The sequence below is a fragment of the Staurois parvus genome, unplaced genomic scaffold, assembly GCF_062004578.1.
Source record: "Staurois parvus isolate SC_StPar_1 unplaced genomic scaffold, SC_StPar_1.0 ptg000291l, whole genome shotgun sequence".
In the NCBI taxonomy this organism is placed as follows: Eukaryota; Metazoa; Chordata; class Amphibia; order Anura; family Ranidae; genus Staurois; species Staurois parvus.
The window spans coordinates 643242-787420 of NW_028318087.1; the positions used below are offsets into that span (position 1 = coordinate 643242).

A 144179-nucleotide genomic window follows, 5' to 3' on the forward strand; every position below is an offset into this window, starting at 1 on the left:
TTGTGAATAAAGTATCTGGCAACTGGGGATCCCATGCTATGTGAATTAATGTCATAAATATGATTAGACATACTGTATGTTTTTTTTAAACATCCTTTTTAGTCTTCATACGTATGTAGTGATGTGATAATTTCTTTGCCCATTTTCCAGTGTATACTTCTATTATGTTTGTTTTGCCCTTTTCCAATATGGCTGCTGTGCTCTCTGGGCACTTAGGATGAGGTCATCAGAGAGAGCACTTGTGGAAAAGAGAAGGGTGTGGATTTCTGCAGAGAGAGAGCTCAGACTGTAAATGTTGCAGCCTCCCCTCTCTGAGACATGCAGAAATGACTGTTAATGCTTTAATGTTCCTGTTTGGAAGATACTTTATGTTGGATGGTTCACTGAATGTTATTTCTTCAATACATGGACTTTCATATACAATGCTGTGTGGATTACTGTCTATGTGGACGATACATTTCTCAGTTGGGATTTAACTTGTTATCCACAAGCCCCAATTGAGTGGAGGCACTAGCGCTTGTTAGAGATCTTGTCCTGATCACACAGATTATAAGGACTCTGCTCCTAAATACTATACAGGTGGCGCCATCATACCCCAGTAATCGCAAAGAGTGTAAAAATAGCGCTACATGTAATACATACCTCAGGAGCAATTAAGTTAATACGCCTTTCCCTGTGTTTCACAATTAGCAAAATGCTTAGCTGTGAATTTCTTTCCCATAGATAAAGTGACATTTCTTGTTCCTTATGTTGGTTTGAAAATGCTGTAATGAATCTCACTAGAGATGAGCGAATTATTCAAAAATTCGATTCGGCTGATTCGCCGAATTTGAGGAAGAAATTCGATTTGATGCGAATTTATTCGCTGCGAATTTAACTTTTAAAAAGGGTTTCTAGGCTTCAGAGAGCCTTTATATTAGTGCAGAACACTGTACCTTTAATTTAAATGCCCTTGGAGATGAGGAAGGAGAAGGAGAAGGATGAGAAGAAGGAGAAGGATGAGAAGAAGGAGAAGGATGAGAAGAAGGAGAAGGAGAAGGAGAAGGATGAGAAGAAGGAGAAGGATGAGAAGAAGGAGAAGGATGAGAATAAGGAGAAGGATGAGAAGAAGGAGAAGAAGGATGAGAAGAAGGAGAAGGATGAGAAGAAGGAGAAGGATGAGAAGAAGGAGAAGGATGAGAAGAAGGATGAGAAGAAGGATGAGAAGAAGGATGAGAAGAAGGAGAAGGATGAGAAGAAGAAGGATGAGAAGAAGAAGAAGGATGAGAAGAAGAAGAAGGATGAGAAGAAGAAGAAGGATGAGAAGAAGGAGAAGGATGAGAAGAAGAAGAAGGATGAGAAGAAGAAGAAGGATGAGAAGAAGGAGAAGGATGAGAAGAAGAAGAAGGATGAGAAGAAGAAGAAGGATGAGAAGAAGGAGAATTCCAAGCCGGCAAAAAGTGTATCTGCAGAGCTCCGCTATTTCTTAGCGGAGCTCTGCAGATACACTTAGCGGAGCTCTGCAGATACACTTTTTGCCGGCTTGGAATTCTTCTTATTTTCATCCTACTTCTTCTTCTTCTTCTTCTTCTTCCTCATCCTCATCCTCTTCTTCTTCTTCTGAGGATGAGGATGAGGATGAAGAAGTAGAAGAAGAAGTAGGATGAAAATAAGAAGAATTCCAAGCCGGCAAAAAGTGTATCTGCAGAGCTCCGCTATTTCTGACAGTTCTCTGACATTCACTCCATACAGCGGTTGAAACATTGTATCTATTTGTTTCCATAAATGGAAACAAATAGATACAATGTTTCAACCGCTGTAAATGTGAATGTCAGAGAACTGTCAGAAATAGAGGAGCTCTGCAGATACACTTTTTGCCGGCTTGGAATTCTTCTTATTTTCATCCTACTTCTTCTTCTTCTTCTTCTTCTTCACCCTCATCCTCATCCTCAGAAGAAGAAGAAGAATGAAAAGAAGAAGAAGAAGAATGAAAAGAAGAATGAAAAGAAGAAGAAGAATGAAAAGAAGAAGAAGAAGAAGAAGAATGAAAAGAAGAATGAAAAGAAGAATGAGAAGAATGAAAAGATTCTTCTTCTTTTCATTCTTCTTTTCATTCTTCTTCTTCTTTTCATTCTTCTTCTTCTTCTTTTCATTCTTCTTTTCATTCTTCTCATTCTTCTTTTCATTCTTCTCATTCCTCTTCTCATTCTTCTTTTCATTCTTCTTCTCATTCTTCTTTTCATTCTTCTTCTTCTTTTCATTCTTCTTCTTCTTTTCATTCTTCTCATTCTTCTTTTCATTCTTCTTCTCATTCTTCTTCTCATTCTTTTTTTCATTCTTCTTCTTCTTCTCATTCTTCTTTTCATTCTTCTTCTTTTTATTCTTCTTTTCATTCTTCTTCTCATTCTTCTTTTCATGAAGAAGAAAAGAAGAATGAGAAGAATGAAAAGAAGAATGAAAAGAAGAAGAAGAAGAATGAGAAGAAGAATGAAAAGAAGAATGAAAAGAAGAATGAGAAGAATGAAAAGAAGAATGAGAAGAATGAAAAGAATAATGAAAAGAAGAAGAAGAAGAATGAAAAGAAGAATGAGAAGAATGAAAAGAAGAATGAAAAGAAGAAGAAGAAGAATGAAAAGAAGAAGAAGAAGAATGACAAGAAGAATGAAAAGAAGAAGAAGAATGAAAAGAAGAAGAAGAAGAATGAAAAGAAGAACGAAAAGAAGAAGAAGAATGAAAAGAAGAAGAATGAAAAGAAGAATGAAAAGAAGAATGAGAAGAATGAAAAGATTCTTCTTCTTCTTCTTTTCATTCTTCTTTTCATTCTTCTTCTTCTTTTCATTCTTCTTCTTCTTCTTTTCATTCTTCTTTTCATTCTTCTCATTCTTCTTTTCATTCTTCTCATTCTTCTTCTCATTCTTCTTTTCATTCTTCTTCTCATTCTTCTTTTCATTCTTCTTCTTCTTTTCATTCTTCTCATTCTTCTTTTCATTCTTCTTTTCATTCTTCTTCTCATTCTTCTTTTCATTCTTCTTCTTCTTTTCATTCTTCTTTTCATTCTTCTTCTCATTCTTCTTTTCATGAAGAAGAAAAGAAGAATGAGAAGAATGAAAAGAAGAATGAAAAGAAGAATGAGAAGAAGAATGAAAAGAAGAATGAAAAGAAGAATGAAAAGAAGAATGAGAAGAATGAAAAGAAGAATGAAAAGAAGAAGAAGAAGAATGAAAAGAAGAAGAATGAAAAGAAGAATGAAAAGAAGAAGAAGAAGAATGAAAAGAAGAAGAAGAATGAAAAGAAGAAGAAGAAGAATGAAAAGAAGAAGAAGAAGAATGAAAAGAAGAATGAGAAGAATGAAAAGAAGAATGAGAAGAATGAAAAGAAGAATGAAAAGAAGAAGAAGAATGAAAAGAAGAAGAAGAAGAATGAAAAGAAGAATGAAAAGAAGAAGAAGAAGATTGAAAAGAAGAATGAGAAGAATGAAAAGATTCTTCTTCTTCTTCTTTTCATTCTTCTTTTCATTCTTCTTCTTCTTCTTTTCATTCTTCTTTTCATTCTTCTCATTCTTCTTCTCATTCTTCTTTTCATTCTTCTTCTCATTCTTCTTTTCATTCTTCCTCTTCTTTTCATTCTTCTCATTCTTCTTTTCATTCTTCTTCTCATTCTTCTTTTCATTCTTCTCCTTCTTTTCATTCTTCTTTTCATTCTTCTTCTCATTCTTCTTTTCATTCTTCTTCTCATTCTTCTTTTCATTCTTCTTCTTCTTTTCATTCTTCTTCTTTTCATTCTTCTTCTTCTTCTTTTCATTCTTCTTTTCATTCTTCTCATTCTTCTTCTCATTCTTCTTTTCATTCTTCTTCTCATTCTTCTTTTCATTCTTCTTCTTCTTTTCATTCTTCTTTTCATTCTTCTCATTCTTCTTTTCATTCTTCTTTTCATTCTTCTTCTCATTCTTCTTTTCATTCTTCTTCTTCTTTTCATTCTTCTTTTCATTCTTCTCATTCTTCTTTTCATTCTTCTTTTCATTCTTCTTCTCATTCTTCTTTTCATTCTTCTTCTTCTTTTCATTCTTCTTCTTTTCATTCTTCTTCTTCTTCTTTTCATTCTTCTTTTCATTCTTCTCATTCTTCTTTTCATTCTTCTCATTCTTCTTCTCATTCTTCTTTTCATTCTTCTTCTCATTCTTCTTTTCATTCTTCTTCTTCTTTTCATTCTTCTCATTCTTCTTTTCATTCTTCTTTTCATTCTTCTTTTCATTCTTCTTCTCATTCTTCTTTTCATGAAGAAGAAAAGAAGAATGAGAAGAATGAAAAGAAGAATGGAAAGAAGAAGAAGAATGAAAAGAAGATTGAGAAGAAGAATGAAAAGAAGAATGAAAAGAAGAATGAGAAGAATGAAAAGAAGAATGAAAAGAAGAAGTATTCCAGTACAGCAAAAAGTGTATCTGCAGAGAGCTCTGCTATTTCTGACAGTTCTCTGACAGTTCCTTCACATTTACAGCGGTTGAAACATTGTATCTATTTCTGAATAAAAACATCTGTATCCTAAATGGAAACAAATAGATACAATGTTTCAACCGCTGTACATGTGAAGGAACTGTCAGAGAACTGTCAGAAATAGCGGAGCTCTCTGCAGGGACACTTTTGCCGGCTGATCGGGAAAAATCCGATTCGCGCACCCGAAGTATGCTAATATTCGGATTCGCCGCGAATCAAATTTTTCCTGAAATTCGAAACGAATTCCACTTCGCCTGGTTCGATTCGCTCATCTCTAAATCTCACAAATTCCTAATTCTTTGGAGGTCTATCACTCCTCCTTTCTGATTTTATGACACCCTATTTAGAGAAAAAATGTTTTTCAAAATAAACTCTAATAATTATAACACAAGTGTGTGGTGTTCATACTCAGCAATATCCAACTCATCTACAAACTTCCTAACAGTCTTAAAATGCAGGATTGATGAGTAAGGCCCTAGCATTACCAGGCAAAGTTACTAACCACTAGGCCACTGTGCTGCCCAATTACCACATGGTTTCCTAGTTAAACAGTACAGTGAGGTTGGCTTGTAAGTTGGAGACATCCTGTAAAGACATTATTCCACTGCCTAACTTGGTGTCATCTGTAAAGACTGAATTGGTACTTTTTTCCCAGACTCATATAATTTATAAATATATTAAATGTAGGGGCCTCAACACTGAAACTTGAGGCACACCACTAATAACCCTAGACCATGCGGAGTATGACTCATCAAGCACTACTCTCTGAATACTATCTTTTTATTGTCAGGAAAGCACTGGTCAAAGTAAGGATGAAGGCTCAAGATGCATACAGATCTGCAGGTGCTCGTTTTGTGATGCATGGCCATCCACATATGCGCTAACACTGGTGCCAAATGGTCTATTTAAGTGCAGCAGTTGCACTAGTCAGTGTTATCTGACCTACAGCTTTCATTGTGTTCCTGTGTCTGTTCTGCATCCGACACCAGTGATTGACCTGACTTGCCCTGACCTCACTTGAATGCTACCTGCCCTGACCTTGGCCTGTCTCTGGATTCTGCCCTGCTTCTTCTTTCTTTCTCATCTACCTGCTCAAATGTTGCTAATCTCTGCCTGTATCCTGACCATTCTCTTCCCAGGCCTGAATCTGACTTCTGTTGCTTACCTGGTTCGCTTGACCACGCATACTGTTATCCGTCCGCTGAGTACTGCATGAACCTTACCTGGTCCTTTATGGTCATTCACCTACCATATGCCACCAGTCTACTCTGCACCTGTGACCAGTCACCTGCCAGCTAAAGTAACTACTAACCTGCTGTCTGCCAAGTTTTGGGTCTGCTGTTTCTGCCACCATCTGCTATACTTGTCATCTGATCAATTCCTGGAGAACCACCTGCTACTTACCTGTGCAGTCAGCTGGACACTCTATACCCCTCCCTCTACACATCAGGCTCTACTATTAGGTGCATGACCATGACATTTAGCCAGTTTTCTGTTCATTTACAAACTGATTTTTCCGAGCTTGTAGACTTTACCTTACACATTAGCTGTGTGTGGGGAACTGTGTCAAACACTTTTTCAAAATCCAAGTATACCAAGTCCACCGCCACCCCTCTGTCCAAGGTTTTGCTCACCTCCTCATAAAAAGAAATCAGATTTGACAACTTCTGTCTTTCATGAATTCATGCTGTCTGTTGCTTAAAACATTGTTTTCCAGCAAGAACTCATCTATGTGGTCTTTAATTAAACTCTCCAGTATTTTTCCAACTATAGAAGTTAAAATAAAGATTTTGACCTCTTTTAAATATAGGAACCACATTGGCCTTACACCAATCCCATGGTACTATGCCAGTCATTAAAGAGTTTATAAATATTAGAAACAATGGCTTTGAAGTGACAGAGCTCAATTGTTTTAGGACCTGTGGGTGTATGCCATCCGGTCCAGGTGTTTTATTCACCTTTCTATGCTGTATAAATATTTCTTGGATCATATCAATTTTGAGCCAATGTGGTTCATTTGTCAATATCCACTCAATGCTATGCAACGTACGTCACCCAGCTTTGAATGTTTTGAGTATTTAGCCACTTCCGGTTTCACCAGATGTTTTCAAATTATTACTAGTTGGAAAAAAGTATTGGATCATACCAATCTTAGTATGATTCAAAGCTTTTAAGGGCAGAGGAGAGATCTGGGTTCTAATAGATCCCAGCTCTCTCAGTAAAGACTACCTGTCACTGCCTATTGTTATCACAAGGGATGTTTACAATACCAGGAAACAAATTAAGCTATACATTTTAGTTTGTAAGAATCTTTTCTGCTCCCATTGAATTAGGTGAGGATGATTGTATGCAATATATATTTCTGTTTTAAATAAATCTTTTTTTAGTTTCAATAATTTTTATTGAAGATTTTAGAGACATAACAGGATATTGATATACGGTTCATAAGAAAAATATTGTAATACAGTATAGCATTGAGTATTTTACCCCACTTGGCTGGGGGGGGGGGGTGGTAATGGTCTGTAAGACAATATCATCAGAGGTATTCTAGAGAGTGTATTGAACCACCTTGATGAGGTGTATGGGATGTTGGGGGAATGTTAAACAGGCAAGGGCAGGGGGGAGAGGGAAGGGGGTGGGGGTATGTATAACTTGGTAGGGGAAGAAATACAAGTCCAGGATTGGTGAATAGTTTCAGTTGTGGTTAATTTATCAAAGTTGTACGGAGCAATTTCAATTGTGTAGCCATGGAGCCCATTGAGGTTTGAATTTGTGTTGAGAAGAGTTGTTGAATGCAGATCTTTTTTCCATGTCACATTGGAAGTTAAGATCTTGCACCAGGGAGGGAGCGTTGGTCGTGTTCCATAATCTGGTGATGTTTATTTTGGCTGCAAAAAGTGTATGGGTAATGATAGTGGGAGAGTTAAGTGGAAATGTTTCATTATCAATGTGTAGGAGTGCTAGAGAAGGATTTGGGGTAATCAGGGTTCCAGATAGTTCAGAGATGAATGATTTGCAGGACCAAAGGATGTGTAATGTTGAGCCTATTTCACCGCATTGTCGCCAGCAGGAAGAGGGGTGTTTTAGGTAATAGAGAGTTTAACGGGGGTTAGGTACCATTGGTGAAGGATTTTTAAGTACGACTCCCAATGGGAGCTACACCGAGTGGATTTATGGGTGATGCTGAATGCTTTTTCCCACGATTGTGTTTTGATTTTTCCCAATTCATCAAGGAAGTTGATTGTACAGTGAATTGCAGGTTTGTGAGGAACGTGTAAAAAGGTTGAAATGCCTTTACTGGGGTATTGTGTTTTGGTAAAGAAGTGATAGGCGGTAATTGGGATCTTTGTAGAGTAGGGTTTCTTTGTTGTTTGTAGGCAGTGTGCGATTCGTAGGTAGGTAAAGTATTCAGTGGGAGGTAGATTGTATTTGATTTGGAGATTTTGGAAAGAGTATAGCATTTGGTTTGTATAGAGGTCAGCGATGTGAGTTATACCTTGTTTTGTCCATTGGGTTAAGTTTAAAGAGGGTGTAATGATGTGTAGTATGTTAAGTGGGTAAGGATGTGTTTAGTGTCAGTAAATTTGGTGTTTAGGAGATCTTGCCATGCTTGTAGAGTGGCTTTGATGCAGGGGTGTTTCAGCTGATATTCGAATTGGGATGTTAATGGTATTATGAGTAGATTTTGGGGTTTGAGCGGGTAAAATGGAAGAGTTTCCATCGTGGACCATATTTTTTCTCTCGATGGATTCCACCAAAAGTATATTTGGTCAAGGAGCGTGGCATTGTAGTAAGATTTCAGGTGGGGGAGGCCTGCTCCTCCTCTGGTTGTGGGACGTATGAGAAGGTTGGTGGTGCACCTAGGTTTTTTGGAGTTCCATAGGAATTTTGTAAGGATTGATTGTAATCTGGAGAAGGAGTTAGGAACCGGTATTGGGAGCGTGTGAAATATGTACAAGATTTTAGGTAGAATGTACATTTTCAGGGTCGCTACTCGTCCTAGTTTAGAGAGTTCTGAGGTTTGGAGAGCGGCAATTTCGTAGCCTCTTATGATTTGAAAGGTATACTTGGTCTGTTGTTGCGGTTAGTCTGATTCCTAGATAGGGAATACTGTTGGTTTCACAAGAGAATGGGAATTGTTTAGTTAGTAGGTTTTGGTCTTGGGGTGATGTATGAAGATTTAGTATCGATGATTTTGGCTCACTGAGTTTATAGTAGGAGACCGTCGAGTAATTATGGAGGTGGTTATGAATTGTTGTAAGGGATTTGTTTGGGTTGGTCACCATCAAGATGATGTCGTCTGCAAATAGACTGATTTTGTGTTCCGTGTTCAGATGTTTAATGCCGGTAAATGTCGGGTCATCTCTGAGTTTGGAAGCTAAGGGTTCGATGAGAAGTGTGAATATTATCAGGGAAAGTGGGCAGCCCTGTCTGGTACCGTTTGTGATGTCGAAAGGATCAGATAATGTTCCATCCGTTTAGTACTCTAGCCGAGGGGTGTGAGTATAGAGATAAGATGGCTGTCAACAGCCATCCTGTGATTCCAAATTTATGTAGTGTGAGTTGCATAAATTGCCAGTGTATGCGGTCAAATGCTTTTTCTGCATCTAGGGATAATAGTAAGGAAAGGCACTTAGAAAGTTCTAGATTGTGAAGAAGGGATATAATTCTTCTTGTAGCATCTGGTGCTTGGCGGCCTGGAATGAAACCCACTTGGTCTGGGTGTATTAAGGTAGGTAGATAGGAGAGGAGTCTACGGGATATGATTTTTACGTAGAATTTTATATCAGTATTAGGTAAAGATACTGGCCTATAGTTTTCAACAAGTTGCGGATCTTTGCCAGGTTTTGGTATAGTTGTGATAATAGATTGTAGCATGTCTTTAGGGAATGTACCAGTGTTGGTGGCATGGTTGAAAAGTCTGGTCAGGTAAGGTGATAGGTCTGAGGCGAATTGTTTAGAATATTCGTATATGTATCTGTCATTTCCCCGGGATTTATTGAGTGGGAGCGTTTTGATGGTTGTTTCTATTTCTTTGGGAGAGATTGGGAGAGAGATGGTGGTGACTTAAGATGGGGAAAGTTGGGGGAGTTTAGTTGTTTGTAGGAATTTTTGTATGGATGCAAGTGTTGGTTGCGTGGTATCAGGGTTGTTTTTGAGGTGTGTAAATTTTGGTAATATTTTGCAAAAAGCATTGGCTATATCTTGTGGGTTTGTATTTAGCATATGAGTGGTTGGGTGTTTGATTGAGGCAATTTTGGATTTTAGGCGCTTTTGTTTGATGACTTTAGATAGTAATGAGTTGGCTTTGTTTCCTAATGAGTATTATTTTAGTTTAATTTTTTGGAGATTAAGGTCATACTTGTATAATAGGAGGGCTCGTAGTTTGTTTCTATCTGTATTAAGAGAGGTGGAGATTAAGGGATCTGGGGATTTTTTGTTGATCTCTTCTTTAGATTTAATTGAGGAGAGGAGTTTGTCTATTTGTTGGTTTCTTTGTTTGGTAATGCGGGAGTTGAGCTGTATAACGATACCTCCCATGTATGCCTTGTAAGTAGACCAAAGCATGGGTATAGATATATCAGATATATCATTGAGTTAAAAAAATATATGGTGTGCATCCAGTATATATCTCTTGTGGTCTGGGTTCTTCAGTAGGGTTGGGTTCAGTCGCCATAGCTGAGGAATCTGTGAGTGTTGATTGTGGTCGAGAGAGATGGTGATTTGAGCGTGGTCTGACCGTGTGATGGTGCCGATCTTTGAGGAGGTAACATGTTGTAAAGTCCATTTGTCGGTGATGAAGAAGTCGATTCTGGAGTAGGATAGATGAGATGGAGAATAGTATGTGTAGTCCTTTTCTGTGCTGTGTTGGCATCATCAGGCATCGTAGAGATCGTTGGTGTGTAAAAAGTGGTTGAGGGTCTGTTTAGAGGCGCGTTTGTTGGAGGAGGAGTCTAGCAGTGGGTTGCCGATGATGTTGAAATCTCCACCAATGAGTAGTCTACCTTTTCTGTGATGAGAGATAGTTGAGTTGAGTTTGTTGAAGAATTGGAGTTGATTAATATTTGGGCCGTAGACGTTGACCAGTGTGTACAGGATGTCGGTGATTTTACAGATCTATATGTGGTAGCGGCCTTGTGGGTCTGCTGTTTCTGAGATGAATTGGAGGGAGTCTATTATGGCTGTAATGACCCTGTTTTTTTTCTTGGGGTTTGTTGCCATAAATGTTGAAGTATACTGGTGCATATTGAACTTGGGGATCTTGGTAGAGGCGGAGTGGGTCTTCTGCAGGAATAGGACATCCGCTTGTAGGAAGCGAGCTTCTTTCAGAAGTAAGGATCTTTTATAAGGCGAGTTGAGGCTCTTACATTTAGCGATGATATATTAATCATTTTGTTGGCTGTTGGCGGTTTGCATGATGTTTCAGAGAGTGTGGAGAAAAGTGGAATTCTTCATGACATGGGTAGTGGTCACCCAATGATGTGCTGTTGTGAGCATGGATCGATCGCTGCCGTGGAAGAGGTTTTTCATCTTGTAATGGAGGTCTGTGAGGAAGATAGATTTGTATTGATTGACTGGTAGTGCAGGGAAGGGAGAGGAGTAAAAAATACTTGTAGATAATACAAGTAACATGTGTATCATCGTGTGCTACTGCATAACATGGAGGCATGAGCAAGCATGATTCACCATAGAGATCATGCTGGAAAAAAACTTGAAGTTTTAGAATGTTCAGACAGGGGCCGTCTGCCAGCTTTAATTGTTTGTGAAGTGGTGCCCAGTTTGTTGGGAGTTGAAGAGAACAGGCCGGTTTGGAGTCATGACTATTCTGCGTTCATGTGCTGCTCATGTGACAATTAGAGGCGGGTTGGTGGGAGTCCACCGGAATGATGTTCCATGTTTTCAGGAGTTCCATACCTGCTTCTAGGGTTTTGTTTGTGTAGTCTTCCTTGATATTTGACGGTTAGTTTAGTGGGGAAGCCCCATTGGTATCCTATTCCATGGTTCCGCAATGCTTTCGTTATGGTGACAAGCTTCTTGCGGTTAAGGACTGTAGATTTGGATAAATCAGCAAATAATTTGATATTTGCTTGGGCTGCTGGGACTGAGGTAGAATTTCTGGCGGCTATCATTATTGTCTCTTTCATGTGATAGAAATGTATGCTCGCCAATGTATCTCTGGGTATTGCTGCCGGTAGGAATGGCGGCTTGGAAATTCGATGTGCGGTGTCTATGGCTAGCTTTACATCTGTGAGTGTAGGGATGAGGTGCTTCATGAATTGCTGGATGAATAGAACTATGGCGTCCGCAGTGATAGATTCAGGTATACAGCGGAATTTGATGTTGTTTCGAATGGTACGATCTTCTAGGTCTGCTAGTTTGAGATTGATTTGGTCAATATCAGCTTCGTGGTCTGCGTGTGCATCTATGAGATCATTGTGTGCGGTACATATTTCTCCCAGTTTGTTCTCAATATGGTGGATACGTTGTTCTTGTTTTTGTACCGTATTGGAGATTTGGGATAGTGTCACCGTCAAATCATTATGCAGGGTTTGTCGCAGAGAAAGGAGCATGTTTTCCATGGAAATGTCTGTGATAGGCTGGTTAGAGGCAGGATAGGATTCAATTAAAGATGAAGAGTTTTTTTTTAGGATTGGTAGTTGAGAAGGAAGGCTGTCTGTCAGAGGAGATGTCTGTGTCCAGTCTAGGTCTGGATTTGGCTGGGCTGCTTGTAGTAGGAGACAGGGGAGGAGAGGACTCACCTGGGTCTCCTGGGTACAGTGGTGCCTTCATCCTGGGGTCTGGGTGGTATGGTGTGCTGTCTCCTTCATGTGAGGGGAGGCTGCTCGTCATGCAGCTGGCGCTATCTTGGCTGGAGGGGCCGACGGCAGGAAAGAAATTGGTAAGTTTACTCGGTTGCCCCGGAGCTTTGCGGCGGCGGGTCATGTTGCCAGAGGGTGACCCTTATCTATGTGTTGGCGGTGTCTGTGTCTCCTGGGATAGGGTTGTGCCGAGTTAATGCTAGCGGCTGGACGGAGCTCTGCTCAGTGAGTGTCCATCCCGGAGTCGGCCGTGAATGCGCCCCCCCCAAATACAGTAAATCTTTTCATATATCCTTTTCTTTTGCAAAAATTATAGGTGTTGGCAAAATACTGTTACTGCATCTAAGACTACTTGATTATAGGTGACCAATGTTTATATCAATTTCAACGGTGACCAGAAGGTGGCGGGTTTTGGGGTCCTACGGCACTGTTGTGCGTTCTAAACACCAAAAGTTCTGAATGTTGTAACATTACTACTGGTTCTCTGTACCTGCAATTGGTGACCAGGATTAGTTGCTTTTCCCCACATGCACCACGTATCATGCACGGACACCGACTGCCCCTTTTTTAGAAAGGTAGTATTACCCTGCAATTTAATTCATGCCTCTCTGAGGAATTCTTAGCTATGCATTAACTTAGACTTGTGGCACCTGGTTTGCAGGGCACATGTCTCTCATCAATTCTCAGTTTAAAGGAGGGAGGAATTGGATGGTGAGATAGTTGTATGGAACCTTACGCTAAAATAATTTTTTGTGGCCTGAAGGAATATTTTTGCATCTCATTAAGCTGTGCTTTTCTTGATCAAACATACTGAACTATTCCAATCCTGGGCAGTACACAGAAGTGAGTGCATGGGTGCAATAGGTACCTTATTAATAGACATGTGAGCAGTGTGGTGTAGAAGCAGTAGAGAATACACAGAAGTGGAATGTGGTGAACTGATTATATTGAAAACGTTCCAACAAAGTACAACCAGGCTTAGTGGGTAAGCACAACTGTCTGGTACCACTAGCAAGACTCACAATGGTGATCCTGTGGCTTTTAAGGATGCTGACAGCATCTGCAATAAGGAGTGGAAGCGCGGCCTGGCTGGTCCAACCCAATAGGGTACATACTCCAAAGAAGGAGATATAGTCCCTGCACTTTCTCTCCGGAAACTTTTCCTGCTGCTAAGTGCTGTCTCTAACAGGCTGGAAACGTGTCCCTACTCTAGCCACTTGCAAAATGCACGTCAAATCAGAGGGCCAGGGGGTGTCCAATCAACCAGCTGCTCTCAAATAGCCATAGGAAATCATAGGGGAGTTAAGTTCCTCAGGATGGCCTTCCACTTCTGTATTGCCACTCTGGTCAAGTGCCGCCTACAGTGGGGAATACAGATTGCATCTACCTAGAGATGCCTTATTTGTATGTGGTTCGATATACAAGTCAATGGGACTGATATATCTGAGTGTGCTAATGCTGAACATACGCTGATTTACTATTACTGAGTGATTATTTTTTGGGGTTACAAGTCTCCTTAAATTTGTGTATCACTTAACCGTTTCAATACCGGGCAATTTTACACCTTCCTGCCCAGGCCATTTTTCAGGTTTCAGCGCTCTCACACTTTGAATGACAATTGCGCGGTCATACAACATTGTACCCAAAGTAAAATTTTATCATTTTCTTCACACAACTAGAGCTTTCTTTTGGTGGTATTTAATCACCGCTGGGGTTTTTATTTTTTGCTAAATTAACAAAAAAAGACCAACAATTTTGAAAACAAACCACATTTTTCTTTGTTTCTGTTATAAAAGTTTACAAATAAATAATTGTTCTTCATAAATTTAGGCCGAGATGTATTCTGCTACATGTCTTTGGTGAAAATAACCCAAATTAGGATGTATTTTTTAGTTTGTAGGAAAGTTATAGAGTTCACAAACTATGGTATAGATCTGAATATTGATCAATCCTGAAGTACTGACGGCCAATCTAATTTCTTGAGGTCCAAGAATGTCAGAATAGTACAGATATCCCCAAATGACCCCTTTTTGCAGAGTAGACAGTCCGACGTACTTCATAAGAGGCATGGCGAGTTTTTTGAAGTTGTATTTTTTTGTCATAATTTTTCGGAAAATGAAAAAATTAAAAAAAGTATTTTCACTATTTTGTTTTTTACATACTGTCACCAGTGCAGTACAGCGTCATCATATAACTGGCATGGCGGTGAACAGGGACACTGACTGGTGACAGTATAAAAAAAATATATATATATATATTTTTTTAATTTTTTTTAATTTTTTTATTATATTTAATTTTTTATTACATTTTTTTTATTTTTTTAAGATTTTTTTTTTCATATTTTACTATGACCAAAGTAGTACAATGTTACCATAGTAACATTGTACTACTTTGGGGAAGTGATCAGTATTTTTTTTTTACACAATTTGCTTATAGCAAAGAATTACTTTGCTATAAGCAAGCATTTACCTGAATGAAATCGATTCATTCAGCTTTTTTTTTTTTTTTTTTGTGCTTAGCTGTGATTTGGTCACAGCTAATCACATGACATGTTCATGTGATTAGCTGTGACCATTCACAGCTAGGCACTAGTATACAATGGATGGCATCATGAATGAAGCCATCCATGTATACAACTGTCATGTGACCTGCTGTGATTGGTCACAGCAGGTCACATGGTACCAGCAACCGGAGCCGGTACTCGGATCTGTCATCGGCCATGTCCGAGGTGCATGGCCGGTGACAGATCGCACTGCTGCGCCGCTCTGCATTCGCGCAAACGGCGCATGTGCGGGAGCACGCCAAATGGCGTGCACCCGGAATGGAGAGACACATCTGAAGCTGCCAAACGGCCATTGGCCGGACGGCTAATGGTTAAGGACTTTACATTGGGACAAGGGTGTTTACTCCAACTGCACATAAGGAGGACATGTGAGATACAATATGTTGCTGTTTAGTTTATGTAGTTTCTTTGGAAGATACAAAGCGTGTTTGTTATACATCTGCTTGTGGATTTGAGTGGTATCGAGCACATGTATGTAGCAATACCCCCGAAGGGGCTGCTTAAGTTTGTTCACTCCACCACTCTGCCTCTCAACCCCAAGAACTGTCTCAGCCCCAACTGACACACCTGGCAATAGTGTAAGTGCAAGGAACAATGAAAAGCACACATGTTATAATAAAGCACAGAGATCAGCTTTACTGTAAGACCTCTATGGGAAGTAATAAACAATAACAACAGGTATACGTTCGGTGAATCAAGAGAACAGCAAATACTGTGACCGAAAGCAATATAACTCACTTTTACACTCAGTATGCTTTCAGGGGATTCCGACTGTGAATAACCCCAAGAGCAGAGGAAACACTTAAATGGCAACCTGAAAGTGGGTTTACCTCCTCTACATAGATTCGGCTCTATGATGTCCAAGCAGGAGGAGAGCAGAAGAATGACTCTCTGTTGTGTCAAACTTCTCCCTTCTAACCCCCGACACCACAAGCCCAATAGGCAATCACTGTACCCAAATGATGCTTAATAGCTGCTTTCCAAGGTAAAGCTATTCCCTCACACACCATGCAATAGAGGCCTCAATACGCATGCGCGTGCCCGTATGGCAACAGTAACTTCAGTCTCTTGATAACAGGATGAATCTTGGGATCTTCAGCTAGACACTTTTGTTGGTGCACTTAAACTCCTTAAACACTTAAAGTATAATTGTAATCCCGTGGCAGTATTTGTATAGCAAAGTGAATACTGTGTCTGTTCAGCAGAGCCATCTACACAGCCCAGTGCCTGGTGAATATGAGCAAGGTATGAAGCAGTATGTGTGCAGTGTTCCTGTCATCTAACAGTGGGAAAAATCCCTCTCACCAGATCCTGTGACTAAGGCGCAAACGATCGTCCTGGAAATGACAGGCTCCTCTGGTCACCTCACGATGAGCACTTCACACTGTCAGGGTGGGCACTGTACTGTAGGCCACTTCCCTCAGTTTGGATGTTCCCTTGGCTGATGCAGATCACCAAGCATGCAGTGCACTGACCATAAGCACTTCTTTGCCAGGTCCCATCTTTCTCCTGCCACATGCAGTCCCCCCTCCTCAAGAGAAAAAAGATGGAGTCCTTCACTCTGCTCTCACTCAGCATTCTGGCCTTTGTAGTTTCATTGCAATATAATCCTGTCAGGCCATTTCTGTTCAGGACTACATATTCCACAATGCTTTTCAGCTGCACCTCCCTGCTTGAGAGAGTCCTTGTCATTGGCTCCTTTAATGGCTCTTAAGATTGGCTCTCTCTCTCTCTATTACAGTCTGAGGGGAGAAAGGGGGCTGAAATCCCTCACTGCTTTGGCTGTGTCAGTGCAAGAGTCAGATTACACAGGAGAGGCCAGTCAGCAGATCACAGCCATCACAGATAGGATTGATATTTCCTGCTACATGTAGATAACATCATATGGCCACCAGATCACTCACACTGCAAGCATTTCATCTAGGAAAGTCTTAGAAAGCTGTCTTATGGACATAAAAGTGGCTTAGTAGGTCATTTTTGACTCAGGATTTATACTTTGGGACATCTGGATATCCCACATCTGTGTAAAAGCAGAACATACCTATGTGGGGTCCAGTCTGTGAAATCTTTTTTAAAAATACATGGATAGACTTGTAGCTGAGCATTTGCAACTTGATTTCAGCTGTACTTTATACATATCAATTTAGCATATCTCTCTATTTGTCTGTCTATTTTGCATTTATTTTGTATCGGTTGAGTACTGTACAAATGTTTTTCACGCACAGCAATTGCTGAGTTCAATATTTGAGGAATACAGAGCATACTGTCTTACAGCAAATTTTAACAATCTGCAATGGCTTGTACTACTGGAACTGAATGTCTTGCGCTCTCGCCCCAAGGAATTTAAACTACTTTTCTTCCATTATGAACAGGACCACTTTGGGGCCTTTGCTGATAATTTATCTTTTGAGTTCTCCATGTTGCCCTAATTCTTACTATAAATAGGTCTATATAAAATGATTGTTATTCTTGGACTAGTGACCATATATTCTACAGTATAGATTTCTATCCACACCAATGTATGTTTTCAATGGTTTTTGGATTGTGGCATGTACTGTATATGATATAATGTGTCATTAACTTGAGGGGAATATTCAGGGTAATGTATCTGGTATTGAAATTGTTTGAAAACATTATTGTGGTAAAACAATAAAATTTTGTATTTGCAGATATAGGATTTGATACTTACACCTTTTTGTTATTTTACAGGAATCTTAAAATCTCTCATATGTGAAGTGTTTTTGAGTTGACCCATATATTTTTTTAGTAGTGCAATATTATAGTTACACCTCTATGAGAGTATAATTAGGTATAAATCCAGTCAGGAATTAATTTTGTAGTGTATCTGGTAGTCAGAGACCATGTAGCCATAAGTGATAGTCCTTCAAACGATCCCACCAACATGAATCTGTTAAATCCACCAATAAAGGCACCAAAGAATTCCACCACTTATGAAGGAACATGACCATTACCTGTCCAGTAAATGGTCAATAAGCACTTGTAGGGTTAATCAAGGCCACCCTCCGGCCATAGGTTCATCTCTCCTCCACTCACTTGAGCTGTGATATCACTCACAAAAGAAGAGAAGGAAGCACTTCCATAGTGTGAAACCCAATAAAAAATTAATTTGTAAAAGCAGATAAAACACTTACAATCCATCCGAGCAAGTTTGCTTGGTATTACATAAAAGGTGCATAGTCCAGCGCTCCTATGGGCTGTACAGATCCAGTCTAATTTACGTTCACCTACTCAGTCTTGGTGTGTGAAGGCATCGCTCCATCAGGCCCCTACCAACACATTTCATCACAGATGACGTTGTCAGGGGGATGGGCCCTCAGGCCCCTACCAACACATTTCATCACAGATGACATCATCAGGGGGATTGGCCACGGGAGGATTCCACGCACCGGTCCCTATATATATATATCCAAAAAAGGTAGCAAGTATCGCCATATTGGATAATGGAAACTTGCCCCTAAATAACCACCCAGAGTACCATCTACTGTCCAGAAATGAAAATTGCCACAGTACCAAATCTAATGATAACCGAAATTAAAAAATTAAAAAAAGTAACATGCCAGACCTTGTTAGTAAGTAATTTACAAAGTAAGTAATTACAAAATAAAAGCTGCCCTACTAAAGGCTATACTTAAAAAGAAAAAAAATCAATAATAATTATATAATTTATTAATTTTTTATTTTTTTTTTTTTTTTTACCCCTGGAATGAAGATACTAAAAATTTGTTATGAAATGAAAGTCTTCAATGACACATTTTGAATTTAAAATAGTTTTTCCCAAAAGTCAACAAAAATAAAAGAATGCGAGTGTTCTGAAAGAGTGCCAGGGTTTTTTTTCTTCCCTTTTGGTTGGAAAGGGGTGGCCATACTGTACTAGTACAACAAACATTCTTATCTTTTCTTATCTTATCAGCCTTATCATATCTTACAGCAAGTGATGCAATGTCCAAATACTTGGTTTCCTAGGATTTTTGAAACTATCTAAATATTTTTTTTACTCTGATATATTCATATCCTTTCCAGAACAGAGTCTGTTTGCTTTAGATTAGTGGAGCACTTGCAACATTAATTTCAGAAAACCTCTTACAAACACTTGTTCAGCCAAGAAAACGTCATTTGTGGAAGTTAAATACATTTATTAAATGTGTTCTGGACTTAGTGGAGAAATTGCAACATTCATTTCAGAAAACTTCTTAGGAACACCTGTTCAGTCAAGTAAACAATTGAAGAAGTTAAATAAATGTCAAAATTCTGCCTGCTTAACCATGACATAAACCTGATGCATAGCGAAAAAATGTAAAGAACAATTTGTGTTTATAATAAAGCTTACATATTGCAGTTAATGCTAATGAGGCAACATCACTGTCAGAACTGACAAAGTTGCACAAGGTAAATGGGTATGTGACATTTTCCTTAGCGTTTAAGTATTTTTTTTTTCATTTTATTAGCATTTCCATGAGGGGGGAAATGAGGAACCAGGGTAGGCAAAATATAAAAAGATGAAACATCAGATTTAAATTCTTCAATTACTTTTAGGTCATAACTCAATATGTCTTTGCAAAAGCCTTCTGTATTACCCTGCTTTTCAGCTTTCTGATTGGGTGGAAAGGGACAACACTGTATGCCAACCCACATGGAAGAAAAATATATTTGAATTATATTTAAAAAATATTCTTCCAAAATATACAAATATATTGCCATATATTTAAAATGCTACAATTTGGGCCATATTCTATCTATCTATATATATATATATATATATATATATATATATATATATACTGCATGTTGAAATGCATTTTTATTACAAAATATATGAAAAATATTTTTAAAAATACATTTCAAAATCTGAAGAATACAGGTGAAACTCAAAAAATTAGAATATCGTGCAAAAGTTCATTTATTTCAGTAATGCAACTTAAAAGGTGAAACTAATATATGAGATAGATTCATTACATGCAAAGCAAGATAGTTCGAGTCGTGATTTGTCATTATTGTGATGATTATGGCTTACAGCTCATGAAATCCCCAAATCCACAATCTCAGAAAATTAGAATATTGTGAAAAGGTGCAATATTCTAGGCTCAAAGTGTCTTACTCTAATCAGCTAATTAAGCCATAACACCTGCAAAGGGTTCCTGAGCCTTTAAATGGTCTCTCAGTCTGGTTCAGTAGGAACCACAATCATGGGAAAGACTGTTGACCTGACAGTTGTGCAGAAAGCCATCATTGACACCCTCCATAAGGAGGGAAAGCCTCAAAAGGTAATTGCAAAAGACGTTAGATGTTCCCAAAGTGCTGTATCAAATCTCATTAATAGAAAGTTATGTGGAAGGGAAAAGTGTGGAGGAAAAAAGTGCACAAGCAGCAGGGATGACAGCAGCCTGGAAAGGATTGTCAGGAAAAGGCCATTCAAAAGTGTTGGGGACTTTCACAAGGAGTGGACTGAGGCTGGAGTCAGTGCATCAAGAGCCACCACACACAGACGGATCCTGGACACGGGCTTCAAATGTCATATTCCTCTTGTCAAGCCGCTCCTGAACAACAAACTTCAGAAGGGTCTTACCTGGGCTAAAGAAAAAGAGACCTGGTCTGTTGCTCAGAGGTCCAAAGTCCTCTTTTCTGATGAGAGCAACTTTTGCATCTCATTTGGAAACCAAGGACCCAGAGTATGGAGGAAGAATGGAGAGGCACACACTGCAAGATGCTTGAAGTCCAGTGTGAAGTTTCCACACTCTGTGTTGATTTGGAGAACCATGTCATCTGTTGGTGTTGGTCCACTGTTCTTCTTTAAGTCCAGGATCAACGCAGCTGTCTACCAGGAGATTTTGGAGCACTTCATGCTTCCTTCCACAGATGAGCTTTATGGGGATGCTGACTTCATTTTCCAGCAGGACTTGGCACCTGCCCACACTGCCAAAAGCACCAAAACCTGGTTCAATGACCATGGGATTACTGTGCTTGATTGGCCAGCAAACTCGCCAGACCTGAACCCCATAGAGAATCTATGGGGCATTGCCAAAAAAAGGTGAGAGACATGAGACCGAACAATGCAGAAGAGCTGAAGGCCGCTATTGAAGCATCCTTGTCTTCCATAACACCTCAGCAGTGCCACAGGCTGATAGCTTCCATGCCAGGCCTCATTGAGGCAGTAATTGCGGCAAAGGGGCCCAAACCAACTACTGAGTACATATGCATGCTTATACTTTTCAGAGGTCCGATATTGTTCTATGTACAATCCTTGTTTTATTGATTGCATGTAATCTGATTTTCTGAGATTGTGGATTTGGGGTTTTCATGAGCTGTAAGCCATAATCATCACACTTATGACAAATCACGGCTTGAACTATCTTTGCTATCTTGCGTTACTCATGTAATAAGTTTGTCTCATATATTAGTTTCACCTTTTAAAGTTGCATTACTGAAATAAATGAACTTTTGCACGATATTCTAATTCTTCGAGTTTCACCTGTATATTTAAAAAATATATATTCTAAAAATATATATTTTTAAAAATATATTCTTCAGTTTTTTTTTAACATATAAAAAAGTCATTTTAGCATATATTTTTAACATATATTTGTAAATGCATTCCAAAAATGTAGATTTGTATTTTTAAAGACATACAGTATATTTGAAATGTATTTTTAAAACTATTTTTCATATATTTTGTAATAAAAACGCATTTCAACATGCAGTGTGTATGTATGTATATGTGTGTGTATATGTGTATATATATATATATGTATAAGTAGATAATAGAGCGCTGGGAACGTGGAAGTAAAGCAGCTAGCATAAAAGGTAACCTTGGGACCCAGATGAGAACATGTAAAATAAGATATGCAGCGCTATTAAAGTTAGTAAGAACAGGCGGAAAATCAGAACATGAATAGCATAATAACTTATATGAAAAAACTCAGTCCATATTGCATGGTGAGATAAAGTGATAGGTGCAATTGTCTCAATAATCCTTGTTCAAAGATATTCGTGACTCTTGTGATCTCGTGATTGTACAAATAATGCACTAACCAGATAGCGCAAAAGATGCGCATGGAGCAATTAAGACCCGCTCCTGGTGCTCTGGACTTGTGATATTAGGAGGATGTCATCTGCAGGTTGGCCACCAGATGTCATCAATCCAGGTATAATGGTATGTCATCCACCAGACAGATCATCAGCGGGGGAGGGGGTGATCACACACCTCAGGATAGCCTTGTGGTATGGATACACAGGTCAGGGGCACCTCCCTCTGAGGAAGTGTTATTCACACGAAACGCGTTAGGGACCTGTGTATCCATACCACAAGGCTATCCTGACTGACACCCTGGTGGCCAGACTCTGTTTTGGATGTAAGTTTATCCTCTAATTGTACGTACCGCAAGTTTTGCTTATTAAAAACATATTACACTATCAGAGGCTTCTCTGGGTCTCATCTATTGCATGGGAGCCCGCTTTTGAAGGTTACGTTTATTTGGGAATGATGTGTGATCACCCCCTCCCCCGCTGATGATCTGTCTGGTGGATGACTTACCATTATACCTGGATTGATGACATCTGGTGGCCAACCTGCAGATGACATCCTCCTAATATCACAAGTCCAGAGCACCAGGAGCGGGTCTTAATTGCTCCATGCGCATCTTTTGCGCTATCTGGTTAGTGCATTATTTGTACAATCACGAGATCACAAGAGTCACGAATCTTTGAACAAGGATTATTGGGACAATTGCACCTATCACTTTATCTCACCATGCAATATGGACTGAGTTTTTTCATATAAGTTATTATGCTATTCATGTTCTGATTTTCCGCCTGTTCTTACTAACTTTAATAGCGCTGCATATCTTATTTTACATATATATATATATATTGAATATGGCCATAATTGTAGCATTTCAAATATATTTTTCTTCCATATGGGAAGCCGCTGTTTTTTCACTATCCAATTCTAGTGTTGACCAACTGCATTGCTTTGACTGCAATGAAGAAAAGCAAAAAACTCAACTCAAATTTCTATGACAACACCTCTCTGTAACAAACCGTAATACTCAGATAACTGTAATACTCTGTGTAACTGCACTGTAACCTCTCTCTTATGGCCAGATCCCATGTGATTCCTGTGCATTAATGTGCGTTTTGACAGCCCATTCATTTGGACGGACTGCAAAACACACTAGGCCATGAAAAAAAAGTCCTGCAAGCACTACTTTTTCAAAGTGCACTGCACGGTACTGCAGTACCATGCTATTTGATGCCCATAAAATGCACTGTGTTTGCAATCAGCATTTGAAGTGCCATAAGGGTTGCCACCTCATCCCTTTAAAACCGAACACATATTAATTACACAGGTTCTGAGTCTAATTTAATGCAGATAAGGCACTAAGTTTAATTAACACCTTAATCAGCCACAGAACCCCTGTAATTAATATGTATTCAGTTTTAAAGGGATGAGATGGCAACCCTAAGTGCCATTAACAATGCATTGGCAACCACATGCAGATAGCAGGGGCAGGTACCTGTGGTGCAGGAAACGCGCACGAAACACACATCTCCTGCACCGTGTTTTGGTGGAAACTGACCATTAAAAATGTAATAAAGAAAAGTAATTAGTCAGGAACTGGCTTTTCTGTCTATGGGACTCCACAGATAGAAAAAAAAATGTTTAAAGGATTTTTTGTAAGAGAGGCAGTTCATGTATTAGTGTTGCTACCCTATGGCCCATTTAAAACAAAGGAGGGGTATGGGGGGCATTTTGGCACACCTCTGTAAAAAGTGGGTGTAGCCTGCAAGGATTCAAACTATGTCTGTAGCCCCCTTGTCCTCGTTATTTTCACCCTCAGGCCTGGGAGAAATAAAGCTTCAGATGCCAAAGTGTGCAAGCTAAATCTCTGAAGGTTTAATGCATGACAAGAATGGTTATACAGAACTCAGTAGGCGTTGCTTAATCTCAGGATGACCAATTAAATATTCCATTCTTATCAATATAGTTACATGAAGAACAGAAACTGCAATTAGTTGAGGGATACCATATAAGGCAGTTCCGTTTACAGAAATTAAACTAGTCTAAGGAAACGAGAGAGAAGTTATAAAATCGAAACTAACTGTTCACACATCTAGAAATGGAGGCATTATACAAAATGGATACCTGTTAATAAGACATATTTCCTTACATAGCCTATTATATTATTATTATTATTATTATACAGGATTTATATAGCGCCAATATTTTGCTCAGCGCTTTACAATATAAGGGGAGACAATACAGCAACAATACAGTTCAATACAAGAGGGTTAGGAGGGCCTGATCCTTGGAGCTTACAATCTAAAAGCCTATAAAAAGTTGTCATGTTCAACAGATATGGTTAATTTAAATTGGTGTGGTTTAGTTATAATGAGCATGGGAAAACAGACATGAGTCTGGGAGCATGGGGGGTCAAATCTTCATACTAAATTCTGACCATTTTAATAGGCAAGCTATTGTCCAAAAGGATATGGGAAGCTGGACACAGCCATAAGGGACATTTAACAAAGCAGAAAAAAAATTATTAAAAATAATGTACTGTGGGGTGAAAGGTCAGACATTTTTAATGTGAGGATAACATGGAAAAAAAAAAACACATTTATCAGGCGACATGCTTGGGAGATTCCTTTAAGCTAAATGTGGAGTTACAGAACATTAGTATTTTAACACAAGACCATATTCTGGTATCACTTTTACATTTGGCTAGGCATAATTATATGTGAACCCTCACCTTGTAAAACAATGTATTCAATTTAAAATAAAAGTGTTCAGATCCACACTGACACCCTAGTTAGCCATATCAAGGAGATGAATTGACGACGGCAGGTTCACTTGAACGAATCCATCACATCAGACCACATCATGCAAGGAAAGGTTTAAAACAGAAGAAGAAAACTTCACAGTGCGACCATAGTGCGATAAACCAGCAAAAAATGTATTAAAGTGTTGCATTTACACAGATAAGGTGCATAAAGGCAGTGTAAACATTTAAAATTCCCGTGGTGTTAGACCACCAGACAGAACAAGGTGACGTCACAGAAAGCTCCACCCAACATGCATTTCTCAAAAAATGGCGTCCTCTGGGATTGGAGAACAGTCGTGCGATGTCAGCCGTCACCATATTTATAGGAAAGAGGAGCTCTGGAACAATTTAGCATGCTAGGGAAAACACCTGTGAATCAGAATTGCTGATATCGCCATCTTGTGGATATACCAGGACGCTACAAATCTGTAAAATAAACGAATTCACTGAACATAAAAATAATCATAAATTGAAAGAGGTGAACTGCGTTACCACAACAACATAAATACATGTATACAGTGTACATCAGAAATGTACTAAAACATTACAAATAATTAAATGATACAAAGTATTAATATTGAAAATATACCAAAAAATAATAAGAAATGATACAAATAAAACTAAAACTAAAATTAACTCATGAAACATATTGGGTAGTATAACTATACACAATATGGGAAATAGCTCAGCATTTAAATCAATATACACAATACATTTTCACAACTTAATTATTATTAATAAAATAATTAATATCCCATTCAATGTCAAGGCCTAGGGAAAAGAACAGACAAGGACGCACTCTCATCGTGCATTACCGTGGTAAAACACGTATTTATTGAAAAAAAGAAGATATATACTCACAAAGCAGCGTGATTAAAAGCAGTATATGTGGTCCACAAACACAGTCACAGTACATCTGTGTCTAATGATGCGAATGATGTGACGCGTTTCGGGAGCTAAACGCGTCAGCTCATTCGCATCATTAGACACAGATGTACTGTGACTGTGTTTGTGGACCACATATACTGCTTTTAATCACGCTGGTTTGTGAGTATATATCTTCTTTTTTTCAATAAACACATGTTTTACCACGGTAATGCACGATGAGAGTGCGCCCTTGTCTGTTCTTTTTCACTAGTGCTCAGATTTCCCGATCTTAGAAGATCTGCACCTCTTCGGTTGGCATTTTGGCATCTTCTTGGTTGTATGAAGACTGGAGTGCTGGTCACGTTTGTTTATCTCAAGGCCTAGGGGTTGATAGGACTTGAGGTAAAAAATCCAGCTTGTTTCTCTATGAGAAATATGTCTTTTCATGTTACTCCCACTCCAATGGGAAATGTATTTATCTATACCTATGATCTTAAGGGTAGATGGATCCCTACCATGTTATAGATCAAAATGTTTGGACAAGCTGTGAGAAGGAAACCCCTTCCTAATGTTGGCTAAATGTTCCCCAATACGAACACTAAGAGGACGAATGGTCCTCCCAACATACTGGAGACCACAGTTACAACTCAGGGGATATATAACCCCCTTAGTACTACATGTGATGAAATCCTGAATATTATAATTAACATTCATGATGTTAGATGTAAAAGTGGATGTACAGATGGTATGTGCACTCCTACAATTGAACCGTCGAAACTGTCCTTTCGGGATACCCTGAAGCCACATGGGGTGATGAAGGTGTAAGGGACCGCCCGGCGGTACCACTAGCACTCCACTGATCGGATGTTCCCAGCGCACGGAGTCTAAGCCCCAGAGTACTTGTTCACCAGGGCCCCTGATGGTGGGGATGGACTTGGAGTACCCGGGGACCAGGTCGTGACTACTGAGGACACCCGTCAGTGGTAGGGGTATTCGCCAGGGGCTCCCACGGGAGAGAGCCAGGTATGAGGAGGTCTGGATACCCCGTTGAGAGGGACGGATGGATGGATGGATGGCTGAGCAAGTGCAAGGTCATACAAGCCGGGTCGGTAACTATGGGGACGGTGCGGTACAGAGCAGCAGGCAAAGAATAGTCGGGTCACACGCCAGGTCAGCAACAGCAGGTCAGATCCAATAGGGGGCATTCAGGAGAGAGGTCAGCCAAGCAAGGGTCAAGAACAGGAGAAACAGCAAGGTCAGGGCACAATCCGGGTCAGCAACTTACTTTGACAGGTTAACAGGTTCACAGGATTCAGAAAGACCAAAAGGCACTGAATGACAGCTCAGGGCCGTTTAAATATCCCGCCCTGCGCTGTCATTGGTGCCAGACGCGCGCCCATGGTCTCTACTGCGCATGCGCGAACCTGGTTGCCGCGGTTGGCCAAGTCCCGGCGCCCGCGTACAGGGCGGTGTACTGCGCCTGCGCCGAGCCCAGCGGCGCGGCGATCTCCGACATTGCCCCCCCCCTACGGGCAACCTCCGGATGCCCACCCGATCTCTCCACCACGGGTGATCACGAAGAAACTCCTGAACTAGTCTAGGTGCGTGGACATTATGAGCCGGTTCCCAGGAATTGTCCTCTGGACCATAGCCCTTCCACTTAATTAGGAATTGGGTCTGGCCCCCCCTTCTTCGGCACTTAAGGATTGTTTCCACCTCAAATTCCTCTTGTCCTTCGACCGTTATGGCCTCCGGGGGTCTGGATTCTCGTTCTGGGAAGGCATCTGGGATCACTGGCTTCAGCAAGGATACATGGAAGACTGGATGAATTCTGAACGTGTCCGGAAGGATGAGCTCATATGCTACTTCGTTGACCATCCGCTTTACCTGAAAAGGCCCCACAAATTTAGGTCCCAATTTTTTCGAGGGACAAAGCATCTTTAAGTTGGTTGTGGCCAACCACACCTTCTGCCCAGGCCGCAACGCCAAATACCCTCTTTGTTTCTTGTTAAACGCCTTCTTATTGTCCTCTTGGGCCAGAGCGATGGCTTCCTGGAGTATTTTGTTATTAGCGGAGAAGAAGGTCAACGCATCCTGCATTGCTGGAACTGGGCATTCAGAGACCAAATCAGGGAGAAAGACAGGGTGAAACCCATAATTCGAAAATAATGGGGACTGCCCCGTTGCAGAATGGCTTGCGTTGTTATAAGCGAACTCCGCCAGGGGTAAGAGTGACAACCAATCATCCTGCAGAAAGGACGTGTAGCAATGCAAGTATTGCTCCAGGGTCTGGTTCGTCCTCTCGGTCTGACCGTTGGTCTGAGGGTGGAACGCAGAGGAGAGGGACAACTTGATGTCCAGGGCCTTGCACAGAGCCCTCCAAAACTTAGATGTAAATTGAACCCCTCGATCAGAGACAATGTCCTCAGGTACTCCATGAAGTCTAACGATCTCCCGGATAAATATTTGCGCCGTCTCGGCTGCTGACGGAGTCTTCCTTAGTGGCACGAAGTGAGCCATTTTGGATAGGCGATCAATGACCACCAGAATTGCTGTGTGGTCTTGCGACGGTGGGAGCTCGACTATGAAGTCCATCGCGATCCTCTGCCAAGGCCGTTCGGGAATCGGCAAAGGTCGCAACAGCGCCCAGGCTTTGCTCCTCGATGGTTTGCTCTTCTGGCAGATGGTACAGGATCTCACGTAGCGCTTGCAATCCTTAGCCATGTTTGGCCACGAAAAAGAGCGCCGGAGAAGCTCCAGAGTCTTGACTGGGCCAAAGTGTCCTGCCAGCGGGTGATCGTGGCAATGCCCCAAAACCAGGGTCCGGACTTCCTCGGGTACCACGATTGAATCTTCCTTCCACAGGAGTCCCCCCTTGTTCTGGAGGGATACCCCAACTGGGGTTGATGTGGCCGTAGATGCTTCTATTAACTTGGAGGTCCGTCTGGAGCTCCAAGAAGTTCCCTGAAGACAAGATAGTGTCGGGTACCAGTTCTTCTTCGGAGTCCTCATACATACGAGCTCGTCGGGCTTCGTATTTTTAGATCCGGGCCTGTAAGTTATATGAAAATTAAATCTGGAAAAGAACAGGGCCCATCTTGCCTGCCGTGGGCGTAGACGCTTGGCAGTCCTCAGATACTCCAGATTCTTGTGGTCTGTGAAAATCAATATGGGGTGTGAGGCACCTTCCAGCAGGTACCTCCATTCCTCTAACGCTGCTTTGATAGCCAACAGCTCTCGATCACCGATATCGCAATTCTTCTCCGCTGAGGTGTGTTTCCTCGAGAAGAATGCTACGGGATGGAGTAATTCTTTGGTGCCTTTCCGCTGAGACAGGATGGATCCTACCGCATTCTCCAATGCATCTACCTCCAAGATGTAGGGCAGGGCCACGTCCGGGTGGCCCAGGATAGGTGCCGAGGTAAATAGCTTTTTCAGAGCTTCGAAAGCTTCTTGAGCCTCCGGTGTCCATTTGAACCGGGTTCCAAGTTTGGTTAGTTGAGTAATGGGGGAGACCAGACCCGAGAAGTTCTTGATGAACTTCCGATAAAAGTTTGCGAACCCTATAAACCGTTGGACGCCTTTCTTGTCCGTGGGTTCAGGCCAATCTAAAATTGCAGAGACCTTCTGGGGGTCCATCGCGACCCCCGCAGTGGAGATAATCAGGCCTAGAAACGTGATGCTAGATTGCTCGAAGCAACATTTCTCCTCCTTAGCATATAACCCATGCTGCCGCAACCGCCCCAATACCTTTGCCACATGCATCCTATGATCCTCCAGAGAGGATGAAAAAATTAGTATGTCGTCTAAGTAGACGATAACGAAGACATCCAAAAAATCCCTGAAGATGTCGTTTACGAAATGTTGGAAGGTGACTGGTGCATTGCACAGCCCAAATAGCATGACCAGGTATTCAAAGTGGCCAAACCAGGTACGGAAGGCCGTTTTCCACTCGTTCCCCTCTCTTATGCATACCAGGTTATAGGCCCCCCTTAAATCAAGTTTTGTGAATATAACCGCAGCCTTTAGGCTCTGAAACAGTTCTGGTACCAATGGCAACGGGTAACGATTTTTGATCGTGACCCTGTTCAGCTCCCGGTAGTCAATACAAGGTCTCAGGGTTTTGTCTTTTTTCTCCACGAAGAAGATTCCCGCTCCTGCTGGAGAAGTGGAGGGGCGGGTGAATCCCTTCTGGAGGCTGTCCTCAATACATTCCTTTAGGGCCCCCAATTCAAGCTCAGATAGGGGGAAAATTTGCCCAAAAGGGATTTCAGAGCCTGGTAACAGGTCGATTGGACAGTCATACGGGCAGTGAGGGGGCAGGGTATCGGCTCCCCGCTTACTGAACACGTCCAGGAACCCATGATAGGCTGCGGGAATAACCTGTTTCAAATCGGAGTCTCCTTCGGAGCATAGGAGAACTCGGGGCCTGCGGGGCCCGAAGTGCGACAATGTTCCCGACAGTATGGGGAAGGGAACGAGATTGACCCGGTTTCCCAGTCAATCTGGGGGTTATGGGCCGTAACCATGGGAGCCCCAGAATGACTGGGAAAAGAGGTGATGCAATAGCGTCCAGGCGGAGGAATTCCTGGTGCTGGTTGGCAATGGTAGTGGCAATGGGGGGAGTTTCCTGATTAACTACCCCCGATTTTATCTGGGAACCATCGGCCAAAAAGATGTTGAAGCCCTTCTGTCTGTGTTGGAGAGGGATACCCTGCTGGTGAGCAAACTCTAAATCCAGGAAACAGCTGCATGCCCCCGAATCAACTATGGCTGTCACCTCCACGGTCCTTTCTGGAAGCTGAAAGGAGAGGGGCACTACTAAGTATTGCGAAGGACAGGTATTGCTAATAGACAAGGAGGAAAAACGGGTGCACTTACTCATTTTCTGAGGGCAGGATCGCACCATATGACCAGCTTCAGTAAAGGCAGAGGTTCTGGGCTCGTCTGCGCTGGCGTTCGGTGGTAATCTGGGCCGCGCCAGGCCTAGCTGCATAGGTTCCGGAACATCTCCTGGTGGTGGGTTCTGAACGCTTTGTCGGGTTGATTGGCTGGGGCCTAGGAATGGACCCCAGGTATTTCCGCGACCCTGGCCGGACCTCTCGAGCCTGCGTTCCCGCAGTCTTCGGTCAATTTTAATTGTCAGGGCAATAAGGTCTTCTAGAGACTCGGGAACCTCCACCCGGGCCAGCTCATCTTTCAAGGGATCGGAGAGCCCAAAGGAACTGGTGCAATAGAGCAAACTCGTTCCAGCGTGTGTCCCCCATCCACCGCCTGAAATCAGAGGCGTATTCCTCTGCCGCCCGCCGGCCCTGCCGGAGCGCATATAAGGTTGCTTCGGCAGAGGCTGCCCGGTGTGGGTCATCATACAAGATGGCCATTGCTTCAAAGAAACTATTGACCGATCCCAGATGAGGATCATTGTTTCCCCTTAACTGGTGGGCCCAATCCTGGGGTTCACCCTGTAATAGTGAAATAATGAATCCTACCTTCACATTTTCGGTCAGAAAGGTACGGGGTTGTAGCTCAAAGAACAAGAGACAGGAATCACGGAATGACCGGAAGCGTGTGCGGTCCCCGTGAAAACGCTCCGGTAAGGGTACTCGGGGTTCCGCCATAGGGAGCGGGGCGGAAGCCCCTGAGACTGGCTCCTGAGCTACCAGGGCCGGGGGTGCAGATACCGGGGCCTGAGGGGCAGCGTCAGAAATAGAGCAAGTCTGGAAGCGATTCTCCAGCTGCATGCATCTGTCCTGCAGGGCTGTTACGGCTTGCGTCAAATTAGCTAGGTGCCTGCAAATTTCCTCTAGCAGGGAGGGCCCTCCTCTAGGCACAGTCATGGCCTTTTGGTACTGTAAGGGACCGCCCGGCGGTACCACTAGCACTCCACTGATCGGATGTTCCCAGTGCACGGAGCTAAGCCCCAGAGTACTTGTTCACCAGGGCCCCTGATGGTGGGGATGGACTTGGAGTACCCTGGGACCAGGTTGTGACTACTGAGGACACCCGTCAGTGGTAGGGGTATTCGCCAGGGGCTCCCACGGGAGAGAGCCAAGTATGAGGAGGGCTGGAGACCCCGTTGAGAGGGACGGATGGATGGATGGATGGCTGAGCAAGTGCAAGGTCATACAAGCCGGGTCGGTAACTATGGGGACGGTGCGGTACAGAGCAGCGGGCAAAGAATAGTCGGGTCACACGCCAGGTCAGCAACAGCAGGTCAGATCCAATAGGGGGCATTCAGGAGAGAGGTCAGCCAAGCAAGGGTCAAGAACAGGAGAAACAGCAAGGTCAGGGCACAATCCGGGTCAGCAACTTACTTTGACAGGTTAACAGGTTCACAGGATTCAGAAAGACCAAAAGACACTGAATGACAGCTCAGGGCCGTTTAAATATCCCGCCCTGCGCTGTCATTGGTGCCAGGCGCGCGCCCGTGGTCTCTACTGCGCATGCGCGAACCTGGTTGCCGCGGTCGGCCAAGTCCCGGCGCCCGCGTACAGGGAGGTGTACTGCGCCTGCGCCGAGCCCAGCGGCGCGGCGATCTCCGACAGACGGCTTTCAATCAGGATAAAACCATTACGATCGGTGAATTTAAAATACGTTTTGGTGAGAAAAGAATGATTCTCATGATAGATGGTCAAATCTAGAAAATGAATACTTGTGTCACTTCATACATAGGTGAAACAAATACCCCATGTATTAGAGTTGAGTGTAGATGTAAAGAAATGCAAAGATGTGACATCCCCCCAACACTGGAAAAATGCATCATTGATGTAGCGACGCCAAAATATTAGATGGTAATGTCTCACCGTATGAATTGCCTCAACCTCCCAAAAAGCCATAAAGAGGTTTGCGAGGCTGGGAGCAAATTTGACTCCCATTGCCACACTCGTTCGTTTTAAAAAGAACTGTTCTCCATTATAAAAATAATTATGCTCCCAAAATTTGGGATGGAGCATAATTTTTATTATAGAGAACATTTCTTTTTACAACGAACGAGTGTGGCAATAGGAGCCAAATTCGCTCCCAGCCTCGCAAACCTCTTTATGGCTTTTTGGGAGGTTGAGGCCATTCATATGGTGAGACATGACCATCTAATATTTTGGCGTTGCTACATCGTACTCCGTACTTTTACTGCTTGACCTCTCTGCGGCTTTTGATACTGTTGACTATATCTTCCTCCTCAAAAAACTCCACTCTTGGCCTCCAAGACTCTGCTGTCTCCTGGTTCTCCTCTTACCTATCACAGCGCTCCTTCAGCGTTACCTATAACTCTGGCTCCTCCTCTCCGCTCCCTCTTTCTGTAGGGGTCCCTCAAGGTTCTGTCCTTGGACTCCTACTCTTCTCCATTCTCCTCCCTTGATAAACTCCCATGGCTTTAAGTACCATCTCTATGCTGATGACACACAAATCTATCTTTCTACTCCTCACCTCTTCAGTTTCCTCTCGCATTACTAACCTACTAAGTGACATATTGGCAAAGATGTCCCTCCACTTCCTCAATCTTTCCAAAACTGAGCTCTTAGGATTCCCTCCAGCCCATGTCCCATCTCCATCAAGATCAATAACACAACAATCAGTCCCTCCCCTCATGCCAGGTTGCTAGGTGTAATCCTAGACTCCCATCTGTCCTTTCAGCCCCAAATCCAATCGCTGTCCAAATCTTGTAGACTTCACCTCCGCAACATCTCCAAGATACGTCCGTTCTTAACCTCAGAAACTACTAAGCAACTTATTCACAGATCTTCATATATTCTCACCAGATTATTCCCAATAAGCATACATTGTATATCAAATAATCTTCTCTGTCTTTTTTTTTCTTTATCATCTACTCCACTGCTCTCATTCTCCAAAAAACAACATATTACCCTAGTCCCAGATACAGGGGGGCAAATAGCAATTTTTTTTGGAGAGATTTGCATGGGAGACCCCCAAGCTACCCCCCAAGGACCCCAATGTACAATCAGGGATATTAACCAAGAACTCCAACATACAACTGGGGTTATCCACCAAGGACCCCAATATACAACTATGGCTATCAATCAAAAACCCTGAAGAACCATTCCAACTGGGTAGGGAGACCCCAAAAAGATTCATATTATTACAAGGGAGGAGGAAAGGATTTCAGGAGAGGCCCTGTACACGAACACATAGAGGATGTAGGGGAGGAAGGAGAAAAAAACAACAAAAAGAGAAGGAGAGAGTGATAGGTGAAGGTATATATAATCTTCGTTCGGTCTCTATGTCCAAGGAGGGAACCAAAGTTTTGGATTTAGGATTGAAATTTGCTCCGAAAGCTGGTCTTAATAAATGTAATACCTACACTGATCTAAATAAATACACTAGGAAGTTGAATATTAAGAGATATTTTGCCTCCCTACCTGGCCCTACTACAAAAGCTAATAATGTGGTCCCTGATCTTGGCTTCGCACACAATGGTTTGAAATATAATTCAACCTTTAATCCCTCAGCAACAATCACAATGTTGAGGTATTTAAACAGATGGTAAATATAGAATTAAGGGCGTTAAAGGTCAAAAGATTTAAGGATGCTGTCACCATTACCAAAGGGTGGGAGAGTTTGAAATATATGAAACAGGTGATTATACGTCCAGTAGATAAAGAGGGAGGAGTAGTGTTATTGTACAGACAGGCTTATGAGACAGAAATTAATAGAATTTTGGGATATGCAGCTACATATGAGAAATGTATATGGTAATCCAACAAAAAGTTTAAAAAGGAATTGAATACCTTAGTTAAGGAAGCCAAAAAGAGTGGAATACTGGATAATAGAGAAGCAAACGATTTAATACCTTCTAGCTGTAAGGTCCCGACGTTTTATTAATTACCGAAGATTCATAAAAGCATGACGAATCCTGCGGTTAGGCCTATAGTCAATGGGATAGACTCTGTGCACGCGAGGGTAGGGGAATATGTGGGTAATTATCTCCAAACTATGGTAACTCAAATGCCAGCTTATTTGAAGGACAGTTAACATGTTATCGATTTGGTAGAAAATTTAGAAGCGGGAGAGAATTTAATTCTTGCCACTATGGATGCGAGTTCCCTCTATACGAGTATAAAACATGTTGATGGGGTCAGTGCTGTAAAATGGGCCTTGAAGACATTTACTGATGTACAAGGGAAATAGAGAAAATTCAATTTAAAAATGTTGGAGTTTGGCATGCAGAGGAATTATTTTTGGTATGGAGGATTTCTTTATCCAGAAGAAAAGAGTAGCAATGGGATCGAAGTTCGTTCCCAGCTTAGCAAACATTTTTATGTCCAAGTGTGAACAGGAAGTCTTCTTCAGCTATAAATGGGAGGGGTTAAAGGTCTGGAGGAGATTTATTGATGGTATCTTGGTCATATGGGAAGGGAATATGGATTCTTTATTAGAACTCTTCACCCTCCTAGATACTAATGAGATGGGCTAGAATTTTCTAAAAAGATGGACACTCGTTCTGTTGATTTTTCTTATTTACACATCTTTTGCTATGAAGGATTGTTATATACTAAAACCCGTTTTAAGGCCACTGATTGGAATGGAAACATTCCAATGTCGAGTTGCCATCACCCTATGTGGCTTGAGGGAATCCCTAGAGGACAGTTTAGAAGGATTATGAGAAATTGCTCTAAATTGGAAGAGATTTGTGGATAAGGGCTATGATCCTGGAAAATTAGAGAAAACTAGATATGATCTGAGTCAAAATTATGTAGGTGGGATTAGAAAGAAAAAAAGTCTATCAAAAGAGAGGATAAAGGGTTTGAATTTGCATTCATTTCTAATTTTAACTGTCAATACAAGGAAGTCTAACAGATTATCAGTAAATATTGGCCCATTATAAGGAATGGCAAGACTTTACGATCCATGGTACCAAGGAAGCCCAAATTTTGTTTATAGAAAATCTTCCAATTTAAGGCAGAACTAGTTAAGAATGTTATTTCTCCTCCAAGGTTGTTAAGAGAAACTATATTTGACCTGAAAGGCTTTTACCCTTGTGGAAATTGCACAATATGCAGGATTACTAATGTTAATATTAGAAAAACTGATACTTTCATGTCCAAAGTCACACATAGGATGTCACACATAGGGCTTATACCATCAAAACATTTTTTTCCATGCCACTCCACCTTTGTCACCTACCTGCTGGAATGCCCCTGTGGGTTCCAGTATGTAGGGCAATCTACGAAAAAGTTACAAGTGAGACTTAGGGAACATGTTACCAACATAAAGAGAGGTTGGAAGGAGCATAGTCTGTCCAAACACTTTTAAAGAGGTACATAAATGCAACTCCTCATTATTAAAGTTCTGTGCTATTGATAAAGTAGGGAACATTGGATGGGGAATAAGCGCACCAGGGAGGTTTCTAAAAATGAACCCTTCTGGATTTATGAGCTAGATAGTATGTACCTTAAGGGGTTAAACATAGAATTATATTTAAATTACTTAATTTCCAGTTCTTAATGGTGGAAATTGTAGGCTGTAATTGGGTCATTAATTTAGACTGTACATGGAGTACATATATTTTATATATGTTTTAATTTATTTAATTTATTTTATTTTTCATCTATATTTTATGTGCTGCAATATTATGTATATTCAATACTAGAAAATGTATTCTATGTAGTATTTTATGTATAATTTCATATAGAGAATATTTAGAACAATACTTTACCCGTATATGGAGAATGGAGTAGAGGTAGACAAGGTTTAATATGGAGTCTATTAGATTCAGTGATGCGTTATTTGTAAACTTGGTTATTGGACTTTTGGTCTATGGACAATAGGAGGCTTGTGATTATACATAAATGTTTAAAATCCACTATGTATGCAGTTTTATTATACACCCCTAGAGGGTGTGTACTAACCCCTTTATATTAGATTTATTTATATTAGAAGACACTGAGCACTAGTATATATTCCATTATAATACGTGGTTGATGTTCTATAAGACAAGGGGTTGAATATTATTTATGTGGACACTAGCACTTAGTGTTGCAATAGTACAAGGGGTCCAGTAAACAAGATGGTGAACGGGACTTCAAGATTAGGCAGGAGCTAGCACATATGTATAAAACCTCTTAGAAATGTAGTTGCTGTAGATGAAGAGAGATGTAGCCTGGACTATGGTTTTTACATATACAAACCAATTTTTATAATCTGAGCATTTAACCACTTGCCCTCCTGAGGATTTACCCCCCTTAATGACCAGGCCTCTTTTTGATACTCGGCGCTGCACTAATTCAACTGATAATTGCACAGTCATGCAATGCTGCACCCAAACAAAATGTACGTCCTTTTTTTCACACAAATAGAGCTTTCTTTTGGTGGTATTTGATCACTTGTGCGCTTTTTATTTTTCACGCTATAAACAAAAAAACTAAAATTTTGAAGAAAAACGATATTTTTAACTTTCATCTATAAAAAATATATAGTAAACTCAAAGTTAGTTATAAATTTAGGCCAAAATGTATTCTGCTACATGTTTTTGGTAAAAAAAATCCCAATAAGTGTATATTGATTGCTTTGTGTAAAAATGTTATAGCTTCTGCAAACTATGGTATAGATACTGCAATTTACACCATTTTTTTGCTATACAGCGCTGCGCTAGTTTAACGGACAATTGCGCGGTCATGCAATACGGTACATAAATTAAATTTACCTCCTTTTTTTCTCACAAATTGAGCTTTCTTTCGGTGGTATTTGATCGCCTGTACGTTTTTTATTTTTTGCACTATAAAAAAAAAGACTGACAATTTTGAGGAAAAAAAACTATATTTTGGACTTTTTGCTATAAAACATGTCCAGTAAAAAAAAATTTAAAAATCAAATTTAGTCATAAATTTCTGCCAAAATGTATTCTGCGACATGTCTTTGCTAAAAAAAAAAACCCAATACGTGTAAATGAATTGGTTTACATGAAAGTTATAGCGTTTAGAAATGGCAGGAAAGATACTGGGATTTTAAATTTTTTTTTATACTAATAATGGCGGCGATCAGCGACTTATGGCGACGATCAATTACTTATGGTGGCGATCAGTGACTTATGGTGGGACTGTGGGACTACGGCAGACATTCTGACACTGGGGGGAACTGACTTGGGGTCACTGACTTCCCCAGTGACACCAATACAGTGATCAGTGCAAAAAAAAAAACACTGACACTGTACTAATGGCACTGGGGAGGAAGGGGTTAACTTTATTATTCAGTGAAAGGGTTAACTGTGTGAGGGGAGTGTTTCACTAAGGGGTGGGCGTGTGTACTGCACGGAGACACACTGATCCGGACAGATAAACTCTTCTGTCCCGATCAGCGTGTCAGGAGCTGTCAGGGAACTGACAGAAAGCACAGCTACTGCAGCTGTGCTCTCTGTGAGTGAGTGCCGCTAATAGCCGGGACATAGCCGGTAATGACCGGCTGTGACCCGGCAACTGACATCCGTGGCCGTGATCGGCGGGACAGGTAGGGCGGCGGCGTGCCTTGCGCGCGCCCCTACCTGTTTTGAAGACACACGTAAAACAAGGTTTTGCCCAGCCGTGCCGCCCTGCCACCGTATTTCTACAGCATGTGGTTAAAGAGACAATCTCTAAAGTCAGTCTCTAAAAAAAATTCTACCTATAGTTCAATGCAAGAAAAGAGTCAGTATACTGACATCTCTGGTGGCCCGTGCCTTCTACCTTCCTTCAGTTCTAGCGCTGTAGCCTCCATAAAATTCCTCAGCAGCTGACACAGTGGTGACATAGTGGTCGGAGGAAGGAGCCACAATGCATGGCAGGGAACAAAAGAATATGACCCTTCTGGAAGTGTTGAATGCCAAAAAGTCTCAAGGAGACTGCAGCGCTGGAATTTTAAAAGGGTTGGGGACACGAGCTGTATAACAAAACTTCTTTTGCTGGGAATTTTAGGTAGGATTTTTTTAGAGACTGGAAGGGTCTCTTTAACCACTTGCCTACAGAGCACTTACAGTATACCCCCTTCCTGCCCAGGCCAGTTTTCAGCTTTCAGTGCTGTCGCACTTTGAATGACAATTTCACGGTCATGCTACACCCATACCCATGAATTTTTAATTATTTTTTTGAGGCAGATAGAGCTTTCTTTTGGTGGTATTTAATCACCTCTGGCTTATTTTATTTTTTGCTAAACAAACCAAAAACAACTTAAAACTTTGAAAAAAAAGTTTTTTCTTAGTTTAAAATTTTGTAAATAAGTGATTTTTCTCCTTCACTGATTAGTGCGCTAATGAGGCTGCACTGGTGGGCACTGATAGGCTGCACTGATGGGCACTGATAGGTGGCACTGATGGGCACTGATGAGGAGGCACTAGTAGGTGGCACTGATGGGCATTGACAGGTATAACTGATGGGCACTGAAAGGCAGCACTCATATATGGCACTGATAGGCGGCACTGACTGGCACTGTTAGGCGGTACTGATAGGCAGCACTGAGGGGCACTGATAGGTGGCACTGATGCACACTGATAGGTGGCACTGACTGGCATTGATAGGTGGCACTGACTGGCACTGAAAGATGACACTGAAAGGCAGCTCTGATGGGCACTGATATGTGGCATTGATGTGCACTGGTAGGCACTGATATGTGGCATTAATGAGGCACTGATGGGCACTGGCAGGTGGCATTGATGAGCACTGACAGCTGGCATTAATAGGCACTGACAGGTGGCACCGCTGGGGCTACACTGATCATCAGGGCACATTGATCATCAGTGCTATGATTATCTGTGTCCATGTCCCCTCTGAGGAATGCTGATTGCCGGCTCTCCTCTCCTCATGAGCTGTCAGCGTGACAGCTCGTGAGGAGTTAAATGCCGATAACCGGCATTTCCCTATTTACGTGTGATCAGCTGTGATTGAACACAGCTGATCACATGACCGAGCCGACATCTTCGGCTCTTTCTGTTGATCGGTGATCTGCTGTGTCCGAGGGACACAGCACTCCACAGATCGCCGCACTGCACGCTCCCAGAGCCGCGCATGTGCAGTTAGAGTGGAGAAGTAGTAGAGTCATATGACGTCCTCCCAGAACGAGAGAACCGCCTTGCGCCCGTCATTACCTTATATGGCGGGTGGGAGGCAGTTAACAAAGACATTTTAATATTTTTAGGGGCTGTGAAGACATTATGTTTGTTCTCTTTAAGAGTGGTGACTTTATTGCAAATTATGTGTCATTGTGCCATTTTGGGTTCAATTAAAGGAATAAATAAAATCAAAATACTTTAGGTATGGATGAGTGTTATGAATATCCCAATAGGGTGATTACCGCTACCCTTGTGCTAGTTTCACTGCCACTTGGTAAAACACTTCCAGCTTGTTTAACATTTCCATTTTAGTCCAGTCCTTGTCAATACATGATTACTTCAAAATACAATTATACAGCAATAATTGCGATATCTTCTTGTTTTCACAGAAGCACACAAACCTACAAGTGCAGTGTCACTTAACTACTTTAACTGTAGTGGATATTTAAGATATCTTAAAACTATGAAAAAGGACAAATAATGATTTGCTACCACTTTATTCCTTATATATAAAATTAATTTTGAGTAATAAGAACAGTGAGAGTTTTGCCAGAAATATGAAGTCACATTCCACTTTACTTGTCAGAAAATCTTTCTTAGCTACTTTTGAGTGGAAAAACATCTCTAACATTAAAGTCCTGTTGGATGTGATCTAGTGATCGATTCCTCCCGAATGGAACTGTCGGTATATTTTCACTCAATCACTGCTTGCAGCTAATCGGCTATAGCAGTGATCAGTATATTCTGGCTTTGACCTAGAGTTTGCATGTGATTTTCTTCCATTTCCTTCTTCCTGCAGCAACATTCTACATCAGAAGTGTCAAACTGGCGGCCCTCCAGCTGTTGCCAAACTACAAGTCCCATGAGGCATTGCAAGATTGACAGTTACAAGCATGACTCCCAAAGGCAGAGTCATGATGGGACTTGTAGTTTGGCAACAGTTGGAGGGCTGCCAGTTTGACACCCCTGTTACATTCCTAATGCTGCTGATGGGGACGTCTGCATGCTCACATGATCTGTTCCAGTATGTAATAGAACTGCTGGAAACTACAATGAGCTAATCACTTGAACTGTAAATTACATTACATGTACATTTACATACAGCAACAGTGCACAGAATGCCCCCCCCCAAAAAAAAAATAAAAATAAAAAATAGAAGGCAGTTTTTGACTTAATTTACTATTTCAGAGCTTCGTAGCTGGGTGAAGATTGAATTAGGTATTTTTTATTAAAGCAAAACTCCAAACAAGAAGTAAAAAATGAATTGCCCATTAAAAGATACATTAACAAACAGTCTGATTATCAGCATTATTATTAAACTCACTTCCTCTAAGCCCATATCATTCTGGACCCACCCCTGAGCCTTTTCCATTGGAGAAGCAGCACAGTGATGTCATTTCTCTGACACTCTGCCCTCTCCTCTGATCAGCATGCTTCCTGTTCACACATGAACTGACTGACTTCTTTTACTGCTTCTTCCTCTCACACTCCTGCACTGTTTTTATATGAACTGCAAGAGACTGATGCCAGGTCTAATTCAGATACATAAACTGCTTGCATTTACTGATGCATTATTAATCACAAAGCTGCATTGGTCTGGCTAGAGTTCATCTTTAACATTACATTTGTAGCAGTTATACTGTATATACTGTAAATTGTATAATTTTTTATGAAAAAGAACATTATGATCATGAAGATTTAAAACTCGCAAACGGTGAGCCTGTTCTGGTTGCATGTCTTGTCATTCCACGTTCCATCCGTATACATTTCAACACAATTTTCCTTTCCTTTCCCACTCGGTTCATTTTTTCTCCAGTGGGTGTAGTTTAAATGATTTCCACCCAAATAATGGAAATCATCCAAATAATGGAATTCTCCAGCAATTGGCCCCTCTAGTATTCCCAGGTAAGCATATCTATTTAATTCCTTGAGGATTTTTAATAATGCATTATTTTCAGCTTCATCCATTGGAGTAGCAATGAATCCACCAACATCCTTACAGGTGGTTTTGGAAGTTTCAAAATCTACCTCTTTTCCATTGGTAGCTAGAATTTTATGATTCACTTGTTGTATTGTTCCTTGCAGAAGAAGAACTGAAATATTAAAAAAATGTGATTTTCATAAAAAATATACAGAGTAACTGATTGTGAAGTATATATTTTACAGCATTGTTATAACATGTTGATAAGGTATTTTATTTAATTTAAAAATTCTACCTTTATGAAAAAAGTTGCATGTAGATCATTATGACCGCACGATCCACATGTCAGGTATACTGTTCAATACGAAAACTTGTCTGTAATAAATTCTTCTACACGTTTAAACTCTTCATATTTCAGAGTTTAAATATGTGTATTACCAGACTTCTTATCAAAAGTGTATCTGTTCCCTTTTTTTTTTTTTTTTATAGGGGACAGGGTTGGATTTGAATAGATTTGTTAGAACAGGTGTCCGTGTCTCTGGGAGATGCACCTTTTCGTTGTCCCTAGGGCAGAAATGTGATGTAGAATGCAAAGTTTTAGAGCTGTCATAAAAACAATAGGTAAGGAGAAACCTTCAAATGGGAACTTCTGATTTACTTAATTTGGAGAGACTTCAGCCAGCCATAAATGGATTAAATCTCAGATGCTTCAGCAGGGACCGGCCAAGATTTGATCCATTTATGGGCAGACTGGTTGTACTGAAGGTGATCCATCAAGTGACTTCAGTACAATCAGCTTGTCAGATTTTTTTCATGCGATAGCTGCCAGTGGCTATAGCTACCAGCAGTGATCATTGTGTTCTGTTAACAGAGAAGGCTCCCCACCAGCAAAACACAATGGCACTGCAGGAGGGACACTGACTGTGTTGATGGGGGAATCAAGCAATTTTCTTTCCTTCCATCCTTGGTGGAAGGAAAGAAAATTGCATAATCTATAGGCTGCTTTCCTTTCCTTTTCAGATGTGTTTCTGGGACAGACAAAAAAGATATTTCACCCCAATGGTACACTGACAGCAACAAAAAAGTAAAATATAAGGAAACCTTAGTGTAAGGGTTTCCGGCCAGACGAATCGCGATCGGAAATGCGCATAGGAATTCCCGCAGGAGAATTGCCGGTTGTGCGCATGCGTGCAGAAATGCGCACACGCAAGGCGAAGATTGTTGCCAGATGGCCTATTTAAGGAGTGTCTCTGCTCATGTTCAGTGCTGACTGGTCTTCAGCTCCCCCGTGTCCTGCTTGTTCCTGTGTGATTCCTTTGTTGCTGACCCCGCTTGTTCCTCACCTGACTCTGATTGCTCTCCTGATTGATACTGGTTCCTGACTTCGGCTCTGCTCCTGAACTTGGCTTTCCTTTTGATTCTGTACCATGCTGCCCGATTGTTGATGACCCTGGCTATTCCATGACACTGCTCCTGTCTCTTGTCCTCACTACCTGCCTTGCTCTGGTGCATGCTTGGCAATCTACAAAACCTGCTCTGCCTACTACTACTGTGCCAAAATCAGAGCATCATCAGCCTTCCAAGGTCATCATCTGCAAGAGCTGCAAACAACAACTACTGGCACTCTTGTTACCCTGGGTCCTAGACTCCCTCTGTACCAACTCCAGCAGGGTCAGGGCTAATGACACAAGTAAGGCCGACCTCGTCATTTCAGTCTCCCATCAGGTATGTGACAATTACGGATTTTATACCTTCCCTAATCTGTGCAAAGCTACAAAAATTTTAATTTAGACACATATTGACTTGCATTGCTCTACATTCACATATAGGGAGGCTGGTTTACTAAGGGAGTTGAGATGTGTGTGTATGAATGTATGTATGTGTGTGTATATATATACTGTACCACCTGGCCAGACATTTATAGTTCATTTCTACTATACGCATATTTGTCACCTTCGTATAGTACTATACCCATATTTGTCAGCGTCTTACTTCCACGTGCACGTATTCTCATATTAATTTGGCTCACTGGTAGATCACGGTAAATGGTCTGTAAATGACCTAGTCCAGGACATTTGTCGCCCAACGTGGGGCCCGGGTTCTGAACACGAGATCAGCCAACCCAGAGTGGATGAGGGGGACCGTGGAGCATTCCAGACGCGGAGACTGATCACCTCTGAAAGCGGTAAGTAAATTTTTATGTCTAATAATTCCTTACCTGCATAGTCTGGAATTGCCCAGCGGGACTACTCACCCGTCTGGCTGTCCGTTGATCAGCAAAGTGACAGGTATACTTGCCCGGGGCTCCTTTGAACCCACCTGTCAGTGTAACGTCATCTACCAGTGTGATATGTCTTGTCTTTTGTGTTGTCTGTGTGTACCAGTGTGATTGGTTGGGGTGTTGTTGATGCGCCTGTGAGGGAGGGGAGAATTACGGCAAAATATTCCTCGTCAGGAGTGGACAGGATACACCCTGATTTGAGAGAGGGTGCCGGGAACTCGCAGTCGCAGTGATGGTGACTGACGAGGGGATCTCGTAGTCCCAGTAATGGCGACACGGGGGAAAAAAACCACAGCCAGGGATTGGCTTGTGGGGGAAAAAGAAAACTAAAAAAAAAAAAAAAACATTTTACTCCCGACAGGCGTGTCTGAAATACTATGTCATGATCACACTGTGTATGTGGATTAATGTTTGGTGTACACCACGAAAGAGTGAGGATTGGTGAAAGTAGTAGTAGTACAGTGACAATCGTAGCTCCTGATATATTGGTTTACAGGATTAATGTACATTATTCTCAGTGTAGCTGACAAATAGGGAAGTTACTGGAGGAGAAGAAGGGGGTGAAGTGCTGCGCGGGTTCTGCTTACACTGTCTCACGACACAGCACTTTCAGAACAGAGTGACGGCTTTGGGGACCACCTTAGGGTCCCCGGGAGGGAAGTAAAACAAAATGGGACAGAAACTTATAAAGCCAGAGAACAGTTTGTTTGCTTGTAAACTGGTGGAGGAGAGAGAGGGACTAGAGTATGTAAAAAAGTTGAGAAAGCTGTGTAAAGAGAAGAGAAAGAGGGCTTCTAATGAAGCATGACATGTTAAAGACAGCAGAAACTTGGTTTAATTTGGCCCGCGCCCTACATCAGGAGGGGTGGGTGGAGCAAAAACTGAATCAGGACGGTGGAGTTGTATATGTATATTACAGGAAAAGAGATGTGCCCGGCAAGGTGCCGCCCCCTATGATGATGGCCCGTCCTGGAGGTGCGAGGCATGTGGAAATACAGGAAGGCCCCACCCCGAGAGTCCAGATTTTTGCATACCGTGTAGTCAGAACCTCCGGATATGTAAGGGGTGTTCAGTTAAGAATCCGGGGTGGGAGGAGATTTGCAAGGGATGTGACCGGAAGCTGACTATGCAACATCCGATGCTTCCAACTCAGTCACCTCCATTTCCTCCCCGGCCCCGCCCCTTCCGCTTCCGCCCTCTTCAAAGATGGCGGCACCCAGTGAGGCCACCGGAAGCCATGTTGACTCTGGGCTTAGTACACCGATACACCATACACACCTCATGCCAGCTGCCCCCCCTTTGCCCAGCCTTTGCCCAGTGCTTACTGTCTCTGGCTCCCAACCACCTTCGGCCCTCCACACACCCCTAATGCCTGTAGTACCACCACCACCAAAACGAACAGAGGCTTCAGACCAAGTTGAACTGAAGACACCCACAGAATGGCCGGGCTGGAATTTTACAGATGTGTTGACCCCTACCTCTCTGCCAGACAGAAGAGGATGGGCTCAAGAAGTGACAGCGGCCACGGCGGATCGCCAGGTCACACAGGCAGATGATGCCGGCTCCATCTGCCCCCCAACGGGACCGCCCACCCCTGGAGGGCCGCAGTCCAGATCCGGAGAAACACCCGATGCCTTTTTACCGGCGCATAGCCCAGATCCACAAGACCTATTCCACAGCCTGGAGGGATTTGGTCAGTCTGTGTGAGATCAAGGCTGGGGATGCATATTGGCCGATAATGGAAAAGGATCTCACCAGAGTAAAGCCAAATGAGGACACCACTTATGCCTCAGGAATTTCTTTCTGTGACCAGTTGCAGCAGTGGGCCAGAGAGAGACTGGCGGACCAGGCCACCACATTGCAGGACATTACCCAAGACAAGACTGAGTCGGTGGAAAAGTTCCATACCAGACTAACACAGGTGTTTACAGACCTGGGATTCAGTGTCCATTACAAGGTACATACTCAAATGCTGGCCTCTGCATTTGTATCAGGACTAAAGGAGTCTGTTCGCAAGGGTTTGATCACTGCCCGTCCAGAGTACCGTACCCTCCACCTGGATATACTGCTGGTGGCAAAATGTCTGGAAGCGGCCCAGGTGGCCCGGAAGCCGACACCACTCATGTTGTCGGCTGGAGAGCAGGTCTCCAGAAGAAACCCACTTGTTTGTTTCAACTGTGAAAAACCAGGATATTTCAGAAGGGTGTGAAGAGTCTGCAATGCCACCACCTGGCTGAACAGGGCTGCAAGGTTTCAAAGGACAAGTTACAGTGGTGCCAAACTTCTGTCATTTTTTTTGGGACATTGCATTTCCCAAGCCACTCGTCACCTCACGCCAGATAGAGTACGGGCTATCCAGAATGTCCCAATATCTCAGGGACCAAAAGCCCTGCATGTTTTCCTAGGGTTGGTTTCCTATTGTCGTTCCTGGATCCCAGAATCCTCCATCTTGATGCAATCCCTTTATGATGCCCTGAAATCTGAACCCTTCTTCCTGACAGAAAAAGCTGTACTTGACTTCCATCGCCTGAGAAAGGACATTTCCACTGCACCTGCATTAGGCCTTCCGGATTACGATGAGCCCTTCAAATTTTTTGTGGCTGAGAGGCAGGGTCATGCAACAGGAGTCCTGGTACAACGCTACGGAGGTCACCTCCGGTCTCTAGGCTATTATTCCGGCAGGCTGGACCCAGTTGCACGGGGTGGTCCCTCCTGTCTGAGGGCTGTTTTTGCTGTCCATCTTCTCCTGGATAAGACGGCAGATTTGGTCTTAGGACATCCACTCACACTTCTGGCCCTCCATGACATCACTGCAATATTGAATCAAACCCAACCCAAACATCTATCTGCTGCCAGACATCTGCGACTACAAGGCTCCCTCCTCCTACCTGATCATGTTATCCTGGTCAGATGTACCCAGATAAACCCTGCAACTCTTCTCCCTCTTCTGGGGGGGGAGGTAGAAGAAACAGAAGAAGACACCAAAGACATGGCACCAGAGGATATGGCACATGACTGTTTGGAACTTATGCAGGCAGAAACTACATACCTACCAACAGTCCATGATACGCCCCTATCAAATCCTGACCTAATACTTTTTGTGGATGGATCCCGCTTTGCAGATAATGCTGGCAACTACCACACTGGATATGCTGTTACTACCGACACAATGGTACTGCAAGCTAGACCTCTTCCACCTTTTATGTCTGCACAAGAGGCTGAACTAAGGGCCCTCACCAAAGCCTGTGAATTAACAAAAGGAAAGACAGCTAACATTTACACGGACTCCAGATATGCACTGGGGGTTGTACTTGATTTTGGCCTAATCTGGAAAATGAGGGGCTCCTGTAAAGCATGGAAAGGCGATCAACTGCCTTATGGAAGCACTCTTACTACCAGCCCAAGTGGCCATACTGAAGGTGAAGGCCCACTGTAAATTGACCACTATGGAAGCAAAATGAAATCATCTGGCAGACATGGCTGCTAAGCAAGCTGCGGTCAGGGAGCAGGAAGAGGATGAAGAGATGTGCAGTGAGGTGATGCCTGTGCTAATTCATCAGACCAAGGACAACCAACTCCAGGAAGCCCAGGATAATGCTTCAGAAGAAGAAAGGAAGGAATGGATGCAGAAAGGAGCAGTTGAGGACAAAGGATTGTGGGTGGTGGGGAAGAAGGTTTTGCTTCCCAGATCCTTATATCCGGCAACAGTGCAGTGGGCACATGGAGCGTCACATCTGTCCAAGATGCTAATGAACTCTTTGATCAGTGGCACCCGGAATTACGGCTTACACAGACAGATTCTGTAAGTCTTGTGTTGTATGTGCCAAGTGCAATCCTGGAAGACCTGAGAAACCTCCAAGCAAACATCTGGCCAGGGCACTATATCCATTTCAGAGGATCCAGATAGATCATATCCAGATGCCAAAAAGTGGACGATTTGAATATGCCCTAGTGGTGGTGGATATGTTCTCAGGATGGCCAGAGGCGTTCGCAGTAACCAACCAGACGGCAAGAACCACTGCCAAGAAGCTGCTCACGGAGATAGTCTGCAGATATGGAGTGCCCGAGGTGGTTGAAAGCGATCAGGGACCGATTTTTACTGCCAATGTCACAAAAGAGATCTGGGAGGCTCTGGGGGTCACACATGCGTTTCACACACCCTATCATCCCCAGAGTAGTGGGAAGGTAGAGCGCCTAAATGGGGTCCTGAAGTCAAGAATGTTAAAAATAGCCCAAGAGGTAGGCATGGGATGGCCGGACAGCTTGCCTATTGCTCTTTTCAGTGTTAGATACACACCAAGGGAAAGTCATGGGTTGTCTCCCTATGAGATTTTGTTTGGGTCCGCCCCTAGACTGGGTACCTACTATCCTCAACAATTACAATTGCAGTCTGACTCATTGACAAAGTATGTGATGTCTTTGACACGTGTGTTGACTAATATCCATGTGCAAGTATTCTCCTCCATTCCAGATCCTGAGGCGGACATAGGAACACACACTTTACAACCTGGAGACTGGGTCTTGGTCAAAAAGTTTCTGCGAAAACATACATTGGAACCCAGATATGACGGTCCTTTCCAGGTGCTCCTGGTGACTTCCACTTCAGTGAAGTTGGAGGGAAAGTCCACCTGGATACACGCCTCACATTGCAAGAAGGTTCCAGCTCCAGAGGACGAGGCCCTGTCTGTGTCACCCACACCACAATGATTGTGTTGCATATCCTTTTTTGGTGGAAATGGGAGGGGGCCAACAGGTGGCCATCACTCACAAGGGTGACTCCACCCAGGTTTGCTATAATTCATCCAACACACAAGTAGCAACATTTTTCTTCAATCATAGCCTGTGCAAGAACACACCTGTCCCCATTGCCTCCACAATATATATATGTGTTACAGATAATTCTTGGGGAGCAGATTGTGGCTACTGGGGATCAGTGGGATGGAACACGAGACCGGTTTGGGGGTATAAGCCACAAAGTGCAGTAGAGCGGAAAGACCGGTATGGAAAATCTCTAATTTCCCGAATGACACTCACTTACCACCCCTAAGGTAGATAGGTGATCCACAAAAATGAACAAGCAATTCACTGTAGCCATCCCCCTTACTCTGACCATAGAGAGTCCGGGAGATCAGGGAACTTACCTTCTAGGGGTGTTATACCCCAGAGGTGGCACAATCCACCATTGTGAGTTCCAACTGAAAGATATATACCTTTCAAAAGAGTGGTTGGCCCCCCTTAATCATTCTCTCCCTTCTCCCAATCCCCACGCCTCCATGCCATAATGCCATTGCACATCCTCTCAGATCCATTACTTAAGGTGCCTCCCAACCCCCCCCATGCAACCAAGCACAAACGAAGTGCCCCGCAAGGGAGTTTTGACCCCCATGTCTATATAGATGCGATAGGAGTCCCAAGGGGGGTACCCGATGAATTCAAGGCCAGAGACCAGGTGCCTTAAAGGGGATAGCAGAGCAGTTGGATGCTACTTCTAACATGGTCTTTCAAAATCGTATGACACTCGATATGTTATTAGCTGAAAAAGGGGGGGTCTGTAAAATGATACCAAAGACCATGACCTGCTGTACGTATATCCCAGATAACACAGGCCCAAATGGGAAGGTGACACTGGCCATCAAGAGGTTGGAGGACCTGTCAAATGAACTTAAGGAAAACTCTGGTATTACACATCCCTGGGATCAGTGGTTTGGATGGCTGAGTTGCTGGCAGAAAGCCCTCGCCCAAGCAGGGGTGGTTATCCTGGGTATTATCATTCTAATGGCAATAGTCGCCTGCTGTGTGATCCCTTGCATTAAGAGGCTAATAGGGAAAGCTGTGAACGAGATCTCCCCTACATTCCTGAACTATAACAATTTTGAACTCCCCCGTGAAGAAAGGGAATCCTATACTCCCTTACAGACCATGGCCCCTGATCATCATATTTCAGACTTATAAAAAAAAAAGGGAATGCTACAAATTTCCCCCCCCAACAGACAACTATAAGCAGGGAAAGACAGTGCCTGACTGTGGCCTCTCAGGACGTATCGAGACTCTAGGGATGGATTAGCCACTCAGGGGCTCTATATGCATCTTAAAAGAGTTCCAGAGGGAGGGCCACCAGGCAGTTAGGACATCAGAAGACATAGGGACAGTCAGGAATAAAATAGCCATTTTAAGGGGGGATTGTAGTGGATTGTGATTGACAGTCCACGTTTTATTAGATGATCAGTAAAATGACAATTTTATAGTCTTGCTACATTCTGTTTCTTGCTCTTTAAATTCCTTACTCTCTTAAGTAAACAATCAGATATAGGTTGACAGAACAATGATGATAATTAAGATGGCGCCTTCATCCGGAGTCTCACCCTTGGTGACTCATTAGGAGAAAAGTATCTTTTAATGTAAACAACCCCCATAAAAGGGAATGAGTCTTTTTGGGGACAATGATTGGAAGATATCAACACGGATGGAAGAACACGCAGAAACCCAGTGGACTTTTCACCCAATCAATGTATATGCTTCGCCTGCATCATATGCCCTATAAATGATACTGTTAGTTCCTCAATAAAACAGAATTTTAGGAAGTTGGCAAACTGCGAAGTGTCAGTGTCTTACTTCCACATGCACGTATTCTCAAAAATAATTTGGCTCACTGGTAGATCACGGTAAATGGTCTGTAAGTGACCTAGTCCAAGACAATATATGTGTATGTGTGTGTATATATATATATATATATATATAAAACACCCCCAAAAAGTGGTTGACTTATTAAAGGCAAGTAGGCTTTTCACGTTGCAAGGAAATTTTCTTTCACCTTCAAGGCACGTATTAAAAAAATCTGAAATTTTTTTTGTCTCTTGATTGGATAATGAAAGTCAGCAGAGCTTCACCACATTCACTAAGCTAAGGGAAATTTCCCTTGCAAAGTGAATATCCTGTTTTCTATTGGTAAACTGACCCCAAAGGTTTTGGTGTGAGCAGGCCCTACTAAAAACTTTGGATTTCATCATGGTTAAGAATTTTCTTGTTCTGTGAGCAAAATGTTTGGCAGTTTATTTGTTGGGGAGAATTCATAAATCCATTATTCACACTACATGCAAAGCTTTTATTGCTTTTACATTTTACAATGCTTTTTTCTTCAATCTTTAAAATATTTAATTATGATACTTACCTCCTTCCAGTCTGGCGATGCGATTGTTTATATTTTCTAACTGGAAAAGTACTTCTGGATCCAGTGATGCAGGAGTTCCTGCCAATGATAAAAAAATGAACATTATCATAGGTTAAACTGTTTACACAATGCATATCATTTTCTGATTCTAGATCAGCAATGGGCAAACTACGGCCCGGCGGACCTTTTAATCCGGCCCGCGGAGCTAGGCTCCCGCTAGGCTCCTCTCACAGTCCGCCCTGAAGACCGGTGTAGCATGAAAATCTGTCTCCTATGAGGATCTGTCCCCCTCGACGTATCTGCGCATGTGCCGGAGATCGCCGATTGGCTGCTAATGCCTGAAACTGGCACATGCGCAGATACGTCGAGGGGGACAGATCCTCATAGGAGACAGATTTTCATGCTGCACCGGAACGGCACGGGAACACGGCGAGAGGAACGCGCGGAGCAAAGGTAAGTGAATTGACACAGGGGGAACTTGGGGACTTAATATGGGGGATTAATTACTATGGGGGATGAATTACTATGGGGGATGAATTACTATGGGGGGATGAATTACTATGGGGGATGAATTACTATGGGGGATGAATTACTATATGGGGGATGAATTACTATATGGGGGATGAATTACTATGGGGGATGAATTACTATATGGGGGATGAATTACTATGGGGGTGAATTACTATATGGGGGATGAATTACTATAGGGGGGATGAATTACTATATGGGGGATGAATTACTATGGGGGATGAATTACTATATGGGGGATGAATTACTATATGGGGATGGATTACTATATGGGGGATTAATTACTATATGGGGGATGAATTACTATGGGGGATGAATTACTATATGGGGGATTAATTACTATAGGGGGGATGAATTACTATGTGGGGGATTAATTACTATATGGGGGATGAATTACTATGGGGGATGAATTACTATATGGGGGATGAATTACTATATGGGGGATGAATTACTATGGGGGATGAATTACTATGTGGGGGATGAATTACTATATGGGGGATTAATTACTATGGGGGATGAATTACTATATGGGGGATGAATTACTATATGGGGGGTGAATTACTATGGGGGATGAATTTCTATGGGGGATGAATTACTATATGGGATGAATTACTATATGGGGGATTAATTACTATGGGGGAATATTACTATACTTACTATGGATGACACATACACATCATTCATCTACTCTTGGTCCGGCCCCCGGGTCCAATATATGAACCCATTGCGGCCCTCAAGTCAAAAAGTTTGCCCACCCCTGTTCTAGATGCTGTTATATTGTTTCAAAACTTTTAACCATCACTTGTACTTGCACTTCGCATTTATTGCTATACATCAACTCAAGTGCAACTTACAACTACAAACACTTACAAAAAAGACCTATAGTATTTGGCAGGGCAGAAGACCTTTTTTTCTGTTGCAGTTATGCTGGTTATACACTAATAGATTGCTGAATGAATGTTCAAACGAACATTTGTACACAAATTTTGACAATGTTTTGACAAAATTTTGAACAATGTTGTTTGAAAGTACTTCCAGAAAAGTTTTGCCTTTAACATCTGATTTTGGAGTAATGGACTTTCTGAACGAAAACCACATTCGTTGTTAGCAAATAGATTGAGAAAAATTTTCCATCCTGCTCCTTTGAATACGAAGCAGGAAAGTTGCTAGAAGCCAGAGCCCTGAGGATCGTAGAGACTTATCCTGCCTCCCCAGGGCCATTTCGCACCTGATCTATCTGATTTCCACTCATGCACCCCTGGAGGACCAAGCAGTGCATGCTGACCTCGAAGAGCTGCAGAAAGAATCCCGTGCAATGGTCTCTAACCACATACCTGCTTCAAGTACTGAAGCAGAGCAGGCTGTAGCAAGATAGCGCCCACCCAGAACATGCCGCAGCATGACCGCCGGATCCAGCAGCTTCGCCTTCGGCATCCTCTGAGCACAGTGAGTATCTACCTCACCTTACTAAAGCAGAACTCAAGGATGGCCTGGCCACAATGTATGACAAACTCTACCAGCAGGCTTACTCAGGAAATAGCCACCCTGGGAGGCCGGACAGACATGTTGGAGTCTAAACATGATGACTTATGTAGATCTCCATGAGGAACATAAGGCATTATCAGATACGGTACTACAATTTCAGGCACACCTGAAAGACCTAGATACTCGCAATACGCGAAATAATATCATTGTATGGGGGTACCCGAAACAATTACACACTAGATTCCAACAGTCAAGAAAATCTTTCATTCTCTACTTCCTGACTATGCAGAAGCCTCATTTGCCTGTGACAGAATTCATAGAGCTCTGAGGCTCAAATCTCCACCTGATAAGCCTCGGAGGGATATGGCATTATGCATGAAGGATTCTTTGGTGAAAGAAGACATCCTCCGTGCATCCTGCAATACTCCCTCAATACACCTAGACAGGGTAATATTCAAAACTAGATAGAAGCCCATTCGAGACTAGATAGAAGCAGAGTGGTGAGCACAGCTAATACATTTCCTAAAACGTTTTTATATTCTCTTATTTCCCATCAATTAATTGACACATACAGGGCCCTGAGTGTGAGGGCCAGAGAATATACATTTTACTTTCACCCCCATGACAGCTATTCTAGACTGAACTATATTTTTAGTTCACCTATACTGTTATAGAATATTTCTTCCGTCATAATTCATGCATGCCCTTGGCCAGACCATCAGATTCATTCTCTACTTCTCTACAGTCTCATTCTCTACTTCTCACATAGGACTGACCCCTATCACTTCATCTTGGTTGAATGACTCCCTTCTTTGGTGTATCAGGTAGCAGACCAATTAGGGGAATATTTTAGAGCACACAACACTGATGACAATTACCCCACCACCCTATGGGCATCCCATAAGGCTGTCTTGTGGAGCTACTTGATAGAACTAGCTACTACTAAAAAAAAGTCAGAGGACTGCAGAAATGAACATACTTACACATGACTTACATAGTCTGTACCACATTCATTGTCAGCCTCCTACCAGAGGAGGAACCGACAGAGCATGACGTCATCTCCCGCCCGGAGCCACGAGATAGCCCGGCGGCCATTTTAACTTAGGGTCAGTACCTTTTGCTGCGTACTCTGCTGTAATATATTCTTTGTACACAGCCTACTACCCTGTATTTTACCCTGATTTTTATCCATTAAAACTGGTTTGAATTACTACACTATGGGCACCTGTTTTTTGGTTCCTGTTTGGGAGCTAAATCCATTTGCAGGATTCCTGTAGTGTGCGCTTACTACCACCGGAGGGACGGAGCTTTGGATCCTGGCTGATTACCATACCATCTGTAAAGGGGATCTCCGGACTTCTCTCATACATCTCCAGGCTGAATGATTTACAGAGTTGGAGCTTATTTTCTTCATTTTCCATAAGGATTCCAGGGGATATTTATTATATGCGCATTTTCCATGCGCGTCCGGTGAGTGCGCACTCTTTCCATTGTCTCCGGGATAATCAGCTATTCCTTGGGATTCGTTAATATATACATCCATTCAATTATTACGGACTTTTTTCGTTTGTATTTATTTTTTAGCGCTGCACTCTCCCTATTCATCTACCTCAGACCATGATTTCCGCTATCAGGGATAGGTTTGTTTGTTCCCTCCCATACGTGGGCATCAGACTGGCCCATTCATTATGCCTGATGTACAATGCTCACTATCCACAAGCCTTCTCCCGGGTTAAGCAATGGCTGCAGTTATGGTCTACATTTTCTATATCTCTTTTGAGTACAGTCACAGATGTCCATTTTAAAAAAGTCTTTATTTTTTCAGATCACTGCTTAAATATGTCTCATATTGGACTATTGACTCTATTCAAAGAGAGGTAAACAGGTTTATTTGGAGGGGCAGAAAACCATGCATTGGTAAGCCATTGGTGACCAGACCCTTCTCTCAGGGAGGATTGGGATTGCCCAATCTGTGGCTCTACTGCTTGGCAGCTAGACTTGCCCAAACAGTGCAATGGCATACAGTCATGGCCGAAATTGTTGGCACCCTTGATATTTTTCCTGAAAATCAAGTATTTCACACAAAAAAGGTATTGCATTAACACATGTTTTGCTATACACATGTTTATTCCCTTTGTATGTATTGGAACAAATATAAAACAGAGGCAGAAAAGCAAATATGACATAATGTCACACAAAACCCCAAAAATGGGCTGGACAAAAGTATTGGCACCCTTAACTTAATATTTGGTTGCACACCCTTTGGAAAACATAACTGAAATCAGTCGCTTCCTATAACCATCAATAAGCTTCTGACACCTCTCACCCGGAATTTTGGACCACTCTTCCTTTGCAAACAGCTCCAGGTCTCTCTTATTGGAAGGACACCTTTTCCCAACAGCAATTTTAAGATCTCTCCACAGGTGTTCAATGGGATTTAGATCTGGGCTCATTGCTGGCCACTTCAGAACTCTCCAGCGCTTCTTTGCCATCCATTTCTGAGTGCTTTTTGACGTATGTTTGGGGTCATTGTCCTGCTGGAAGACCCAGGATCTTGGACGCAAACCCAGCTTTCTGACACTGGGCCCTACAGTGCGACCCAAAATCCTTTGGTAATCCTCAGATTTCATGATGCCTTGCACACAGTCAAGGCACCCAGTGCCAGAGGCAGCAAAACAACCCCAAAACATCATTGAACCTCCACCATATTTTACCGTAGGTACTGTGTTTTGTTCTTTGTAGGCCTCATTCCGTTTTCGGTAAACAGTAGAATGATGTGCTTTACCGAAAAGCTCTATCTTGGTCTCATCTGTCCACAAGACGTTTTCCCAGAAGGCTTTTGGCTTACTCAAGTACATTTTGGCAAACTGTAGTCTTGCTTTTTTATGTCTCTGTGTCAGCAGTGGGGTCCTCCTGGGTCTCCTGCCATAGCGTTTCATTTCATTTAAATGTCGACGGATAGTTCGCGCTGACACTGATGCTCCCTGAGCCTGCAGGACAGCTTGAATGTCTTTGGAACATGTTTGGGGCTGCTTATCCACCATCCGGACTATTCTGCGTTGCAATCTTTCATCAATTTTCCTCATCCGTCCACGACCAGGGAGATTAGCTACAGTGCCATGGGTTGCAAACTTCTTGATAATGTTGCGCACTGTGGACAAAGGCAAATCTAGTTCTCTGGAGATGGACTTGTAACCTTGAGATTGTTGATATTTTGCCACAATTTTGGTTCTCAGGTCCTCAGACAGTTCTCGTCTCCTCTTTCTGTTGTCCATGCTTAGTGTGGCACAGACAGACACACAATGCAAAGGTTAAGTGAACGTCTCTCCTTTTTATCTGCTTTCAGGTGTGATTTCTATATTGCCCACACCTGTTACTTGCCCCAGGTGAGTTTACAGGAGCATCACATGCTTGTAACATTCTTATTTATCCGCAGTTGTGAAAGGGTGCCAATACTTTTGTCCAGCCCATTTTTGGAGGTTTGTGTGACATTATGTCGAATTTGCTTTCTTTCCTCCCTTTTTTTGTTTTGTCCCAATACACACAAAGGGAATAAACATGTGTATAGCAAAACATGTGTTAATGCAATACGTTTCGTGAGAAATACATGATTTCCTGGAGAAATATCAAGGGTGCCAACAATTTCGGCCATGACTGTATTTCCCCAACACAGATGCAATGGCTCATTTTTCTGTCCGTCCATTCCATCTTCCAGGTGTATTGTGGTCCACTACTATACGTTTTAGAGATTTAGCATCTCTTAATAGTACAATATCCCAAACATTACACTTATGGAATTTATATCACAAAAAATATAAATTATGATCCAGGATACCTCCCCTGTCCTTTTACAATAAAATTTCCCCTCTGCCTTTCACACCCCCAACGACTTCTCAAGGTGGGAAACGCACGCCTTGACTATACTTTATTCTCTCATGCAGAGTACACATTTTAGTTCCTTTGCTTATATTTAACAACAATATTCACTCCCACAACAGGAATTTTACAAATATTTACAAATTAGACATTTCTACACATCTCATTACTCACTTGGCCCAGGGGTTGAACGGATCTGCCGTACCTCCTCCCGTGATAGAGGAGTTATCTCTAAGATTTATAGTTATTTAAATGAGCTATATTTACCCTATAAATTCCATACAATGATTCAATGAGAAACTGAAATTACTCAAGAGTTCACTACAGAAGACTGGTTGGATATGCTCACTAATATTCATACATATACACGTTCTATGACTATTAAGGAGACAGCGGTGAAACTTCACACTAGATGGTATCTCACTTCTAATAAACTGCATATGTTTTATCCTGATGTACCATGGACATGTTTTATAGGTTGCTTAGATAGTGGTTCTTTCCTCCATATATTTTAGAGCAGTCTGGCCCTTCAACTTCAGGCAAGAGGCAGCGACTAAAGTTTCCCAAATTACTGGCACTCTAATAACTATGACGCTACCTATGTGCCTACTTTTATATCCTTTGCCAGATGTACCAATCCCAAATAAAAAACTGGTTCATACCTTCCTTAGCACAATCCTATGGGCTATTGCCCCCAGCTGGTGCAGTACTATGGTATCATGGTCTATTATACTTCACAGAATGGAAGTCATAAAACTGATGGAACAAATTCACAGCACTATCTTAGACACCAAGCATATCTTTGATTGCAAATGGGAATCATGGTCCACTTATGGTACTCTGCTGTGAAACCAACCATTGATAGGGTTGTCATGATATTGACACCTTTTCTATCTTTATACCTTTCCTTCACCTTTCTGCAACCTATATGTACCTACTAGTTACTGTACCGAGCTATTCATATAACTATGTCCCTGGTTGGGACATAGTTGATGAATGTTAGACTTTCAGTTGTTCTTTTTTCTTTATTTAATCACATGTCACATGTACCTTTGATGATGTACCATCATGATACATTGTTCACAACGCTATTCATGTGATGTTGTTTGTTTTATGTTGCTTCATACTTCCAATAAAAGCGATTTGCATTAAAAAAAAGAAATTTCATAAAATTAACATTTTCTAATGAAATTCTACTAATTTACGCATACAGTACCTCCCAACTTTCTGAAATAGAGGGCCACCTTTTAGCACACAGCATGCAAGAAAAAGACACATCCCTGCCACAGTTTTAGGTACAAAGACCACAAAGATTTAATATGCAGAAAATGATCGGTGTGCTTTTTTTACCTCTTTTTTTAATATTGGATTTTTAAAATAACAAATGCGGTAATAGAGAGGTAAGATAAAAAGTTTAGTACAGCATACAAATTTGGTCTGGTATGTGTTTTTGGTGATCTTAGGAGTGCTCTCCATGGCATTTTTTTTTACAGAAACAGGAATGCCAGAAGGGATTTGTAAATAATGAGGTCTGTTATGGTCTGTTTATGGATTTTAAGAGGGGATATCCATGGAAATATATCAAAAAAGTGTGTGATATCCCTCCAAAAATACATGCCAAACTCTCATTCAAGCATGCCCTCTGTCTGGGCAGGAAAAGGGGGAAATGAGCGTGCCTCCTCCCTTGGACCATGCCAGGCCTAATGCCCTCAAAATGAATAGAGTACCTTGCCAGGAGGGACCCTTCTCGAAAAGCACTTTGCTTCCAACCCCAAATATGGGTGTAAGGGGTCTCTACAACCCTAAATATGGGTGAAACATGCTCCAAAGGTGAACTTAGCCTTTATAAATGTGAACTGTTTTAACTGTCAGAATTTAAACAGTTCAGCTATGTTTTTAGCTGTTTGCATGGAGTTCAGCTTTAACAAAACAAAGGAAATGATAAACTACCATATTTGGGAAAGTTTTACACTGGTCTAAAGCTATTTATTTAGTTGAGCGATGTTCATTAACAAACATAAACTATAATATATATGCTTGCATTTATTTACCTGGAAGCCCAATTTCTCCAATTTCTCCCTTTATTCCTTGTACACCAGGTGGTCCTGTTGGCCCTGGAAGACCATCTCTTCCAGGTGGTCCTTGTTGTCCTCCTGGAGGACCCATTGGCCCTGAAATGCAAAGTATCAGTTAGAATTTAGACATTTTAGAGGCTGTATTTTTTAACAATGTGCAACTAACAGCAGTACCCTCTATTTTTATTTAGGATATGTGCCTAAAGTACCATGGTAGAAAGAGAGAAAATTGTATCATCTATGAACTGATTAAATTATATTCTTGCTCTACAAAGGTAATCCACCACTCAATGGCCATGTAATCTTTTTTTTCATGAACATGTTTCTTACTGTGTTTTTCTACTTCCTTGTAAAATCAATTAAAGGTACTTTTTGGGGTTAGGGATTACGTACTCAAATAGAATGTTGTGACTCCGGAGATTAGTGTCATTGTAAGGCATCTTTAGCTGTAATACATGTAAAGGGACTGCTGTTAGTGACTGCTGCAGGAAATGCTTTGCAACCTTGTCTTTGTACAAAGGATTTTATTAAAATATTATCTCACCGACTTAGGACATTTTGGATAAATGGTTTTTGCAGCAGAGAATATTTATATCATATATAGCTTCATAACCTGAAATATAAGTACTTTCTGGCCTTGTGGTCAGAGCTTTTGAATATTAATTATTATATAAAATAAACATAAAAACTACTCAGCATATGTTTTGAAGGAGCTAACAAGGAAGCTAAATCTAAGCGTTCACACATAAACCCTGAGACCACGGGATATAGCTGTGCATTGGCTACAAACTACATGATATTCTAATTTATAAGAGACTCACAGACCAAACTAAAGTAGACAATTCCTGGGATGGGATGGTAAAGTGCAGGTGATCCAGAGCTTAGTAAATGAAGGGGAGCTTTGCTGACTTCCATCATCCAATCATGTGCAAGCAAAAAATACAGTTTTTTTTTTTTAATTTGTATGTGATTGGATATTCTTTACATCGTGAAATTTACTTCATTACTAACCTCTGGGGTAAACTGCACTTTCAAAATTCACAGTCTATTTGCCTTTAGTAAACCTATCCCATTGTTCATGAATGAAGGTGTGGTGCATGACTAATGGCCATTCATGTCTATGTAAATATACGTACATGCTTTTTATGATTTGCTGACCTAACAAACCTATTTTTCCTACTATAGGTGTAAGTATACGGGAAAAGGGCATTATGTAAATATACTTACCTGCTATGTGTGAGTAGCTGCCATTCCACAAGTTACATATTGGCATATATTCACTCGTCAAATAAAGGACATGCTGTCCTGCTATTTATAACTATGAAACATTGTTCCATTGATTCTCAGTGTAATGAAGAGACATACGATATGCCACATTATAATAATGTTAATAATAATAAAAATATACATACCAGGTATGCCCGGCTCTCCCCTCATCCCATCTCTTCCATCCCTTCCTGAAAGACCATTCTGTCCTGGGGTTCCAGGAATTCCGGGAGCTCCCACACACTTATCGGAAGATTGAGCTTGGCATACTGCTAAAGTAACTGCAGCAAATAGGCAGAATAACTCCCGGAGGTACACCATTTTGGCAGCCTATAAAGAAAATCACATGCCATGTGCAGTTATTACTGATTAGTATTGTCTGAAATGTTGTGTGTCTGACAATATTTTTAAAAGCAGCAAATAATATTTTGTACATAAAAAGTTGATGTATCAAAGGAGACATACCTGATGCCTTGACTTTAAAGATGATATCTTTATCTACCATGTAAGGACTCCATCATGGACAAGTTAAGCTTTTATTGCTGCCTTATCAGTCACTTCTTTGGTAACACCCTTTTGTAAGTGTCTTTAAGGACTCTGAGAAATATCATTACAAAATAACAGATTTGCGTAAAAAAAATTCCAAGAAATGTAAGTGGTATACTAGAGCATGGCAATCGGTTAATCAAATATTTATTTAAAAAATAAGAACAAGCAATAGAAACCATCATTAAAAGTTATTTATCAAGAAATAGTTATATATCTAAATTTTATTTAATCTATATATTAGCTCTATGTTAACAAAAAATTGTATATTTTCTTGTTAAAAGGAAACACCAGCCAAAACATTTTTTTTCGTTTGACTTGCCTGATATGAACTCTTGTTGTCCCATGTTGCACTGAGCTACAATGCAAGAGAATTAAGGACCATTTTTCACTGGTCTCAGGTACTTAGTGAGCGCATAGGCTACAGTTCAACCTGTACCCTTGTAATTGTAAAGCGGTTCTCCAATAAATGTTACCCTTGCACTCCATGCATAATTTATTTTTATACTAGTAATGGCGGCATCAGCTACTTATAGCGGGACTGCGGCAGGCATTCTGACACTGGGGGGGGGGGGGACTGACTGTCACTGACATCCCCAGTGACACTAATACAGTGTTCAGTACTAATAAAAAGCACTGACACTGTACTAATGACACTGGGCAGGAAGAGGTTAACATCTGGGGCGATCAAAGGGTTAACTGTGTGTTGTGTGTTTTTTGCTATGTTTTACTGTGTAAGCAGGTTGCTTTTAATTGCTCTGCTATGCAGAGCAATACAAAGCAGCATGCTGGAGCTGACGGGAGAGATCTGTATTGTTTACATACAGACCTCTCCCCCGTCAGTGTTTCTCGGCTATCGTCGGGTGTTAGCAGGGAATCTCCAGCCGGGACCCGGTGATCGACAGCCGTAGCTATTGTATATATGCGTGATTTTGTGCAGCCCTGCCGCCCTGTAGCAGTAGTTCTACTTGGTAAGTGGTTACAAAAAAATATTCTCCCTGCAAGGTAAAGGCATAATGTGCTAATATGCGTAGAAAACTAGAACATTATGAAATACCTGTATATATCTTAATCTCGGACGGCGCCAATGGACATAGTATTTTAAATTTCAAATAAAAAATAAATTTAAAAAAAGAGGGGAGCAGCTCTTTAACTCCTTGGAAACCAAGAAAATGCAATGTGAAAATATGTTTAGACAAGCGCTCCTCGAGATGTGAATAATATCACATTAAAAACCAGACCGTCTCTCCTTACTATAATCTTACCATGCCAAAAAAGAAAACATACAAAACTGTATCTTATAATAAGTGAGAACACATATCTTCAATATTATCACATCTGTATCATATATATCCGTGATCACTATTTTGTGTAAGTAACAATGTGTCCATACAATATTAGCAATCTTTTTAAACATCCATAAATAAATGTGCAACAATATCTCCTTTTTATATCAACCGCTCCCGGAGGACGTTGGATGACGAAATGCATAGGGAGGGGCTTTGGATGTGACGTCACTATGTACGGTTAAGCCTCTGGTATTTTCACATTATGAAAGACCTACCTTTAAAGCGGAGTTCCACTCGACCTATCAAAAAGTATAAATCAACAGCTACAAAAACTGTAGCTGCTGATTTTTAAAAAACAGCCACTTACCTGTCCCTCGGTCCCATGGTGTGTCCCCCACAGCTCATTTCACTGGCCGTCCTGTATTCCAGGAGGCAGGCATCTTCAATGTGGGCACCCGGCTGTGATAGCTTGCGGCTTCGCAGCCGGGTACCCACTGCGCATGCACGACTAGCACTGCGCTTCATGAATGGTCCTGTAGTCTTCTGGGACCTGTCACGTGTCCCAAAAGACTACAGGGAGGGAGGACACCTTCCGTTTCTGATCGCCTAGGTGATCGGACCGGAAGTGGGAGCGGGTACCTGTCAAATTCGGGTATCTGCTCCCAAAGGGGCCAATCCTTAATGGGGAGCAGTCCTTAAAGCGGAACTTCCCCTTTTGGGTGGAGCTCCCCTTAAAAATAAAGCCCTCCAGTGACGCGCTGTCACCTCTGTAGAAGCTTCCATCTTCACCTGGTTGTCCTTCCGTGTTCGCGGACTGTGGTTGCTTGAATGGCTGATCCGCAATAATGTCACTCTAGGGCATGCACATGGGATTCACAGACATGGCACAGAGCTCTGAAGGAATGGCACAGGTATGCAGTTCCATCAGAGAGCATGCGCCGGTGAAGTCACTGGTTGCCAACCAAGCGAATAACTCCTAAGCGATGCATCTTTAGGAGATATTCATTTAACCTACAGGTAAGCTTTATTATAAACTTACCTGTAGGTAAAATCAAAATCTGGCATTTACTACCACTAGAAGGTATCCAGAATATATATGAAAAGTTGGTATTCCATACAATATATATCTAGGGACATGCATCAAAGTAAATATCTTTTGCATTGCTAAAGGCAACACAGAGCCTGTATTTATGTGTGCATCAGACAGAAAACTTGTTGAATGGAGCAGTATATAGAATTAAGCTCCACATCCACCATTAAATATAAAGTAGTTGCCAAATATACCTGTATGTAATCATCCATAATGCAAGCAATTTAATAGAACTGTCTCCCAGTCATTTGTCGGCCAGAGTATTTGTAGAAAACTGTGGGAATGCGTTCCTGATGATGGATGTGTCCTAGGTTGCTTTATACTTCTGCAACACTTGTAGAGTGACAATGCAGCACAGATTTGCAGCACAATGTCCCTCTCCTTCAAGGATGGACCTGTGTATTGGTGGGAATTCTCAAAGTACTGTGATAGAGACCTATGCGAAAGTCAGATGGTCAGTGACAGCAGTTAGTCACACCAAAGATGGTGGTGGGCTCCTCCAGGCAGAAAGACGACCGACCCCAGACCTCAAAAGAAAGAAAACTAAAGGTCCTAACCTAATAGTGGGGACCAGAACCACATACACTAAGCACTGGCTCTGAAAGAAATGCAGAGGAAAGTGAGCTTGCACCAATGACAATGAAGTTGTGTTGACCTTCCCAGGCCTCTAGAGGTCTGGTAGCCTAGCGCAGTGTTTCTCCTTTTTCCAGTCAAGTCACCCTTTAAAATCATGGACAGTCTTGAGGCACCCCATTCTAAAATGTGAAAAACTATTCTAATAATTTTATATAACGCAGCAACATCCACACATGTAGGACACCCAACATTAGAGGTGATTTATCCTTCCAAAGTAAATACACTTTTGCGCACTGGTACTGACTAGTATTCCAATGTTTCTCTTCTCCCTCAGTTTATCACCATCACTGAGCTAATGTGACCCCAGCACTGAAATAGGCAGCTGACATCCTCCATAACTGATGATGTCATTGGTTGTCAGGTCACCGGTGGCTAGAAGTTCGCAATGGTGTGCAATGAAAACCTGTGGCCTTGTGTAACTAAAACGCAGGCTTGCTCCACCCGCTGGCTTGTATACAAGTTTTGGGCAATTTTTAGACATTTTGCCAAGGCACCCCTGAAGAAACCTCAAGGCACCCCAGGGTGCCTGGGCACCCTGGTTGAAAAAGGCTAGCCTAGAGTCTCAAGTCTTGATAAGATCACGACTGACATTTTACTAAGCCAACACAGTACACATTTTGATTTAGCATACAGTCCTAGTGATGGTTGGACACAGCAATCTGATCTCCAGCATTACTTGGGTATTCAGTTTAATTGCTAGATTTGCAGACTTGTTGGAGAAAGAGAGCACTAAAAAGTTGAAACAGGACTTTATTGACCTGGACTGCCTTTTGGATAGTATTGTAAAAAATGAATGAGAGTGTCCAGCTATATTACTTTGTGTTGTGAAAGGCCCGAGAACCTTCTCAACTTTACCTTCATGGGCACAAAGTGTCCCAAATCTCAAAGTCGAACATTTCCAAAGCAGCTGTTTTGATTCGAAAACAATTTTTGGCCTTTTTGCAAAAGTGCAACTGTTCTTGCTGTTGTTTTACTCTCTCTTCAAGAAACATATTTGGCATAGTTAAATTTGTCTAATGTGTTTCCTTTTTTATTTTGCTTGCTCTATTGCCCCCCCCCCCCCTCTAACCATCATCTCTGCATTCCTTTGTACAAGGGAATGTGACTGCCCTTGGTTGGTTGAGATGCTGCAGGATCATTTGGTTGAGCAAAACATTTAGCATACTTAAGTAGGTCCTGTAATGGCCCACTCTAAACATTTGAATTCTGTTTCATATAACATTTTGTCCCACATCTTTTAGGATTTAACCTCACCTGTGAATCATACATATAGTATTTTAGGTATTACAGCTCTTTGAAGGCTGATATTATTAGGAACTGCATAAGAAAAATATTTTTTCACTTGCAGCTCCTCCTCTTACTTTCACAAAAACTATCACACTAAATATTTTTCTGATTCTACATCCAATTAAACATGTGTAGCTGTGTTTTTGTCTAGGAATCTCCCCTTCACTGTGGAAGAGGGATTTTTGAGATCTTAAAGCATTACTCCAGGTTTATTTTCACTTTAAATTATTTGTTTGGGCTAAGCTGGCCAAAATGAACTATTTCCGTTACTAATACATGTGGCTGCTGTGAGCACTGTATAAATTGTATGTAGCATTCGCTACATGGAGTATACATGGCTTTGGCCCAGCAGCGGTATGGGGACTCCCTGTCTGCTGCCACAACAAAATTGAGTCTCAGGAAGCCTTGTATTTTTATCAATGAATTGACTGAGGCAGAGAGGTGGGCAGATGACATTGTGATCTAATAAAAGGAAGCCTTTTTTTCATTGATAAAGGTTTCCAGTGAATGGCTGGGCAGCACTCAGATGGACTTGATTTTGTTCTGGGAAGTCATTGTACTGCTGCCTGAACACAGTGCTGTAGACTGTATGTAGCTAATGCTATATGCAGTGTATACAGCACACAGTGGGTGCAGCAATTTGTAAAGGAAATAGTTCATTTGGGCTAGCTTGACCCAAACAAACTACTTAAAGTAACACAAACCTGGAGTTAGGCTTTAATCATGGCTATATTATAATGGTAGGGAACTTTCAGGCCTGTTACCATCATTAAATATTATGTACCAAATTCAATTTACACGCTTTAATTTCAATCTCTGTTTGCTGTGCTGCTACCCCACTGCTTGGGGAGCATAATGATAGCCGGAGATTCCAACCTGGCTCTGGATCAAATTATGGATAAATGTTCTAGAAATGTACAGTTGCAAGAAAAAGTATGTGAACCCCTTGGGATTACGTGGCGTTTTGCATGAATTGGGCATAAAATGTGCTCTGAACGTCATCTAAGTCACAACAATAGAAGAACACAGTCGGTTGAACATAATACTACACAAACATTAGATGTTGCCATGGTTTAATTGCACATAACATGTAAACATTCACAGTGCAGGGAGGAAAAAGTATGCGAGGCCCTAGCTTAATGACTTCTCCCAGAGCTAATTGGAGCCAGGAGTGAGCCAACCTTGACTCCAATCAGTGTGATGATATTGGATGTGTTGCTGACAGCTGTCCTGCCCTAAAAAACACACACCTGTTTTGGGTTTACTGGTTTCAAGAAGCACTGTCTGATGTGAACCATGCCTCGCAGAAAAGAGCTCTCAGAAGACCTACGATCAAGAATTGTTGACTTGCATGAAGCTGGAAAGGGTTACAAAAGTATCTCCAAAAGCCTTGATGTTCATGTGTCCACGGTAAGACAGACTGTCTACAAATGGAGAAAGTTTAGCACTGTTGCTATTCTCCCTAGGCGTGGTCGTCCTGTGAAAATGACTGCAAGAGCACAGCGCAGAATGCTGCATGAAGTAAAGAAGAATCCCAGAGTGTCAGCTAAAGACCTACAGAAATCTCTGGCACATGCTAACATTTTTGTTGACACATCTACAATAAGGAAAACATTAAACAAGAATGGAGTACATGGGAGGACACCACGGAGGAAGCCATTGCTGTCCAAAAAGAATATTGCAGCATGTTTGAAGTTTGCAAAAGAGCATGTGTGGAGAAAAAAGGCACAGCACACGAACATCAAAACCTCATCCCCACTGTCCCCACATGGCGGAGGGAGCATCATGGTTTGGGGCTGCTTTGCTGCCTCAGGGCCTGGACGGATTGTTGTCATTGATGGGAAAATGAATTCCAGAGTTTATCAAGACATTTTGCAGGAAAACGTACGACCATCTGTCCGCCAACTGAAGCTCCGCAGAGGATGGGTGATGCAATAGGACAATGACCTAAAGCATACAAGTAATTCAACAATGGCTGCAACAGCACAGAATACGCCTTCTGGAGTGGCCCAGTCAGAGTCCTGACCTCAACCCGATTGAAATACTGTGGCATGACCTTAAGAGAGCGATTCACACCAGACATCCCAAAAATATTGCTACACTGAAACAGTTTTGTGAAGAGGAGTGGTCCAAAATTACTCCAGATCGTTGTGTAGGTCTGATCTGCAACTACAGGAAACGTTTGGTTGAGGTTATTGCTGCCAAAGGAGGGTCAACCAGTTATTAAGTCCAAAGGGTCGCATACTTTTTCCTCCCTGCACTGTGAATGTTTACATGTTATGTGCAATTAAACCATGGCAACATCTAATGTTTGTGTAGTATTATGTTCAGCAGACTGTTCTTCTATTGTGACTTAGATGACGTTCAGAGCACATTTTATGCCCAATTCATGCAAAACTCCACGTAATTCCAAGGGGTTCACATACTTTTTCTTGCAACTGTATATAAACGGCCACCAAAAGCTATCCATAAGTCTGCTGACTTGCTTTAATATTTGGATCTAGATAGTGTTTGGAAAGAAAATAATCCCTTAAATAGAGATTACACATATTGCTTGGCAGTGCAAAAACAATGCTCAGTGATTGCTGAGCAACAATTGCCTTCCCAATTGATACCCATGATGTCTAATGCTTGGATATTGGCCTCTTTTAATACGACCACAATCCCATCATGAGTCCATTGATTGGCATCGATCAGAAACCAGAACAATGTAATTAGCAACTAAATGAGTCCCTCTTAAGGAATGAGACCTTTTGCAATTATATTTACATAATTTATTTTTTTTTTTGTTTCCAAATAGATTGGTCTGCTGATAAAAATACTGCATGATTAGCATCTAGATAAAAAAAAAATAATTATGCTTTGATAGAATCCAAATCAATGGATTTCAACAGTTTCTCACAGAGTTAAGTCTCTGTATCTCAATGCATGCAAAGTGAACTTTTAGGCATAGTAAACATTGTTATTTTACTCAGTGAGACAAGTCAGGGATTCTGCTGACTTGTAAGTTGAATCCCAGAACCTCTGTGACTACTATCCCAAAAAGTAAGTCAGACATTATCATCCCTTCATGACGAGAACATTTTTTGTTATTCAGCACTGCAAATACATGTGTAAGCTGCAGAGGTCACACCAAGGCACCTCAGTATTATCTGAAGTCCTAACTCTCTAAATTTTGGGAGCCTCCATAAGAGGAACACTTATATAATAATGAATAGAATGAGGGAAAGTCTGCCTGGAGGGATCCCACCCCTCCTTAAGGGGCACACTTGCAACCTTCGCTGCCATTGTGCTATTTACTAAATGGAAATTGAGGGATGATGGAATTGTGAATCTCCCTGCTATATCCCTTAATTGATGCTACAGGACAACAAAGATACCTCCCCTGGGACTTTTCAGTAGCAACAGAGTGAAATACAGAAACAATGTCTATCACTGAAAAAATCCTTAAAACCAAATTTTATTATGTTTACATACAAAATGTTCCAGTTGTCTACACAACTTCAATGTTGTATACAGCTTGATATTTGTACTGTTACATTCTAATGCTTGGTATAACAGAGAAACTTGGCTGTCTGTGGAAACTTTTGAAGCACTTTGCCGTGTATCCTTTGAGGTGTCTTATGATCGTAGTTCTCACATATAAGTCTTGGGCATATTATCTCCTGTTTATGGTCTTTTCTTTTTTGAGACCTTTTTGAACAAATACTAATGGAGGGTGTGTTGTGGATGTCTGCTGCTGGCTACACCTGTTTTATGTTGGGGCTCTTTGGGGGCCCTGACCACTTAGGTGAAGACTTGGGTTCCCCAAAGGAACTCATTTAGACAGTGAACATGGTCCTTACATCTTGTCGATGATATCTCTCCAGTTTCCCCTGATGAAGACTTGTTCGTAGTCAAAATGGGGTGGAAATAATGCATGGAGATAGATATACGGCACTGTAATCTATATGCTAATCTTTAGGAATATGTACTGGAGTTAGCCATACAGCATTGTAATGTATATGTTACTCTTTGATGATATTAATATGCTGCAAATTGCATGTTATACCAAGCATTAGAATGTAACTGTAAAAAATAACAAGCTGTATAGAAAATTGAAGTTGTGTAGAAAAGACCAGAATTTTCAGTTTTTATTGAAAGATTTTATGTATTATGTAAACACAATAAAATTTGGTTTTAAGGATTTTTTTGCTGATAGACATTGTTTCTGTATTTCACTCTGTTGCTGCTGAAAAGTCCCAAGTATCTGCTGGGTATCCAGTACGCCCCTTTTCCTTTAAGGAGAGGTGGGCTCCCTCCAGGCTCACCTGCCCTCAATCTAATATAATTATTAATGCATTATTATACATGTGCTCCTACTGTGGAGGCTCTCAAAATTTATAATTAGGACGGCAGATAATATCGTGTTGCCGTGGCGTGGCCTCTGCAGCTTACACACGTATTTGCAAATGTGTGCAAACTAAACTTCTCAACATGAACTGTTAGACAGGACAGTTTGGTTTGTTGCAGGCTGGCTGCTAAATTGAGCTGGGAATTTTTCTTTGTTGTTTGACATGCGTCACCCTTCCTTGCTAAGCCAGTTATATGTTGGGACAGTTACCATTTGTGTGTGCCATTGGTAATAGCGATGATGAGCAACTTATAGTGTGACTGTGACAGTGTGGTGGCCAATCTGGCACTAGCAGACACTGGGAGGGAAAGTCAATAATTGACACTGATGTTGCTAGTGACACTTATACAGTGATCAGCCTTAATACTGTACACTGTACATTGGCTGGTAAAGAGTTAACCTCAAGGGGCAATCAAGGGGTTAACTGTGTATCTAACAAGTGTCATGTGTGTAACTTGTGCTGCTTTTACTAATAGATCTGGCAGTTTTTTTCCTCCATGTTTTTAAGGGAGAACTAGCCATATCGCTGTTCTCTGTACACAGAATTCTGGGTGTTTGTAAACATTCTGATTGGACACAACCGATCAGCAAGTTTCAATTGAAATCATTGGCAGGAATCTGCTGCCAAACTCTTACTCTGGTGAATCACAGCTCAGGTCAGCAGGGGGAGTGCACATGGACTCCCCAAACCCGGAAGAAAGCTGGCAATGTACTGTACATTGATGTGCCTGTGCCCGCAGTTCGCTTGCATTGTATTTACTGTGTCAGGTGGTTAAAAAACATACTTTTTAAAATATATTTAAAAAAAAATTATTCAGGTGCTTATCAATCCTTTTAAACAGAACACAGGTTATTTGGCCTAAATCCATGTCTATATGGCAGGTATCAGGCAGAACAGGACATGAAAGGCTATCAGAGGACCCAGGCGACAACAGCAAAAGAAACATTTTAGATTTTTTAGAGAGAGGAGGGGTTAGAACCTCTCTCAGGTTTTTATTTTTGTATATGTCCCAAATGTTGTCTATTTAATGTTAAAGCATTTCTTTGGTGCTCAGCTTCCTGCTGATCTTCTTTCATCAAAGAGTAACATATACATTACAGTACATATACCTAAAGATTAGCATATAGATTACAGTGCCATATATCTATCTCCATGCATTATTTCCACCCCATTTTGACTATGAACAAGTCTTCATCAGGGGAAACTGGAGAGATATCATCGACAAGATGTAAGGACCATGTTCACTGTCTAAATAAGTTTCTTGGGGAACCCAAGTCTTCACCCAAGTGGTCAGGGCCCTCAAGGAGCCCCAACATAGAACAGGTGTAGCCAGCAGCAGACATCCACAACACACCCTCCATTAGTATTTGTTCAAAAAGGTCTCAGTAAAGAAAAGACCATACAGGAGATAATATGCCCAATACTTATATGTGAGAACTACGATCATAAGACACTAATATCACAACATTAATGCCACTCTCTACCTCTTCTCAGGCTGGGTGGTCCTTGATGATGCAAAGACAAAGAGGACCCAGCAGCATCATGTGACCATCCTGACAACACTTACAACATGTACATCTAGAAAAATAAAATATTTCTTGAGGGGCCCCCATGAGAAGAGGGGGGAGCGTGGAAGCTTGAGATAGGCATTAACTTAAAATAAACTATTCATTCTTCCAAGCATTAACAATCTGCTATTAAATGAAGATCTTTGAAATAGTTTGCAAAAGTCAACAAAAAAGCCAGTGTTGGTCTTGTTTTTTTCTCTTTGGTTGGGAGTGACTAGTAAGACAAACATTTAGTTGTATTGGGGTTTATTTACTAAAGTTGGAGAGTGCAAAATCATACTCAAGTCTGCATAGAAATCAATCAACCTCCAGGTTTTATTGCCAAAGCTTAATTGAAAAAGCTGAGGTTAGAAGCTTATTGGCTTCTATGCAGAAGTGAACCTGAATTTGCACTCTCCAGCTTTAGTAAATAAACCTCACTATCTCTTAAAGCAAGTGATGCACCATCCTAAGATTTTTTTTTTTATACTGACTTTTATGACATACATATACTTACTTTTATGACATCGGGTACACTCCTAATGCATTTAGTGTGGTCACATATGAACAAAATGTAGGTAAAATTCCACTCACAGATTTTTCTTACTTAATAAGCATGTTGCAGTTACCAGGGGTTAGGTGGTTAGGATCACAGTGAAATAAAGAGACTATCTAAACTTTGTGTAATTAAATAAGCACAATTTGGAAGCTATGGTTATTGCCCATACCACTGGACCCTCTACCACTGGATCCACCTCTGCACATTTGATGCCTTTTTTTTTCTTTTTTTTTTAGTTCAGTAAGTTTTTTTTTATTCATCTTTTTATTATGTAGTTATACAAACAACCTTAAAACATCTTCCTATACATCATATGCTTTCTTGTTTTCCCATAATATACATACATTCATTAACCCACCCCCTCCCACTCCCCACACCTACCCTTCCCACCCCCCCCCTTATCATCACAACCTTATCTCTATCTGTATCTATTTTTCCTTATCTTTACTTTCGTTACTATGACTTCTTATTCTGCCTCCTTTGCTCTGATTAATTGTACATAAATTTCAGAATTTTTAAATGTCCTCCATACACTCCATGTTCTTTCAAACGTTCCCATCTTATCCTCTTCTAGACATCTTAGTTCTTCCATTCTAAAAGTACCTTCCACCCTCTCTACCCAATCCACCATCTTGGGGATGTCTACCCTAGTTCAATAAGTTTTTATTGCAAAATCCAGAAGCAATACAAAGTACCAATCAGTAATGCTCTCTCTAAGAAGAGTACAGGGTTAACAGAGTGTATACAATAAATGTACGTTAAAAGCATAACAATACATAATCAGCGGATAAGCAGATATTGCAGTATCAGTAGTGAACCGCTGTAACTATTGAGGTATAATAAATGGACATCTGAAAGCACAGTTTTAATATAAAAGAGTAAGAAAAGGGAAGGAATAGAGAAAAAATGTGTGTGTTGGGGGGGGGGGGGGGGGATGGGAAAGGAGGGAAAAGAAAGAGAGGGGGTAAATTCAGGTGCACTGTGGTGATATGCATTGTAATTATAGTTATATGTAGAGTTTGTCTGCGAATCAAGATTAGTAATTATTTAAACAAGATATCAACAGGTCAGGGACCATAAATGATGTCCAGGTACAAAATAGACAATTTGAACTCCAAACCAAAAGGAACATGCTTTAGAGAATTTGGAAATAGTCCCCCTGGCTATATATGTTAATTCCTCCAAAAGGCATATATATCGTCTACTTTATGTAGCCATTGGTTTAGTGTAGGAGCAGCTTGTTGTCCCCAATAGGTAGGAATTAGAAATGTAGCTGCGTTCAGTAAGTGGGGGGTAATAGATCTCTTAGATAGGTGTATTGGTTCTGTTGTACAATGAAATAATATTGTTGAGGGTTCACAATAAAGATTGACACCTTGTATAATTGAGATTGTGTGGATTACATCACACCAAGATGGATGGATAAACGGGCAATCCCACCAAATGTGGTCGTGTGTTGCTCAGTTGCCACATTCATGCCTACACAGGGGAGAGTTGGATGGGAACGTGGCTTGAAGCTTAACTGGTGTATGATGCCAGCGCTTGAGGAGTTTGAAATTCACTTCTTGAATTTTAGAAGATAGAGATGATACATCTTTTTATTTAGAGTTTAGAGTGTAAATCCATTTCCCAGCGGGAAAAATAATTTGGGTAGGACAGGCCTTGCAATGAGAGAAGGGCCTTGTAAAAATGTGAGACACAATGTAATGGAGGATCTCCAGTTCTAAGGATAGCCTCAATGGGAATCAGTTCTCGTATAGACTGTAACGGTTGAGACAGAGAATTTTTTACTTCATTTTGGTCTAAAGATTTTTTTTATTAAACATTTGCAGTGTTTTCTAACCTATCCATATCCTCTCCAGGATAGAGTATGTTTGTTCTAGACTTAGTACAGCAATTGCAACATTAATTCCAGAATACCTCTTAAAAACACTTGCTCAGTCAAGTAAGCATCCATTGAGGAAGTTAAATAAATGATAAAATTCTGCATGATATTAAACAAGCATGAAAAAACTGACTCTTAGCAAAAACTGTAAAGAATGATATGTATACAGTAGTAGTTATTAATTTTAAACTAATAATATAATTCACAGATTGTAGTTTACAGTAGTGTAAGTGTAGGTATATATGAAATACCTCAATTTAATCCAGTTACATATTAATTAAAAAATATTTTATTTATTTTTGATTATTATCTGAAACTGTCTTTGTACTAGCTTTCAATATGACCCTGATTATCAACTTTCTGATTGGGGTAAACATCGGCAAAACTGTCAAACAGGTTTTTTTCCTAATTGCACAGTGCTGTAACACCTTCCAACTGGAGGAGAGACCATAGAGTGGGCATTTCATGTCAGCTGCTGTCCCTTTGCTACCCAATCGCAATCTTTGCCAAGCTTTGATTGTACTAAATTGTCAGTTGCTGGCTTTTCTGTTTTTACAGGACTGCACAGAAAAGAACTGGATGAAAAGAATTAACAAACTTTCCTAACCAATGCATTTCATATGTTAGGATTGCAATTATTTTGGCTATTGGCAAGAGAGCAAGGGAGGGGGAGTGTTATGTCCAGGGCCGTGGATAAGGGGATACCACCAGTCCTCCTGTACGGGGCCCAGGACAGCAGGGGGGGCCCAGGCAGCTACGTGAATCTGATGTGGGCAGGAAAGGTGATCAGCACACCCAATCCCCTGTATGGCTCTCTCTGCAGCAGCTAAAAGCTGGCTTCTTCTCCTCTTCCTCCCACTGGCTTTCAGCTTCTGTAGTGAGAACCATAAAGGGGATCGGTTACAATAATTGCTCCTTTCTTTCTGAAATTAACACAGTGAGTGATCAGTACTGATCACTCACTGTGTTCATTTGTAACTGAAGCATAGTAAATTGTGTTTTTTTTGGGTGGGGTCCTGTCAGGTTTGCTGTATGGGGCCCTGTGGCTTCTGTCAGTAGCCCTGGTTATGTCACCCAGTTGTAAAAAACAAGTGTGGCTTATCTAAAGTGGTCATGGTTCAACAGACATGGTTAAATTAGTGTAGCTTAGTTATAATGGGCATGGTTTTGATTAACTTTGATTTAGATTTCTCAGTATGGGAAGTAAGGCTTACCAAAGTGCACGTCTTATTCTGTAATTTGTTAGTGGGCATTGGGAGGTCCACTTTTTATGCAAAGTACTGAAACCAAATGCAGAAATTAGGGAACTGGACATTGATTATAAATATAAATTGATTTATTAATATTATTGATTATAAATTATAAAAGTGGACACAAAACTGGTTTGGTGGCAACCTTGTCATACATATGCACACCAATAAATACATATGCACACCAACAACAGGATCAACTATAGTATGCAAGAAAACAAATGCAAAGAATGTGCTAAAAGGCATTTGTGGCTTTATCTATTGCTACCTGCTGTCATTTTTATAAACAAAGCAAATTAATAAGTTTGAAAATTTGCTGGAAAGATTTTATTTGACAATTACAAATGCAACTGTTTTCAAGCACAAAATATACAGCATATTTTATCTACAAATATTTACATTTTAGTATTGAGCTGATTGATTGATTCTCAAATCTGGTGAATCAGCAATCTGAAAATTGCAGCATTTACATGAATATGTGCATGAAAATGTCTACAAAGACTCATATAATTCATGAATTGTAATAACCTTTGTAGCCGGTGTGAAATAAGAGATCTACATGATCTACCGTACATTACAAGTTCTTATACTGTATATTTCTAGCTGCTAGAATAGTGATAGTGAGATTTTGGCATACATTGATCATCCCCTTGGAGCAGGTCAGGAACAAACTGAACTGGATTATGGTTAATGACAGATTAACAAACATACAAAATAATTTGCAAGCTATATTTGAAGTGACATGAAGTCAGTGGATCCAATATGTTTCACCTTCCTAGACCTGTTGTGGCCTCCTCATCCATCCCTTTTTCATTTCATTGTCTTTTTGGTTTACTCTTTGTTTTTCTATTCTTGTTGGCTGTACTATTCTGTAAACTTTATTGTTTGCCAAACAACATAATTCACTAGAGGATAAAGGTAATTCTAGTGCCTTTGGCATCACTACTCTGCCCTCCTTGTGCGTAACAAAGAGCTATAGGAGGAGGTTGTGAAGCTGAGGGGAGTTGGTGGTGTTGCAAAGTATAAGATTCAAACCCCTATTTGAAGCTCTTCATGTTGACTTTTGATATTGGAGAACAATTAGAGCACAAAGGATTGAGGAGAGTTAAATCTGATATCTAGGTTAATATACATGATAGGCGATGTCCAATGGTCTCAGGATACGGATGTCGAACTCTTTTCTCATAAAGCCAATCAAGTTATTGGAAAAAAAATGTGGATCAACAATGCATCAGATTTAATCACTGCTACAACTTCAGTAAACTGAATTGGAAGCTTCTCAAACTTGCTAATTCTATGTAGCATCTTCAGTGACATAGGAAGAGATTACCGAGCACTAAAGCAGGTGTGTGATCAGGTCTCCCATCAATACATTTTTCCACCCTGTGCACTATACTGCCTCCTTCCAACAGATGGCCTCACAGTATTTTTAATGAGTATATTGTAACAAATGGGATGCAGTCATCTTTTCTCAGTTATATTTATGATATTTTAATTTGCTTAACCCAGCTCTAGGTGATCCTGATGACTGCGCAGATATGACAGGTACAACCAAGCAATTGCCAGAAAAAAAACGTAAATGCACATTTTAACCACTTGCCGCCCAGCCACCGCATATAAACGGTGGAAGGGCGGCACTCGTAGACAAAAGCACATTTTAAAATGGCTACCTTCAAAACAGGTAGGGAGCACGCGAGGCGCGCGCCCGCCCTACCTGTCCCACGGGTGTCAGCAGCATGTGTCAGCCGCCGGGTCACGGCCGGTTTTTACTGGCCGTTTTCCCGCAATTGACAGTGATCGCTGACACAGAGCAGGGCTGCATTGTTTATACACAGCCCTGCTCTGTGTCAGTTCTCTGACAGCTTGTGAGAAGCTGCAGAGTTTCTCTCCCTCGATTAGCTCCCCCCTCCCTCCCCCCATCCAGTACACACCCCCGCCCCCTAGTAAAACACTCCCCCTACACAGCAAATTCTAAAAATGTTAACCCCTTCCTCCCCAGTGACATTAGTACAGTTTCAGTGGTTTTTTTTCACTGATCACTGTATTGGTGTCACTGGGGATGTCAGTAACCCCAAGTCAGTTCCCCCCCAGTGTCAAAATGTCCGCTGCAGTCCAGCAGTCCTGCCATAAGTCGCTGGTGCCGCCATATGTTGCTGATCGGCGCCATTATTAGTATAAATAAAAATTAGAAATCCCAGTATCTTTCCCGCCATTTGTAAACGCTATAACTTTCACGTAAACCAATTAATTTACACGTATTGGGATTTTTTTTTAGCAAAGACATGTAGCAGAATACATTTTGGCAGAAATTTATGACTAAATTTGATTTTTGCATTTTTTTTTTACTGGACATTTGTTTTTTTTTCCTCAAAATTGTCAACCTTTTTTTTTATAGCGCAAAAAATAAAAACCGCACAGGCGACCAAATACCACCGAAAGAAAGCTCAATTTGTGGGAAAAAAAAGGATGTAAATTTCATTTATGTACCGTATTGCATGACCGCGCAATTGTCCGTTAAACTAGCACAGCGCTGTATAGCAGAAAAATGGCGTAAATTGCAGTATTTATACCATAGTTTGTAGACGCTATAACTTCCACACAAAGCAATCAATATACACTTATTGGGATTTTTTTTACTAAAAACATGTAGCAGAATACATTTTGGCCTAAATTTATAACTAACTTTGAGTTTATTATATATTTTTTCTAGCTGAAAGTAAAAAATATTGTTTTTCTTCAAAATTTTTGGCCTTTTTTTGTTTATAGCATGAAAAATAAAAAGCGCACATGTGATCAAATTACACCGAAAGAAAGCTCTATTTGTGTAAAAAAAGGACGTAAATTTCGTTTGGGTGCAGCATTGCATGACCGTGCAATTATCAGTTGAATTAGTGCAGCGCCGAGTAGCAAAAAGAGGTAAATCCTCAGAAGCTCAAGTGGTTAAAGAAGCTAAGCAAATCAGTTTTGGTTCATAGGGACCCTGAAGTAAGTAAGAACAGAAGAGCTACATGGCAACAAATAAAGCTTGCATCTTAAAAGGATAAGTTTACCTTTTGCACAAAAATAATAAATGCACATTATTATTTTTTTTGCAGGTAAACGAATGTGCATTTATTATTTTTGTCTGTAGGAGCCTGTAAAGCATTGCACTAGTGCTCAGCAGATCACTGGTGCCATGCAGGTCTCCTGCAAGTCTGTTAGTATATCTGCTTGCCCATGTGGGATGTACGGGCAAGCCAATATACTGACAGGAAGATTCAATGAACTACCACAGCACTACACAGAGCAGTGGTAGTTTGAGAACTACAAGCCAACAGCCACTAAGGCTTTAGGGACTTGCAATTCATTCATTCACAGAACTCTGTGCATGAATAACGTGGCCGTGCCCCTCATGGCCGCACTGTTTTCAAATCTGACTACTATATTGAATATGGCCAAAATTGTAGCATTTCAAATATATGGCAATATATTTGGGAAGAATATTTTGAAAATATATTTTAAATATATTTTTCTTCCGTGGGGGTAGCTAGACTAATTCTTCTGCCTGGGCAACACCTTCATGTCTCCAGTGAGTCTTATACCTGACCCTCATGCTGCTGAAATAGGCTATCTGCATCTTTAGATGGTGACACACCACCCCTCCGTCACAGATATAGCAATGGTAAGCAAGTTGAGTGTAATAGTAAAGTTGTGCTTGTTTGGAGCAGTGCATCAACAACAGCCTCCACAAGAGCAAGAGCTTCAGATGTATAGTTAACCACTTCATGTCCGGACACTTTTACCCCCTTCCTGTCCAGGCCAATTTTCAGCTCTCAGCGCTATCACAATTTGAAAGCAATTGCACAGTCATGCAACACTGTACCCATATGAATGTTTCAGCATTTTTTTGAAACATTAAAACTTTATTTTGGTGGTATTTATTCACCACTGGGATTTTGTTTTTGTTTTGCTATATAAATGAAAAATTCCAAACATTTTAAAAAAAAGTGTTTTTCTTATAAAATTTAGCAAATAAATAATCTTTCTTCATAAATCTTGGCCAAAATTGATTCAGTTATCTTTCTGGTAAAAAACAGACAATACCCAAATTAGTTTATAACCAAAAATTATCATTTTTTAAAAAATGATTTTTTACATTTTAATTTTAATTTTTTTTATATCATTTATTTATGTATTTTTACATACTGTCACCCTAGCAGTACAGTGTCACCATAGTGACACTGCACTACTTGTGGGGGGTGAGGAAGATTTTTTTATTTTTTTTGCACTGATTTGCTTTTACACCCATAAAGGCTGTAAAAACATAATTTCTCCTTCTCTCTGGCTGCATTCTTGCAGCCATTGAGAAATACTGTGTGAGCCGTGATTGGTCACAGCTTGTGACATGGTACAAGGCTGTTGTGAATAGCCTTGTACCATGTGACCTCTGTGATCATTCACAGATTTCACAAGTAGTAAGCAATGATGTCAGAAGTGACAGCTTGCTTTCACCTATTCTTGTGATCACTGATTGGCCAATAAATACAGCGGCCGGACAGGAAGTGGTTAACATGTTGTGATCATGCCACAGGTATTTACTGGACTAGTAGGAGCAAATTTATGGCATATTTAGATTTCACTCCTTCAGTGAATACTGAAGAATTGAGAGAATTTGATCATACTTTCCTTTTTTTAAGAATATTTTTCAAGGAATTTAAATTTACACAAAAGGAGACACATGCTCGATTTTTTTTTTTAACAGATGTTTCACAAACAGCAGAACTAAAGCATGTTTTGAGATCTGTTATGTCACTGTAAGTTGCCTACAGTTTGCTGCGGTCAATCAACTTTCCTTTCTACAGGCCTCTCCTTTGGGACATTGACAACCATGCCAATTGTAGAAGTAGAGTTTATGCTGTTACCCAGCCCTTTCACCATTTTTTTTTTAGAACCGTGTTACTCCAAAATGGCATCTTAAGTGAATGCAGAGCACAAACAAATTGAATGCATTTGAAGCCTTCTTTCACTGGGTAAATTCAGTTTTTAACCTTCAAATAATACTATGAAAATTCACAGACTATGCTATTTTTATAGTCACAGATCCTATCAATCCATGGTCCTTGTTCAGTTATTTCTACACAGTTTTCAATTTTTCCTCCATTTGGTTCCTTTGTGAGCCAATTCTTGTAAGAAATTGGATTACCATTGAGGTATGCAAAAGCACCTTCTTGCTTTTTGTCATTGATTCCAAGGAAAAATCTTCGGTTCCTTGCCTTAACAACCTGAAGCATGGCGGCATTTTCAGCACTATTCACTGGAGTTGGCAGCGTGCCTTGTGCCCCTTGGCAAGTGGCTTGAGCGATGTCATAATTGCCATCTTTTCCATTAGCGACAAATATTTTGTTTCCAGATATTACTGCTCCACTTTGGAAATTGAATGCTGTTGAAAAAAAGTAAGGTTTTATGACTGTTTAATAATTTGTCTAAATACATAAATTATAGCATAACAATTTTTTTTTTCCGTTTTGTAGAGAGAAGGAAAGCTTGAAACCCTTTCAGATTTTTTTTTATTTCTGTTTGCACCCCTGTTGCAGATTTACTTTCTCTTTGAAACATGTTGTCAACAGAATAGGAAGTGAGGGTAAATCTCTCTGAGTCCCAGATAACACCAATAGATCTTAATTTTAGGCTTTAATTTTTTTGTTGTTTTTCTTGAGAAGCACTATTGACTGTCAGCATGCAGAGGTGGGTGTTGGATGAAACCACGCCACTGTGTTGTGTGTAACAACAGCAGTTCAAATCACTAATGTTGCGCCTGTATTTATTTTATTAAATTATAGGTACTTATATAGGGAAGTCAATTTACACAGCTCTTTACATATACAGTACACTATATTGCCAAAGGTATTGGAACACCCCTCCAAATCATTGGATTCAGATGTTCCAATCACCTCCATGGCCACAGCTGTATAAAATCAAGCACCTAGGCATGCAGACTGCTTCTACAAATATTTGTGAAAGAATGGGTCGCACTCAAGAGCTTGTTATTTAGATCAGCCCTCTGGCCTCTTTCATGGGCAATTTTAGTCTATAGAGAAAGAGATCAGAGTTTAGAAGTGCTTTTGGGTAATTGACTTAGAGATAAGAAATTCCAGCACACACCTTCCCTCACATGAGAGTAGCAGAGAAAAGCAACCAGTAATGAAATATTGATTAGTAATAGTTCTTGTAAACAGTTATGATATATCTATAGCAATCAAAGCTTAAGAGTGTTATTAGGCTAATTTTAAAGATAAGAAGCCCAAGCAAACTTTAGCAACTCAGTGAGGACAATTTTAAAATGTCCATACACTTTTCATCAAAGGCTTGCAAAGTAACAGCCTTTATTGTCAAAGATTAGTATAGCCATACAATTTGTGGTAAGATGGGACTAAGGGAATTAGAACGCTCTCTAAATGAACCAGGGCATAGCTCAGTAAGGCTTCATGCACACTGAGGCTCTTCTAAAGCTTTTCTCCTGGCAAGAGCAAAATGGCTTCCAAAAAGTGCCTAAGCCATGTTTTTTCAAACATGTTTAGGCAAGTTAAGCACTTGGGCGTTTATTCATTTAATTGGCCAGAATATTCATTTATTCTGGCCATGGAAATGAAAAAGAGCTCAAGCACTAAACGCACCTAACATTAACACACGTTTAGACGAGTTTACCTCCGCTTAGGTGTGTCAGGCATTTTTTTTCTACCAAAACGTTTCTCTCTTGAATGCACAAATGATGTTTTTTTTTTTCAGCTACTAAACACCCTTGTCTCTAAATGCCTGTAAATATCTATGTGTACAAGGGAAGTTGTACTTTGCAAGGGAATTATCTACAGAGATTAGTGAATGAGGTAAAGCTCTGCTTCCTTCCATTATCCAATTGCGTCCAAGCAAAAGTGCTGTTTCTTTTTTTTTTCCTTGCAAGTGATTGGGTGTTCTTTGCAAAGTGAAATTTCATCACATTCACTAAGTTCTGGGGAAAATTCCCTTGCAAAATGCAACTACCTGTGCATAGTAAACAGTCTATTTGCCTTTAGTAAATCAACACTAACAAGACCATATAACCATATATATTCTGATTCAAAGGGACTAAAGAAATCAAAAGCCCTTCAACCAAATCAGTTTGTAGCACAATCAAACTTCTTTACTGGGGGAGTTGTAAAATTCTTCAAGAATATTTTCTAGGAGTCGATGACTCTTGTAAGGCCCCATTATATTTGACAGACTATAAACAGCAGTAAACTTAGATCTATATCTTTCAAAGAAAAGTGACAGTACCTGGAAAATGTAGTTGAGTCAACTTACCTTTCTTAAGAGAAGTGAGGCTCCTTTCTAGAGTTGCTATTTTATTTTCCAGATTTGTAATTTTAGTTGAAAGGGAAGCATCTATAAATGATACATTAACTATTTATTAATCATTTACAGCTAAAATATCAATATTAATCTCATACTTTTGTGTATATATTTATTGAATACATGTTCATGAAAAGATCCGCACTGGTCATAGACATGGTTATGAAAGATCCTTTATTCTGTCATTTGAGAATTAGATTAGTTGCAATGATTGTCCTCCTTAGGAGAATGCTAGATTGGATTAATGGCACCCACATGCATCGTTTTTCTGTGTGGGTGATTACGGCTGCAGGAACAAGTGTAGTCATGCAGTGACAATCACCCGCACATAAGTGTACCTAGCCAAAAGGTCCAATATGAGTGTGTATGTTTGAGGGGGGTGTTACATTCTTTAAGTAGATGTCTTTTACAAGATCACATTATATTTAATTCACCCACAAAAAAAAGTGTGTGTATATATATATATATATATATATATATATATATATATATATATATATATATATATAAAATCTATACATACACACACTATATTGCCAAAAGTATTGTGACAACCCTCCATTGGATTCAAGTGTTTCCATCATCTCCATGGCCACAGGTGTATGAAATCAAGCACCTAGGCATGCAGACTGCTTCTACAAACATTTGTGAAAGAATTAGTCGCTCTCAGGAGCTCAGTGAATTCAAGCGTGGTACCGTGATAGGTTGCCACCTGTGCAATAAGTCCATCCGTGAAATTTCCTTGCTACTAAATATTTCACGGTCAACTTTTAGTGGTATTATAACAAAGTGGAAGCAACTGGGAACAACAGCAATTCAGCTTCGAAGTGGTAGGCCACACAAAATTACTGAGCGGGGTCAGTGCATGCTGAAGCGCACACTGCGCAGAAGTCGCCAACTGTCTTCAGAGGCAATAGCCAAACACCTCCAAACTTCATGTGGCCTTCAGTTTAACACATCAGTATGTAGAGAGCTTCATGGAATGGGTTTCTATGGCTGAGCAGCTGCATTCAAGCCTTACATCACCAAGTGCAATGCAAAGTGTCGGATGCAGTGGTGTAAAGCACGCCACCACTGGACTCTAGAGCAGTGGAGACGTGATCTCTGGAGTGGGTTTGGCAGTTGCCATGAGTACAGTACTTGCGAGACTACATTGTGTAAAGTTTCATGGGGGGGGGGTTATGGTGTGGGCTTGGCCTTCAGGGATTGGGCTTCGCCCCTTAGTACCAGTGCAGGGAATTCTTGAGGTGTTAGCATACCAAGACATTTTTGACAATTTCATGCTCCAAACTTTGTGGGAACAGTTTGGGGATGGCCCTTTCCTCTTTCAACATGACTGCGCACCAGTGCACAAAGCAAGGTCCATAAAGGCATGGATGAGCGAGTTCAGGGTGGAGAAACTTAACTGGCCTGCACAGAGTCCTGACCTCAACCCAATAGAACACTTTTGGGAGACTGTGAGCCAGCCTTCTCATCAGACATCAGTCTGGAAGAATTATCAAACAGTCCCATAGATACACTGATAAACTCAATATTGAACCCTATGGACTAAGACTGGAATGTCATTAAAGTTCATGTGCGTGTAAGGACAGGCGTCCCATACTTTTGGCAATATAGTGTGTGTGTGTGTATATATATATATATATATATATATATAGAGAGAGAGAGAGAGAGAGAGAGAGAGAGAGAGAGCGCTACCCCCATACACCCAGAAGGAATCGCTTGTATGATGTGCTGGTTTCCCCTTACTTCACCCAGCAGTCAGGTACAGTTTATTTCTGCAGCCGGATACACTCACACACACTTAAGCTCGTTGTCTTCAATGACCTATCTAGGGGATGTATTATTTTTGGAGTTTATTGTAGAACTGGGGATAGGGATGGGGAATGTAGTAGAATACTCCAAAATTAGAACTATTCACACTGAGGACATCTAGTTTATTTCTTAGTTGAACACTCATGAAGTCTTGGCTGACAGTAGATAGCACACTTCCCTTAGCAGTAGCAACACTTGGACAAGCTCTTCAGAACACTAGCCAGTGTTCCCTTTTTCCAGACCCATGCTGATTATCAAACACCAAGGGAGGTAGCAAGCACACAGTGTCCCCAAATTCCTCAGTGTCAGTACTCACAAGACCCAAGGACAGAATGGTTGCCTACTTCAAATCTTCCAAGTGAAACCCTCCAGTGATACCAGACAGAGCTTTGGCGGACAGCTTACCTCAGTCAGCTTACTGTAGAACCAGGGTCACTCTCTCTAACGTTAGGCCCTCAGGTCGACCCACCTAAGGCCACAAGGCAGCAAGTGCCAGGCGAGGCAGTCTGCCTTTAGCCTGGCTGGTGCAATCCACTCTTGGGAAAGACCCAGAACCCATGTGCTCTCAGAATTTAAATACCACTCCCAGCATGCAGTGGGACTTTCTTCACCTGCAATTGGCCAGGGCTGTATCCATATTCATGCTGTTCATTTGCCTAGCCCCTACCCATGTTCTGGAAGGTTTCATAGCTTCTTGAAGGCGGGCAGAACTCAGACAAACTCCAACAGCACCAGAGCAGCATGGGCAGACCTAACTAATCAATCACAGCACTCTGTTAAGCAGAATACAACACTGGCAGCCTCTCTGGTAAGCAGAGAAACACAGTTATACTATTCTAACTATACAAATCCCAGCATCTAACTAGGAGGGTGATATAGTATATATACTGTAAATATCCATTTCTGGGAATGAAAAAATAAAGTACCTGAATCTCCCTTGTCTCCTTTTGCACCAGTAGCCCCTTTAGCTCCTGGAGTTCCTGGAGAACCTGTTGCACCTCTTAAAGCAGCTGATCCTGGAGACCCTGCTGCCCCTGGAGGACCTGCTGGACCTCTGTCTCCTTTTATACCTTGTGTACCTTTTAAGAGAAGAATACATTTTCAGATATCTTTCCCATTTACAGCTGCATATTATTCATCATCTTTGGAAGGTTCATATTTCTCATATACCTGGACCTCCTTTATCTCCTTTGGCACCAGCACTTCCCTTTATTCCTGCGATACCTTGAGATCCCGGAGCACCAGAAGCACCTTTAGCACCTGCAATCCCAGGAGTACCTGAAGCTCCATTGGCACCATTTGGTCCTCTTTCTCCCTTTAGACCTAGAGCACCTTAGAAATAAAAATTGTAAACACTTTAAACTGCATGTATAAACATGGTGAAAACCACAAGTGCCTGCTTTATATACATCCCATATCATATTTAGGTGAAAATGTGATGCCACTTGCTTGGGTTGCATTTTCAGTTAGGATAAGTTAACTTAATTGGATTAGGGCAGTCAATAAATAAAAATTTATATAATGTTTATGAATACTCCAACATGATTTAAAGAGAGAGGATATATTATTATGGAGACCATATAAGAATACCTATATGACTTCATTAGATTGTTACACTGGATATTTAAATGATGTCCTTACTGTTTCCCTCATGTGAGTTTTGACCAGTTTCCATACATGCCTAACAATGTGACAGGGAGTCCTAATAAAATGACATGGTAAGGGCAAATGGGATTATATATATTTTTGTTATTATCTCCTAATTTTCCAAAAAAAGCAAATGTGTCATAGTCTACTCCATTATAGCCCGAAAACTTCCACTGGAAATTCAGGACAACCATCCTCCATGTCTAAACAATTAACGTCAAAATTACAGCAGCAAGCCCTAATAAAAGTGTTCCTTTATGTTATGTTTTTTTTTTGGTCTGGATAACATTGGCGCTCAGGTTAATGCATTTTAGAACACTATGGGTCCCCAGTCTTAGCTCATTAATAAGAACCTCTAGTATTTTGAATCAGATCAACCCAGGCTGAACAATAAACCATTGAATTTAAATACAATATCAGTCTTTGCAGATGACACCAAGCTATACAGTGGAATAACGTCCTTACAGGATGTCTTCAACTTACAAGCCGACCTCAATGCACTGTTTAATTGGACAACTATGTGGCAAATGAGGTTTAATGTTGATAAATGTAAGGTGATGCATTTGGAGACTAAGAATATGCATGCATCATACATACTAGGGGGAGTACAACTGGGGGAATCAATGGTGGAGAAGGATCTTGGAGTTCTGGTGGATCACAAGCTTAATAATGGTATGCAATGCCAAGCTGCAGTTTCTAAAGGGAAACAAATCCTCTCTTGCATTAAAAGAGGTATAATCTCCAGAGAGAGAGATATCATTTTACCCCTGTACAAATCATTAGTAAGACCTCATCTGGAATATGCAGTTCATTTTTTGGCACCAATTCACAAAAAGAACATTGGGGAACTGGAGAAAGTACAAAGAAGGGCAACCAAACTGATAAGAGGCATGGAGGAGCTCAGCTATGAGGAAAGATTAGAGGAACTGAAGTTATTCTCTCTTGAGAAGAGGAGATTAAGGGGGGATATGATCAACATGTATAAATATATCAGTGGTTGATATATATGAACTCGACGTAGAGCTATTCACCCTGAGGTCATCACAGAGGACAATGGGGCACTCTTTACGTCTGGAGGAAAAGAAATTTAAAATAAATTTAATCTCCAAACATGGAAAGGTTTCTTCACAGTGAGAGCTGTGAGAATGTGGAATAGACCCCCTCAAGAGCTGGTTCTGGCCAGCTTTATAGTTTGATTTAAAAAAGGCCTGGATTCTTTCTTGGATACACAGAATATAACTGGATACTAACATTTATAGGTAAAGTTGATCCAGGGAATATCTGATTGCCTCTCGGGGGATCAGGAAGGATTTTTTTCCCCCTGCAGGAGCAATGTGGATCATGCTTTGCTGGGGGTTTTTTTGCCTTTCTCTGGATCAACTGTGGGTATAGGATCCTAACTTTTTTTTAATGGATGGACTTTTGTCTTTTTTCAGACTAACTATGTAACTATATGTAAAATTGGACTTTTATTCAATCATATTGCTGTTATCTGGAAATAAACCAAGTTTGTACAGTATTTCTAAAATATCAGGAAAAAGGTGACACAGGTTTCTGACACAGTGGGAGAGATTTACTAAAACTGGAGCACTCAAAATCTGGTGCAGCTGTGCATAGTAACCAATCGGCTTCTAACTTCAGCTTGTTCAATTAAGCTTTGGCAATAAAACCTGGAAGCTGATTGGTTTCTATGCTGAGCTGCAGCAGATTTAGCACTCTAAAATTTTTTGTAAATCAACCCCATTATATTTAAGTACTATTTTCTCAACATATGACTGCCATTATTAAAAAGCCTGAACAGGTTAATAACATATGGCACCAGAAATTTACCTACGTAACTCACAAATCTCTTATAATCTATTTTGTAAAGTGTAAATATTACTAACTTGGATTACATATGTGCATGGTATAAACAGCTGACTTTTATTACCTGGTTCTCCCTTGGCTCCCTTGGTGCCATCGGATCCCTTTGGTCCTGAAATTCCAGGTGTCCCATTTGCACCTGTAGCTCCTTTAGCACCTGGAACTCCAGAAGCCCCTGTATCCCCTTTAGCACCAGTTGCTCCAGCACTGCCTTTGAGTCCTTGTGGTCCTAGAAATAAAAAAAAGGTAAATGATCCAGGTGGGCAATGGTGGGGATGTAAAATATTATATTTTCTGCCAGAAGGTAGCATATCAAAGTCACCCATGGTGTAACTACCAGGGCTTTTTTTCAGCTGGAACACAGGGGAACGCAGTTCCGGCACCTCCAGCACTGAATGTATGTAATGGCAAGAGGTGCTGGGGTGTGCTGGAAGGTCTAGTGATGCTGGCTGCTCTGGGATCTATATTTGCATGGTGGTCTATTGTTGCTGGGTATGTCTGTTGTTGCTGGTGGGGGATATAATGTTGCTGGAAGGGATCTACTATTGAGGGAGTGGTTTATTGTTGCTGGCTTCTGGAGAATCTATTGATGCTAACTGCTGGGAGATCTGTTGTTGCTGCTGGGAGTCTGTTGTTGCTGGGGTGGTGTTTTGTTGTTTTGGGGGTCTGCTGCTGACTGCAGGAGATCAGCTTTTCTGGTTATCATTAACAAACTCCATACAAATTACTTAGCACCACAAAATGATAGTCAGCCATATATACTCTTTTAAGGAGTAGTACTGGTGGTAGAGGTGGGTAGAGAGTGGAACCAAGGGATGGTGCTCGGAGATGGGCAGGGGGAGGATACAAGAAGTGATTTAGAAGGAAGGAAATCCTGCACCTGTTCTCTGAGGAAAAAAAAAAGCCCTGATAACTACACCCAACTCAAGAAATACTGCTGCTCTGGAATTAAAGCATTAAAAAAGTATGAAATGGGGTGTATGATGGCTGAAAGTCCATATCTGTAAAAGAATTTTAAAGGTCCTGGCTCAAGTTATGAGAAGTATATGTCTACAATTTTCTATATCAATTGCACATTAGTCAACCACCAGAACCAGCTAGCCTATGGCAAAGATGTTTTTCCTGGGTACGCAGCAAAGCAGCCACTCCTGAGGAGCAAGCTAAATATCCAAGCAGTTCTGCTTGCACCTAATTCCAAATTCCTGCCTACAGCTTGTTAGCAAATACAGTTAGCTTGCATGTCACTGGATGGCTCTGTTTCCACTATTCCCTAGTAAAGGGAGGGATGTATTCAGGGGTTAGCTTCCCTTTTAGAGAAAACCCATGTCATGGGTGTAGTCAGTGCCTATATAAATGCTAGTGTAGGAGGGGCCCAGGTTAGACTGGGCATGTGAGCAAACAACCCAGAGCTATCTGGATCTAGTCTGCTACTGCTTAAGGGCCCTATACAGGGCTGAAACCCCAGGCAATGTGGTACAGAGCTCGGTGGGAACAGCTGTAGTTGCCCTGGCTATTCTCTAGTCTGCTGTGGGTTGTAAGCAGGGTGCAAAAGGCATTTTAGGCCAGGCCAGAGTCCTCTGAAGTGAGTGGTGCTGAAGTCTGGGAATGAGTTTGCCATCTAGAAGCATAACCAGCTGGGCAGAGCTATGAAAGGGACATTGAGAGATGGGCACACTAATGAGGGTACCTTGATTCTACTCGGTGATGGAAACTGGATGCTATGGACTTAGCATACAGTGGGAAGTCACCCCAACTCTGTGGTGCTCCCAAGGAGAAGAGGTGTTAAGGGAAGATGGCTTATAAATTATGTGCTGGCGTTCTGCCCCTAAATAACAACTACAGAATTCCTACTCCTGTGTATGGTATTCCACGCTGAAGAATTCTGTTAGTGTGTCAATGTTATGTCAGATGTCATGGGAATCCTGCAAATATACAGTGAAGTGCGAAAAATGCATTTTGTGTGTGGACATTCCTTTATTTAAAAATATTAAGGCCTACGGCCGGAAATGTCATGAGCAGGCCTACAGCCAGGAGTGTGACAATATGGCAGAGGGTTCCATCAGGAGCAGGTGGGTTGTTGTCCTATCCAAGAAGAAGCGGGATGGGGACTTGCACAATTTGAAGCCAACATCTAGTCAATCACAAGCCCCCCTTACAAGCTTGTAGGTGTTCAATTACAGGGAATCTGTTATTTGCAGGATTTTCCAAGTGAAAATAATGGGGAAAAAGACTTAAAAGTCGAATGCAGTCAATTACATCTAAGGACTGGTAAGCTACCATATATTACTTTTAGACATGTGCAGTTCGTTTTGTTCCGAATCAAACTTTGGACACATTTTCCATTATTTGGAGATTCACATGTATCCGAATTCCGAAATATAAAAGTAGAGAATTTAAATGAATCTGAAATAAGTGAATGACATTTGGCCAAAATTTTTTTATTAAATTAAAAAACAAATTTGAAAACCAATTTGAATTTGAAAAAAAGAATAGAATAAAATAGAACAGAAAATAAAGAAATAGAAAAGAATAGAATAGAGAATAAAATAATAGAATAGAAAAGAAAAAGGAAAAAAGAACAGAATAGAAAATAAAAGAATAGAACAGAATACAGTCGAAAATAATAGAGTAAAACAGAACAAAATAGAATAGAAAAGAATAGAATCCATTAGAATAGAATAGAAAATCAAAGAATAGAATAGAAAAGAATAGAAAAGATTAGATTAAAAAAAATCAAAGTATGGAATAGAAAAGAACAGAATCAATCAGAATAGATTAGAAAAGATTAGAACAGAAAATCAAAGAATAGAATAGAAAATAATAGAGTGAGACAGAGCAAAATAGAACAGTAAATAAAAGAACATAATAAAAATTGATTAGAATAGATTAGAATAGAACAGAACATCAAAGAATAGATTAGAGAATCAAAGACTGGAATATAAAAACAATAGCATAACAGAAAAAATGTAACTGCCTTCCAAAATTAGAATTTTGAATAGAATGAATTTGAATCAAACAGAATACATTAGCAGAGAATATAAAATAATAGAAACGAATAGCATAGAATAAAAAAGACTAAAATACTTTACAAAAAATTGTGAGCTGCGCTATGGTGACATGAGTAGTGCTCAACAAAGGCACATTGAAAATTTTGCTGAAATATAAATTTCCAATATGGTCATGCAACGCTTCATATAGCCCATATACCATCAAAAACACATATGGATTATGGATTGTAATGTTAGAATTATTATCGAATCCATTAGAGTTGTTTCCAAATTCGTTAGAATTCTTTTCAAATCCGTAAAAATTATTTTTGAATTTGTTCAATATTTTGAATTCGATTGAATTTGAATAAACAAAATGAATTCCGAAAAACAAAGTAAACAAATTTAACTGATCGAACAAAACTAAATTAGTCAAATAACGAATCGAAACGAAACACAATTAATTTTTTTCATTTTGCACATGTCTAATTAAATTATGATTTTGGGTTTAGATATGCTTTGAGGGTGTAGAAATAGGGTTCCTACACGATTCATTACATGCTGCCTGCCACTGATGGCAACATGTTTCAGTGGAGCCCAATGACATATAGTTACATCCTCGAGAGTCATGCACTGATATAGAAAATGTAAATATAAATGTACAGTAGATTGTTTCTATGGTGTATCACTACTGTATTTATTGTTTTATTAACCGCTTGCCAGTCGCCCTATAGTAGAAATATTGCTACAGGGCGACAGGGCTCCACAAAATCATGTATGTATATGTGATTTGCATTTCCAGGTAGGGGGCATTGGCGGCTAGACATGTCAATCACCGGGGCCCAGCCGGAGATTCCCTGCCAGCTCCTGGCGATCACTGTGCAAAGCTGACAGGGGAGAGACCTGCGTGTAAACAACTCTGGTCTCTCTCCTGCTAGCAAGGACATGCTGCTTTGTATTTCTCTGATCTCCCTAGTAAAACAGCACACACAGTAAAACACACACAGTTATCCCTTTGATCATCAAAAAGTTAACTCCTTCCTGCCCGGTGTCATTAGTACAGTTTCAGTGCTTTTTATTAGCACTGATTACTGTGTTAGTGTCAATGGGGATGTCAGTGGTAGTTAGTCAGTTCCCACCCAGTGTCAGAATGCCCACTGCAGTCCTGCAGTCCCGGTCGAAGCCACTGATTGCACTATTACCAGTATAACATTTTTTTTTCTTTTAAATCCCAGTATATATACTGCCATTTGTAGACGCTATAACTTTCACATAAACCAATTAATTTACACCTATTGGGATTTTTTTAACAAAGACATGTAGAAGAATACATTTTGGCCAAAATGTATAACGTAATTTGATTTTTAACATTTTTTTATTGGATATATTTTATAGCAAAAACTCAAATATATAGTTTTTTTTCAAAATTTTTGGTCTTTTTTTGTTTATAGTGCAAAAAATAAAAAACACACAGGTGATCAAATCCCACCGGAAGAATGCTCTATTTGTGTGAAAAAAGGGCGTACATTTCATTTGGGTGCAGTGTTGCATGACCGTGCAATTGTCAGTTAAAGTAACGCAGCGCCGTATTGCAAAAAATGGCCTGGTCAGGAAGGGGGTAAATCCTCTGGAGGGCAATTGGTTAACAACAACAATACTGACATTTGAAAATGATTGATACATTCCACCTCTGCAACAATGCAAAAATCCGCACGTTCCTAACCCCAGAAACCACTAAACAGCTCATCCACTCCCTCATCATATCACGACTCGACTACTGCAACTCCCTCCTCACTGGCCTGCCTTGCCGCTGGCTATCCCCGCTTCAGTCGATCCTGAATACGGCTGCCACACTCATTCACCTTTCCAACCACTCCGTTTCCGCCACCCCCCTCTGCCAATCCCTCCACTGGCTTCCGATTGCGCAACGGATCAAATTTAAAATCCTAACACTGACGTACAAAGCTGTCCACCATACTGCCCCGAACTACATCACCGACCTAATATCCAAGTACCACCCAGCACGCACACTCCGCTCCTCACAAGACCTCCTTCTCTCTAGTTCCCTGGTCTCCTCCCAAGCCCGCCTCCAGGACTTCTCCAGGGTGTCACCCATTCTCTGGAACTCCCTTCCCCAACCCATCAGATTATCACCTACTCTCCTCTCCTTTAGGCGCACCCTGAAAACCCATCTCTTCAGGGAAGCCTACCCCCTGCTAACTTGACCGTCCTCCTCCACTCTTCCTACCACTCCATCCCCCACAGCTATCTCCTCCTGTACCACTATCCCGTCCCTTCTAGATTGTAAGCTCGAAAGAGCAGGACCCTCAATCTCCTCATGTTTTGCATTGTATTGGTATTGTTCTGTCACATGTTCTGTCCCCCTTTGTAATGTACAGCGCCGAGTGAACTATTGGCGCTTTATAAATACTGTATAATAATAATAATAATTACTAAAATGAATTGCTATACCTAGATCTCCTTTGGCACCAGCAGCTCCTTTAACTCCTTGAATTCCAGGTGGTCCTGTTGCACCCGTAGCACCCTTCACACCAGCAGCTCCAGTCGCACCTGTTGCTCCTGTACCTCCTGGTGACCCTTTTTCCCCTTTCAGACCTTGCAAGCCTGACAAAATAAAAATATATACAATGACTATTTAAACAATCCTCCCAATTGTGATTGGTCTGTTGCATTGAGATTGCACCTAAATGAGGACATGAACTTCCATGAAAAAATAAATCTAATCATTTTGGGTTGTTGTATGTTGACTGTGCATGACTTTGCATGAAGAACATAACTGTACGTAATGTCCATCTTCAACATAATGTGCTCACAATACTCCATACCACTTATAGTTTCACAGCAATATAGGGGTGCAGTCTGACGTTTATTCCGGAAAGTAGTGAAGTATGCTTTGCTGGGTTTTCTGCCTTTCTCTGGATCAACAGTGGGTATAGGATTATAACTTTTTTTTTTTTTTTAATGGTTGAACTGGATGAACTTTTGTCTTTTTTCAGCTAGACTAAATATGTATGAGGGGATGAGACACAGCACACCACTAGCTCTTTACAATTAAGCCCCAATGAGTGGGGCAAAATGCATCGGAGATGGGCTCAGGAGGAGCTCATGGATGAGGCCGCTCATATTCCTCTTCACCTGATGAACTAGTGGTATGCCACGTCTCTCATCCCCTCATACTTCAACATAAAGTGGTTCTAAAGGCTAGGCATTTTTACCTTAATGCATTCTCTGCGTTAAGGAAAAAATGTCCCAGTATTTGTATCACCCTCTCACCCTCCTATATACTTACCTGAGTCCTATCTTGATCCAAAGTTGTGCCCATCTGCAGTGGCTCTCTTGTCTCTCTCTGCTCAGCGGCCATTGGCTTCCGCTGCTGTCAGTCAAACCATGTAAGCAGAGAGCGGGGGACACTATGAACACACACTTCAGCTCAGGATCGAGCCCACAGATGTGCAAGTCATTTGCTATGGGGGGCACACAAAGAAGAGTAGGAGCTAAGAGCACTAGCAGGGTACTCCAGATGAGGAGGTTCAGGGCCGCTACGATTGCACAGAGCAGGTAAGCATAACATGTTTGTTATTTTAGAAAGAAAAAGCCTTTACAACCACTTTATCATAATTACAAGCCAGATGCTTTAGTGGTATTATTTTACCTACATATTACTTTTTTCTTCCTCAGTCCTCATATAAAATATATATACTGTACTACCTTTTTTTGCTTACTGTCTTTGAAGTCTTGTGAAATGCCAGAAACACCAAAGTGCATTGTGGTGCCTACAAATCCATGTTTTTTTTCTGCTATGACCTAGAGATTTACCTTCTCTTCTTGCCTTGGAAACACATCAGGAAGTGACAAAAAATCTCTCAAAAACAACTGGCAGTAGCATTCTTGGGGGGGGGGGGGGGTCTGCTCCACCCCTGGTGTTGACACTGGGGGTTCTGTAGCTACCTTCAATTTTTTTTTTTGTATGACAGCGGTGGTTCAGAGCCAAGAGCAGAATCCATCCCTGCTCCAGTTATACGACGCAGCTGAGTGGAGGACTTCCCTTCACTTTGAACTGCTGCTGCATCTGGTGAGTGAATTTAAAGGAAGAGGGATGTTTATACTGAGAGGTCTGTGTGTCAAGCACACCTGGGCCTCGTATTCTGTGTGTTACCCACCCCTGATCCATGGAGTCTGTGCATTATGCATTCCAAATCACTGAAGTCTTTGCATTATGCACTCCTGACTCCTGTGTGATAAGTACTCCTGAGCCCTGCACTCTCTCCGTTCTGCACCCCAGTACATTGCACTTTCTGCATCACACATTCCTGACCCCTTCACTCTGTGCATTACCCACTCTTGCAGTCAGTGTGTTACCCTTTCCTGACCCCTGCTCCCTCTGCATTGTCTGCTCCTGACCCCTGCACTCTGTGTGATATGTACTCCTGAGCCCCCACACTCTCTCCGTTCTGCACTCCAGTGCATTGCACTCTCTGCATCACATACTCCTGACCCCTTCACTCTGTGCATTACCCACTCTTGCAGTCAGTGTGTTACCCTTTCCTGACCCCCTACTCCCTCTGCATTGTCCTCTCCTGACCCCTGCACTCTGTGCAATATGCAATCCTGACCCCTGCACTCTTTGTGTAACTCAGTCCTGACAACTGCACACTGTATGATATGCACTCCTGAGCCCTGCACTCTCTGTGTAACATGCTCTGTGTGCGCCTGTGAACTCCTGAGCCCTGCAAAATAGACACTATGTTGTACATTTCTTACTCCTGGCACTCTAAGTGCACTAAAGACTCCTGAATGTGTAGAAAAGCATATGTAATAGAAGACTTTCATTTTGTGCTAAGGTTTGTACGTGTTTGTTACACTTTCACGTGTGGCACAGTCACTAAAGCCTATTTTGCAAGTAAAAAAAACTGTGGCATATGTGTGCCGTGTATAAGGGAAGTAAACTCAGATTTTATTTAGCCTTCCCTTTTTACGCCCCTCCCACTGATAGCACAATCTGGCCATACCCACAATACAGCATGGTGCAAGAAGCACACCGCTTTATTACTTTAGCTCATATTTTTTGTGTAGCACCCTCTAGTGTGCTATTAGAGTAGTGTAGGTTAATCTATTGTGTTAGACTTATGATAACTGTGTGAGTCTATAATTAGGTCGAGTAAATGCAGCTCAGGCTGGATGGCTTAACAGGTTGGGACTCTTTCGCCTCCACCTGATTCTGGAGGACCATGGAACCTTCCATAAGCCAGTGGGCAGAACGGGTGGAGACCTAATCTGCATGTTTGTGGGAGTCTAACCAATCCCTAGGTTCAGAGGCCCTGGTAAAGTGGTGAGATCAACCCACAAAGATGAGAAAGTCAGGCTGTGAAGGGACTCAGGTGGAAAGATGGAGTGCTGAGGAGACTATCGGTGTTCTGGGAGGGTTCCCCTAGGTCTAGGAGGGGCTGGCCTCTGACTGGCTCAGGAGGATCCATTCCGCATAATGGTATGAACAGGATCAAGGCCTGGGAGATGTGGGAGCAAGGAGGAGAGCATGAGTACATAAGCACACCCAGGGATTCAGAAAGACTGCCATGTGTAGCAAACTTTCAAAGGACAGCTCTGTGCTTAATCCTTTCTCTTTGTCCTGGGAGATCTTCAGAGCAGCCAGGAGGGCTGGTAGTATCTGCAGACTGTGGAGCTGGGGGCAGTTCTACAGGGAAGAGGATACATCTCTGCATGTAGTTTGCAAAAAGTTAAGCTAACTTTCAGAGGGGCTGTGAGTCCCTAGCCCGTAAAGGACAGTTGGTACTGATCTGTAATGACTGACTGATTTCAAGGAGAAAAACAGTCCAGGAACTGTTTCTGTAAATAGGAAGGAAGCTGTCCCTGTGCATTGATTCAGTCAAGCTGAGCATCCCATAATCCCTATTACCCTATCCAAGTTATATCCCCTAATAAAATAACAAAAACCAAACTCATGGACTGTTCGCTAACTGTGGATGCAAGTGTGGAAAATGTATTTCCTGGCTGTGCGAAACACAGAGGGATCCAGAAACACAGAGGTCTTCAAGAGGGTAACGCTACATTTGTGTGTGTGTGGGTAGATGTTAATAAAGTGACCTCAGGTAACAGATATGCTAGGAACGCCACAGGTGACCTGAGGTCCCTGCTTTTCTACCAGGGCATTTTTTTTTCTTGCACACGTGAAGATCTGCATTTTGTGAAAATTTATTAAAATCCCCAAACAATTATGTATTTTTTGCAGCAGAAGTCTTGAAACTTTTTATGTCACCCAATATGTGCAGAACTGCTTATCAAACACATATTTTCAGGAAAAATTAACTAAAATTAATTTTATTGCACACAAAAACAATTTAATACCCAAAGTATGGTAAAATATAAAAGATGAGATTACATTGAGTAAATAGATACCAAACATGTCAAGCCTTAAAACTTCACACGCCATGAAGTGCTGAAACTCTACAGTACCCAAAACTGTCAATTGGTGACTCTTTAAGGGCCTTTACAGATTGTGAGTTTAGAGTTTACTGTGATATATGTTCCTAGAATTATTGCTTCCACTAAGCTTGTTTTAGCCCCTTTACTATCAGGACATTTATTGTAGACAAGGGGTTAAACAGTTTTCACTGGGCCAGGTGTCCCCATAGGAAGACTCTCTGTTATTGTTCCATGACAACTGTAAAACGTGGGATTATTTATCACTATCATTTGACATTGGTCACCTTGGTGAATTGAGAGGGTGACAAGCCCTAGTGTGAACACTGACCGCAGTAAAAACAGAGACAGTGATTCCAACCCTTCTCTACTCTATTTAAAATTAAAAGGCAAAAATGTATTGGCTTAGATACATTTTAAAGCTAGTCTTAGTTAGTATTGAGCCATTTTACAACATACCTGGATCTCCTTTGTCTCCTTTTGCCCCAGCAGCTCCTGTAACTGAAATCCCGGGAGGACCAATTGCACCTTTAGCACCTGGAGTACCTGGAGTTCCCGTTGTCCCTGGTGTACCATTTGCACCTTTTTCTCCTTTTAATCCTTGAGAACCTTAAACCATAAATGGCAAAGGATTGGTAACCGTAGTAAAAGAACATAACAGTCATAAAACATCAAGTCTTAGAGCGCAATCCACATATAAAGAATGCTTATAACGGTATATACAGTATAAGAGTAGCCGAGATTAGTTAGGCACTATTAGTGGTTGTCCCAATTAAGCTCTAACAGAAAATGGTTCTGAGAAAAATCTGCCAGTTCAAACAACATATCCAGTGCAGAAAGCACAAATAAGTATACCACATACAAGAAATTAAGAAAGAGTGCAGGTTTAATTACATGAAATACAATGTTGCACAGTTCCTGGATAGTTCATAGAATAGGACCAGAGGTAGGTGACCTCTCCAGCCATGGTCAGCAGTGGGAGGTAGAACTGTGAACAGAACAGGATTCCATGGAGTTGTGTATGTCCTTGTATGTGGCATGTTCATTTGCTCTCTTTCTACTGTTTTTAGTTGTTTTAGCAATAAGACAATGAATATTACGTCAAATTGTACAGTCATGTGGATTAGGCTGTGTAAGTACTACTGTGATTATTCATATCAGTCTAGCAAACAGAGGTTGCTCAGCCCTGTTCGTAAGCTTGGCCTGGTGTGAGCTTGCCATTCAGTTACTCAATTTGACTTATTTTGCCATGGGGTAATGTGGTAATTGTTTAGACTGATGTGAAGATGGTACATGACTATTACCAGTACCTTGGGCAGCTCACTGGTGTTACCGGCAATTAATACTGTGATTATATTAGAGGAATAGTAAGCATTGATTCATTAAAGCAAAATAAAAGTAGAAAAAAAAGTTCTCATCCATAGCAGCCAATCACATTTCTTGCCTAATGTCTTTATACATTCAATGAGGAAACTTAATTGGTTGCTGTAGGCAACAGTTTTGTGCTCATTTTTTCCTCATGTTTTATTGGATCGTCTTGCAAGTCCAGTATTCATATAGAAAAACTCATATGATTTGTTTTGTATTTCCATTTTCAAAGCCATTGGTTATCAGCATTAAAAATAACACATACTATGGTCAAAATGCAGTCTTCTGATGTATGCTTCCTAAGAGCTAGTCAGAATCAAATGGTGGATGTAGACAGGCAAGAGATGCAAAGTGTGTTACATTATAACTTGTTGACTGTCGCTTAGGGGTTGATTTACTAAAACCAAAGAGTGCAAAATCTGGTGCAGCTCTGCGTAGTAGTCAATCAGCTTTTAACATCAGATGGTTCAATTCAGCTTTGACAACAAAACCTGGAAGTTGATTGTTTTCTATGCAGAACTACACTAGAATTTGCACTCTTCAGTTTTAGTAAAACAACCCCTTAGTTCTCCACATGTGAAGTATGTTTAAACAGTTGAATGCAATAATTCTCTCTACAACTGAGAAGTCTGTAGTTCAGTGTGTTGGAGATAATCTTGAGAGATTCATAGCGAAGGGCAGAATAATACATCTGTTCCTTGGTGTAGTAAACCTCTTTGGATCTTTAATTAGTTCACTAGTGGGGTTCACTCATTTAAGAGTGAAGGTTGCCTATTTCTGAAATATCAGTTTTTTTAATAAAGCAGTGAGGCACAGGTAAAGGGGAATTCTACACAATAATCTGCTGTTCCATCTACTACGAATTAAAAGAAGGGGTCCGAGAATCTCAAGGATGGAGTGTAGGTTCCCAAAAAATGCATAGATGCCAACTGTCTCCGATTTCCTGGAACATTCCCACATCATCCCAGGCTGCCTCCTCAGATTATGGCATCACCCATGTTTGAGTTGCTGATCATGCATAGTAACTCAAAAAAGGGGATTATCCAAGGGATTTCAGCCACAAATAATTAGTGGTTGGGACACCCAGAAAGCGGGTGCAATCTGGACGGGGCTGCTTGGAAATTGGGTGTGATCTTGGCTGAAGGAGAATCTCATCCATGGCCGGATCTATGGGGGCTGGGGTGGGCTACACACCCCAGATTTCAGCTGACCCTCCCCCCAGGCAAATCATGGACCTTATCCAACAGGAGAAACTGTTGGCAGCAACAGCCCAGCCAGCACCCCCCCCCCCAACCTTCTCCGCATGGACAGGAGAGGCAAGAGGGATCTGTGTGCACTGCTTGCTCTTGCCCCTCTCCTCTTGTCTGCCCCACCCACTCCCTAGTTCCTGGCCAGTACTGAGCACTTGATAAGATGTGTGGAAGGACAATTTGAAGCACTGCAGCCGGCAACTACATGGTGGCTGCCTAAATGATTCCTCTGCCTGAGTAATCGTAGACTGGGGTGAGTGAGCTGAGCCCCGCACTGACTGAACTCTCCCCATCTCTCTCCTTTCTCTCCCCATCTGTCTCCCACCCCTCTCTGTTTATGTACAGATAACACTCAGGGGCAACTTTAGTATTATTGGGAAATGGCTGACAATCTGCTGGTTGGATAAACTGATGGAGTAATTACTCACAGGTTTGTGATTCTTCTGTTTAACCCCATTCCTACCCAGCCCCAGCATCCCTTTAGGGGCTTGCTCACATGTGCTTTGGTCTCTGAAGAGCTATCTAAATTCATATTGCACTTCAGAGAGCATTCTTAGATTGTAAGCTCTAATGAGCAGGGCCCTCTGAATCCTCCTGTATTTATTTGTATTGTAATTGTACTGTCTGCCCTTACATTGTAAAGCACTGCGTAAACTGTTGCCACTATATACAGGTGAAACCCGAAAAATTAGAATATTGTGCAAAAGTTCATTTATTTCAGTAACGCAACTTAAAAGGTGAAACTAATATATGAAGGACTCATTACATGCAAAGCAAGATAGTTCAAGCCATGATTTGTAATAATAGTGATGATTATGACTTACAGCTCATGAAAACCCCAAATCCACAATCTCAGAAAATTAGAATATTACATGCAATCAATAAAACAAGGATTGTACATAGAACAATATCGGACCTCTGAAAAGTATAAGCATGCATATGTACTCAGTACTTGGTTTGGGCCCCTTTTGCAGCAATTACTGCCTCAATGAGGCATGGCATGGAAGCTATCAGCCTGTGGCACTGCTGAGGTATTATGGAAGACCAGGATGCTTCAATAGAGGCCTTCAGCTCTTCTGCATTGTTCGGTCTCATGTCTCTCATCTCTCTCTTGGCAATGCCCCATAGATTCTCTATGGGGTTCAGATCAGGTGAGTTTGCTGGCCAATCAAGCACAGTAATCCCACGGTCATTGAACCAGGTTTTGGTGCTTTTGGCAGAGTGGGCAGGTGCCAAGTCCTGCTGGAAAATGAAGTCAGCATCCCCATGAAGCTCGTCTGCAGAAGGAAGCATGAAGTGCTCCAAAATCTCCCGGTAGATGGCTGTGTTGACCCTGGACTTAATGAAGCACAGTGGACCAACTCCAACAGATGACATGGCTCCACAAATCAACACAGACTGTGGAAACTTCACACTGGACTTCAAGCATCTTGCAGTGTGTGCCTCTCCATTCTTCCTCCATACTCTGGGTCCTTGGTTTCCAAATGAGATGCAAAAGTTGCTCTCATCAGAAAAGAGGACTTTGGACCACTGAGCAACAGACCAGGTCTGTTGTTCTTTAGCCCAGGTAAGACGCTTCTGACGTTTGTTGTTCAGGAGCGGCTTGACAAGAGGAATACGACATTTGAAGCCCATGTCCAGGATCCGTCTGTGTGTGGTGGCTCTTGATGCACTGACTCCAGCCTCAGTCCACTCCTTGTGAAAGTCCCCAACACTTTTGAATGGCCTTTTCCTGACAATCCTCTCCAGGCTGCGGTCATCCCTGCTGCTTGTGCACCTTTTTCTTCCACACTTTTCCCTTCCACTTAACTTTCTATTAATGTGCTTTGATACAGCACTTTGGGAACATCCAACTACTTTTGCAATTACCTTTTGAGGCTTTCCCTCCTTATAGAGGGTGTCATTGATGGTTTTCTGCACAACTGTCAGGTCAGCAGTCTTTCCCATGATTGTGATTCCTACTGAACCAGACTGAGAGATCATTTAAAGGCTCAGGAATCCTTTGCAGGTGTTATGGCTTAATTAGCTGATTAGAGTGGGACACTTTGAGCCTATAATATTGCACCTTTTCACAATATTCTAATTTTCTGAGATTGTGGATTTTGGGTTTTCATGAGCTGTAAGCCATAATCATCACAATTATGACAAATCACGGCTTGAACTATCTTGCTTTGCATGTAATGAGTCTATCTCATATATTAGTTTCACCTTTTAAGTTGCATTACTGAAATAAATGAACTTTTGCACGATATTCTAATTTTTTGAGTTTCACCTGTAAGTCTTGTATAATAATAATAATTTGGCAGACAGTGAGGAAGTGTTGTATCACCTGCTTTAACCCCTAGAACCCCACACTAGCGCACTGCAACCGCATACATTGCACGCAGTTGTAGGGTGCTTGCAGAACAGCCACATTCACCTGAATAGGTCACGTTCAGCAGGAACTGTGTCCACAGAAAGCAACAGTGGATATAATTCCTACCATGGCCACAAAACATCACAGTAACAGTATGTGTACATCCCAACCTTATGTGGCCAACCATCTGTAAATTTACAGACAGTTTGCATAAGACAGACACTTTTCTCCTATCTATAAATGTCCGTGGACAGGAGAAAAGTGCCCGTAAAAAATTCATTCATTCATTGTCATGGGCTCTGACTGCAACAGGAAATAGGGTCAGCCGCACACTGGAAGATCGACTCTCATGTAAGGGAGACACTCTGCTGGACTCGGATGTAAGAGGGCACTCTGCCGGACTCTAATGTAAGGGGGGACTCTGCAGACTCTGATGTAAGGTCCTCCCTTAAATCAGTGTCCCCAGAGTGAACCTTATGTTTTGTTTATTACTTTGTTTTGTTTATTACTTACTCCTGATCCCAGCACGTTTAGATACTCTGTACATTATGCATAGATATACATAGACTTGACCAAGGTGTTCATTGCTTCAACAGTTGCTGGTTTTAATGAAGTTCTTCTTTTAAGGTAGGTTCAGTATGCAGTCATTTTTTTTGTTCAACAGTGGGTTAAACAGAAAAAAAAAATAACCGATTCTCTCATCCACAAATTCAATGTGAGACTCTCAGTTGTGGCACAGTATTTAGTATTCTGTGGGTACAAGAACTGTAGTATAGATATGCATTATATACAGAAGGTACAGGTTCTGTTTAATCCCTTTTAAGACCCTCCTACTACTGGCCAACCAGAATTTATTTCTCTGTTCTTTCCCAGGGTGCTCCATGTTTTTCATAATTCCAGTCTTGCCCACATTTTGATATCTTGCCTTGACCTTTTAATTGTAAAGCCAGTCAGATTACTTGTTATGAGTATTAATATTGTCAATGTTTTCATATTGTTTAAAATGGTGACCCCTGTACACTCCCCTGCTGACCACCCATCCTCGTCCCTGCTGATCCCTTGTACACTGCCCTACAAAGTTCTGATCCCGGGCCTCTGCTCTGCTAACCCCCATCCTCTGCCCTGCTGACCTCTGGTACTAATTCCTCTTTTTGTACATTGCCCTGCTGACCTCCCATACTTTGCCCCCCTGACATTTTTTTACTGTGCCTCCACATCACACTGGCTAGATCTGGCCCTGATCTCATCATTTTGAATTGATGAATTCAAATGTCAACATTTGGCCCTTAAGCCAACAATTATCAACTTGAAAAACAAAAAGTAGCCTGTGATTATTCTTATCTGTCTGAAGAGAGTACACACTTCCAAATCATGCTAGATATTAACTGAATATAAAGTGTACAGATCATTTAACATTCTCTCATTGCATATTCTACAAGAAATAACATAATGTTTATATTAATAATAGCATAAAATAGGTTTGGTTACCTTCAGCCCCTTTGTCGCCCTTGGCTCCAGGAGAACCGATAACACCTGGATTTCCAGCGGCTCCTGCTGCACCTGGAGCACCTTTAGAACCTGCAGCTCCAACAGCTCCTGTTGCTCCTGAAGGACCAATTATGCCCTTTTCGCCTTTTGGACCTTGTGGGCCTAAAGTGAGAAACAGTGGAAGTAAATAATTGATAACTGCATAAAGGGCATTGGAAACCCAAACCCTAGGTTGGAAAAAAAGCATAAATAATATAATACTTTTGCGTCTGGTCTTACTGATATTCTTTTGCACTCTAAAACATCTCTTTGGTAATACATCTGCATGGATATGTTTCATCAAAAGAAATAAGGATGGTTATAGGTGTTCTATAGTCACAAGATACACTTTAATCTTATAACATTAGCGTTGTAAAAGCTAGAGGTGCACCGGGAGTACGAGTACTGATACTTTTGGTCAAGGACTCGCCGATATCGAGTTCCGATACTGCAAACAATAGCATGTGATTTGAACAGGAATTCGATTCCTGTTCAAAATGCATGTTGTTTCCCCAGTGCTCCTGTGTAAACCCAGGCTTGTCATAGCTTGAGTTCACACAGTAGTGGGGCAGGGAGGTTCCCCGCAGCAGAGAGTGGGAGAGAAGGGTGTGTGGGGATGTATACCTGGTGGCACATACTCCGTATTCTCAGCTGCAGGAGAAGAGAGAAATCCCCACCACTTGCTCTCCTCTCCTTGCAGGGATGACAGTTCAGGCTAGAGGGCTTTTGATTGGTCAGCACTGTACATGGACAGACAGAAGCCGTTTAACCCGTATTGTCATCCCTGCAAGGAGAGGAGAGAAAGCTGCATCACAGGTCTGGGTATTTCAAATCCCCATCGCTTTCTCTACTGTCCTTGCAGGGATGACAGTATGGGCTAGATGGCTTCTGATTGGTCAGCACAGTCCTACAGCTGAGAATACAGAGCATCTGCCACCAGGTATACATCCCCACTGGAGCTGGAAAGGAGGAAAACTTGGAGCTCACTAGCCCTCAGAGTGAGGACCACCTGGATGGCAGGGAAGGAGTAGGCTAGCTGATAGGCCTGGTAGCAGCAGCCAAACCGCAAGCGGTACAGAAGAGGATCTGATTGAGTACACCTGCACCCCCTGGGTGCATAGGGAGATGAGGAACCAGATTATTCCCCTACTAGTGACTGTTCACCCATTTAAAGGAACAGGAGCCAGATCCCCTGCTCAGGAAAACACCAATTTGCTAGATGAAGAGGAAAATTTCATCCAGGGTCTGGGGTGGTACATCAAGGAGACTCTGGACAGCTCTCAAACAGAGACTGAGTTACAAAAAAGAAGCTTGTGAATAGTTCCAGGAAGTTTGTCCTCAGTTGTCGCTTCCCTTGGGAATCCTATACCCCCTTACCCTATCCCAGTTCTAAATCCCCTCAATAAACATCAAAACAAAACCATAAGGACTGATTTCAGACTCTGAATGCTAGCTTGTATGGAGAATGCAGATGGCCTGGCTGTGCAGGACAATAGGAGGACCAAATTCATCAGCAACCCCTATGGGGTTAGTGCTACACTAGTAGGAAAGAAAGCACCAAAATTTACTGCACACACCTCTATAAGCCTAAATACTTTACACAGTTATTCCTATAAGCTTCTTCAAACCCAGACTATGATTTCTTGGTTACAGAAGGCAGGAGCTCATATACTGTATATCCCTAATGCATAAAGTGTGGGCACCTCTCAGTTTTCAGTTACAGCAAACCTATGTGGCTTTTAATCCCAATTCTTTGTTGTCACTAATGTTGACTAATGTGATTTCTTATAGATGAAGATATTTTTTGACATATAAAAGAACTGGGATATTAAACTAGATTTAATAGCTGAAACTGCCATTGACCCTCTTATAATAATTGAAAATCTGTAACTTGACATGCCATGGGGGTAGGCTTGTGTGTAGTGGTGGGTAGTCTGCTGCAGTCTATTATACACGATCTGACTCTCGGTAGATACTTATTCCTGTATTAATTGTTGGCATACTTTAGTTCTGGAATCTCAATAAAATGCCCTTCTCTCTGTGCGAAGGAACTGGGGCTCCTTATCCTAAGTGGTTGTGGTATATGTATCTATAGACCTAATAATGGACTTATATATACATTATTGATTGATTTTTACAACCGTGACAATTGTAACATTTGCTCCCAATTTCAGTCCTTCCCAGACGTTAGGGTGAAGAAAATTAATCTTCCTATAAGAGATACAGACAACAATACAAAACTAATAGAGGCTCTAACCCTTCACCATTCTACCCAAAACTGAAAGGTTTTTGCTGGAGTTTCATTTTAATCCCAACAACTTTATATATCAAATGTCAGCCTTGCACAGTGGTTTGTGTTACCTGGTTGGCCATTAGTTCCTTTACTGCCCTGATCTCCTTTCTGACCTTGTGGACCAGCTTTTCCTGGCATGCCTGGATTGCCCTTTAATCCTGGACTTCCCACTTCTCCAGGTGATCCTAGGAAAAGCCAACAAATTGTTTCTTATATATCTTTATACATTGGCATTAATGGTTTACTTATTTTCCCATCTCTGTAAATTTTTCGTTAGCATTTAATTTACATATGATAGAAGCATACTGTACTGTACATGTCAAGTGAAATCTTAAAGCATATCTAAACCCCCCAAAAATGTAATATATTGTAGCTTACCTGTCATTAGTTTTCTATTTCAAGCTAAATACATTTTCTACAATTGTAGAAGAATACCTTTTGATTGTGATAAAAATCCAGTAGAGCAGCACAGTCGCTAATAGCACTTCTGCCTTGAAGCTCTGCGGTCATTGGTTTGAATCCCAACCACGGCACTACCTGCCTGGTGTTTGCACGTTCTCCCTGTGCCTGCGTGGGTTTCTTCTGGTTTCCTCCCACACTCCAAAGACATGCTGGTAGGTTAATTGGCTCCTGTCTATATTGGCCCTAGTATGTGTATGTATTAATGTGAGTTAGGGACCTGTACACTCCTTGAGGGCAGGGACTGATGTGAATGTGTAATAAATATGTATAGCGCTGTGTACATTGATAGCGCTATATAAGTACCAGTAATAGACAAACAATGTTATACATTTTCCCAGCTATCTTATGTGAACTAAAAAAACCCTCCTACCTATGTAATGGAGATAAGTAGAGGGGAAGGTGTTTGTCATCCAAATCTGAAGAGTAGCCTAGTGTGACAACACTGCTTCTCAATGGATACAGTGTAGTGAGTGTTGTCACCCTAGCTCAGAAGGTGGCATGATCATTGGGTGAAAATAAAGGAAAAAAATAATAATAAACGAATGCATACACCACATGTAAAGACTGGTAAGCTGTACAATTGTTATTGCATGTTTTTTTTATTTAGAATTAGACCCATTTTCATTCATACAGTTTTAACACACTACAAGCCAAATTACTGACCTTTATCTGTCATTGTATAGGACATTTGCTCAATAAAATGACATTCTGTTGGAAAATACATCTCATGTCACAGATTATACAAATTTACTTTGTGATCCTAACGTTAACCACTTAAACATTCATGGCTTTTAACTCGTTATCTAGGAGAAAAGTATTTGTGGCAAGTCAATTTGCAAGTGTATCTCTAGGCAAATTTACCAAAAACTGCTGCAGGACAATATATGCAGGCACTTTTGGGTGTCTAGTTTCTTTACACACATTGCCATACAGTATATAATGTGTGTGTGTGTAATTTGTAGTAATATGTACATTAATTGCACATGGACGCAGCCATCTTTTTTCATTACAAATGCAGGTTCTGCTTCTGCTTTGGGCTGGATATAGTTTGGTCATTTTTTTTTTAGTTTGTCCACTGGGCTGATCGAAAAAAAAAAATTCCCTAACCTCAAAAGCTAGGTGGATGGAAGAATCCTCCCCGCTGTGCTGTTGTATTCTGACAGCAGGCACTCCTCCTACACTGATAGACTGCTGATTGAATTTTTCAACATTCCATCATGCATTCTTCCAACATTCATTCTACTTCTTTTGAGCAGGAATAGCCATAGATAGATCAAGATTCGGCTGGTCCCTGATGAACTGCCCAAATTTTGATCCATCTATGGCCAGCTTTATTGTTCTTCTCTCTTTTTTGCAAGTCTATCAGACAGTTCTGTTGTCTGAAAACAATAAGCATATAATTGGACAGCTTCAAAATATTTGCCATATTTAAAAAGTTAAAAAGAATAAATGATGATCTGATTGTACCCTAGTTAGATCTAGTCTTTTTATGCAGGTATTTGAAATATGGAATTTTGCTTGTCTCTGTGATTTGTAAAAACTCACTGGGGTTGATTTACTAAAATTTGAGAGTGCAAAATCTGTTGCAGCTGTGCATAGTAGCCAATCAGCTTCTAACTTCAGCTTGCTCAATGAAGCTTTGACAAAAAAACCCAAAACACTAGAAGTTGATTGGTTTTTATGCAGAGCTGCACCTGATTTTGCACTCTCCAATGTTAATAAATCAACCCCATTGTTTCTTAAATAGTGAATAATGAGATTTGTCATGATTCTTCATTATTTGCTATAAAAGACTCTCCCTGACTCACTTTTCATTATACATATTTGCTGCGTATTTGCAACCTCAATATGAGAATTATAGACCTGTTCTGTGAGACTGCAAAGAACCTTCATAAATGCATATCACCAAATTCCAACTGATGAGGTTGATTCCAGGCACGGGAATTGGCTGAATTAGACGGCTTTTATAATTATGCCTCAAGAATATTTTACCTTAGCTCAACAGTTACTAATCAAGTAGGTTGAGGGATTGCCTTGAAACAGAGCTTTCCCTAAAGATTAATCTGTAAATGATGTATTATAAATAGAGATGAGCCAGATGTACCTGAGTTCAGTTCTAGAAAAGAACATGACTAAAGTTCAAGTGCCGAATCTGAACCCTGCTGAAGTCAATTGAAACTGAATGCTAAAACGCAGTAACAGCTAGTGGTGTATTTAGGTTTCGTGCTGCCCTAGGCAACACAAAAATAGCCCCCCCACGGAGAGACCCTAACACTGACCAACACCCCCCTCCCCCCATGAAGAGTGCCTGGCATTGACCAACAACTCCCCTACCACCTCCCTCCATACACTGGCAACTCCCCCCACCCTGGCAAGAGAGAAGACACTCACCTTCACAGTTCCAGACATCCCCAGGAACAATAGTCAGGCTCTGCATACACCATGAAGCAGCCCACAGCCTCTCTCAGATCCCGCCTGGTCCCCATACTATGTGTGTCTCTTCTTCCATCCCTTCTTTAGAGGGTGCAGCGCTGCCCCCCTGAAAAATGCCGCTGCCCTCCTGAAGGATGCCGCCCTAGGCAAATGCCTTGTTTGCCTTGTGGTAAATACGCCTCTGGTAACATCTATTATTCCCCTATTACATTTTCCCCTATAAATTGTCAGAAGTATGTGGGCAAAAGCTGTCCTTTACTGTTTGTAAACAAACATCCGAGAATTCCCTTCACGTATACCACTGTTATCCTAGATGAGGTCCTGATATAGATGTTAATAGAGGACCCCCATAAAAATAAATAAAAAATTGTGCAACACCCCCCACCCCCTTCCTAAAAAAAAAAGTGTGGAGTTCCCCCAAAAAACTATATTAGACCCTTGTCCAAGCATGCAGCCTGGCCACATGCACTCAGCATGGGAGAGTACTTTGCCAGGGGGGATCCCCCTGTTAAAGTACCTGTTCCCCATGTTAATGAGAACAGGGGCTTCTTCCTCACAGCCCTAGAATGGTTGTGCAGGTCTGCAGGCAAAAAAAAAAAAAAAAAGATGTCCTAAGATGTACATCTATCATCAATCACATTGAATAGCAATGCAGATCCACACAACCATGATGAACAATATCTGATGGCCATGAAAAGAAAAAAATTCTGCAAAACAATGGACATGTCCAATCCCATCACTAACTAGCGCCAAATAACATTTTCCTGGGCCCCTCTGCTAAAGGTAAACAAAGGGGTGGGGTGCCCTGGGCGACATTAAATATGAGCAGCAACCTGCCGCTTCTTTAGCAACTCTTGACATGGAGCTGTCATGGATATTAGCTGTAGAATATTAAATGTCTCTATTATATATCGTGTATGGTTCCTACTGAATGGGCTAAAAGTCCTGAACCTCATTCCTGATTACAAGTACAGAAAATGGAAATATGGAATGGTAAGCATTTCAAAGTCCCATCAAAAATTAATTTCAATGTAATCTTTACTCTATTCAAGAGCTCCAGTCCACGGCAGCTATTTCACATCCTGTACCCAGTTCCATATGTGTAGGATACCACCGTGTGCCGTGGTTCTATCCTCTGTCACCTACATCACTTCAGGGCACAGTAGTCCAGGTTGACACTCCCAATGGTGTCAGATGTAAAGATTCTGTTGTAGGGCATAGCTCTTAAATAGAGCAATGGTCACAAGAATAGACCATGGGATCAGTGAATGTGACAGACTCAACTGGAACAGGGGTTTTTGGAGGGGACTGCAGGCTACCCTCTTGCCATGGGCCCTGGCATCTGAGAGGGCTCTATTCTTTGGGAGATGTGTGCCTGGGGGGACCTTTGGAGTAGTTTTACCTTGGACTCAAGTCCATGTGTCCCTGAAACACACAGACTATGAGAACTGGAGGACCAGGATACAGATTTGGGGCCTCTGTGCCCAAACCAGCATTGACTGCTTCAACCCCCCTCCTAGACTCAGAGACTCTAAGCAGATGTTAATATGTGAGATGGGGAAACAGCTCTCATTGTTTGAATACTGCTTGTGTGGAGTAAATTAAATGTTTTGACTGACATTCTGCAGTTTAGCCACAAGATTTCACTGTTTTTCTAACACAGCCTCAGACTGCATAGTGATTTCTATATTCATGAAGAGGTGGATTTTTCAGACAGAGGAGAGAGAGCAGCCATCTTCTGGAGAATGGTGAATGAGGGGGGCCGTGTGAGCTGAGAATCTGATGACATCCAGTTGTGAGAGCACCCCTGTGTAACCAGAGCTGCAGCTAAGTGAAGCTGATGAGATTGCTGCCAGGAAGCTGATGAGATTGCTGCCAGGAATGCTGATGAGAGCAGAGGAGCTAAGCAACATATACGGCGAGACCGCAAGCTTGTTGGAGAGACATTTGTTCTGTTCAGAGTCACCAGCGGATGCAAAGCAGACCTGGGTCGGTAAGATCGTGCACGCACCTCATTTCAGTGTTGGCGCCTTGAGACTGAGTCCAGGCCTATAGTTAGTTAGTTAGGGTCCCTGTTTGTGTCAGGCCACAAGTGTTGTTACTGATTATTGGAAGGACTCCACAACTTAAAGTGACATTTCACATTAATCCTGATAAAATCCTACAAACTCAAGCCAGACTAGCGTTTTGCTCAGAAGGAATACTCAGGCACGTGCTACAGGACTAGTTATGGTAGAGGGAATACTGTTGATTTGTGTAAGATTGTAAGCTGTTGTGCTGCACTGCAGGCTAGACCATACCATACACCCATACACTGATTCTTGCTCTTTTAGGGTAATAATGGGTAAGGTGTGGCAGCTTAGTTGTGCCCGCCAGTAGGTAAATTACTACTCTTTCTACCTTCATCATCAGAAGGCACCGTGCTGTGCGGCACAAGGGTCTCAGCCTTTGGGCTGGGTGTATGTAAATTTAATGTATGTTCCCAGCATTTGTGGCTGTGTTTATTTGCCACATCTAAGTCAAATTCTGTTGTTGCAAAAGCTGGTGTTGGGGTTGCTTTCCTCGTTCGTGACTTCACTGTATCCTGGGGAGCCCACCCCGGTACACGGCCTACAAATACAACATGATGCTGAGGTCTCTTACTGTAATCTGTTTATTATGGTGTGATGTGTTTACTGTTGTGTCCCACTTACATTATGTCACCTATTGTTTCTGTCTGTTGGCTAGTCCTTCTGCAGGTTTCTACATGATATGATTAGTCTGGTATCAGCTTTACCTCATTATCTAATCAGTGGGGGCCGTTTATCCCAATTTGTAATATTTGTTTTATTGCTGTCAGGGAACGAGAAGATCACCACGGCGCACGAATCTGCGCATGCGTAGGATCCCGACAAGGCATACAAACAGGCGGGCAGTAGGACCTGTCGGCGCCGGGCGGGCTATTTAAACTGGCCATTGCAATGTCCAAGTTGCTGTATGGTCTTTATCTTCTGCTTGTGTCCTGATCCTGTGTGTGTACCTTTGTTGTACCTTTGTTGCCAAACCCAGCCTGCTCCTGATTACTGCTGACCGTCTCCTGCCCTGACCCCTGGCTTGTCTCTGGACCACTCTTCTGCCTGCCCCTGATCGTCTGACCTCCTGTTGCTGAACTTGGCCTGTGACCCCACTATCCTTTGTCTGCATCTCTGATTTCATTCTGCCTCCACAGTTCCCGACCCGGCCTGTCTGACTCCGCTACTTGCTTCAGGGTGTTTCCGCATCCATCCATCCTGCATGGATCTATCCGTCTACCGCTCAGGTCTTCCCTGCCTCTTCACGTCAGGCTCTTACCCAGCTACGTTCCACTAGCGATCCTCTCTACTACAGTTTGGGTGTACCCAGGGGCCGCGATCTGGTCTCAGCCTGCTTCAAATCCATCCCCACCATCAGGGGCTCTGGTGAACAAGCAGACTGGGGCTAAGACTCTGCGCCCTGGGGAATCCCAGACTGTGGATCCATAGAGCTAACGTTAGACCGTGACAATTGCTCATGTGGGGGCTGCCCCTATTTCTGAAGTGTATAAAAATCTGTATTTTTGCTCGAATAAAGAGTTCAAGTTGCACCTAAGCTAGTGTTGTCTAGTCTTTGGGTGCTGTGCTCAGCTGTAATACCTTGGTCCTGGGTCCCAGTGGCGAGGAATCAGCTCTCTGATGGAATCTCCCAGGCGGGGTTCCAGGCGGTCCATCACAGAGTATTACTGCTTTTTGTGGATTTTTTTTTTTTTGCAGCAACAGAGTTGTGTAAAGGTCTGAGCTGATTATTTTTCTGTCACTGTGCATTTAACCTGGAAACTGATTAGTAGCTATTGGTTTACAGTACACATCCTCAATGCATTTTATGAAATAGACAAGAATATTGAAATAATTATTTACATCTGGAAACAAGTTAATGTCTTTTTTAACCATTTTATTTACCTGGTTCACCCTTCTGACCGGGCCAGCCATCCCTTCCATCTCTCCCATCTTTGCCATGTAGAGGTTGTAACCCTTGGATAACTGAGCAGACAACGGGATCCTTTGCAGTTTGACATGAAACTATTACAAATGTCATTGTTAGAGCTGCCCACACTGTTAGAAATGACCCCATGCCAACAGGAATTTGTCTGAAAATAAATCCAAAGTTACTGGTAACATTAAAAACAAATCAACATAAAATGAATGGCATTTTCCTCATATAGATTATAGAATAAATAATGTTCCTTCTATAGATGTTAAGATTATAATAGGATCTGTGGAACTGTAGTCCACTTAATGCTATAATTGTGCTATGGATGAATGTCACTAAATTGAATTTCCAGTTCCAAACTTGAAGCACTAGGAGGCTAACCTTAGTAGAGTTGGCGTTAAGTGATCACTGGTAGGTTAAAGCTGAGCTCCACCCAAAAGGGGAACTTGTTTCCAACCCCCCCCCCCTCCACTGCCACATTTGGCATTTGTTAGGGGGGAGGGGGGAATGGGTACCTGGTTTTGACAGGTAATTGTTCCCACATCCGACCTCCCTCCTTCCTTCCCCCCCCACAGTCTTCTGGGACACTTCACAGGTCCCAGAAGACTATGGGTCCATTCATATGGCACAACGTGACTCGCACATGCGTTGTAGGAAACTGGCTGTGAAACTGCAAGGCTTCACTTCTGGTTTCCATTACTTGCTATGCCGGAGCCAGGAACCCGTAGACTAGTGAAGAACCAGCCCGGGTGAGTATGGTGCTGGACCCCTGGAGAGGTAAGTGTCCTTAAATTAAAAGTCATCAGCTATTGTATTTGTATCTGCTGACTTTTATTCTTTTAGGGGCAGCCTGGAGCTCCTCTTTAATGTTAAGTGATAGATTAAAGCCTATGTTTTTGATCAGCACAAGGGATGGTACTTGCATATAATGAGAATTACCGTATCCCTTCTGCTTGTTGCTACTACTTTAGATAAAACCTTCCATCCTCTGCATCCCCATATTCCTGCAGTAGTCATTTTCCAGTGCTCCAGCCACTGCAGCTATCATAAGTGCTCATCAAATTGCAAGGGTAATTTTGAATAATCCTTCAGCTTTGAAGGAAAATCCTGACAGGTTTTTTTTTTTTGCTCTTTGTAGCCCTATTGGGTAGAATCACCCTTTATATTTTGTCTTGGTGAATATTATCTCTGGGACAAAAAGTCATGAGAAAGCCAGAACAGGGAGTAAAGGGAAATCTTTCATGAAGGACAATGGTTTCCGGTGACAGCTGTGTAAGAGGGGATTTTTGAAGAGCGTTCCTCTCACTTTCTGTTTTGTCTCAGTGACAGGAAATAAAGGGAAATCTACTCAAGTGGACATAGATTAAAACAAAACTTGATAGAGGAGCCAGCGGTGTATTTACCGTGAGGCAAACCAGATGTTTGCTTGGGGCAACAATTTTCAGGGGGGTGGCGCCGCCCCAGAAGAAGTGTCAGGGATGGGGACCTGGTGAGGAGGTTGCGCGCTGCTGGAGGTTGCGGGGATGGCCAGCTGCTCCTTTTGCAGGTTAGTGCTTTTGATATGGTGTTAGCGGCGGTGGCGATGGGGGGTGGGGGGGGGGTTGGCAAGTGATTGGGTGTGTTGATGGTGGCAGTGGGGGGGGCATTGGGTGCTACTGTGAAGGTCCCGGTCACTGTCTGTGATGGAGCTGGAGGACAGATTGGTGTACCAGGAGGAGGTTGGAGCTGAGTCTCCATCTACCAGGAGATGATCGGCTCCTATGAGGTAGAGGCAGTGAAGGAGTCGATGCCGCTGGTGGCTGTGATGCAGAGCCTGGAGGCATCCTGAGAGGACAATGAGCAGCTCATCACTCAGTACAAGCAGGAGAAGGAGCTGAGGAAGCATGCCCAGGAGGTACCGATCCATAATACACCTAAACGGTTAAGTAGTGGGGGAGGTGTATTATAGATCTCTATGTAGTTGGTGGAGGTATATTGTAGGTTAGAGGTTTAGTCTTAACCCCTGACCTAAAATACACCTCCCCCAACTACATACAGATCCATAATACACCTCCCCCACGTCGATCTACAGTACACCTCCTCCAGTATACAAGTTCTCCCACTTAGAAATCATGGAGGGGTCTGAAATTCACATTGTAGGTGCATTCCCACTCTGAGAGACAGAATTATAAATCAGGAAATCACATTGTATGATTTTTAAAGAATTTATTTGTCTTGCACTGCTGAACATAAGTATTTGAACACCTAAGAAACAGCAAGAATTCTGGCTCTCAAAGACCTGTTACTGTGCCTTTAAAAATTCCACCTCTACTCCACTCATTAATCTAACTTAGTAGCACCTGTCTGAGCTCTTTAAAGACACCTGTCCACTCCGCAGTCAGTCAGATGCCAACTACTACCATGGGCAAGACTAAAGAGCTGTCAAAAGACACCAGAGACAAAATTGTGGACCTCAACAAGGCTGCCAAGCAGCTTGGTGAAAATAGATCAACTGTTGGAGCAATTGTTAGAAAATGTAAGTGGCTAAAGACGACTGTCAGTCTCCCTCGGACTGGGGCTCCATGTAAGATCTCACCTCGTGGGGTATCACTGATGATAAGAAAGGTGAGGAATCAGCCCAGAACTACAAGGGAGGAGCTGGTCAATGACATGAAGAGGGCTGGGACACCAGTTTCAAAGGTCCCTGTCGGTAGAACGCTACGTCGTCATGGTTTCACATCATGCATTGCACGAAAAGTTCCCCTGCTCAAGTCATCACATGTCCAGGCTCGTCTGAAGTTTGACAATGACTATCTGGATGATCCAGAGGAGGCATGGGAGAAAGTCATGTGGTCAGATGAGACCAAAGTAGAACTTTTTGGTCTAAATTTCACTTGTCGTGTTTGGAGGAAAAAGGATGAGTTGCATCCCAAGAACACCATCCCTACTGTGAAGCATGGGGATGGTAACATCATGCTTTGGGGGTGCTTTTCTGCAAAGGGGACAGGACGACTGCACTGTATTAAGGAGAGGATGAATGGGGACATTTATTGTGAGATTTTGAGCAACAACCTCCTTCCCTCAGTCAGAGCATTGAAGATGGGTCGTGGCTGGGTCTTCCAACATGACAACGACCCGAAGCACACAGCCAGAATAACCAAGGAGTGGCTCCGTAAGAAGCATATCAAGGTTCTTGAGTGGCCTAGCCAGTCTCCAGACCTAAATCCAATAGAACATCTTTGGAGGGAGCTGAAACTCCGTGTTGCTCAGCAACAGCCCTGAAACCTGACAGATCTAGAGGGGATCTGTGCGGAGGAGTGGGCCAAAATCCCTGTTGCAGTGTGTGCAAACCTGGTCAAGAACTACAGGAAATGTTTGACCTCTGTAATTCCAAACAAAGGCTTCTGTACCAAATATTAACACTGATTTTCTCAGGTGTTCAAATACTTATGTTCAGCAGTGCAAGACATATAAATTCTTTAAAAATCATACAATGTGATTTCCTGAATTTTTTTTTTTAATTCTGTCTCTGAGTGGGAATGCACCTACAATGTGAATTTCAGACCCCTCCATGATTTTTAAGTGGGAGAACTTGCAAAATCGCAGTGTGTTTAAATACTTCTGTTCCTCACTGTATACCTACAGTACACCTCCCCCAGTACCTACCTACAATTCACCTCCCCTATATCACCTAGAATGAACAGTACACCTCCACCTACTGATCTAAAATCCACATCCCCCAGTAATGACCTACAATAACCTCCCAATCTGCAGTACACCCCTACCTACCGATGTACAATACACCATCCCAGTGGTATAGTTAAAGTGAGGCAAATGCCTTATTTGGTGGAGAGTGGTGGCAACAGGGGCGGGGGGGGGGGGGGTCACTCGATCCTTGTGTTGCCTAGGGCAGCACAAGAAATGAATACACCACTGAGACTAGTTAACACTTCCCTATCATATTCAAAATTTGAAAAAAAAAACAACAAAAACGTTTTGGCTGTAGATTTTAAGGATAATGGTTTATTTTTTCACGGATAGGTTATTTCCATGAGGCCCAAGTTATACATTTTTTGAGGGATGTAGATCAGGAATTATAACATCACTGTGACCTAACTTTCTGAATGGTTATTCTGGGTCAGTGGCTCAATGTGTTGAGGTCCTAAGAATGTTTAAATGTTATTTTCAGCATAAGTGTAAGGATAAGTTCACCTTTGGAAACATGTTAAATGTTCCATTCATTTTTAGGGTGTTAAATGTTCCCTATCCTGCAGATCCCGCATTTAGTGGCAGCTAGCGGGGGATCTTCTCAAACCCACTAGCTCTCACTATTTACAAAAAAAACCATGGCCGTGCGAGGCTCCACCTGCCCAGCTGCGCAATTCGTTCACTGAGTTCTGTGAATGGGAAACAACTACTGACAGCACTATTGAGCACTGTGGCAGTTTATTGCATCACCCTATCAGTGTGTATCTGCCTGCTTCTACGAGGTATGAGCAAACAGATACACTTACAAGTCTGCAGGAGTCTTGCAGGAACCACAATCTACTGAACGCAGGTGCAATGCACACGGGCCCCCGAGGGTTGGGGGAGCCCACTGTGCTGTGAACACCCTGCACCCATGGATGAGATGTATCGGGAACAGAGTCAAGAATGATCGGTGCAGTGGTGGACACAGTTACAAGCAGCGATCTCCCTGTATGACTTTCAATGAAGCAGCTGGAAGTCGCTTCTCCTCTCCCTCCCACAGGTCTGGAACCCCAACCCTCAAGGGGCCTGTGTGCAGTGAACACTCTGCACCCATGGATGATACGCCACTGATTCTAATCCATAAAAAATGAAACCTTTACACTTAAAGGATAAGGTCACCTATTTAAAAAAAACAATAAATGCACATCTTTTTGCAGGTAAAAAAATGTGCATTTATTATTGTAAGTCATTACTGGGGGATGTGTATTGTATATCAGTAGCTGGGTGTGTACTGTAGGTGTACTGCTCACACTGGGTGATATAGGGGAGGTGAAATGTAGGTAGGTACTCGGGGAGGTGTACTGTGGGTAGATATGGGAGCAGGTGTACTGTAGATCAATGCGGGGGTGGTGTATTATGGATCTGTATGTAGGTAGTTTATTTTTCATAAAAAATTTAACCTTTACACTGTGGAGAGGAGTTGCGGCTTCCAGCTGCTACATTGAACGCCATACAGGGATTTCCCTTCTGGGGCCCTCTGTGAGCTCCTCAGCCCCCCCCCCCCCCCTCCAGGTCTCTGATGTCCCATCTTTTCTCTGATTCAGTGTCCAACCCCTCCCCCAATCCTCCACAGCAATGACAGAGCAGAGGAGAGAGTCTGGACGGCTCGCCCTCCCCCTGTATACGGAGCAGCTGGCAGCTGTGTGATGCTTCTGAATCAACCAGTAAGCTGGGAACCATCCATGTAAGTCCTTTCCCTTTTCCTTTCCCTTTCCTTTCCTTTCCTTTCCTCGGAATTAAAAAAACTGAATTGGATGACTGAAGTCAACATAGCTTTCCCAAGCTAAGTAAGTCTTTGTTTCATTAATTCATTATTCATTTCTTTTGTTGTTCCTTTCTTTTTTCCTTTCTTTCATTGTTCCTTCCTTCCTTATTTTCCTTCCTTTCTTGCTTCCTTTTTTTTCCTTCCTTCCTCCATCTATTCCCTCCCTTTCTTTCCTTCCTTCTCTTCCTTCCTTCTCTCCATCCCCTTTCTTACTTCCCTTCCTCCCTTCTCTTCCTCCATCTATTTCCTTTCCTTTTCCATTTCCCTTCCTTTCTCTTCCTTTCTTTCCTTCCTTCCTCCATCTCCTTAATTACTTAATTTCTTTCTTTCTTTCCTTCCTCCATCTCATTCCTTCCTTTCTTCTCCCAAATCTCTCTCCCTCTTCTCCTCTTCTGTCCTCCATCAATAACATTCATGAGTGCAGCCAAAGAAGTTTAATTTTTGTGTCATCAGCCTATGGCAGTAGTTGATCCCATGAGGGAACATCTGATGTAAGGGGGATTGTGATAGGGATGTGTGATATAAAGGGGTACAGATTCTGTTTATTTCTCCCAATTTGATGACAGCCCTATATATACTAGTGCTCCCTGTTCACTCCCTACTGACTCTGTCCACTGCCCCACAAAATCATTGTGAAAAACATACAAAAATAAATTGTAAAAAATAATTAAAAAATAAATTAATAAATATTAAAAATTCTGACATATTCTTTGCCACAAACATTGCATTCCGTATCTGACACCTCATTTTTTAATCATTCAGTACAATAGTTATATTCTTCCCTTGGTGGTAGCCCCCTGGTTAGAATCAGAGTCTGATACTAATATCTTAACTTGCCAGATTGTCATCAAATAGACAGATTGACCAGGAGGTAGAATATTTTAGGCTAGTCTATTTCATGGAAGGCGCAGTAGCATAAAAAAAACCTTTGGGTAAGATCACAAACAATTGAACATTGTGGAGTTGATTAGCTAAAATAATAATAATGAATTAATGAGACAAAGGTTTACTTTGCTTGGGAAAGCTATGTTGACTTCAGTCATCCAATCATGTGCATGCCAAAATTCAGTTTTTCAATTCCGTGCAGATCACTGGAAGTGATTATACTTCATTTAAAGGATAGGTTCGCTTTTAAAAAAAAAATGGACATTTTTTGCAGATAAAGGAGTGTAGGAGCCTGGAAGGCATTTTACCTATGATAAGCAGATCAAGGGTGCCATACAGGACTCCTACAGATTGCTAATGTAAGCGGTTTACTCTTACATCGTACGGGCAAACCGCTTCACACTGATGGGAAGAATCGTTGAACTACCAGAGCGCTTAACAGCACCATGGTAGTTCATTGAGAAACTACAAGCTGACAGCTGCAAAGGCATAAAGCTGCATATTTTGAAAATTGTGACAGCGAGCGGGGGGAGGGGATCGGGGGGTGTGGGAACGAGTGCTACAGTAACATGTTACATGCTACACTCTGAATATGGGTGTAACATGTTAAGAAAGGTGAACTTATCCTTTAACCAGAACAGCTCGTCCCTCCAGGTGGACGCCATATGGCGTCCTTTCAGGAACGCACACTGCGCATGCCCGCAGGGCCGCGCTGCAGCGAGATCTGTCACCAGCCATGTACCTTGGACACGGCCGATGACAGATCTATGTACCGGCCCCGTTGCCAATACCATGTTACCTGCTGTGATCAATCACAGCAGGTCACATGACAGTTGTATACATTGGATGGCTTCCTTTCATGCCATCCATTGTATACAATCGTGTCTAGCTGTGAATTGTCACAGCGATCACATGCACAAGCTAGGCCAATCACAGCCCAGCTGTGTCATGTGATTAGCCTTGGCCAAATCAAAGCTAAGCACAAAAAAAAAACCCTGAATGAATCGATTTCATTCAGGTAAATGCTTGCTTATAGCAAAGTAATTCTTTGCTATAAGCAAATTATGTAAAAATACTGATCACTTCCCCAAAGTAGTACAATGTTACTATGGTACCATTATACTACTTTAGTCATAGTAAAATATAAAAAAAATATTAAAAAAAGAGAAGAAAAAAATTAAAGATGATAAAAGCAAAAAATTAAAAAAAAGATACATTTTTTTTCTATTTTCGTACTGTTACCAATCAGTGTCCCTGATCACCGCCATGCCAGTTATATGATGATGCTGCACTGCACTGGTGACAGTATGTAAAAAAATAAATAGTGAAAATAATTTTTTTAATTTCTTAAATTTTCCCAAAACTTTTGACAAACAAATTACAACTTTAAAAAACTTGCCATGCCTCTTATGAAATACGTCAGTCTGTCTACTTTGCAAAAAGTGGCCATTTGGGGGATATCTGTACTGTTCTGACATTCTTGTTCCTCAAGAAATAAGATTGGCTGTCAGTACTTCAGAATTGATCAATTTTCAGATATATCCCATATTTTGTGAACTCTATAACTTTCCTACAGACTAAATAATAAATCCTAATTTGGGTTATTTTCACCAAAGAAATGTAGCAGAATACACCTTGGCCTAAATTTATGAAGAACAATTATTTATTTGCAACCTTTTATAACAGAAACAAAGAAAAAACTTGTTTTTTTTTTCAAAATTTTCAGTCTTTTTTTGTTAATTTAGCAAAAAATGAAAACCCCAGTGGTGATTAAATAGAACCAAAAGAAAGCTCTAGTTGTGTGAAGAGAATGCTAAAATTCTAGTTTGGGTACAGTGTTGTATGACCGCGCAATTGTCATTCAAAGTGTAAGAGCGCTGAAACCTGAAAATTGGCCTGGACAGGAAGAGGGTAAAAGTGCCCGGTATGGAAGTGGTTAAGAAGCAAGTGAACTCTTGCTTACTAAATGAACATTCTCTATTTGTTAATCAACCCCATTGAATTACATTTATTCACAAGTTCACAACAGTATAAAACATTGATAACCTATATGCAGCACATAATACAATTTGCTCTTTAATACATTTTCAAGTATATTTCTCTATTCAGGATACAGGGATGTATTGTGTGCACATGGTAAAGGTTAGCGGCCTGAATTTTCTGTATAACAGTCTGCCACTATCCTTTACAATTTGTCTGTTTAATATGCCTATATAACCAAGGAATCTCTACCATTCATTTATCGAAAATAATTATAATAGTATAAATGATACTTACTGCAGCAGGGAATGATGCTCAGCGTTGTATAGAACACAAAACTGTGCACTGAAACCTCAGATACCTTTATACTTCTATATGATGATGTCACAATACATAATATATCTTATAGTGAAAGCTGACCTTCAGTGGGAAATCCTGTTACAAAATATCCTGGTAATCGTGTTTTCTTCTAACCTGGTACTTTCTGGTATGTTACAATAATGTTGAAATCTGCACTGGCAGCATTTTTGGAGAACCTACATTTGAAGCCAAATACATAATGCTGGATAAAAATAAGAACAGGAGCATAGTTGAAGAATGAAAAAGTAATAGCTGAATAAAATAAATCTATGATCTTAGGATTCTTCACTAATAGATTGTCCCATCTCCTGTTTGTTATAATTGTCTAATTTAGTGTTTCCAGTTTTTGTAAACCAGCTTGTATCAGATTAGGTAAAGTATAACAATAGAAATACCTTATACCTTACCGATCTAAGTTGGAGATGGAAAAAGGAGTCACCCCACCGGCAGATGAAAAGAGGGAGCAAGTGTCCAGAAGTAATTCCAGCATTAGCTAATTCAATGGGGAAATAGGCACAGCTCAACCGACTTCAGGAGTCAGATGTATGGAATGGCCTTAGCCACCACTCTGACATGTTTTGCCCCGCCCACCAGGGGGCTTTATCACAGATATTGCACTTGTAGGATCTTCTTAAATATCATTTAGGAAGAGTGACTAATGGGTTGAGGTTATAGAGGGGCTACAAGAAAATGGCCGCGAGCTGATCCATTGATCTATGGCAAAATGGTCGCGGGTGTGACTAATTGTTCAATGTCAAACACGAGGGCTACTAGAAAATGGCCACAAGCCACTCTATATATACCATCGGAGCAATGAGGCATCCAATCATATCCCTGAGGAAGCCATGTGACCCTGTGGTGTAACGTGTAGGGGAGGGGCTGATGACGTCACGACGCTCACTACATGGATTGATTTGGTATCTATAACAGATGAGTGAAAGATGGTACAGGATGGTACTATGCTGATCACGCTGTTTTTACATGAGTATTAAATCTGGTGCAATGAGCACCTAGAAAATGTGAGTGTCCACTGTTTAAGTTTTTAATAAAATTTAGTTGTTTTAAGGATAAAGCACTATTGTGTTTCAGATCTTTCAAATCATATTATTATTATACAGGATTTATATAGCGCCAACAGATTGCTCCGCGCTTTACAATATAACGGGAGACAATACAGCAACAATACAGTTCAATACGAGAGGGTTAGGAGGGCCCTGCTCCTTTGGAGCTTACAATCTAGGAGGATATATGCGGAGTGCAGGAGGAGCTCTTTAGGAAGTGGTGATCTCTGGAGGAAGATCCTGCAGTGTGGATACGTACATCATTACATGTCCATTTCTTGGGACACATGCGGTTTTTGACCTGAGGTGATGTGAGGTCAAAACCTCCAGGTGAGGGCACATCTGGTGGTTGTTTGGTGGAGGATTTAATCTATATGAAGACAGAAGGTTTATTCAAGTTGCAGAGATTGCTTATTTAAGTGGAAGAAATTTTTAGATACTTTGCATCGACACATGTTCACTTTAATAATGTATGTTCACAGTTGTTATATGTTCATTACATTTTGCACATAGAATTGGTTTATGTGAATAGGGAAGCGCTGCACTGTATATTAATATTCTATTTTCATGCTGTCCTGTCACTAGTTTAAAGGAGATTAATTATACACGTTATTGCTTGTGAGAAACAAAATATTTTTTAGAGAATTTATTTGCATCATTGGCTGTGAAAGAGAAACAGGTGTGTATATGTGCTAGTCAAAAGTTAAGGAAACATAGTAGATTAAAAAAGGAAAGAAAAAAGAGGAATAAAAAAAAAAAAAAAGAAAACATTTTTTATACTAAAGGGGAAACAAATTTTCTCAGGAAAAAATACAAAGAAAAAATATGAGAAATAATGCTAAAGAAAAGAAAACATGTAATGAAAAAATATAAAGATGAAAAAGAAAACAAATATAAAAAATTAACACATTTTTAAATATATTTTGTTTTAAGATTTTTTATTTTTCTCTGGCTCCCAACATCCCAACATCCTCACTGCCTCTGTGATCAAGCCCTGGTGGGTGGGGCGAAACGCATCAGTGGGCATAGTCAGAGCAACGGCTGAGGCGATCCCATACATCTGACTCCTGGGGTTGGTTGAGTGGTGTACATTTCACCATTAGATTAGGTAAAGTAATTAAAGTGTATTTATAAATAAAACTTTTTTTTTGTTTTGGAAAGAGTAAAGATGTGTGTAAGCCACATAAGGGAGATATGGCAGCAAAGGCAATAAATGCAGCAACTATCAACAGAGTAAAGCTAAGTACACACTGGCCAAATATTGGGTGGTATCAGCCGGTTCATCAGAAATTGGCAGATATTCGGCCCATGTGTATGGTAGCCAGTCCAACAGAAGCTGGACTTTTAACCTGCTTCTGTCGAAGGGGCATGACCAACAAAAATCTGCCGATCAGCTTCTGATCAGCGCTCTCAGCCAATGGCATTGACCAGTGTGTTCTTTCGGGGGTCAGTCCCCCTGTCAGAACACAATAGCACAGAGGGGGAGATCACTTTACTAACACCACTTGTGGAGGCAGGCTTGCCTCGCCTACAACTTGCTGGCATGCGGCCTCAGGTGGGTTCCGAGTGACCCTGGTTCTTCAGTACGCTGACTGAGGGGAGCTGTCTGCCAAAGCTCTGTCTGGTATCACTGGAGGGCATCGCTTGGAAGTTTGGAGGGAGTCTACCATTCTGTACTTGGACTTTTAAGTTCAGACACTTAGAGATCTTAGGGACTTTGTGTGCTTATCTACTCCTCTGGTGCTTGATTAGTGATTTCACGGCTTTGCACCTGAAATAAACAACCTTGCAGAATGAGAGTTCCGAATGATATGTTTATTAGTGATAATACAATTGTATGAGAGCACCCATGCCCTTGCCCATCAGATGCTCTGATTTGATTGATTACAGTCCATATTTTTATAGGGTTTTTTATGGCTCGTTGCCCACCTTTATGCTTATCAGTTACATTCCAGAATATTTGTCTACCACACTTCAGAATATCTTATCAAGACATTTTATCATACATTCATCATTACTCGGCAGTTTTTAACAACTTACATAAAATATCTTTTAATAAGCCTTTTTTAGCAGCAGAAGCCATTTTAGCTGCAGAAGCCATTTTAGCTGCTAATGGAGTAGAATATATTCACTTATTGAAATATGCTAGCAATAATAGCCATGTATAATATAATAAACCTTAATGTATATATGTATTAACTAATTTAAACACTCTTATTATTATTTCATTATAATATATTACTATGATGTACTCCCTCCTTTTGATCCTTATTAATCCTACATCTCACTCCCTCGTACACAAATGTACACTGGAGAGCTCATTTCTTTATTTTCAGTTTCTTAACTTCTTATCACACATTAGTTCTTAACAATACAAGCATATAAGAGACATGTAGTCCAGCTGATTCACACATGACCATCAGAAAAGTTGCAGAGAACATCAGGGTTCCCTACATTCTTCTTCTGATCACCTGCCAATCCCTTGACCCATCTCCCTTTATCATTCACTGGTTATGAAACCCAGTAGCATGACACTCAGAGGTGGCAAGCCCTGTGATACCTTACTTGTCTCTCACAGGTATGGCTCTCCATCTTCTGCGTCCTTTTGCCGCTCGGCTCTTCCCCAGTGCATGTTACAAAGGCTTCCTTACTAACTTGCCTATAGATGGACAACATCCCATCCCTGTCCTTTACCGGGACATATAGGTAGGCTAAACCCATCTGTATGTCGGAGAAATGCCTCCAACCGGGGCAGGTACACAACAGAAGGATGCTGTCCTTATGCAATCACACCAGCAAGCACTCATTTTTATTTGCATTTTCACTCTAAATTCACAAAACTTCCACACGCTAGCTAAAAAGAATATCTCAAATTTTTATTTCCTAAATCACCCCTCCTTTCCCAGGCACATGATCACTATCTTATACAATTCCTGCAGGAAGATGTCATTACCCACGCTGTTCAGGTGTACCCTGTCAAACCCAAACAGACGTTGGTCCTGTTCACCTCCTGTGGCAAGCATTGCATGTCCTGCAATTAAATTCATTGCTCTGACACACTCCCCATTAAATATATGAGCTTTCTCAATTCGGATCTTTCTCCACAAGGGTCTGATGATAATCAATGACATCACTATGTGGGCCTCAGGGAACCTCCTTCTTATACAATGCATATCCTCCATCATTCTCCTCACAAGGCCCCACACTGGAGCTCATCCATCTCTTAAATTACCCCCCCAGGTGAATAATCACAGCATAGGGGTGTGGTTGGTGTTGGGGTACTGCTCTATTAATGAGACTGCATAATCCTCCCCACATTAACCCTGGCCACCCGTCCCACTTTATTTTGACTCCTTTCTGTTCACACCACAAATTTTCTTGGCCTAACCAAAGAGCCCTAGAATATGCTCTATTAACATATGAATGTCCAACAATTAGAATAGTCTTTTCATTTTCTTGTGGTCTCTGGGGCCTTGGATTAGGGTTCTGGCTCCATCCACCGCTAGTTGCTGGTAGATTAATTAATGCAGGTTGAATCCATTCCATATACATCTGGTGAGGCGTTGTGATTGGAGGTCTTTGGGCACCGTCAGCATTAGGATGTTCGATCTACATTTCCTTATATTCAGGGTTGGTTCTTTCCTTTCTCATATCGGGATGCTGGTGTCAGAACAGGTGGTTCAAGGAGTGCACCAATTGGCTGGTCAGGGTCTGGCTTATAGACTGGTGACAATTTAGGCATCTTAGTTTCTTCTATGCCGCTGTCCATTGTTCCTTTGAATGGGAGAAACAAACAAATCTGAGTTTTTCTTAAATTTCAATTGCTTATACACCCTTTTACAAGCGCATATACTTAGCTTATAAGCTTACCATCACTCCCAATATTATCCCACCTATTTTTAATAATCCTATCAAAAATGTCTTAAACAATGTACCTTTGAACCAGTTTTAGGGGTTCAACCATGATGTCCATGACAACACTCCTCCACCCCACTCAGATAAATCTAAGTTATGATTTAGGATATCAGGGACATCATGCTGTAATTCTTCTGCTGCAGCCAAGTGGGCATTTATGTCATATGTTTTGTCAATCATATAGGTGCAACATTCCTGTTTTATGGCTACACATAATCCTCCTTGAGATGCAAAAAGAATGTCTAGACCCATAAGGTTGGCAATTACCTGTCTTCTCATTTCTATTAATTCTTCTGCCTCATCCTTTAGTGCTGCTAAGACATGACCCAGCATTATATTTGTTACATTTGCATAACTATTTATTCTGGTTGCCATCTCCTGTTCCCACCCTGTCCAGGATGGAGCATAGGTACATGCCTTAAATGCATCCCCAAATACTGATATATTATATTTTTGTGCAATATTAATCATAGCGTCTGAAGCAGCTTCTATAGAATAGACCTTACTTTCTGTAGATCTCTTCTGTCTATGTCCTTTTTGTTCCTTTAACAAATCAGACATATTCACTGGTCTTGTGGCATAAATCAGTTCTGCTATGATACAGGTGCCATTAGCTTTTAGGGGCAAACTTTTCCTTGCCTTCCATCCACACACAAAATAATATGGGTTAGGTAGGACTCTTGCCCCAACATTTTTCAATTCTGACATCACTAATTCCTTTAACCACTTGCCTACCAGGCACTTATACCCCCTTATTTACCAGGCCAATTTTCAGCTTTCAGCACTGCCGCACTTTGATTGACAATTGCGCGGTCATGCAACATTGTACCCATATGAAATTTTGATCATTTTTTTCTCACAAATAGAGCTTTCTTTTGGTGGTATTTAATCGCCGCTGGGCACTTTACTTTTTGCGCTATAAATAAAAAATTGCAAAAAATTTGAAAAAAAAAAAACGTTTCTTTGTTTCTATTATAAAATTTTTCAAACAGGTATTTTTTCTCCTTCACTGATGTACGTTGATGAGGCAGCACTGATGGGCACTGATAGGCGGCACTAAAGGGCACTGATAGGCAGTACTAATGAGGTGGCACGGATAGGCGGCACTGATAGACAGCACTAATGAGGTGTCACGGATAGGCGGCACTAATGTGCAGCACTGATAGGCGGCACTGATAGGTGACACTGATGATGGGTACTGATAGACGGCACTGACTGGCATCACTGCTGGGCACTAACTGGCGGCACTGACTGGCACAACCCCTGGGTACTGACTGGTGGCACTGACTGGCAGCACTGCTGGGCTGCACTGGTGGGTGGCACTGGTGGGCAGCACTGGTGGGTGGGCACAGGTGGGTGGCACTGGTGGGCACAGGTGGGTGGGCACAGGTGGGTGGCACTGCTGGGCACAGGTAGGTGGCACTTCTGGGCACAGGTGTGTGACACTGCAGAGTGGCACAGGTGGGTGCACTGCTGGGCACAGGTGGGTGCACTGCTGGGCACAGGTGGGTGATCTGCTGGGCACAGGTGGGCGGAGCTAGTGGGCGCACTGCTGGGCAAAGGTGGGCGGAACTTTCGGGTGGCACTGCTGGGCACCGATCATCAGGGCACTCATCATCAGTGCCCTGATGATCGGTGCCGATCCCCGCTCTGACAACTGCCGGTTCTCGGCAGTACTTTCCTCACGATCTGACAGCGTGAGGAAAGTGCAGCCGAGAAACGGCACTTGCATTTCCCTCTGATCAGCGTGTCATTGGACACCGCTGATCACGTGGTAAAAGGCCGCTGTGATCGGCCTTTTACCACATCACGTGATCAGCTGTGTCCGTAGGACACAGCGATCACGAAGATCGCCGGGTGCGCGCCCCCTGGGGCGCGCAGGAGAGCGCGTTCTGGGAGGCCGTCATATGACGTCCACCCAGAAATGGCCGGCCGCAGTGCAGCCGTCATTCGGCTATCTGCGGTCGGCAACTAGTTAAAGATCTATTATATTTATTTACATCAGTATCTATATATGTTTCATTACACTTCTCTGGTAAATCCAAAGTCTTTAATGATTGCTTCAAGGTTTTATTAAAACAATTGTAGCAATCATCTTTACACCGACACATAGTCTGATTTAATATACTATAACACCCATTTAATACAACTTAGACCTCACCTGGCTCTTGATAATAATCTGTGGTACCTACCCTTATTGTTCCATTTAAGGTGATACCTATCCCTTTTCCTGATATACCCTGGATTAGCACATCTTCTTCCTTGACCGCCTTCCCTTGCTGTGTATTTAATAAACTATTTGTAGACAAATTCACCAACAAAGCATGATATAAATCAGGACTTGTCACTGCTATAGAAATTATGGGCTTGTGACATACGCTGGGGGAATCATAGTACATATCCAATAGTCTGAGAGATTAAATTGGTTAGAGATCACCTCATGCATTTGAATCATCCTATTCAGAAAGGTTTGGCTCTCCACATTCATCAGGCCTAGGATTACTATCATTAGGGCACTTTGCCATGTTCTCATCTTCCTCCTCCACAGATGACTTTATTCTGAAACTGAAAGGGACACAATTAAATAAATATTTTTCCTAAGCACTGCCTGCCAAGATCAGGGGCCCCCTCCGAGGCCTCATCTCTTAAGCTAACCTGGTTGCTCAGGTACCACGGCCTTATGCACATGTTTGCAGTGTGATGCATGCACCCAAGCCTCCTTCCCCTCAAGCTTTACAGCTGTTGGGGTCACCAGTACCACTTGATGGGGTCCTGTCCACCTGGGCTCAACACCTCTCTTCTGGTGCTTTTTAAGCATCACCCAGTCACCTGGTTGCAACTTATGTGTCCCTTCAAGATCATCTGGATCTGGAAGTGAGGCATCGATTTTATTATGCAACTGATTGAGGTGTTTCTGTAATCCTATTACATACTCTGTGAGTGTAACATTGGATTTGTTTGATGCCTGTGGGTAATACAAACCTGTTTTTGATGCTTATCCAAAAAGTAGATCATAAGGAGATAACTTTCCCCTCTGTTTAGGAGTAGTTCTCAGGGAGAACAATGCAATTGGTAATACTTGTAACCAATTCAATCCTCTCTCAGCTTCAATTTTTCCCAGCTTTGCTTTTAACAACCCATTATATTTTTCTATTTTACCTCTTGCAGCAGGGTTGTATGGTGTATGCAAGCGTTGTTCAATGTTAAAAGCTGTCAGTATTTCCTTCATTACCTGACCTGTTAAGTGTTTCCCTCTGTCACTCTCTATTGTCTCTGGGATTCCATACCTACATACTACTTCCTGTACCAGTTTCTTGGCTGTTGCTGTGGCTTTTCCTACTGGAAAAGCTTCCAACCATCCTGAAAAAACATCTAAAACTGTTAAACAAAATTCATACATTCCTACCTTTGGCAGCTGTATGTAATCTATCTGTACCCTTTAAAATGGGTGTAAAGGTCTTGGGATATGACCAGACAGTGTCTGTACCTTTTTCCCTGGATTGAACTGTGCGCATATTAAACACGCTTGACAAAACTGTTTTGCCATTGTCTCAATACCTGGCACATACCATGTTTTCAAAATTGTATCCACCATCCCTCCTTTGGCAACATGAGAGGGAAGGTGTGCGATAGAACATAAAGCAGGATACATAGAATAAGGGGCACATGGTCTACCATCCTCATGATGCCAAATACCTTTTTCATCCTGCATGCACTTGGCTTTTTTCCATTTACTTATCTCTTTTTGAGATGCTGCAGTTTGCAGCTTTCCTAATGTTTCCTCATCAGGTGTGTCTTTCAAAAAACACACTCTGTCACTTTTCCTCTCACTTAAAGGAGCCAGAGCAGCTTCTTTAGCAGCTTTATCTGCTTTATCTGCTATTTCCACAATGCTGCATAATCATGGGCTACTCCAAAAGCATAACGGGAATCAGTATAGGTATTAACCGATTTGCTATTTGGCATGCTTTTACCAAAACCTCCAATTCAGCCACTTGGGCTGAACAATGGTTTGGTAAGGCTTCTTGGAATATTACTTTTTCCTGGTCTACTATGGCCATTCCTGTTACAGGTGAACCTTTTTCCGTATAGTACCAGGAACCATCTACCCATAGTTCCATATCTGGGTTTTCCAGGGCTACATCTGTCACTGTCCCTGGTAGCTCATAGTAGGCCTCTGTTTCACAATTACAGTCATGCTCCTATTCCTCTGGTGGGTCAGGCATGACAGGTAACGTTGTTGCTGGGTTTAAAACATTACACCTTTTAACCTCCTTAGCGGTATTCCGCTAAGGAGGTTAAAAGTGTAGCTCGGGGTAAAATTTGAGTACTAAGAGCAGTAACCCCGAGCTACACTCAGGCTTACCATGCATCGTTGCTCAGGGAGTCCCTGCAGCACTTACATTGTCCTTCGCTCCCACGATGTGTCCCCTGCAGCGTCCCCGGCCATCTCCTCCGGCCAATGCCGGCATCCAGCTTCTGTGTTCCGGTCCCTGTGACTTCGGGACGTACGTGCGCCGGAACCCGCGGCAAATTTGAAATTTTTAAAAAATGTCATTTTAAAAAAAATGATTATTACATAGTAAAACATTGCTGTTTCAATGCATTTCACATACATTTTGTCCCTACTGCTTTGTCCTGTGTCCTGCCTGCATTTTGACTGTTCTTTCTGCCTGGAAACTTTGAAAAGTCCATGGCATCCAAAAAGCGTCCCTTTATGTCAAAAGCGGTTTTAGACCAGCTAGAGAACAGCGATAGTAAATCAGAACCACTTGCAGAATTGAGTGATAATGATTCGTGGGGAAATTCGTCATCAGACACTGAAAACGATTTCGCGACTTTGCTCAGCGATGTGCGAATTTGCCTCTGTATTTCAGATTTCAGTGTTTTTGGTTTGATTATATTATTGAATTAAATTTATTATTATTATATTATTATTTTTTATGATTATTTATTAAATTATAATTTATGATTTTGTGTTTCAAATTTTATCCTACCCGGGATGTTTACTAGACTCTTGTTCGTACAGATTTCAGTGAGTTATTCCTAAAAATTACAGCCTACAATAAAAAACTACATATTTCCATGCAAAAAAATGGTACCACTTTCAGCACAAAAAATCAGAAACAATCAGACCGCCGAGGAGGTTAATTATTATATTACTTGGTGTAAGCAATGCCAGTTCATACCTGGTCAATCTGGCAGCAGACAAATGTTGGGTATTGATATGATTCAACACCTGTTCTACTGCATGAGGGACCACCAAAATCAAAGTGTTTCCTAACACTATTTCAGCAGTTTTTTTCCACCATCACTGCTGCCACAACCATGGCTTTACACACGGTGCTGCTGCACAGATGACAGGGTCCAGTGGCTGGGAATAGTAACCTACCGGTTTGTACTTGTCTCCATGTCTCTGTGCTAACACTCCAGATGCTTGATTGTCTACCTCATGACAAACAGATAATAATCTTTCTTGTAATCAGGCAAAGCCAAACATGGACTTGTCATAATAGCCATCTGTAATGTTTCTACTGCTTGTTTTTGTTCTTCTGTTAAATCAAAATGTATACGTTTACTAGATGTCAATGCATATAAAGGCTCTGCTATCTGTGACATGTTTGGGATCCAGGTTCTACAATAACCTACAAGCCCCAAAAATGCCCTGAGTGCCTTCTGATTCTTTGGTAGGGGGTATGCCTGTATCACTGCCTTCCTTTCTGATGTTAAGTGTTTTCCCCTCTTAAAGATACAATGTCCCAGGAATACTACTTTTTCCTGGCACCATTGTAACTTTTCCTTTGACATTTTACATTTTATAGTCAACATGGGTCTGAGAAAAGGGAAGACTGGCTGGTGTTCTGAAGAGCTTGTCCAACTGTTGCTACTGCAAATGACTTTGCTCGAGTTTGACTCAAACATCAGCCGCCGCACCCAAAATGCACTGTGCGCTGACAGTGCATTGTGATTGGCCTGTGCTTTGGCCATTACAGTGCATGATGACCTCACACGGGTGGGGGTGACCCCACCCCCTTCTAATGTCATTACAGTATTTAAGAATTTTCAAGCCAGCATAGCTGTCAGATGACAGGAGCCGAGCTTTTTATTTTTTCGGGTCGGCGGTGGCAGCGGGCATCGTGATTGACGTTGGATCTACTTTGGGGGACATTTTTTTAATCTTTGTTTTTATAAGGACTTGTCAAAGACTGTCTTCGGTCATTTTTTTTACACTACACTTTTTTTTGTGAATGAGTAGCGAGACCATGTACCCCATACTCATTCACATGGGGGGTGGGATCTGGGGCCCCCTTATTAAAGAGGGCTTCTAGATTCTGATAATCCCCCTGCCCACAGTCCCCACAACCACCGGCCACAGGAAACAAGGTGCTTTAGGGGGAATCCCCCCTACCCCAAAGCATCCCCTCCATATTGAGGGCATGTGGCCTGGTATGGTTCATCAGGGGGGCGCTTGCTCATCCCCTCTTTCTTGACCTGCCGGGCAGCATGCTTGGATAAGGGTATGTAAAAAAAATTTGGCATGGGGTTCTGCTCAAAATCCATACCAGACCTGAAGGGCTTGGTATGGATGGGGGTACCCCATCCAGTTTTTTAAAAATTTACTGGGCAATTCTTTTTATGTTCAGCTGTCTGAAAGCATAATTCGTCACTCCAGAGAACACACCTCCACGGCTCCAGAGTCCAGTGGCGGCGTGCTTTACCCTACTGCATCTGACGCTTTGCATTGCACTTGGGGATGTAAGGCTTAGATGCAGCTGCTCGGCCATGGAAACCCATTCCATGAAGCTCCTTATGCCCTGTTGCGCTAATTTGAACGCCACATGAAGTTTGGAGGTGTTTAGCTATAGATTCTGCAGACATTTGGCAACTTCTGTGCACTGTGCACTTTAGCATGCGCTGACCCCGCTCTGTCATTTTACGTGGCCTACCACTTTGTGGCTGAGTTGCTGTTGTCCCCACTCGCGCTGTCATTGGATCCTGGAGTTGTCAATCACCAGCGATTCATGACCGGGACTCAGTGATCAGCGGACAAGCTGACAGGGGAGAGATCTGTGTAAACAATACAGGTCTCTCTCCTGTCAGCGGGGACAAGCTGCTTTCTATCTCTCTGGAAAGCAGAGAGATAGAAAGCAGCACATCCTCTAGTAAAAAAAGCACACTGTTAACCCTTTGATCGCCCCAGATGTTAACCCCTTTTTGCCCAGTGTCATTAGTACAGTGTCAGTGCTTTTTATTAGTACTGATCACTATATTAGTGTCACTGGAGATGTCAGTGGCAGTTAAACAGTTCCCACCCAGTGTCAGTGTCAGAATGCCCACCGCAGTCCCACTATAAGTCAGTGATTGCCACCATTACAAGTATAAAATAAATAAATAAAAATTCCAGTACATAAAACGCCATTTGAAAACACTATAGGTGTCACGCAGGGGCGGACTGACCATTCGATAAATCGGGCATTGCCCGAGGGCACGGGGTCAGTAGGGGCCCCATGAGATGCCCCTGGTACTTTTCATAGGCATTTTGGGTGTGGTTTGAGTGTGGCCGAGGACAGAGGGCCCCATGATCCCCTATTGCCCGGGGGCCCCATGAGTTGTCAGTCCACCCCTGCTGTCACGTAAACCAATTATTATACACTTATTGAGATTTTTTTTTATATATATACCAAAGACGTAGCAGAATAAGTTTTTAAGAAGAAATTTTATTTTTTTTATATTTTTATTGGATATGTTTTATAGCAAAAAGTACAAAACATTGTTTTTTTTTTTCAAAATTGTTGGTCTCTTTTTGTTTATCTTGCAAAAAAAAAAGACACAGAGGTGATCAAATACCAGCACTGTAAGCCCCATTCAAGCGATTTTCACAGTGCGGCCCTGCTTCAAGCCACACAGCCTTTGCTCTGAAAAATGGCCACTCCATACTCCACATGTGCGTCCCTGACCCATTCATTCCAATGGGAAAGCTGTACTCCAGGAGATTACTTAATAAGGTCACCTGGTTAATCCTTTCTGTTTCTGTGTTTCTACCGTTATCTGTATCATTTATCAGTATGATGTATGATTTGCAAATATGCTGTGTTTGGATGCTTGGTTTTAGATTGTGAAATTCTAGTATTGTAACTTGGCTCTGAGGAAGTTTCCAGAAGATGAAATCTTTGGCAAGTATTTGTATTTGTTGAAATACCTTCTTCCTGAGTTCATGGGTCTTACATACTTCAGGAATCTTTTTTTTTTTTTTTTCTAAACACACCAGAGTATCTGTGATAGTTAACTGCTTAGAACTTTACATTATCTCATGAAGCTCAACCTGTAGACCTATCATGTTATAGATTAAAGTGGTTGTAAAGGCAAAAGTATTTTTTTTTTTTTTACATTAATGCCTTCTTTGCATTAAAGTGATGTTAAGGGCTCGTGTACACTGCAGCTGCTAAACTGACAATCAGGACATGTTCAGCGTTTTTTTCAGCAGCCCCTGAACTCTCCCTAATGTTTTCCTATGTGTCCATGTGTGGGCTCCCCAGGATACAGTGAAGTCACGAACGAGGAAAGCAACCCCAACACCAGCTTTTGCCACAACAGAATTTTACTTAGATGTGGCAAATAAACACAACCACAAATGCTGGAAACATACAATAAATTTACATACACCCAGCCCAAAGGCTAAGACCCTTATGCTGCACAGCACGGCGCCTTCTGATGGATGAAGGTAGAAAGTGAAGTAATTTATCTACTGGCGGGCACAAATAAGCTGCCACACCTTACCTGTTATTACCCTAAAAGAGCAGGAATCAGTGTATGGGTGTTCTGTATAGGCTAGCCTGCAGTGCAGCACAACAGCTTACAATCTTACACAAATCTACAGCATTCCCTCTCCCATAACTGGTCCTGTAGCACGTGGCTGAGTATTCCTTCTGAGCAAAACGCCAGCCTGGCTTGAGTATGTAGGATTTTATCAGCTCTTCAATGTGAAATATCACTTTAAGTTGTGGAGTCCTTCCAATAATCAGTAACAACACTTGTGGCCTGACACAAATAGAGACCCTAACTAACTAACTATGGGCCTGGACTCAGTCTCAAGGCGCCAACACTGAAATGAGGTGCGTGCACGATCTTACCGACCTGGATCTGCTTTTCATCCGCTGGTGACTCTGAACAGAACAAATGTCTCTCCAACAAGCATGCGGTCTTGCCGTATATGTTGCTTAGTTCCTCTGCTCTCATCAGCCTTCCTGGCAGCAATCTCATAAGCATTCCTGGCAGCAATCTCATCAGCTTCCTGGCAGCAATCTCATCAACTTCACTCAGCTGCAGCTCTGGTTACTGAGGGACGCGTTCACACCTGGATGTCATCAGATTCTCAGCTCACAGGGCCCCTTATTCACCATGCTCCAAAAACATGGCTGCTCTCTCTCTCTCTCTCATTGTGTGCAAAACCCCACCTCTTCATGAATATAGAAATATCTATGCAGTCTGAGCCTGTGTTAGAAAAACAGTGACATCTTGTGGCTAAACCATAGAATGTCAGTCAAAACATTAATTTACTTCCACACAAACAGTGTTCAAACAATGAGAGCTGTTTCCCTATCTCACATGCCACCCCACTAGAGGTTTTCGTCCTCGGCAACCCTCCCCATACAAACTCATTCTGGGCATAACGCTGTGGGGGCATACCAGCATTGGGCCTTGTTGACCTTCGTAGAGTGACAGGCTCAGAAGCACTGGGGATGTCAGGCACATTTAATGGGAGACCGCTGAACACTTTCCCTTGGTGGCAAAATTGCTATGGTTAGAGCCTCTGTGGGTATCGGGGCAGGGACAACCCACCATTCCTCCCCCTCCTCTAAGGGGATTTCCTCACTACTCTGAGCAGGAGGAGCCATCCCCTCCACGCACACTGGTTGATCAAAATTACAACACCTCAACATTGCAACAGTTCAAGTTTCGTGAGGGCCCCCCAGTCCCTATTGGCTCTACCTCATAGACCGGGATGGCAGGGTCTACCCTCCTCTTCACCGTGTATGGGACCGCCTCCCACCACCCATCCAACTTTCCAGACGGTCGCTTGGCTTTGACTACCACTTGATCACCCGGGGCATACCCCTCCTTCTGCACAGGTCTTGGATTGGGGTATAGCACTTGTCTAAGGCGCTCCCCCACAACCTTGTGGATCGCTCTCAGCCGGCGGCAGTGCTCTTGCGCCCAGGCGGTAGTATTTCTTGGTGGTGGCTCCATCGGATCGGGCATGTGGAGATCTTCAATCTCCCGTCCGGCTCTCCCAAACATGAGCATATGTGGGGAGTATCCGGTGGTACTGTGTACCCTGTTATTATAGGCCCACATCAGTTCAGGTAGGTATTTGGGCCACCAAGCTTTTTGGTGGTCCTCCAGAGTCCGCAGCATCTGGAGCAAGGTGCGGTTGAACTGCTTGCACGCCCCATTTCCCTGGGGGTGATACGGGGTGGTGCGGGAACCTTTGATCCCATACAGTTGGTACAACTCATTCATTAGAGTACCCTGAAAACATGCCCCCTGGTCCGAATGTATTCTCTGTGGACACCCGAACACCTGTATAAAGTGTTTGCAGATCGCTTCAGCGGCCGATTCTGCCGTCTGGTCTCTGGTGGGTACAGCCACCGCATACTTTGTGACATGATCTGTCATGACTAGACAGTACGAGTGTCCTGAGGTAGAGTACCCAATCTGTACATAATCGATCATAAGGAGCTCTAGGGGTGCTGATGTCCAGATAGCCTGGACAGGAGCCCACTGTTCAGTACTCTTACTCAGCCCGCAGGGCCGACACTTAAGACATGCCTCGGCCACCATGTCTGCCAAATCGGGACAGTACACAAGCCATTGGAGCCACTTGAATGTATTATCACTCCCAAAATGGGCACCCCTCTCATGGGCCTCCCGGGCAGCCTCCAGTCCCAATGACATGGGGATGACAATCTGTCGCCGGTACTGCAACTCTGACTGCAAGTATATGGTCCAACACAGGAGGCCCTGGGTAACAGCTTATCCCACTGCCTCAACAACTTTTGGCCCTCAGACGTCAGACGAGCCCGCTCTTCTGACCGATTCCAGATCTTGGTCCGGACCCATTCTTTCACTTTCTACAGATCCGGGCAGCTATCCTGGACCCTCTCCCAATCAGCCAACGTCTTTCCCAGCACCATTGGCATCCCGGACGCCACCCCACTTGAATGTGCCATGTCCTGGAACATGGGTAATCGACCAAGGTCAGGAGTTTCAGTGTCCTCTAGCTCCTCATCGGGACTCTGAGCCGACAACCCTACAGGGACTCGGGAGAGTGCGTCAGCGTTGCCGTTCTCCCTACCTGACCGGAACTTGATGCGGTATTGATGCGAGCCAACCACCTCTGCTCAAGCGCACCGAGTTTGGCATTTTACAGATGTGCTAACGGATCATCATCACGGTCACCTCTGCGCTGGTCAGGTACTCTGCAAACTTTTCAGTCATGGCCCACACCAGTGCCAGTAGTTCCAATTTAAAGGAGCTGTAGTTGTCAGGTTTGCGCTCTGACTCCCTCAGAGCCCGGCTGCCATAGGCAATGACTCTCTCACATCCATCCTGGACTTGGGATAACACAGCCCCCAGACCATGTAGACTTCCGCCAGTGTACAGCAGGAATGGGATGTCGAACCGCGCATAAGCCAGAATTGGGGCACTGATCAGCGCCCCCTTCACTGCTTCAAAGGCCCCTTGTTGCCAGGGTCCCCACTCGATGGGACAATTCTTCAGGCCCCCTGCAGTGCCCCTTAATAACTTGTTTAATGGGCCCACCAAATGAGCAAACTTGGGTATAAACCTCCTGTAGTAGCCGGCCAGTCCAATGAACGCCCGCACCTCTCGTAGTGTACTCGGCTGGGGCCACTTCTGGACGGCCTCCACCTTGTCAGGGGTTGGCTTTACCCCCTCTTGGGTGACCAAATGTCCCAAATACTCTATCTGCTGTCGAAACTGTTGCCACTTCTTGGGCTTGATTTTGAGCCCATGGTCTCGCAGCCGTCCTAAGACCTATTGCAGTTTCTGGAGGTGATCCTCAAAAGAGGCTCCAAACTCTACTACATCGTCCAGGTATATGAATACCGACTCAAAGTTGATATCTCCCAGACAGTGCTCCATCAACCGCTAGAATGTTCCCGGGGCATTGGACAGGCCGAATGGCATCCGGTTGAACTCGTAGAGACCCATAGGTAGGATGAAGGCCGTCTTCGCTTTGTGCTTCTTGGCCACCGGTACCTGCCAATACCCACTGGCCAGGTCAAGAGTCGAGAAGAACTTCGCATGACTCAGGGCGGACAACGACTCCTCAATCCACGGAAGGGGGTAGGCATTCCGGACGGTCTGGGCATTCAGCTTCCAATAATCCACGCAGAAACGGAGAATCCCATCTTTCTTCCGCACCAAGACTACTGGAGCAGCCCAAGGACTTTGACTCTCCTGGATCACCTGGTTTTCCAACATGCTGGCCACCATATCCTTTACCTCCTGGTACATTTTAGGCGGGATTTGCCGGTAACGTTCCCTGATCGGTGCAGCATTGCCTGTGGGGATTTCATGTTCGATTGGTGGAGGCACACCCGAAGTCCTCATCATGTCTCGAGAAGGCCTCCTGAAACTCCCAAAGGGTGTCTTCCAGCAACTTCTGTTGTCCTGGAGTCAGGATCTTGCAGTTCACCCCCATCCGGGCCATGATCACTCGACCGTTCCACTCCGCTGTCGGAGTCTCCCTTTGATGGACCTCTACAACATAGGTCCAGGCTGATCTCCTATCTGCCCGTAGCGTGAAGCTCCTCCGTCAAGGAATATCCCCTTCGGACACATAAACTTCAGCCAGCAAGGTATTCCCAGGGACGGTTAACTCACAGTCTTCAACGTTGAGGCAGCGTACAGGTACACATCCATCCTTCACAATAGCGAGGGTCCGGGCTACCCATGGATGAGTCTGCGTTTCTTCTTGGTAAGCGGGCTCGATCAGGACCTCCAGTCCATTCAGTCGTCGTCCAGCCCCAACCAGAAGCATCAATATTCACTCATGTCGAGGCAGGATCTTCACCGGGGTCCTCCGCGGCACCCTCACGTGTCCAATGGGTCGACCGGACATGTCGCCCTTTCGCAAACTGCAGCTTCTCACCATCTGCTGTAGAACCTTCTGGGTTGGCCGGTGTGTGGTGGCCCGTTGCCAATACCTCAGCCCTTCTTTGGCATAAAGTTGGTGGTCTAGGTCCCTCAGCACGTTCATACCTAGTGTCACGTCCATCCCTCTCCAGGACGAATGATCCACCAGCACGACCCCCTTCTTGCCGACGTCTTGCCCACACAGCTGGACCCGCATCCAGACTATTCCTCGGACGTCAATCTCTCTGTAATTGGCAGCCTTCAGCTTGATGACGCTCCGGTCTTCTGGCTCCAACATATGTCCAAAGTGTCTTTCGAAGAACTCCAGAGGCATAAGGGTGCACTCCAACCCTGTATCAACTAGGCAGCGTACCTTCTGGCCTTCCAACTCGGCTTCCATAATGGGGCTGCTGGCATACAGGTCGTGTTCCTCATGCTTAGGGCTTAGCTTCTGGTGTACCACCGCAGGACGCCCAGCTACTGCAGCGGTCGAAAGTTTAACGTTGGCTCGGACTTCTTCTGTTCTGGGCACTCTATGGCCATGTGGCCATACTGTCGACAAGCCCAACAGAGGGGTCCCCTTTTGAAGTGCCCCCGCAGCTGAGTTATCCTGAGTGGAGTGGCGCGAGGTGCTGAGGTCATTTCCGGAGACCGGGGAGATTCTGCCTTCATCTGGGACACTTCCAGCTGAAGTTCTCTTAATTCTGTCCGCAGGGCCTGGACCACATCCTTTAAGGATTCTGAGTCTTCAGATGCAGACTGACCTCTTGTAGCATGGGTACTACTCACTATTCTCGCCGCCACAGGTATACACTCCTCTCTCTCCACGGCGGCTAAGTAGATGCTATAGAATGTCATGTTGGGCGCCGTCCGGGTCATCTCTTGCAATTTGTCCTGTAAGAACTTGTTGGAGAGCCCCACTATGAACTGATCTCATAGTAGCCAGTCCACCTCCTGGAAAGCTCCCATGGCCTCTGGATCTCGCCACTGTATTTCATTTAGCGTCTCCTGTAGGGCATTGGAGTACTGCATCAGGGTCTCGCCCTCTTGCTGTGGTCGGTTGAAGAAGTGGCTCCGCAGCTGCACTACTTTAGCACGCCCCCCTTGGGCTCCCTCCAGCAGGGGGAATATTATCTCTAGGGTGTCTCTCTCAGATTCGGGCCTTACCATTACTGTCCGCCTGACGTCACCATCTAGAGCCCCCAATGCAACCTCTGCCCGCAGCTTGGACGTCAGGTTACACATTCTAACTGCACTTTGCACTTTTCAGTCCAGTCTTGCAACGTCATATTTTTACCATCAAATTTTGGCAGGTGACTCAACAGCACCCCCACGGGAATGTACCCTAGTGGTACGGGCAGGGCGGGGGCAAGCTGTATCAGCGGTGTTGGGGCAACTTGCACCAGCGCACCCTGAGCTGGGTCCTGGACCGGTGCCATTGGCGCCAGAGGATCTCCCGCCGCATTCCCATCCATAACGGTCGCTGTATCCTGCCGACTATGCCAAGTTGTAAGCCGTGTACCAGGGTGGGCTCTCCAGGGTACAGTGAAGTCACGAACGAGGAAAGCAACCCCAACACCAGCTTTTGCCACAACAGAATTTTACTTAGATGTGGCAAATAAACACAACCACAAATGCTAGAAACATACAATAAATTTACATACACCCAGCCCAAAGGCTGAGACCCTTGTGCTGCACAGCACGGCGCCTTCTGATGGATGAAGGTAGAAAGTGAAGTAATTTACCTACTGGCGGGCACAAATAAGCTGCCACACCTTACCTGTTATTACCCTAAAAGAGCAGGAATCAGTTTATGGGTGTACGGTATGGGCTAGCCTGCGGTGCAGCACAACAGCTTACAATCTTACACAAATCTATAGTATTCCCTCTCCCATAACTGGTCCTGTAGCACGTGCTTGAGTATTCCTTCTGAGCAAAACGCCAGTCTGGCTTGAGTTTGTAGGATTTTATCAGCTCTCCAATGTGAAATGTCACTTTAAGTTGTGGAGTTCTTCCAATAATCAGTAACAACACTTGTGGCCTGACACAGAGCCCCTAACTAACTAACTATAGGCCTGGACTCAGTCTCAAGGCGCCAACACTGAAATAAGGTGTGTGCATGATCTTACCGACCTGGGTCTGCTTTGCATCTGCTGGTGACTCTGAACAGAACAAATGTCTCTCCAACAAGCATGCGGTCTTGCCGTATATGTTGCTTAGTTCCTCTGCTCTCATCAGCATTCCTGGCAGCAATCTAATCAGTATTCCTGGCAGCAATCTCATCAGCTTCCTGGCAGCAATCTCATCAGCATTCCTGGCAGCAATCTCATCAGCTTCCTGGCAGCAATCTCATCAGCTTCTCTCAGCTGCAGCTCTGGTTACTGAGGGACGCGTTCACACCTGGATGTCATCAGATTCTCAGCTCAAACGGCCCCTTATTCACCATGCTCCAAAACATGGCTTCTCTCTCTCCTTCCTGTTCTCTCCAACTCTGTGTGCAAAACCCCACCTCTTCATGAATATAGAAATATCTATGCAGTCTGAGGCTGTGTTAGAAAAACAGTGACATCTTGTGGCTAAACCGCAGAATGTCAGTCAAAACATTAATTTACTTCCACACAGTGTTCAAACAATGAGAGCCGTTTCCCCATCTCACACATGTACACTATGTTGTTTACAGGCAGATGAGTTTACAGTTGGTTTATTGAAGGCACCAAACTTGTGTTCAGGAGTAGTATTTCAAACACAAAACTCTTGTAAATGCTTGTAAATGCAGTTAATCGCATTTATAAGCGTTTACATTTAGAAGCGTTTTTTAACTTCCATGTCCAGATCCTGTCCAGAGCCTTTTTTCATCATTAGAAATGCATGCAAAGCATTTTCCATGTATTCAAATGGACGGAGTACACCAGCGCAGTCAGTTCCAGGTTTTGCGTGAAGGAAAACATGGTAGAACGTGCCGCATTATGCTCATGATGGGATCCATAGTGAATACAACCAGAAAAGACAGGTCATCTCAACACATACTGTTCTCTCTGCTTCTGCTCTCTCTATTCCTCTCAAAATGTCTAAAATAGATAATATTTTACTGTTTTTCAGTGCATTCTGGGCATTTTGGAAAGTCTCCTGAGGTTATCTTTTAAAAACGCTTCTAAACGCAAAAGCACATAAACATGCTTAAATGCAGTATGCAAACACGGCTAAGCTGACGTTTTTTAACCTACGTTTTCCAGCAGTCAGTTTCCATCCTTCAGAAGAGTTTTCCAAACGCCCCGTGTACATGAGCCCTAAAGGTTGTTTTTTTTGTAAATAATAAACACGTTACACTTACCCGCTCTGTTCAATGGTTTTGTATAGAGCAGCCCCTATCCTCCTCTTCTCAGATCTCTCAGCAGTGCTCTTAGCCCCTCCCTACTGCCGAGTGCCCCCCACAGCAAGCAACTTGCTATGGGGGCACCCAAGCAGGTTCACTCCCAAGCCGCTGCTCTGTGTGTCAATTCACAAATGGCGTGCTGCTCAGCCCTGCCCCCCCCCACTCATTGGCTCACTGGCCTTTATTGACAGTAGCGGAAGCCAATGATTACTACTGTAGTCTCAACTAATGAGGAGGGAGAGACCCAGGAGAGCGGAAGCTTTTGTGCACATCGCAGGATTGAGATGGGGCTCAGGTAACTTTTAGGGGGACTGGAGGTTTTTTTTACCTTTATGCATAGAATGAGCCTTTGCAACCACTTTAGGGTAAAAACTTTCCAATAGCAGCACCCCAGCCCCCTCCTTAAACATTTACCTGAGATTTGTATGGATCCACCATTGTACATGGCTTCATTTAATCTCTCCACTCTTCCTTTTCTCACAGGCTTCACTGAGAGCAGCAGGAGCTATTGTCTCCTGCAACTATCAGTCAAATCTTGTGAGGAGGGTGTGTGTGTGGGGGGGGGGGGGGGTTGAGCCATGCTGTGTGTGTCTAAATATGATCTTAGATTGTAAGCTCTAAGGAGCAGGGCCCTCCTAACCCTCTTGTATTGAACTGTATTGTTGCTGTATTGTCTCCCTTTATATTGTAAAGTGCTGAGCAAACTGTTGGCACTATATAAATCCTGTATAATTATAATAAAGAACCAGCATACACATCCACTTCCTGGAATGCAATTACGTCAGTACGAGGCTCCTCTTCGTCAAAAGACTGTGAGTAACATGGAAATTCTAAGGATGTTTGTGGCTTTTAGTCTTTTCATTTCTTCACCGCACCATCTCATGCGGTTATTATGAGCACCCACTGACTACATTAGTTGAGTACTGCAAGGAGTGCAGCTCCAACACATATATGGATAACCATGCTATAACCAAGTCTACATTCCTAGCTGTTTCTGAAATACTGTATCTAACCCTCATTTTGGCAATATTATTTTTGCCAGTTAATGCTGCTTGGTTACTTCAGTGCTCCTACTATCTATTTTGTACAGTGTGTACCATGAACATTATAGTTAACTATTATACAAAGGGCTAATATTCAAATAACATTGTATAATCTGCAAGTCTAAGTTGTCAAGGTGAAAATATTATACAGAGTGTGTCTTTTCTAGTGTAACTTTCAGGGTTAAGCTGTCATTTTGACAGCCTGGTCCTAAAGAACACAGAAGGCAGAAAAGCAAAAACTCTGAATTTTAGTTAAAGCTGCTTTCACACTGCTCTGTAGCAAAAATGCAGTAAAAAATCCTTTTTCTGCATTGTCAGTGCATTTTCTGGTTCTTTGCACCTGTGAAAAATGCACATGTGACTCAAAAAGGCCACACAAATGCAAAAGTTTTGATGCATTTTTGTCATGTTTTCTGTTAATTTCA

General features: G+C 42.0%; 2 protein-coding genes across 2 annotated transcripts; both read right to left on the minus strand.

Moving 5' to 3' along the window:
- Positions 1-40071: 40071 nt before the first annotated feature.
- LOC149458197 (pulmonary surfactant-associated protein A-like) lies at positions 40072-60736 on the minus strand. Its single transcript, XM_089682489.1, has 5 exons — positions 60656-60736; positions 60337-60520; positions 58901-59020; positions 50961-51038; positions 40072-41683 (listed from the first exon to the last, which is right to left on the minus strand). Exons 2-5 carry the CDS (start codon positions 60509-60511, stop codon positions 41289-41291), a joined length of 768 nt encoding a protein of 255 aa, XP_089538615.1. The 5' UTR covers positions 60512-60520; positions 60656-60736; the 3' UTR covers positions 40072-41288.
- Positions 60737-76637: 15901 nt separating this feature from the next.
- Positions 76638-112709, minus strand: LOC149458198 (uncharacterized). Its single transcript, XM_089682474.1, has 10 exons — positions 112452-112709; positions 105672-105788; positions 103272-103433; positions 97269-97418; positions 92823-92975; positions 87431-87592; positions 85024-85185; positions 84780-84932; positions 81991-82071; positions 76638-80092 (listed from the first exon to the last, which is right to left on the minus strand). The coding sequence occupies exons 1-10, from the start codon at positions 112621-112623 to the stop codon at positions 79713-79715; spliced, it is 1692 nt and encodes a 563-aa protein (XP_089538600.1). The 5' UTR covers positions 112624-112709; the 3' UTR covers positions 76638-79712.
- Between the last annotated feature and the right edge of the window lie 31470 nt (positions 112710-144179).

Bases quoted from the DNA above. Each gene is read 5' to 3' on its own strand.
- LOC149458197 (XM_089682489.1), bottom strand. From the start codon at position 60,511: ATGGTGTACCTCCGGGAGTTATTCTGCCTATTTGCTGCAGTTACTTTA. The intron at 59,021-60,336 runs GTATGTATATTT...TTTGCATTTCAG, and splicing joins GGGAGAGCCGGGCATACCTG to GGCCAATGGGTCCTCCAGGA. The intron at 51,039-58,900 runs GTAAATAAATGC...TATCATTGGCAG, and splicing joins TGGAGAAATTGGGCTTCCAG to GAACTCCTGCATCACTGGAT.
- LOC149458198 (XM_089682474.1), bottom strand. From the start codon at position 112,623: ATGGGGTCATTTCTAACAGTGTGGGCAGCTCTAACAATGACATTTGTA. The intron at 105,789-112,451 runs GTAAATAAAATG...GGCTTTTCCTAG, and splicing joins CGGTCAGAAGGGTGAACCAG to GATCACCTGGAGAAGTGGGA. The intron at 92,976-97,268 runs GTATGTTGTAAA...TTATTTTGTCAG, and splicing joins AGGAGACAAAGGAGATCCAG to GCTTGCAAGGTCTGAAAGGG.